Raw genomic sequence first — 144,179 nt, 5'->3', positions numbered from 1 at the left:
TATTCCAAGGAACTTTCTCCAAAACTGATCACATACTCAAACATAAAGCAAGTCTCAAAAGATACAAGAAATTTGAAATCATTACCTGTACCCATCAGATCACCGTGAATTAAAGCTGTATATTAACAACAGAAAGAAAAGAAAGCTTTTAAATTCATGGAAACCGAAGATCTCTATATTGAATGGGCAGTGGAGCAATAATAACAAATTTAAACACTTTCCAGAATTCAATGAAAATGAATACATAATATAACCAAACTTATGGGATACAATGAAAGCAGTGCTAAGAGGAAATTCATAGCACTAAGTGCCTACATTAAAAAATGGAGAGATATCATGCTAACAACTTAATAGAGCATCTCAAAACTATTGAACAAAAGAAGTAAGTACATTCAAGAGGAGTAGACCAGAAGTAACCAAACTGAAATCAATAACATAGAGATGAAGAGAACAAAACAAAAATTATCAATGAAACATAGAATTGGTTCTTAGAGAAACTCAACAAAATAGATAAAAACTTATCCAAACTAAATAAAGATGTGCAGAGAATATCCAAATTAATAAAATCAGAAACGAAAAGGGGCCATAACAGCAGACACTGAGAAAATCTAGAGAATCACAAGGACATACTTTAAAAAATGTACTTCATCAAATTTGAAAATCTTAAAAAATGAATAATTTTATCAGTAAGTACCACTTACCAAAGTTAAATTAAAATCAGACCTATATCCCACAGTAAAATAGAAACCGTCAATAAAAGTCTCCCCCCAAAAAAAGGAGGGAGTTCCTGTGTTTCAATAGCCTGCCTGCTGAAAGGCAGGCCTACGGTCAGTGAGGTCCCTTTCCAACAAGGGAACCTGACCTGGTATCAGATGATCCAGTAGAGAGCATTTGAAGGAAGAGATGGGCAGACACCAAGGCAAGAATTCCTCCAACAGTCTGAAAAACAACATGAAAACATCAGATCCCAGCGATGCTACAACAGAAAGACTTGAACACCCTAATCCAAAAGAAGTGGAAAAAAGTGCCATTATGAAAGCAATAGAGTCCCTTAAACAGAATATGAATAACTCCCTTAAAGAATTGGATGAGAAGTATAACAAAAAGTTTGAAGAAATGAGTAAATCCGTAAATGATACACTGGGAAACCAAGAAAAAACAATCAAACAGGTAATGGAAACAGTTTAAGAATTGAAAACTGAAATGGAGGCAATGAAGAAAACACAAACCAATGGCCGGCTGGATATGGAAAATCTAGGTAAATAAACAGAGACTACAGAATCAAGCATAACCAATAGAATACAAGAGATAGAAGAATGAATCTCAGAATATGAAGACGCCATAGAGAAAATAAACGCTCTGATCAAAGAAAACAACAAATCCAACAAATTCACATCACAAAACATTCAAGAAATCTGGGACACAATAAAAAAACCAAATCTAAGAATAATAGGGGTAGAAGAAGGAGAAGAATTGCAGATCAAAGGCCCAGAATATATATTCAGCAAAATTATAGAAGAAAACTTTCCCAACCTAAAGAACGATATTCCTATGAAGGTTCAAGAAGCATACAGAATACCAAACAGACTGGATCAAAAAAAATCCGCTTAGCAACATTATAATCAAAACAAAAAACATACAGATCAAAGAAAGAATATTAGAGCTGCAAAGGAAAAAAGTCAAGTAACTTATAAAGGTAAACCTATCAGACTTACACCAGACTTCTCTATGGAAACCATGAAAGCCAGAAGATCCTGGATAGAGAGGTACTTCAGAAACTAAGAGACCATGGATGCAAGTCCAGACTACTATACCCAGCCAAGCTTTTGCTCACTATCAATGGAGAAAATAAAATATTCCAGGATAAAAACAAATTTAAACAATATGTAGCCACAAATCCAGCCTTACAGAAAGTAATAGAAGGAAAATCGCAACCCAAGGAATCTAATATTGCCAACACTGTCTACAATAATTCAGACATCTAGCGACCCTTCACAAGCACAACTCAAAGAAGGGAAACACACAAACTCTACTACACAAAAGAAAAAAAATAAAAAATAACTGGAGTCAACAACCACTGGTAATGAATATCACTTAATATTAATGGACTCAATACACCTATAAAAAGGCATAGACTAAGAGATTGGATACGAAAATAGGATCCAACATTCTGCTGTTTATAAGAAACACACCTCAACCACAAAGACAGACATCTACTCAGAGTAAAGGGTTGGGAAAAGGTTTTTCAAGCACATAGACCTAAGAAACAAGCGGGTGTGGCCATTCTAAATTCCAACAAAATTGACTTCAAACTAAAATCAATCAGAAGAGATGGAGATGGACATTTTATACTCATAACAGGAACAATTCATCAGGAGGAAGTCTCAATCTTGAATATCTATGCCCCTAATATAAAGGCACCCACTTATGTAAAAGAAACACTTCTAGAACTCAAGGCAGTCATCAAACCACACACACTAATAGTAGGAGACTTCAACACACCTCTCTCACCAATGGACAGGTCAATCAGACAGAAACCTAACAGAGAAATAAGAGAATTATTGGAGGTGTTGATTCAAATGGACTTAACAGACATCTATAGTACATTCCACCCAAAGAGGAAAGAATATACCTTCTTCTCTGGAGCTCATGGAACCTTCTCAAAAATTGACCACATACTCGGTAACAAAGCAAACTTCTAAAGATACAAAAAAATATTAGTAACCACCTATGTTTTGTCGGATCACCATGGATTAAAGTTAGAATTCAATAACAATTCGAACACCAGAAAGCCTATAAACTCATGGAAGCTGAACAGTCAACTACTAAATCACCCCTGGGTCAAGGAAGAAATAAAGAAAGAAATTAAAGTCTTCCTTGAATTTAATGAAAATAAAGACACAACATACTCAAACCCATGTGACACAACGAAAGCAGTGCTAAGGAGAAAGTCCATAGCACTAAGTGCCAAATTAAAGAAAACGGAGAAAGCACACATTGAAGACTTAACAGCACACCTGAAAGTTCTGGAAAAAAAAGAAGCAGACTCACTCAGGAGGAGTAGAACTGGAAATAATCAAACTGAGGGCTGAAATCAAGAAAATAGAAACACAGACAACAATCCAAAGAATCAACGAAACAAAAATTTGGTTCTCAGAGAAAATTAACAGGATTGACAACCCCCTAACCAAACTAATCAAATGGCAGAGAGAGAACATGCAAATTAATAAGATCAGAAATGAAAATGGGGACATAACCACAGACACAGAGGAAATTCTGAGAATCATTAGATCTTACTACAAAAGCCTGTATGCCATAAAATTGGAAAATGTAAAAGAAATGAACTTGTTTTTAGCTAAGTACCATGAACCAAAGTTAAATCAAGACCAGGTGAAAAATCTAAATAGACCTGCTAGTCACAAAGAATTAGAAGCTGTTATCAAAAACTTCCCTACCAAAAAAGCCCAGGACCAGATGGTTTCAATGCAGAATTCTACCAGAACTTCCAAGAAGAGCTAATACCTATACTCCTTAATGTATTTCACAATATAGAAACAGAAGAATCATTGCCAAATTCTTTTTATGAAGCTACACTTACCCTGATACCAAAACCACACAAAGACACAACCAAGAAAGAGAATTACAGACCAATCTCACTCATGAACATTGATGCAAAAATTCTTAATAAAATACTGGCAAACCGAATCCAAGAACACATTAGAAAAATTACCCATTATGATCAAGTAGGCTTCTTCCCGGAGATGCAGGGCTGGTTCAACATACGCAAATCTATCAATGTAATCCATCATATAAATAAACTGAGAGAAAAAAGAACTATATGATCATTTCATTGGATGCTGAAAAAGCATTTGACAAAATTCAACACCTCTTTATGATAAAGGTGTTGGAGCGATTGGGGATACAAGGATCATACCTAAATATAATAAAAACTATTTACTGCAAGCCTACAGCTAACATCAAATAGAATGGAAAGAAACTAAAAGCCTTTCCACTAAAATTAGGAACACGACAAGGCTGTCCACTCTCTCCATACCTCCTCAATATAGTGCTTGAAGTTCTAGCAATAGCAATAAGACAACATAAGGGGATCAAGGGGATTCGAATTGGAAAGGAAGAAGTTAATCTTTCTTTATTTGCAGATGATATGATAGTGTACATAAGCGACCCCCAAAACTCTACCAAAGAACTCATACAGCTGATAAACACATTTAGTAATGTGCCAGGATACAAGATCAACTCCAAAAAATCAGTTGCCCTCCTATATACAAAGGATAAAGAAGCAGGGAGGGAAATCAGAGAAACTTTACCTTTCACGATTGCCACAAATAGCATAAAACATCTTGGGATAACTCTAACCAAGGAAGTGAAAGACCTATTTGACAAGAACTTTAAGTCCTTGAAGAAAGAAATGGAGGAGGATACCAGAAAATGGAAAGATCTCTCTTGCTCTTGAATTGGGAGGATCAACATTTTTTTTTCTTTTTTTACCCAGTGCCATTGACAATGGCTTCTCAGTCAGCCCCCATGTCAGTCACATTTAGAGACTCCAGTTTGATCACATGCTCGTTCAGTCCCAGTCCCGCTGGCCTTGGTGAGCTCTCATTCGATTGGTCCCCTTGTATCCTAGGGTGAACGCACCCCACACGGTTCTGATTTCCTTTTTCATGATCTCTCTTCTTCTGCTCCTCATTTGGACCTTGGGGGCTCAGTCCAGTCCTCCAATGTGGGTCTCTGTCTCTATCTCCATCTATCGTCAGATGAAGGTTGCCTCTGGTCCTGCCTTTCTTGCTCACGTTTTCCCTCCTTCTGCTTCTCATTTGGACCTAGGGAGTTAAGTCCAGTGTTTCAATGTGTGTCTCTGTCTCTATCTCCATCCATTGCCCGATGAAGGATCTATAGTGATATACAAAATATTCATCAGTATGGTTATGGACCAGGGCCAGTTCAGGTACGCTCTTCTCTGCTGCCCAGGGAACAATCTGGGGACCTCTCCTTGGACCTGGGAACCCCTCCAGAATCAAGACTCTTGCAAACCCTAAAATGGCTCACTTAGTTGAGATATATACTTCCCTAGTCCCATATCCATCCTTCCTCCCCCTCCATTACCCCAAGCCATCCCCAATCCTCCCCCTCTCCCTTCTCTCTAACCATCTTCCCTTACTTCCACCCCCCCACTACACCCCCCTGCACCCAAGTTTGCCTGGCAAACTTGTGTACTTCCAATATCCAAGAGGATAACTATAAGATTTTTTTCAGGTTCACCTTCTTATTTAGCTTCTCTAGGATCACGAATTATCGGCTCAAAGACCTTTAAATATGGCTAGTATCCACTAATGAGTGAGGACATACCATATTCCTCTTTTTGGGTCTGGATTACCTAACTCAGTAAAGCGTTTTCTATTTCCATCCATTTGCATGCAAAATTCAAGATGTCATTGTTTTTTACCGCTGAGTAAAACTCTAATGTGTATATGTTCCACACCTTTTTTAACCATTCTTCTACTGAGGGGCACCTAGGTTGTTTCCAGGTTCTGGCTATTACAAATAGTGCTGCTATGAACATAGTTGAACAAATGCTTTTGTAGTATGATAGGGAATCTCTTGGGTATATTCCCAAGAGTGGAATTGCTGTGTCCTGAGGGAGGTTGACTCCCAGTTTCCTGAGAAACCGCCACACTGATTTCCACAGTGGCTGCACAAGTTTGCATTCCCACCAACAATGGATGAAAGTTCCCCTCATTCCACATCCTCTCGAGCATAGGCTATCATTGGTGGTTTTGAGTTTGGCTCTTCTGAAAGGTGTAAGATGGTATCTCAAAGTTGTTTTGATTTGCATTTCCCTGATCGCTAAGGAGGTTGAGCATGACCTTAAGTGCCTTTTGGCCTTTCGAAGTTCATCTGTTGTGAATTCTCTGTTCAGTTCAGTACCCCATTTTTTTTATTGGGTTAATTAGAGTTTTAGTGTCTAGTTTCTTGAGTTCTTTGTATATTTTGGGGATCAGACCTTTGTCTGATGAGGGATTTGTGAAGATCTTCTCCAAGTCGGAAGGTAGCCGTTTGGTCTTACTGACAGTGTCCTTTGCTTTACAGAAGCTTCTCAGTTTCAGTAGGTCCCACTTATTCATTGACTCTCTTATTGACTGTGCTCCTGGGGTTCTGCTTAGGAAGTGGTCTCCTGTGCCTATAGCTTCTAGACTACTTCCCACTTTTTCTTCTATCAGGTTCAAAGTGGTCGGATTAATGTTGATGTCTTTAATCCATTTGGACCTGAGTTTTGTGCATGGTGATAGATATGGATCTACTTTCATTCTTCTACAGGTTGACATCCAGTTATGCCAGCTCCATTTGTTAAAGATGCTTTCCTTCTTCCATTGTATACCTTTAGCCCCCTTGTCAAAAATCAGGTGTTCATAAGCTTGTGGGTTAATACCACGGTCTTCTATTCAATTCCATAGGTTGACTTCTCTGTTGTTATGCCAATACCAAGCTGTTTTCAATATTGTTGCTCTGTAATAGAGTTTGAAGTCAGGGATGGTAATGCCTCCACAAGTTCCTTTATTGTATAAGATTGCTTTGGCTATCCTGGGTTTTTTGTTTTTCCATATAAACTTTATTATTGTTCTCTCAAGTTCTGTGAAGAAGTTTGTTGGGATTTGATGGGAATTGCATTGAATCTATAGATTGCTTTTGGTAGAATTGCCATTTTTACTATGTTGATTCTCCCAATCCAAGAGCAGGGGAGGTCTTTCCATTTTCTGGTATCCTCCTCAATTTCTTTCTTCAAGGACTTAAAGTTCTTGTCAAATAGGTCTTTCACTTCCTTGGTTAGAGTTACCCCAAGATATTTTATGTTATTTGTGGCTATCATGAAAGGTGATGTTTCTCTGATTTCCCTCTCTGCTTCTTTGTCCTTTGTGTATAGGAGGGCAACCGATTTTTTGGAGTTGATCTTGTATCCTGCCACGTTACTAAAGGTGTTTATCAACTGTAGGAGTTCTTTGGTAGAGTTTTTGGGGTCGCTTATGTACACTATCATATCGTCTGCAAATAACGAAAGTTTAACTTCATCCTTTCCAATTCGAATCCCCTTGATCCCCTTATATTTTCTTATTGCTATTGCTAGAACATCAAGCACTATATTGAAGAGGTATGGAGAGAGTGGACAGCCTTGTCGTGTTCCTGATTTTAGTGGAATGGGTTTGAGATTCTCTCCATTCAATTTGATGTTAGCTGTAGGCTTGCTATATATTGCTTTTATTATATTTAGGTATGATCCTCGTAAACCCAATCTCTCCAACACCCTTATCATAAAGGGGTGTTGAATTTTGTCAAATGATTTTTCAGCATCCAGTGAAATGATCATATGTGTTTTTTTTTCAGTTTATTTATACGATGGATTACATTGATAGATTTGCGTATGTTGAACCAACCCTGCATCTCTGGGATGAAGCCTACTTGATCATAATGGATGATTTTTCAAATGTATTCTTAAATTCGGTTTGTCAGTATTTTATTGAGTATTTTAGCGTCAATATTCATGAGTGAGATTGGTCTGTAATTCTCTTTCTTGGTTATGTCTTTGTTTGGTTTTGGTATCAGAGTAACTGTAGCTTCATAAAAAGAGTTTGGCAATGATTCTTCTGTTTCTATATTGTGAAATACATTAAGGAGTGTAGGTATTAGCTCTTCCTGGAAGTTATGGTAGAATTCTGCATTGAAACCATCTGGTCCTGGGCTTTTTCTGGTAGCGAGATTTTTGATAACAGCTTCTAATTCTTCACGACTGACAGGTTTATTTAGATTGTTCACCTGGTCTTGGTTCAATTTTGGTATATGGTTCTTATCTAAAAAAATGTCCATTTCTTTTCCATTTTCCAACTTTGTGGCATATAAATTTTTGTAGTAAGATCTAATGATTCTCTGAATTTCCTCTGTGTCTGTGGTTATGTCCCCCTTTTCCTTTCCTATCTTATTAATTTGTATGTTCTCTCTCTGCCGTTTGATTAATTTGGATAAGGGTTTGTCAATCTTGTTGATTGTCTCCAAGAACCAGCTTTTTGATTCATTGATTCTTTGGATTGTTTTCTGTGTTTCTATTTTGTTGATTTCAGCCCTCAGTTTGATTATTTCCAGTCTTCTAGACCTCCTGAGTGAGTCTGCTTTTTATAAAGAAGACAGAGGTACAGATTGGAAAGGAGAAAGCATCTTCAACTAATGGTGCTGGTCAAACTGGGCATCTGCATGTTGAAGAATGCAAATATGTAGATATTATTTGCACTGTACAAAATTCAAGTCCAAATGGATGAAGGACCTCAACATAAAACCAGACACATTGAACCTGATAGGAGAGAATATAGGGAACAACCCTGAACACACCAGCAAAGGAGATGACTTGCTGAGTAGAACACTGGCAGCGCAGACACTAAAATCAACAATTAATAAGAAGATCTCATGAAACTGAAAAGTTCTGTAAGGCAAAGAACACCATTAGAGGGAGAAAATGGAGGCCTATAGAATAGAAAAAGATTTTCATCAACTCTATATCTGACAGAGGCTAATATCCAAAATATATAAGGCATTCAACAAACCAAATCATTCAATTAAGAAGTGTGATATAGTTCTAACAGAAAATTCTCCGAAGAAGAATCACAAATAGCTGAGAAACATGTAAAGAAATGTTCTATATTCTTGGCCATCAGGGGAATTTGAACCAAAACTCCCTTGAGATCCCATTTACACCTGTCAGAATGGCTAAGGTCAGTGGTGTGAATGACAGCTCATGGTGGTGTGGATTTGTAGCAAAGGGAGCACTCCTCCATTACTTGTGGAAGTCCAAACTTGTCTAGCCTCTATGGAATCAACATGGCAGTTCCTCAGACAATTTGGAACTGATTTACTGTAAAACCTAGGTACACCATTCTTGGACATATATCCAAAGGAGGCTCTATCCTACTACAAAAACACTTGCTCAAATATCTTCACAGTGGCATTATTCAAAATTACCAGAAACTGGAAACAACCTTGATGTCCCTCAATGGAAAAACAGATAAAGAACAGGGAGTACATTTACAGAAGGGAATATTACTTGGCTGTTTAAAAAATGACATCCAATTGCTATTGCAAGCAAATGGGTGGAACTAGAAAAAAATCAAGCTGACTGAGATAACTGAGATCCAGAAAGACACATATGATATGTATTCACTTATAAGTGGGCATCAGTTGTTAAGTAAATGATAATCAAACTATATTCCAAGACCCAGAGAAGTTAGGTAGAGAGAAGGTCACTAGAGGGAACACACAAATTTCCCTGGGAAGAGAAAATAGAATAGATTTTTTTAGGTGAACTTTGATTTGGTGAGGAGAGGATGGAAAGGGATCATGTGTGGGGGGAGGGATGAAGGGAGAGTGCAGAGAGACAGTTGGAGTTGGGGGGCTCCCAGAGGCTGCTGTAGAAAGCTAGTATAAATAAAACTTCCTATAATCTATGTGGGAGATCCTAGTGAGGACTCCTAGTAATGGAGCATAGTGAGTCTGAACTGACCACCTTCTGTAGCCAAGCAAGTGTTATTAACTATGTAGTCGCTACCCAAGGGAGAGCTTAAAATTTCCTTTCTTGAAAATATTAACAAGAAGCAGGAATTCCTATGATTTGATGACATATAATCATTTTCATTTACAGCTGGGAATTGGAGGCTGTGGCTAATCAGCAGGAGGTAAAATTGCCTTTTCTGTGGAGACTGAATTTTATGGACAGATCAATAGGAGGTGTTAGATTCTGCCTTCTGAAGGTAAATCCTCTGTTGCTGGAGATCTCAAACACAATGAGAGCTGGAGGGTTACACTGAGCAGAAACCAACTATAGTGTAAGAGATGGATTAAAGGTAATAACTTCATCAGTTCCTTCAGGACAGTCATTTTATTTGTTTGCTCCAGGTACAGCTTACTTCCTGGCATTTATGGGAATCCCAACATAGACTCTTCAATGGTTAAATGAATGAAAGCTACCTTTATGTTATTAGTTTTAAAGCTACCTGTCGTATAAGTACCATGCGCTAACCGATTGCGCCACTGGAGCATGCTTTTAAAAGCTACCTATCTAATGATAAAGCATCTTAAATTTTATTTTCACTGATGCTTTTGAGATGACTATAATTTAGCACCTATGTCTTAAAAACACACACTTGTAATCCATTGACCTCTGACATTTGGATTAACCTTCAATTTTAATTTAAGTATTTAGCCTAGGTTTGAGCTTGTGATGCAAACCCTTAATCCTAGCTACTCAGAGACGGAGACAGAAAGATTGAACATTAAAGTCTGGACTGAACTACATTGTGAGTTCAAAGCTAATCTGTGGAACTAAGTATGACCATATCTCAAGACTTAAAAGGGATTTGGTGATATATCTTATTGTTAGAATGCGTAAAAAGCATGAGAAAAGCCCCGTGTTTAATGTTATTTTAATTAGATCAAATAACCACGAGAGACCTGCTATTTTCTGAAGGGAAACTAAGGAGGACTGGACCTGGGAAAGGGGGAGAAGGGGGTAAAGGACTGGGAGGAGGGAAGGAAGGGGAACTGATGTTGAGATGTAATATATGAGAGGAGATACAAAGGATGACAAAGAGAACCACTCCTTTGACATTTACACGGGGATCTCTTCCTTCAAAATTGCTTCAAGCCATTGATATTGCAAGATGGTAAATCCATAGAAAGACTTGTGAATGATCACAGAAATCAACAATTGGATGAGATGTTAGTGAGCTGCTGGATAAGTGGGTGGATGATCACATGTGTGTGTGTGCTTGTGTGTGTGTGTGTGTGTGTGTGTGTGTGTGTGTGCATGCGCATGTGTATGTTATTACAGATGGCAGACAGCCTGTCCACACTGCTTCAGCCTACCTGCTTCTCCTCGGCGCATAGCTCATAGATCTTCTCATGGGCCTCATCACAGAGATTCTTCACCTTCTGACAACACTCTTGCAGTGAAATCTGCTCCCTCCGTAGCTTTCGGTTCTCCTCTCTCAACATGTTCACTTTTTCCTTCAACTGAGTTCACTCACTCAGGAGCTGGTTGTGGAGGATGCTGAATCATCACAAAAACAGCGTGAGTCCCATCCAGCCAACATATACCACTCCCACATCATCCATGCAAGGTTCTTGTCCCAGGCAGCCCCAGACTAGAGACCACAGTCACCATGCCAGCATAAAATAGGAGCTGGCAAAAGTCAGAGAAGAGCTAAATTCCAGAAAGATTCAGACTACTTCTGAAATCCCTGACACTAAAAGGGATCCATGTACTTCTGAGAGCAGGGTTTGCCTCCTACCACATGTACTTAACTGTTCATGGTTGGGAAAACATTATGAGGTTGAGAGGTAGAAGGCAAATATTCTCTAAGGGAGGACAGAAGACCCAAGGGAAATATATTCCATCTATGGGTCCCATGGAATCACCTCTGTAAACCCCTACCAGAGCTCCCAGAGACTCACGGACACACATCATGGTGCAAATAGATTTTCTATCCAGAGGGTCCTGAGGCTGGAAGGACAATGCTGGGATGGGTTCACAGATACTTCACTTTTAGCAAAACTGGCCCAAGGGGCCCAAGTCAAGAGCATAAGACAGGTTAGAATGAAGGTCCTCACTTTTGTTCAAAGACAAAAAAACATGGCAAAAAGTCACTCCCAATGAATGGGGAGTCCCAGTGAAGTCCTCCACTCACCTGTAGGAGACAGTTTTCTCAGTCAGTTCCTTGCACTTATACAAGGCCTCTCTAATCTCCTTGGGGAATTTCTGCAGGTCCAGCATCACTTTCTTATGCTCCATATTCACCATCTCCAGCTCAAAATTCAGCCTGTGGTAGGGTATGGACCAGGGACAAAGAGCCCATGAACACAGGACTTAATGATCCTATGAATTCAGGCTGTGTCCTAAACACCCCAGCACAGTCTCTGTCACATTCTGATGTCTATGAACTAGGACAACCTGGTGCTCGTTAAACTTGCTGACCAGGCCCCAGCCCTGCAGTCAGGGGTGCAACGAGAGTGAGCCAGAGATGCATGAGTTTATCAATGGGCCTTGAGGAGTAGAATAGTTAAGTCTTCAGGAGCCTGTATCACAAGTCTGGTCCCATCAGAAATCTATGAAAATATTGTTCCTGATTTAGAATGGGAATTTGTGAACCCAGGTTCCTATTGCTACATGGGTGTCTGAAGCACAAAATAAGTATTTTCAGGATGAGAACTGACTTAAGGATAGATTTATATCTAATCTCCAGTGGATTCCAATGGGCTGCCAAGGTGAGCACACGGGCCAGCAGCACTGCTGCTCAGATAGGAGTTCCTTGACCTTAGTGCTGGTATCACCTGGAAACTGTGACACAGAAAGAACCACAAGCCCTGCCACACACCTCCCAATGCCAGGGGTATACACAGACACACATACACACATACACTCGCAGAAACACACACACTTATACTCACATAGACACACACTAAAACACACAAACACACATAAAAACACACAGACACAGACAAAGGATGCCAAATAAATGTATGGACGTGGAATTGTCTCAGAATATAAGAAACCAGACCAGAGAGGAGCAGTGATGAAGTTCAGACTTCAAGTCACACACTGAGATGGACCAAGATGACCAGGCCCCTGCAGGTGCCCTCAGAAGCAACCAGCACCCAAGCACCTGCTGATTAAGCACAAAGACTCACCGTAAACTCACAGCACCTAGAATCTTCCACAAGACAACACCTGTCAAGGCCTCATGAAATGTATGCGGAGAGCTCACAAACTATTGCCCCATTGATGCAGGAGAATTGTCTGTATTCTGTCAATCATATTTTAATAAAACGCTGATTGGCCAGGCAGGCAGTATAGGCAGGAAAACCAGACAGGAAGTAGAGGTGATGCAATGAGAACAGGAGAATTCTGGGAAGCAGAGAGGTTCCTCTGCCACTCCTTCGCAGACCACTGAAGAGGCAGCATGTAACTTGCCCAGCTGAGAAAGGTACGGAGCTGTATGGCTAACATAGATCAGAATAATGGGTTAAGATGAGTCATAAGAACTAATAAGTAGCCTGACCTAATGGGCCAATCAGTTTATAACCTAATGTAGACTCCGTGTGATTTTCCTTGGGACTTGTTGGCTTGTTGGGGTACTGGGCGGGACAGAAACCCCAACAAGCCGGCCCTCATGTTACACCCCATCCCCAGACTGATCCAGGCCACAGCCTCTGCTTTTCATCTGGAGGAGTCACACAGCCTGTGTCCTGATATCACTCCTACCCTGGGTTCAGCTATGCCTCTCAGATGCCCTCAGAATAATTAGTTTGGGCAGAACACCCTGGAGGTGCAGCCTTCAGTGACCTGAGGAATGCTGGGTTTGACTCAGTAGGTTCAAGACAGTGACCAAGGAACTGAACAAAATGACGACCTGTTGTTCAAGTCCTTGTTGGTAGAATTAGCCAGGATTCCACGAAGTTCATTCCTTTCTTGGGTCATCATCTGAAGCTGCAGGGTCAGTGTATCCACCTCGTTCATCTGCTGCTCCTGCTCAGTGACAGAGGTTGGGGTTGATGTCTTTCTGGTACCCCCTGCAGGTAGATAAACATAAGTAAATTTATACAGTTGTATGGCACAGGTCCAGGAGAGATCATATTGAGTTCATGAAGAGGCCTGAGGAAGAGTGAATGCATGGAACTCAGTGAAGACCCCAAAGAGCAGGACAACTATCCCCAAGCTGGGAGCCCATAAGCCATGTTACTGTCTCCATTCCCTGTGGCAAGCTATGTGCATCAGACTCCCTGCAGCCCCACTGGCCCTGGAAGGCATATGTCACCCAGCCATGCTGCTTTGGAAGTGTCAACTTATTATCTGATGTGTTGCAGAAAGTTTCTGGAGTCTCTAGTGCTTAGCACAACAAATCCATTTTACCTGTGGCCAGGAATAAAAGTAACTGAATGTCTGAGACCCTGGTGCATAAATGAGGATTTTCACATGAGATACTCACAGAACCTAAAGAATCTACTGATGATGAGTTGTAGCAACACCCTACTCTCACACCTCAATTGTCTGCTGGCCTTCTTTGCCACTCCAAATAAAATCAAGGAACTCCGAGAACAGAAGCTGTAGCCTTGACAACTCCTGGCTTTCTGCCAAACTAACCATCACCAATCCTTGACCATGGGTTTGCACTTTATTAACCCAGAGGCAGCATAGAACCATCTCTTCCAAAGATCCCAGCTACTGGACCCCATTTCTGGAGTTCCAGCTCAAGCCCCAATCCCCTCTTCAAAAGTCAGATCTCTCTGCCAACCAGTGTGTTCAACCTTACCAACGTGTCTTCTGGTGATCCCTATAAGTACTTAATGAGTGCCCCAAGGACACAACACTGATGATTTCATAAAAGAGGTCAACGACTCTCCATGATGCAATAGAATGTCCAGAGAACGGACTGTTAGGGTCACTGCCAAATGCTATCACGTATCTCATAACCGTCTCTTCCCCAGTTCACCAAAAGCCAAGCTGGTTTTTCCAGATGTCTTCCATGAGACACAGGGGAAGCTCTTCAGCACATTCTTCTTCCAATCCAGAGATCTCTCTGATTAGTTAGACTCTCATTAATTCTAATTTAATACTTTACATGTATGGAGGTCAAAACTCATTTTCCAAATATTCTTAAGGAATGGCTCTTCCTCTCCAAAGATCTCTAATTAATAATATCAGAAATGAAAGATACTATGAAATTAGCTCATGTTGATGTGGAAGTTTAGTTTCATGAAATGAATGAGTACCTCAGGAAAGATCCACAGGGCTGTTACAATGTGTGGGGGTGATGGGTTTTGTGGGTGTCAGACCAAAGACAAGTCACATGGGTAATGATGAAAATTTCCCCAAACTTCAGTAGAATACATTCCATCAATCATGACGTTAGCAAAGGTGAGATCACCTAGTGACAGGACAGGCTGGAGACACCTAAGGACAGGGCATCTACAGGTGAGTCCTCACACACTAAGAACAATTTTCCAGGAAGAATGATGGCCCATTCCTGCCCTCAAATTAAAGATGATTGGCTATGGAGAGTCAGGACTCAGATGCCTTAGCAATACTTGAAGGCCCCTGCCCTGCAAATGACTCTGAGGTAAAATGTGAGATCCTCCAGCTTTGGCCAGGGGACTTTATTCTCCTTGTTATTAGTGACCCACAACCAAAAGAAATCCAGTGTTGGTGAAGTACAGTGCTGAAACTTAAACCTCATTCATGTTCTTTCTCCTTTCTTCCCACTCAGAGTCAAAGCAGAGACCCCCTAGCACAGCAGCTGCTGGAATGAGCATTACTGGCTCTCTGCCAAACTAAACATCAGAAACCCTAGACTCCAGGTCTACTCTTCAGGAACAAAGAGAAGCAGGATAGATACATTACCTCCATAAAGCTCTAAGATCTGGGGTCCCACCATAAAAAACCAAGCTGAAGCCTTGAAGTTACCCACTCTCTACCCAGGACTCACTGTGTTTTTCCCAGAACCATTTATGTCTTGATGTGAGACACTGAGGTTGAAGGCCAGCTTCCTTCGGCCTCCCTCTAGTCTCTTTATGCTCTCCCTTCTGTCTCTCAAGCAGCCTTCTCAGTCTTGCCAACATGCTATGACCAAAACCTGTAGGCATTGAACAGATGCCCCAGTGGCAGTTGGTGTTGCCACAGCACTGGTGACATCACATAGAAGGCCAGGGCTCTCCAGGATACAATAGAATGTCCAGGGAGGGATCTGCTGCTGTTCATGGTATAGTCCTTACCTCTATGGCTAATTTCTTCACTCCAAAAAATACCTGAAACCAAGGTGCCATATCAGGAGCCTCTTTGACGTCAGAAAGGAAGCTCTTTGGCACATCCTCCTTTCAAAGCCAGAGATCTAGCTCCCTGCTTCATTAGAAACCTTATCTGTGTGGATAAGATAAGATCTGTGGAAGGCTCACTTTCAAAGGACTGTGCAGAAATGGCTCTTCCCTTCCTTAAGATCCATACAGAGTAAGATGAGAAATAAATGAGCCTGAGAAATTAGGTCAGGATGATGGGGATTAGGAGGGATGAGTCCTCTGAAGTGAACAGCATCTGGGGAAGATCCTCAGACTTTTAGAGATTGGTGGTTTCCAAACAAAGAGAAGTCATACAGATAGTGATAAAAATTTCTTCTGGTGAATCAACAGAGCTCACTCATGCTATGAAGTTGTGAGTGAAGATGTGATTTACTCTTGACAGTTCTGGCTGGAGCCACACGAGCCCAGAGGAGCCCTCAGATATATAGAAAAAACACTCCTAGAAAGAATATAATGGTCCAAACCTTGAATCAATAAACGGAAGAAAGAGCAGTGGCAAGTCGGAGATCAGTCTGGGCTAAGTAGAGGCACTATAAGTTGGAAACACACATGTACATATGCACACACATACAGATAGAAGAGGCACACAATTATAAAATAGAACATGATGTGTATCACTTCTATGGTGCTTCAGTCAGCAAAAAAAGCCAAATTCCTTGGTCTGGAGCCACCAGTTATGATCTATGTGATTGTGAATGGCCGGCCCTGCTAGCTTTGGGTACAATGCCCATTAGGACATTATGAGAAGGGCAGGCAATTGGAGAGCTTGTGTTATTGAATCAAAGAGCTTTGTTATAACCTAACCTCAACTTTCTACTTCTCACAGTTCCTGTAAAGTGGATCCAGCCAAAGGGCAGCTTGGAATACTTTTTCTCCAGATCTCTGGACTTCTCAACGAAAGCATGTTCCTTGGAACCTAGGGTTAAGGAGGTCTGTCAGGTGAGTTGTGTCATTTCTGACATTGAAGCACTAATACTTCAAATGTCATCAATCTTTTTTTTCTAAATAGGGTCTTGTAGAGACTAACAAGTTGAGAACCTATTGGAATTTAAGAGCAAAGCATTTGCCAAAACTGGAATGAAATTTTTTTATAAACATACAGAGTGCTGCTGTGGTACAGAGAGAGAAAGAGAAAGAGAGAGAGAGAGAGAGAGAGACAGAGACAGAGACAGAGACAGAGAGACAGACAGAGAGACAGACAGAGAGAAAAAGAGACAGAAAGAGAGAGACAGAGAGAGAGAGACAGAGAGAGAGAGACAGAGAGAGAGAGGGCGGGGAGAATATAATTTGCTAATCAATCTGAGATGTGAGTTTCCAGAAAGCAAGGTATAAAGGATCACCAGCAAATTCCAGCAACTAAGAAAGGCCTGGACCCAGCTGCATCCTTGGTACTTCAGACAGCTTGGCCTTTTCAATAATTAATTGTGAGATATCACACTTCCATGGACACACTTCTCCAGCCAAGAAGATATACTTATCCACCCTAGACAAGTATGCACAAAACCACTCTGTATGTGCCTGCCTCTTATCTCACCAATCCTGCATACAAAGAGACTTCATTGTTGTCCAAATGCCCTGAGATTCAGTTGACAGGGGACAGCACCTGCCATCCACAATGCTTCCTCTTAGCCCACCCTTGGAATCTGGACGGTGCTCATGAAATGAATTGAGGGATAAGACTTTGCCCACCTGATTCTCAAAATGCAGTCTTGAGAGTCTCCATCTCTGGATGACAACCCTAGCCCATCACTCTACAGGAAAGGGAGTCTCGCTGGTCAGCTAGTTTTTCTCCTTCCCTTTACATTCCTTTTTTTTTTTTTTTTTTGAAAATGTTAGCATTTAATTGGCCTCCCTGAGGGGCTTCAAGCCACCGGACCACAGGCACCTCCAATACCATTTATCTCCTCTTCAGCTCTTCTGCTGAAAAATTTGGCTTTCATGATGACAGGCTGCTTAGGGAGCTTTCCCTTCCCCAGAACTTTGTAGTAGCCTGATCGCACGATGTCAATGATGGAGCAACTCCAGTCTTGTTCTTGGCAGCGTTAACCCGGGTCTGCTCACTGACCAGCGACCACAGTTTATTCAGGTTGACAGTCGGGCAGAAGCTCTGGTTCCTCTTGAAGTGGTAATGCCTCATACCAACTTTCCTGAAGTAACCTGGATGATATTTGTCGAAGTTGATCCTATGATGACGCATGATTCCAGCATTCCTGCGTCCTCCTGGATGCTTGCGATGTTTACCGATGCGGCCATGACCGTGGCTCACGTGGCCCCGGAGTTTCCAGGTCTTCCTCAGTCTGGATGGCATGGCGGTGGCAGAAAGGAAAGAGGGGTCCCCTTTACATTCTTCAGGAACCTAGGAGACAGCCTCCTTAAGCCTTTTCACAGCTGCACAGGATACAGCTTGGCCTCATAACCCTCAAGTCTGACCGCAGAAGTCAAGAGAAAATTGAGAGTTCACAAACACTCACATGTCTGGAGATGCCAAGGTTATCTGTTGTTCACTCCAGCACCCTGCAGGGCCAGAACGTGGTTCCCAGAATAAGCATGTTATCTTCTCTGATATCATCCCTGGACACACAAATTGGGCTGGAAGGAGCCAGGTTCTTTTCCTTTCCACTATTGCATAAACCCTTAATATTGTGAGGTAAGTACATGTATTATTTCTGCTTGGACATTTGTCTATTAAAGAAAATTCATGAACCCGAAACATAATAACTTCTGTTATCTCTGATTCCAACAGAGTCTTCTTCGAAGTCTGTACTCCTTTGTAAATGCAATTTGTGTCTTCTAATGCTTATTTTTTTTTCTTTGCATAGCAACACCATTAGGAGTTTGGCTAAATCCATCAAGAATTGGCTAATACAGCATTTATCATCCGTTCACTTACTTTAAAATTATTGAGTGATGTGCCCTAAAAACAACAGGCCTTTATACTACCTGCATCTCTATATTCCTAAAAGTTTTCAGAGATCTCACATACAGACATCCTAACAGAACTACCTGCCTAATCCTCTATCAGTCCAAAAGGGTCCTTAAGGGATCTATGCATATTTACCATTAAGTATGAAAATTCTTCATGCTTGATTCTTATAGCCCTTAACTTGGGCTGAACTTAAGACATACTTCCAGGAGTAGAATTATTTCAGAGAAGAATTTAAAATAAAAATATGCATATAAACCTAAATTAACACAATTTTTTTAAAGTTTATTAAATTATAAAAGTTTCCATTTCCGCCCCTCCTCCCAACACCCTCCCACTCCCCCCACTCCCTCTCGTCCTCCCTCTCCATCCCTAAGAGCAGTCAGGGTTTCCTGCCCAGTGGGAAGTTCAAGTTCCTCCCCCCTCCCTCCAGGTCCAGCAAGGTGAGATCCAAACAGACTGGATCCCAAAAATCCAGTATATGCAGAGGAAACAAGTCCCAGTGTCATTGCCAATGGCTTTTCAGAAAGACCCCGTGCCAGCCACATTCAGAGAATCCGGCCACATTCAGAGAGTATGGTTGGATCACGAGCTCATACAGTCCCAGTCCAGCTGGCCTTGGTGAACTCTCATTAGATCAGTCCCCTTGTATCAGTGGGTGAACGCACTCCTCATGGTCCTGCCTTTCTTGTTCAAGTTCTCCCTCCTTCTGCTCCTCATTTAGACCTTGGGGGCTCAGTCCAGTGCTCCAATGTGGGTCTCTGTCTCAATCTCCATCCATCAACGGGTGAAGGTTCCCTCTGGTCTTGCCTTCTTTGTTCACGTTCTCTTTCTTTTTGCTTCTCGTTTGGACCTAGGGAGTTAAGTCCAGTGTTCCAATGTGGGTCTCTGTCTCAATCTCCATCCATCGCCAGATGAAGGATCTATGGTGATAAGCAAAATATTCATCAGTATGGTTATGGGCCAAGGCCGGTTCAGGCACCCTCTCCTCTGTCCAGAGAACAATCTGGGTATCTCTCCTTGGACCTGGGATCCCCTTTATATTCAAGTCTCCTGTAAACCCTAAAATGACTCCTATGTTGAGATATATACTTCCCTGATCCCATATCCATCCTTCCTCCCTCCCCCCATCACAATCCCCCGAGCTTTCCCCAAACCTCCACTACTCCCTTCTCTCTAACCCTCTCCCCTTCCAACAACCCCCCCCCATCCCCCATGCACCCCTGTTTGCCTGGGACTCTTGTCTACTTCCAATCTCCAGGAGGATAACTACATGATTTTCGTCAGGTTCACCTTCTTATTTATCTTCTCTAGGATCACGAATAATAGGCTCAAAGACCTTTAATTATGGCTAGAATCCACTTATGAGTGAATACATACAATATTCCTCTTTTTGGGTTTGGGTTACTTCACTCAGAAAAGCGTTTTCTATTTCCATCCATTTGCATGCAAAATTCAAGATGTCATTGTTTTTTACTGCTGTGTAAAACTCTAATTTATATATGTTCCACAACTTTTTTAACCATTCTTCTATTGAGGGGCACCTAGGTTGTTTCCAGGTTCTGGCTATTACAAATAGTGCTGCTATGAACATAGTTGAACAAATGCTTTTGTGGTATGATAGGGTATCTCTTGGGTATATTCCCAAGAGTGGAATTGCTGGGTCTTGAGGGAGGTTGACTCCCAGTTTCCTGAGAAACCGCCACACTGATTTCCACAGTGGCTGCAGAAGTTTGCATTTCCACCAACAATGGATGAGAGTTCCCCTCTCTCCACATCCTCTCCAGCATAGGCTATCATTGGTGTTGTTGACTTTAGCTATTCTGACCGGTGAAAAATGGTATCTCATAGTTGATTTGATTTGCATTTCCCTGATCGCTAAGGAGGTTGAGCAAGACCTTAAGTGTCTTTTGGCCATTCGAAGTTCTTCTGTTGAGAATTCTCTGTTCAGATCAGCACCCCATTTTTTAATTGGGTTAATTAGAATTTTAGTGTCTAGTTTCTTGAGTTCTTTGTATATTTTGGAGATCAGACCTTTGTCTGATGAGGGGTTTGTGAAGATCTTCTCCCAGTCGGAAGGTAGACTTTTTGTCTTACTGACGGTGTCCTTGGCTTTACAGAAGCTTCTTAGTTTCAGGAGGTCCCATTTATTCATTGATTCTCTTATTGTCTGTGCTACTGGGGTTCTACCTAGGAAGCAGCCTCCTGTGCCGATGTCTTGTACACTACTTCCCACTTTCTCTTCTATCTGGTTCAAAGTGGTCAGATTAATGTTGATGTCTTATTCCATTTGGACTTGATTTTTGTGCATGGTGATAGATATGGATCTACTTTCATTCTTCTACAGGTTGACATCCATTTATGCCAGCACCATTTGTTAAAGATGCTTTCCTTCTTCCATTGCATATTTTTAGCTCCCTTGTCGAAAATCAAGTGTTCATAAGTTTGTGGGTTAATATCTGGGTCTTCTATTCGATTCCATAGGTCGACTTCTCTGTTCTTATGCCAGTACCAAGCTGTTTTCAATACTGTAGCTGTGTAATGGAGTTTGAAGTCAGGAATGGGTATACCTCCAGTAGTTCCTTTATTATATAAGATTGTTTTGGCTATCCTGGGTTTTTTGTTTTTCCATATAAAATTGATTATTGTTCTCTCAAGGTCTGTGAAGAAGGTTGATGGGATTTTTTGGGGATTGCATTGAATCTATAGATTGCTTTTGGTAGAATTGCCATTTTTACTATGTTGATCCTCCCAATCCAAGAGCAGGGGAGATCTTTATATTTTCTGGCATCCTCCTCAATTTCTTTCTTCAAAGACTTAAAGTTCTTGTCAAATAGGTCTTTCACTTCCATGGTCAGAGTTACCCCAAGATATTTTATGCTATTTGTGGCTATCGTGAAAGGTGAAGTTTCTCTGATTTCTCTCCCTGCTTCTTTATCCTTTGTGTATAGGAGGGCAACTGATTTTTTGGAGTTGATCTTGTATCCTGACACATTACTAAAGGTGTTTATCAGCTATAGGAGTTCTTAGGTAGAGTTTTTAGGGTCGCTCATGTATACTATCATATCGTCTACAAATAACGAGAGTTTAACTTCTTCCTTTCTAATTCAAATCCCCTTGATAACCTTATGTTGTCGTACTGCTATTGCTGGAACTTCAAGCACTATATTGAAGAGGTATGGGGAGAGTGGACAGCCTTGTCGTGTTCCTGATTTCAATGGAATGGCGTTGAGTTTCTCTACATTCAGTTTGATGTTAGCTGTCGGCTTGCTATAAATAGCTTTTATTATATTTAGGTATGATCCTTGTATCCCCAATATCTTCAACACCTTTATCATAAAGGGATGTTGAATTTTGTCAAATGCTTTTTCAGCATCTAAAGAAATGATCATGTGGTTTTTTTCTTTCAGTTTATTTATTTGATGGATTACATTGATAGATTTGTATATGTTGAACCAACCCTGCATTTCTGGGATGAAGCCTACTTGATCATAATGGATAATTTTTCTAATGTGTTCTTGGATTCGGTTTTCCAGTATTTTACTGAGAATTTTGCGTCGATGTTCATGAGTGTGATTGGCCTGCTATTATCTTTCTTCGTTGTGTCTTTATGTGGTTTTGGTATCAGGGTAACTGTAGCTTCATAAAAAGAGTTTGGCAATGCCTCTTCTGTTTCTATATTGTGAAATACCTTAAGGAGTATAGGTATCAGCTCTGGTAGAATTCTGCATTGAAACCATCTGGCCCTGGGCTTTATTTGGTTGGGAGGTTTTTGATAACAACTTCTACTTCTTCGCGACTAGCAGGTCTATTTAGATTGTTCACCTGGTCTTGATTTAACTTTGGTAAATGGTATTTATCTAAAAACCAATCCATTTCTTGTACATTTTCCAACTTTGTGGCATATAAACTTCCGTAGTAAGATCTAATGATTCTCTGAATTTCCTCTGTGTCTGTGGTTATGTCCCCCTTTTCATTTCTGATCTTATTAATTTGCGTGTTCTCCCTCTGCCATTTGATTACTTTGGATAGGGGTTTGTTAATGTTGTTGATTTTCTCCAAGAAACAGCTTTTTGTTTCATTGATTCTTTGGATTGTTTTCTGTGTTTCTATTTTGTTGATTTCAACCCACAGTTTGATTATTTTCAGTCTTCTACTCCTCTTGGGTGAGTCTGCTTCTTTTTTTTTCCAGAGCTTTCAGGTGTGCTGTTAAGTCTCCAATGTGTTCTTTCTCTGTTTTCTTTATTTGGGCACTGAGTGTTATAAACTTTCCTCTTAGCACTGCTTTCATTGTGTCCCATAGATTTGAGTATGTTGTGTCTTTATTTTCATTAAATTCAAGGAAGACTTTAATTTCTTTCTTTATTTCTTCCTTGACCCAGGGATGATTCAGTAGTTGATTGTTCAACTTCCACACGTTTGGAGGCTTTCTGGTGTTTTTTTCTTTTTAAAGTAATTTTATTAAATTATAAAAAGTTTCCGTTTACGCCCCTCCTCCCAACGCCCTCCAACTCCCCCCTCCCTCTTCTCCTCCCTCTTTGTCCCCATGGGCAGTCAGGGTCTCCTGCCCTGTGGGAAGTCCAAGATCTGGTGTTTGCATTGTTATTGAATTCTAACTTTATTCCATGGTGATTCGACAAGACACAGGTGGTTCCTAATATTTTTTTGTATCTGTGGAAGTTTGCTTTGTTACTGAGTATGTGGTCAATTTTCGAGAAGGTTCCATGAGCTGCAGAGAAGAAGGTATATTCTTTCCTATTTGGGTGGAATGTTCTATAGATATCTGTTAAGTCCATTTGATTCATTACCTCTATCAATTCTCTTATTTCTCTGTTGAGTTTCTGTCTGATTGACCTGTCCATTGGTGAGAGAGGTGTGTTGAAGTCTCCTACAATTAGTGTGTGTGGTTTGATGATTGCCTTGAGTTCTAAAAGTTTTTCTTTTACATAAGTGGGTGCTTTAATATTAGGGGCATAGATATTCAGGATTGAGACTTCCTCCTGATGAATTGTTCCTGTTATGAGTATGAAATATCCATCTCCATCTCTTCTGATTGATTTTAGTTTGAAGTCAATTTTGTTAGATATTAGAATGGCCATATCCACTTGATTTTTAGGTCCGTATGCTTGGAAAACCTTTTCCCAACCTTTTACTCTCAGTAGATGTCTATCTTTGTGTTTGAGGTGTGTTTCCTGTAAACAGCAGAATGTTGGATCTTGTTTTCGTATCCATTCTCTTATTCTGTGCCTCTTTATAGGTGAGTAGAGTCCATTAATATTAAGTGATATTAATGACCAGTGGTTGTTGATTCCGGTTATTTTTTCTGTGTGTGTGTGTGTGTGTGTGTGTGTGTGTGTGTGTAGTAGTAGTAGTAGTAGTAGTAGTAGTAGTAGTAGTAGTTTGTGTGCTTCTCTTCTTTGAGTTGTGGTTGTGTGAAGGGTTGCTAGATGTCTCGGTTATTGTATGCAGTGTTGGCAATGTTGGATTCTTTGGGTTGCAATTTTCCTTCTGTTACTTTCTGTAAGGCTGGATTTCTGGCTACGAATTGTTTAAATTTATTTTTATCCTGGAATATTTTGTTTTCTCCATTGATAGTGAACGATAGCTTGGCTGGGTATAGTAGTCTGGGTTTGCATCCATGGTCTCTTAGTTTCTGCAGTACCTCTATCCAGGATCTTCTGGCTTTCATGGTTTTCATAGAGAAGTCCAGTGTGAGCGTGATAGGTTTACCTTTACAAGTTACTTGACCTTTTTCTTTTGCAGCTCTTAATATTCTTTCTTTAATCTGGATGTTTTGTGTTTTGATTATTATATGGCGAGTGGATTTTTTTTTTTGATCCAGTCTATTCGGTGTTCTGTATGCTTCTTGAACCTTCATAGGAATATCATTCTTTAGGTTGGGAAAGTCTTCTTCTATAATTTTGTTGAATATATTTTCTGGGCCTTAGATCTGCAATTCTTTTCCTTCTTCAATCCCTATTATTCTTAGATTTGTTTCTTTTATTGTGTCTCAGATTTCTTGAATGTTTTGTGAGGAGAATTTGTTGGATGTACTGTTTTCTTGTTCTGAGCTTTTATTTCCACTATGGTATCTTCAGAATCTGAGATTCGTTCTTCTATCTCTTGTATTCTATTGCTTATGCTTGATTCTGTAGTCTCTGTTCGTTTACCTAGGTTTTCCATATCCAGCCGGTTCTTCGTTTGTATTTTCTTCATTGCCTCCATTTCAGTTTTCAATTCTTGAACTGTTTCCTTTACCTGTTTGATTGTTTTTTTCTTGGTTTCCCAGGGTATCATTCATGGATTTACTCATTTCTTCGAACTTTTTGTTATACTTCTCATCCATTTTTTTACTCATTCCTTCAAACTTTTTGTTATACTTCACATCCAATTCTTTAAGGGAATTATTCATATCCTGTTTAAGGGACTCTATTGCTTTCATAATGGCATTTTTTCCCACTTCTTCTGAATTAAGGTGTTCAAGTCCTTCTATTTTAGGGTCATTGGGATCTGGTGTTTTCATGTTGTTTTTCAGATTGTTGGAGGAGGTCTTTTCTTGGCATCTGCCCATCTCTTCCTTCAAATGCTCTCTATTGGATCTTCTGGTAGTGGGTCAGGTTCCCTTGTTGGGCAGGGACTTCACTGACAGAAGGCCTACCTTTCCTCAGGCAGGCTATTGAAACACAGGCACTCCCTCCTTCCGGGATGCACCTAAATCCCAAGCCCAGCTCGCAAGGCAGCTGAGCTGGGGAAATTTTATGGCCCCAGTGAGAAGAGAGAAATATAGGAAGGTGTACCTGGATGGAAGCTGGGATGGCATGTGGGAAATCTTAGCAGGGTGGAGCCACCATTGCAGGGTGACCTGGGGGTCTAGGGGGTCGGGGAAAGTCTGACCTCTTCCTTGCCGGGCTCCTGCCATGGGCCAGAAGCAAACTCACCCCTCTGATGGCTGTCTGCTAAAAGTCAGTGCCCCTTGCTGGTCAGGAATGTTGCTGAGCTGACACAAGACCCACCTGTCCTCAGGCAGGCTTGTAAAACACAGGCTATTTCCAACATTTCTAACCCCATGCCTTTTGTTTTGTTTTAAACAGCCTACCTTGGGCAACCCTGTATGCCTTTATGATTGCAAAACCTTGTTAGCCAATCATCTTTAAGAAGTGGAACCCAGGTAAGGTATGGGGTTCTGGGACCTGAGGAACAACTTATGTACTGCCCAGTTGCTCTCTCTTGTGCCATTCTGGCAAGACACTGCTCTGCTTGGATTTCTCGATTCCTGTTTCATGAGTTTCCCCCTTATAATAATTAAAAATAAAATTGTTGTATCCTTTAGTTAGCCTGGTTATTTCAACATCATATGCTCATGTGTAAGAACCGTCACTAAGTTTGCTCAAATTACCTGGCATTCACACCCTAAATTAAACTGACCCTTCCTCCTCCAAAGGCCATCAACTGCCACCAATTTCTCAGTAATGCGTGGGGGCCTGTGAGAACCTTTCTCTTCCATGCTTGAGTGTTGTCTGGCTTGACTTTGGAGTTCATGAGTACAGTAGTCTTGTACTCACTAGAGGATGCTCTTTTATTTCAAGCTTTCCAATATGCTACAAGCATTTCAGACATAGTCAAATTTGACATAATATTTGAATAAGTGTTAACAAGAAATCTGAAGAAACTGTTAATGTTTTTAATTTGACTGATTATATTCCTGCATTCATGAGCTATAATTAAACTAATCAAGGCATTACTGTATCATGAAAAGGTTTGTATACTTGAAAAGGTTTGAGATAATTTCTTATATCTACATTATTTCTAAAATGCAAAGCCAGAAGCTGAATGTAACAAAAGTCCACTGGAAACTGAACGGAGCATACATCCGTACTCTTGATATTCCAGATAACCATGATAACCACGATTGCATTTGGTACTTACAAGCTCATCAGTCTGAAATCTGGGATACAACTTTGTGTTGAACCCAGTTCCTCTATTACAGATTATCGGAGAGATTTACATTAAACATGGTGATTATCCTTAATACTTGAACTGGCATTATGTAGACCATTCATTTTGGAGGGATACATTGCTTAGCCTAGATATAGGGGGGAGGACCTCAATCCTGCCTCAAACTGATGTGTCAGACTGTTGCCTCTACTTGGGAAGCCTTATACTCTGAGAGCAGTGATGGGAGGTTGGGGTGGAAGGAAGGAGGAGAGAGCTGGAAGTGGTGAGGAACTGGAAAGTGGGATATGTGTGTGAAATGAGAAAAGATTGTTCTAAAAAATAAATTTAATAAAAAAAATACAAAAGAAAGTAGGCGATGATCGAGTTGGAGGAAACAGATCATGGGGACATACTTGAAAGAATATATGTTGTCATTTACCTCATCCTGCCCATCCCTCTTCATGTGTGACCATTGATTATAACCTATGACATTGATATAAAATAAATATTACCACCCTATAAACATATCATATACAGTGTGGGCTTGATTCCTCAAAGAATGATCTCGGCCCGCCAGCCATCCCAGCTTCCATCCAGAGGGCCATCAGAGGGGTGAGTTTGCTTCGAGCCCTTGGCAGGGGCCCGGCAAGGAGGAACTCGGACTTTCCCCGATCCCATAGACTTCCAGGTCATCCTGCTCTGCTGGCTCCACCCTGCTAGCGCCCCCAGCAGCCATCCCAGCTTCCATCCAGAGCATCCAGAGCATCCAGAGCCACCGGAGAGGTGAGTTGCCTCGGGCCCGCGGCAGGGGCACGGTGAGGAGGAGCTCAGACTTTCCCCGACCCCATAGGCTCCCAGGTCAGCCTGCATTGCTGGCTCCACCCTGCTAGCGCCCACGCCAGCTATCCCAGCCTCCAGCCAGAGGGCCATCGGAGGGGTGAGTTTGCTTCAGGCCCGCGGCAGGGGCCCGGCGAGGAGGAGCTCAGACTTTCCCCGACCCCATAGACTCCCAGGTCAACCTGTAGTGCTGGTTCCACCATGCTAAGCTCTCCTGCCTGCCATCCCAGCTTCCATCCAGGTACAAATTTCTATATTTCTCCCTTCCCACTGGGGCCATAAAATTTCCCCAGCTCAGCTGCCTTGCACACTGGGCCTGCTCTGTAGGCGCATCCCAGAAAGAGGGAGAGCCTGTGATTCAATAGCCTGCCTGAGGAAAGGTAGGCATTCTATCAGTGAACTCCCTGCCCAACAAGAGAACCTGACCCGCTACCAGAAGTTCGGATAGAGAGCATTTGAACAAAGAGATGGGCAGATGCCAAGGCAAGACCTCCTCCAACAATCTGAAAAACAACATGAAAACACCAGATCCCAACGACCCTACAACAGAAGGACTTGAACACTCTAACCCAGATGAAGTGGGAAAAAGTGCCATTATGAAAGCAATAGAGTCCCTTAAACAGGATATGAATAACTCCCTTAAAGAATTGGACGAGAAGTATAACAAAAAGTTTGAAGAAATGAGTATAGAAATGGATGAGAAATACAACAAAAAGTTTGAAGAAATAAGTAAATCCATGAATGATACCCTGAGAAATCAAGAAGAAAGAATCAAACAAGTAAAGGAAACAGTCCAAGAATTGAAAACTGAAATGGAGGCAATGAAGAAAACACAAAACGAGAACCGCCTGTATATGGAAAACCTAGGTAAACGAACGGAGACTACAGAATCAAGCATAACCAATAGAATACAAGAGATAGAAGAACGAATCTCAGATTCTGAAGATACCATAGAGAAAATAAATGCTCTGGTCAAAGAAAATGGCAAATCCAAAGAATTCTCTTCACAAAACATTCAGGAATCTGGGACACAATAAAAAAACCAAATCTAAGAATAGTAGGGATTGAAGAAGGAGAAGAACTGCAGATCAAAGGCCCAGAAAATATATTTAACAAAATTATAGAAGAAAATTTCCCAATATAAAGAACGATATTCCTATGAAGGTTCAAGAAGCATACAGAACGCTGAATAGACTAGATCAAAAAAAAATGTCCCCCTCGCCATATAATAATCAAAACACAAAACATCCAGATTAAAGAAAGAATATTAAGAGCTGCAAAGGAAAAAGGTCAAGTGACTTATAAAGGTAAACCTATCAGGCTTACACCAGACTTCTCTATGGAAACCATGAAAGCCAGAAGATCCTGGATAGAGGTACTGCAGAAACTAAGAGACCATGGATGCAAACCCAGACTACTATACCCAGCCAAGCTATCGTTCACTATCAATGGAGAAAACAAAATATTTCAGGATAAAAATAAATTTAAACAATTCGTAGCCAGAAATCCAGCCCTACAGAAAGTAATAGAAGGAAAATCGCAACCCAAGGAATCCAACATTGCCATCACTGCCTACAATAACCCAGACATCTAGCGACCCTTCACAACCACAACTCAAAGAAGAGAAACACACAAACTGTACTACACACACACACACACACACACACACACACAAATAATAAACGGAATCAACAACCACTGGTCATTAATATCACTTAATATTAATGGACTCAACTCACCTATAAAAAGGCACAGAATAAGAGAATGGATACGAAAACAGGATCCAACATTCTGCTGTTTACAAGAAACACACCTCAACCACAAAGATAGACATCTACTCAGAGTAAAGGGTTGGGAAAAGGTTTTCCAAGCAAACGGACCTAAGAAACAAGCTGGTGTGGCCATTCTAATATCTAACAAAATTGACTTCAAACTAAAATCAATCAGAAGAGATGGAGATGGACATTTCATACTCATAACAGGAACAATTCATCAGGAGAAAGTCTCAATCCTGAATATCTATGCCCCTAATATTAAAGCACCCACTTATGTAAAAGAAAAAATTTTAGAAATCAAGGCAGTCATCAAACCACACACACTAATTGTAGGAGACTTCAACACACCTCTCTCACCAATGGACAGATCAATCAAACAGAAACTCAACAGAGAAACAAGAGAATTGATAGAGGTAATGAATCAAATGGACTTAACAGATATCTATAGAACATTCCACCCAAATAGGAAAGAATATACCTTCTTCTCTGCAGCTCATGGAACCTTCTCGAAAATTGACCACATTCTCAGTAACAAAGCAAACTTCCACAGATACAAAAAAAATATTAGTAACCACCTGTGTCTTGTTGGATCACCACGGAATATAGTTAGAATTCAATAACAATTCAAATTCCAGAAAGCCTACAAACACGTGGAAGTTGAACAGTCAACTACTGAATCATCCTTGGATCAAGGAAGAAATAAAGAAAGAAATTAAAGTCTTCCTTGAATTTAATGAAAATAAAGACACAACATACTCAAACCTATGGGACGAAATGAAAGCAGTTCTAAGAGGAAAGTTCATAGCACTAAGTGCCCAATTAAAGAAAACGGAGAAAGCATATATTGGAGACTTAACAGCACACCTAAAAGCTCTGGAAAAAAAGAATCAGACTCTCCAAGGAGGAGTAGAAGATTGGAAATAATTAAACAGAGGGCTGAAATCAACAAAATAGAAACACAGAAAACAATTCAAAAAATCAACGAAACAAAATGTTGGTTCTTGGAGAAAATCAACAAGATTGGCAAACCCCTAGCCAAACTAATCAAACGGCAGAGAAAGAACACTCAAATTAATAAGATCAGAAATGAAAAGGGGGACATAACTACAGACACAGTGGAAATTCAGAGAATCATTAGATCTTACTACGAGAGTTTATATGCCACAAAGTTGGAAAATGTACAAGAAATGGATTGGTTTTTAGATAAATACCATTTACTAAAGTTAAATCAAGAGCAAGTGAACAATCTAAATAGACCTGTTAGTCGCGAAGAATTAGAAGCTGTTATCAAAAACCTCCCCACCAAAAAAAGCTCAGGACCAGATGGTTTCAATGCAGAATTCTACCAGAACTTCCAGGAGGAGCTAATACCTATACTCCTTAATTATTTCACAATATAGAAACAGAAGAATCATTGCCAAACTCTTTTTATGAAGCTACAGTTACCCTGATACCAAAACCACACAAAGACACAACCAAGAAAGAGAATTACAGACCAATCTCATTCATGAACACTGACACTAAAATACTCAATAAAATACTGGCAAACCGAATCCAAGAATACATTAGAAAAATTATCCATTATGATCATGTGGGCTTCATCCCAGAGATGCAGGGTTGGTTCAACATACGCAAATCTATCAATGTAATCCATCATATAAATAAACTGAAAGAAAAAAACCATATGATCATTTCATTGGATGCTGAAAAAGCATTTGACAAAATTCAACACCCCTTTATGATAAAGGTGTTGGAGAGATTGGGTATACGAGGATCATACATAAATATAATAAAAGCAATATATAGTAAGCCGACAGCTAACATCAAATTGAATGGAGAGAAACTCAAAGCCATTCCACTAAAATCAGGAACACGACAAGGCTGTCCACTCTCTCCATACCTCTTTAATATAGTGCTTGAAGTTCTAGCAATAGCAATAAGACAACATAAGGGGATCAAGAGGATTCGAATTGGAAATGATGAAGTTAAACTTTCATTATTTGCAGACGATATGATAGTGTACATAAGGGACCCCAAAAACTCTACCAACGAACTTCTACAATTGATAAACACCTTTAGTAATGTGGCAGGATATAAGATCAACTCCAAAAAATCGGTTGCCCTCCTATACACAAAGAATAAAGAAGCAGAGAAGGAAATCAGAGAAACATCACCTTTCATGATAGCCACAAAGAGCATAAAATATCTTGGGGTAACTCTAACCAAGGAAGAGAAAGACCTATTTGACAAGAACTTTAAGTCCTTGAAGAAAGAAATTGAGGAGGATACCAGAAAATGGAAAGACTTCCCCTGTTCTTGGATTGGGAGAATCAACATAGTAAAAATGGCAATTCTACCAAAAGCAATCTATAAATTCAACGCAATTCCCATATAAATTCCATCAAACTTCTTCACAGACCTTGAGAGAACAATAATCAAGTTTATATGGAAAAACAAAAAAAAAACCAGGATAGCCAAAACAATCTTATACAATAAAGGAACTTCTGGAGGCATTACCATCCCTGACTTCAAACTCTATTACAGAGCAACAGTATTGAAAACAGCTTGGTATTGGCATAGCAACAGAGAGGTCGACCTATGGAATCGAATAGAAGACCCGGGTATTAACCCACAAATGTATGAACACCTGATATTTGACAAGGGAGCTAAAGGCATACAATGGAAGAAGGAAAGCTTCTTTAGCAAATGGTGCTGGCATAAATGTATGTCAACCTACAGACGTATGAAAATAGATCAATATCTATCACCATTAACAAAACTCAGGTCCAAATGGATTAAAGACATCAACATTAATCCGACCACTTTGAACCTGATAAAAGAGAAAGTGGGAAATAGTCTACAAGATATAGGCACAGGAGACCACTTCCTAAGCAGAATCCCAGGAGTGCAGACAATAAGAGAAACAATGAATAAATGGGACCTCCTGAAACTGAGAAGCTTCTGTAAAGCAAAGGACACTGTCAGTAAGACCAAAAGGCTACCTTCTGACTGGGAGAAGATCTTCACAAATCCCTCATCAGACAAAGGTCTGATCCCCAAAATATACAAAGAACTCAAGAAACTAGACACTAAAACTCTAATTAACCCAATTAAAAAATGGGGTACTGATCTGAACAGAGAATTTACAACAGATGAACTCCGAATGGCCAAAAGGTACTTAAGGTCATGCTCAACCTTCTTAGCGATCAGGGAAATGCAAATCAAAACAACTTCGAGATATCATCTTACACCTGTCAGAATAGCCAAACGCAAAAACACCAATGATAGCCTATGCTGGAGAGAATGTGGAATGAGGGGAACACTCATTCATTGTTGGTGGGAATGCAAACTTGTGCAGCCACTGTGGAAATCAGTGTGGCGGTTTTTCAGGAAACTGGGAGTCAACCTCCCTCAGGATCCAGCAATTCCACTCTTGGGGATATACCCAAGAGATGCCCTATCATACCACAAAAGCATTTGTTCAACTATGTTCATAGCAGCACTATTTGTAATAGCCAGAACCTGGAAACAACCTAGGTGCCCCTCAATAGAAGAATGGTTAATAAAGGTGTGGAACATATACACATTAGAGTTCTACTCAGCGGTAAAAAAACAATGACATCTTGAATTTTTGCATGCAAATGGATGGAAATAGAAAACGCTTTACTGAGTGAGGTAAGCTAGACCCAAAAAGAGGAATATGGTATGTATTCACTCATATGTGGATTCTAACCATAATTAAAGGTCTTTGAGCCTATTATTCGTGATCCTAGAGAAGCTAAATAAGAAGGTGAACCTGATGAAAATCATGTAGCTATCTGCCCTGAGATTGGAAATAGACAAGAGTCCCAGATAACCTCGGGTGCATGGGGGGTGGGATGGTTGTTGGAAGGGGAGAGGGTTAGGGAGAAGGGAGTAGGGGAGGAATGGGGAAAGCTAGGTGGACTGGGATGGAGGGAGGGAGGAAGGATGGATATGAGATCAGGGTAGAATATGTTTCAACTAAGGGAGTCATCTTAGGGTTTACAGGAGACTTGATTATAAACGGGATCATAGGTCCAAGGAGATCCCCAGATTGTTCTCTGTACAGAAGAGAGGGTGCCTGAAATGGTCTAGGCCCATAAACATACTGATGAATATTTTGCTTATCACCATAGAACCTTCATTTGGCAATGGATGGAGATAGAGACAGAGACCCACATCTTAACACTGAACTTAACTCCCTAGGTCCAAACGAGAAGCAGAAGGAAAGAGAACGTGAGCAAAGACGCAAGATCAGAGAGTACCTTCATCCCACGATGGATGGCGATACAGACAGAGACCCACATTGTAGCACCGGACTTAGCCCCCCAAGGTCCAAATGAGGAGCAGAAGGAGGAGGAAAATGAAAAAGGAAATAAAGACTGCGAGGGATGTGATCACCCACTGATATAAGGGGACGGATCTAATGAGAGTTTACCAAGGCTAGTTGGACTGGGATTGGACAAGATCGCAATCCAACCAGATTCTCGGAATGTGGCCAGATTCTCTGAATGTGGCTGGCCGGAGTCTTTCTGAAAAGCCATTGACAATGGCACTGGGACATGTTTCCTCTGCATATACTGGATTTTCCGGATCCAGTCTGTCTGGACACTCACCTTCCTGGACCTGGAGGGAGGGGCTAGGAACTTGAACTTCCCACTGGGCAGGAAACCCTGACTGCTCTTAGGGATGGAGAGGGAGGAGGAGAGGGAGTGGGGAGAGTGGGAGGGTGGTGGGAGAAGGGGCAGAAATGAAAACTTTTATATTTTAATAAAATTACAAAAAAAGAATGATCTCCATTGTACTATTTCTTTTATTCCCATCATGATATGTAATGGCAATCATTAAAGCTTTAACAAATAGAGGCTTTCCTCACTTATTGTCAGGGTTCTTCCTATATTTAGTATTCCTTATTCTGACATTTTTTGATTAACGTTCTGGAGTGAACCACCTCATCTGAACCTTTCAACTGCAGGTACCTCTACATTTCTTCTCATCACCTTGCTGCATCCCCTCTTTCCTGACAGGATTATAAGCTAATCATTAAATGGAATGTCTTTGGGTTGGTGAGTTCAGTGCTAGAAACCCCTCTCTACGCAACGATATCCCCCAAACACAAACAAGATCAGTTCAATACATTCTAGGAAAGTCTATAAGCTGGCATCAGAAATTGGTAGGAAGCACTATAAGTCTTAAATCCTGTTTCCTTCTTACTTTTCTCTAAAATATGTCCATAAAAATTGGGGGTTGGGAATTTAGCTCAGTGGTATAGTGCTTGCATAGCACAAGACCTTTGGTGTGGTCCTCAGTTCTTGAAAAAAAATTGACCTACTTTTTATTTTCAGAAAATCTAGCATGTTACATATTTCGGGATCAGAATCTCTTACTTCTACATTACAATAACCTGTATCACCATGCTAGTATTCATCCTGTTTTGTCAAATCTTTCTGTATTATCTGCTGTATCTAGGATTCCTTGCTTCTTTTCTGGAGTTCTACAGAAAACCTAGAGAATTTTGTTAGAGAGCTTTTGGGGAGCCTAAAATGCCAGTGCTTCCTGAATGGCCAGTATTTCTCCCACCTAACCTCACATATCAGTCTTAACTAAAAGCAAGACCACTGAGAAAACAATTGGAATGGAACTAAATGTGAGAGCTATTTCTGGGATAAATGGCCCAGATTCAAGGGGCTACAGATTCTGGAAGAAAAATTCTGAGTTCTTCACCCATACTTAGTTCTCTGACCTATTTGAGAAAAAGGAGTCCATCCTTCCTCCAGTGGAAACAATAAAATATAAAAACTGTATACACTCTATCTATCTATCTATCTATCTATCTATCTATCTATCTATCTATCTATCTACCTATTTATCTATTTATCTCTATCACCTATCTATCTTCATCCATCCATCCATCCATCCATCTGAATTTTATTCTCCTTATTTTCCCACCCAAAATATTGGCAATCCATATCTTCTCCAACACTTGTTTAAATGTAACATTCATTAAATCTCTGACTCCGTGACACTAAAAATATTGTGGAAAGGGTCTTGGATAAAAAAGTAAGTTGTACTTAAAAGAAAAGAGTGACATCTAACAACTCTACAAACACATTATCTTAGTCTGTTTCTTTATATAAAAATGTAATAAAAATAATGAATTCAGTGAGTTGGTATATTCAGTTTTTATTCCTTCTCTGCCATGAAGGTCACAAAACCTTTTTCTTACTAAGTAACTTTTGTCAAGAGGTAAAATGGTATGGGAGAATTGTCTCTATTCTGTCAATCATATTTTAAATAAACGCGGATTGGCCAGGCAGGAAGTATAAGTGGGAAAACCAAACAGGAAGTAGAGGTGATGAAATGAGAACAGGAGAATTCTGGGAAGGAAGAAGCCAATTCCTCCCAGTCCTGCACAGACCACCGAGGAAGCAGGATTTGACCTGCCAGCTGAAAAAGGTACTGAGCCATATGGCTAAAATAGATAAGAACAATGGGTTAATATAAGTCATAAGAGCTAATAAGAAGCCCGAGTTAATGGGCCAATCAGTCTTATAACTTATAGAGATCTCTGTGTGATTTTCTTTGGGGCTAAACAGCTGTGGGAACCGGGCAGAACAGAAAACCTCAATAAGCAGGCCCCCTCATGTAACAGTAAAATCTGTAGAGTTCTCTAAATGAAATGGAAAGATCTGAACAAAGCCAGAAAAATTGACTTAACATAAATCAGAAAATTTATGAAAGATAAAGAATAATAGATCATATGTGAAACTGCATTGTTCATTAAAATTCCTTAGTACAAAATTCAGTACACTTGTATATAATTACAATGAAATTCTCTATTTGGAATCAAAGTGTTAGAATATGCCACTTAACTCTCTATTGGAATAAAGGTGATAGAAGATGACACTTAGGTTCAACCTTTTCTACAGAGAAAAGAAAAATCCATTCTAGCTCTTGCTTTTGAATCTTATAATGGCCTGCAAAGAGACTGTCTTGGTCAGGGAGCATTCTGTCTCTCCACTACAGAAGTACAAAAGGCTTTCAAAAAATCAACAAAACATTCTGCTAAAGCATGACACATGAGATTGTAGGCTATGAGAACAGATGGGATCAATCTGACTGCTATAGAAGTGGGAATGAAGGTCACACACTTACTTAAACCTCCTTGACAAAAATAATCTAATACAATGTTCATGAATCATTTCTGATGGACTGGCTCAAAGGAAGCATCAGAATGCTTGGTTATCACAAGCAGAGGTCTCACAAGTATCATGGACTGGAAGATGATGAATGATAGGTTTCCCTGAAAAACTATGTATGAGAGAAGCAGTGTTTATGGCTGAGTCACTGAGCATGATGGAGCTGTGCTTACAGAAGAGGTAAACAATAAAGTTTGCTTCACCAGGGACTTGAGGACAGGTGTGCATCTTTAGTGTCTTAGCAGAGCTTCATTGTAGACTGTGCTCTTGTGGAACCAACTAACATTTTAAGGAAAGTGTGAAGTATTATGTAACAATTTTTCCTTTTTGATATATATAGTTTCTGTTATTTTTGAGATTATAATTGCATTTTTGCTCTTCCCTTTCATCCTTGCAAACCCTTCCTACACTCTCCCTTGTTCTGTTTCTCATTTATGACTTATCTTTTCATTCATTGCTGTTACATGCATATACATATATGCATGCAGATGGTACAGTCCTAAATGTAAACCAATCATTCTTTATAGCTAGCATGTATGCTTTCCAGACTCACTGTTTGATATGGGATTTACAACAGGTGTGTTCTTCCCTAAGTAGGAGTATTTCCTTAACCCTCACAAAGTTCTATGGAAAGAGGAAGAAAGTTCATAAGACTCAGCATTTAAACCATGGCTGGGAAGGCTGGAGCTAAATGATTAATAAAGATCTTCTGCTCTCAAACTTACTTCTTCAGTAAGAAATGAGAACCTCTGTCTCAGTTAGTTGCAAACAAGTCATCCAGACATGTTCATGGTTCTAGTTTTCCTGAGTCCCCCATTCTGATGGGAGCCTTTATGATCCCACACATTTGAGTTATTCATACTCCTGTAAGTAATCCTGTACCTATATTCCTGTATTAATCTCAATAAACTCATTGATTTGAGGGAATAGGAATGACACAGTCTTCCTTGGGAGGCAGATAAAGAAAGGGGAAACTGATAGGTAATAGAAATGGTCATCTTTGAGCTTTCTTTTTATTTTCTGTACTGAGACAAGAGCTTAGGAGGCTTTTCCTTCCACCAGCAGGCTGTCTCCTCCAGCTTTCCGGTTCAGGACAGATAGGTTAACAGTCAGTTCTGAACATGGTCACCTGAAGTTGCAGGTGATCACAGCTGCTGTGAGTGAGCAGCGGCTGGGTCATGCCCAAAGACAGCATGTCACAGCAGTCCTCCTCACGCCTAGACAGGACATTCAGGACCAACTTCCATTACGTCCCCTGCGTCTAGGGGGAATGGTTGGCCTACAGGTCCCATTTAGGAATGAGCATTAAGTGTCACTTCAACATTTTGAAATTATGAGGCTGTGCATTTGCTGCTGTGCACTCCATGAAGAAGAACCTCTGACCAAGGCTGACAGCTGAAGAGAACTATTTGTAGAAACAGATATATTCACAAAGCAGTTACTCTTGTCACACAATGTAACAATAGCATCATCTTAAAGGACTATATGGCTCATCCAGCTATGGTCTTTTGACTATGGACATAGGACCAGGTACTAATTCCTACCTAGAGTGCAGGCCTCACCAGATCAGCAGGAAGTTAAATACACAACGACTCTCAAGTCACTATTGCACCAGTGATTTTCTCATATTCTGTATGTCCCATTTAAATGATATTTTCTTAAGCAGAAATAAAAAAGTTTTAATTTCATAAGATCCTATTTGTTGATTTTTGGTCTCATGCTCTATTGGACAAGAGTCCTATTCAGAAACCCCTTACCTGTGCTTAAAAGTTGGTAAATTTTCTCTACTGTGTCCTTTGGGATTTGTATGGTACAAGGTCTCATTTTGACATCCATGACACATTTGGTGCAGTTTGTGTTTGGGAGATAATAAAGAACAGAGTTTTATTGTCTGCATGCTGAAAACAATTTTCATAATCAGCATATCTGAGACAGTTTCTCAAATGCCAACATACATATGAAATACAAATATGTGTGTAAAGTTACCCTAGTTACTCACAAGTACTTTCTGCTTACCAAGTGGACCATGTTGAGGTACTCAGGCATGGAGTAATATGAGGTCAAGCTCTGACCACTCAAGGTATGTCATGACAACCACTTGCATTAGAATACATTTTCAACAGGACTTATAACCTGGCTCAAGTACTCTAGATTTTGTGGCCATTTTCTTGGGTTCCAGACTCATTTCTCACAAAGTAAAATAATATTTGGAGTGTTCCATAATTCTATCTTTGAGTGCCTTTTTAGTGATTACGTTTTTTGACAACTCTAAATTCTTTTAAATATTGCAAAGGAAGTGGGAAAAAAGAACGCATATGGTATGATCATTGTAAAATAAGACATCCCAGGTACTGTGGATGCTATAAGGATAGTTATGACTGAAAATTTACCATAGACATACCAGCTGAATCACTCCTAGATATGCATGCTTATCAAAGTGAGTTTACTATACTGAATCACATATATGTGTGCATGAGTTGTGTGTAATTGTTAACACTGCACTTCATATAATTGATGATTCAGGGAATGAGCTTATATAACCACCAATATATGAATGGATAAACAACATAATATGCGTAAATAATGCAAGATAATCCATCAATGAATAAAATCATAAAAAATACATAATTTTCAAGAAAATTGTTGCAACTATGTATCATTAAGTCAAAGAAATAGACAACTCTCCAAAATACAAATGACACACATCTTTTCTCATAAATGGAACCTCAAAAAATATGAAAGGATGATGAAAAATTTTGCAGAACTTTGAGGGCAAATATTTTACATGGAGGGGAATTTAACAGGGAAACAAGGGGTGTATATGAACACATTACATATTTTATATAATTAAAATGTACAAAACAATAAGATTAATTTTGTACTTACAATTTCCTACCTCCAACTCTACTATACACCACAATCTCTGTTCTCTTTTAAGTTTGTGTCCTTTATTCATGCATTGCTAATTTTATACATAAATTTGTATATACATTTATTCCTAAGTACAAAGAGGCCTGTCCACTGAATGTTAGTACTCTGTATGTTTTCAGGGCTGTCCATTGGTTACAGGACAACTGGTTTATGTGTTCCTCTTCAGGGAAGGCCACCTTTCCCACTCCCTGCTTTCCTAAATGACTAGAGTTCTTTGCTTTATGTTGTTGCTTTGTAGTTTTCCTTGTCCAGTTTTGCATGCCCATTGATATCTTCCATCTACCTCACATTTATTTGAACCACGATTATACAAAGTTTAAAGTAATCTATGTAGTGTGCCATCTCTGTCCTACCAGCTCATCCATGGAAGCGTTCACAATTATGATACTCTACTATTAGAGAATAGATTATCAGAAAAAAAATGGACAAAATGTTTAACTGTTGTGTTGCAAGGACACAAATTAAAAGACTTGAATTTTAAAACAAACTAATATTTATTTAAGAATCACAAAAAATCACAGAAAAATAATGTTTATGTAGAGTATAATCTCATTACATAAACAACCATATGTCAAGAAATTAAATGTGCATCAAAATCTGAACTAGCTTGACATTGGCTGTTTTTGTCACACATTATCTTAACATATAGTCAAGAAACGTTATTGCTCAATTTACTCCTACTAGAAAGATTTACCTATTCATAGCAATTAATTCTTGAATTGCATGTTTACAATGATGTATAAATTCTGTTTACAACAAATGTTAGATGACAATAAAGTTCAAATCTGGATACGATGTTTCTAAATTCATAAGAACTGCATAGCTGCCTAAGTATTGATTAAGATATAAAAATTAATTGAAGGATGTGAGTCTGTGAAATAAGTTGGCTAATGCATGAAGAGCCATACAATGAATTAACGTAAGGTATACTAAGAAATTTCATGAAATGTACCCATTACATGCATTTTGTGATGGTTTCTAAGACTTAAATTTGTTTTAAAGGACTTGCTACATTCTTTACATTTGGTAAGGCTTGTCACCAGTATGGAGTCTGAGATGAGTTTGAACTCTTGAGACCTGGGTAAAGGACTTTCCACATTCTTGACATCTGTAAGGTTTCTCACCAGTATGGAGTCTGTGATGAGTTTGAAGAGTTGAGACCTGGGTAAAGGACTTTCCACATTCTTGACATCTGTAAGGTTTCTCACCAGTATGGAGTCTGTGATGAGTCTGAAGAGCTGAGGCCTGGGTAAAGGACTTGCCACATTCTTGACATCTATAAGGTTTTTCACCAGTATGGGTTCTGTGATGAGTCTGAAGATTTGAGGCCCAGGTAAAGGACTTGCCACATTCTTGACATCTGTAGGGTTTCTCGCCAGTATGGATTCTGTGATGTCTATGTAGAATTGAGACCTGGGTAAAGGATTTGCCACATTCTTGACACCTGTAAGGTTTCTCACCAGTATGGATTCTGTGATGCCTATGAAGATTTGAGACCTTGGTAAAAGATTTGCCACATTCTTGACACCTGTAAGGTTTCTCACCAGTGTGAATTCTGTGATGAGTTTGAACTCTTGAGACCTGGGTAAAGGACTTTCCACATTCTTGACATCTGTAAGGTTTCTCACCAGTATGGAGTCTGTGATGAGTCTGAAGGGTTGAGGCCTGGGTAAAGGACTTGCCACATTCTTGACATCTGTAAGGTTTCTCACCAGTGTGAATTCTGTGATGAATATGAAGTTTTGAGACCTGGGTAAAGGACTTTCCACATTCTTGACATCTGTAAGGTTTCTCACCAGTGTGAATTCTGTGATGAATATGAAGTTGTGAGACGTGGGTAAAGGACTTTCCACATTCTTGACATCTGTAAGGTTTCTCACCAGTATGGGTTCTGTGATGAGTCTGAAGATTTGAGGCCCAGATAAAGGACTTTCCACATTCTTGACATCTGTAGGGTTTCTCACCAGTATGGATTCTGTGATGTCTATGAAGAACTGAGACCTGGGTAAAGGATTTGCCACATTCTTGACATCTGTAAGGTTTCTCACCAGTAAGGATTCTCTGGTGAAATTTAAAATTTGCATGACAGATAAATGACTTGCCACAATCTTTACATTTGCATGTCTTCTCTTTGGAATTAATTCTCTTATGCATAGTGGGGCAGGCATATCTGTTGAAGCACTTTCCACATTCTATATAATTGTTTTGTCTCTCTTCATTTTGATTGTTTATATAATGCCTCCCTTGTTTCTGGTCATGCTGAAACAAAAAGAAGGTGTGTTTCAATCAAAATCATCCTTACAATTATCATGTATATATTGGCTCCTAGGAAAATCATACTTCTGTGAACTTATATAATGAGAAAAGACATACTGTGATTTTATCTTTTGGGAATTTGTCCCTTTAAGAGGAGGATTCTGGAAACTATTCTTCTTAGAGTTCCTAGGAAATGCTTTAATAACATCATTGAATATGTAAAGTTTCTCATGACTCAAAATTCTATGATATATTTTCAGTCTCATTTTATTAAGAAAAGCTTCTCATGTTTATCTCATGAATAGCTTGTAACAAAATGTAATTTTTGTTGAGAAAATTCTAGTGAATGTTTAATAGAATACCTGTCAATAAATTTTCAGGTTTTTCAATATTCTTTGTAGAAAAAAAAACATTTTTTAAAACTTATTTGTATTTTTTTTACTGAAGAAACTGCTTCTGAAAATCTGATGAATAGAGATTATTTCAATCATGACATAATCCATTCTCTTTTCTTTCTTCACCAAATATTGAAATCATTTTTAAATGAAAGGTTTTAAAATCACTACTTACAGCTATTCCTGATACCAACTTCTGAATACAATCTTGTCTATTCTCCTTTGAAAATAAGTCTTGTGTGTGATGAGAATATAAAACTGGAAGAAAGAAAAATATATAATTATCTGAATTAGTATACTTAGATAAAACTTTTCAGATATATAAGTGACACAATTATATATATGTAGACATATATGCAAGATGGCATATATATAAAATAAACTTCAAATCATTTATTCTAATGAAACAATCTTTTTAATGTAAATGGATAGAATATCTTTTATAACATACATTAAATACATTTTTAAAAATGAAAGTATTGAGTTTATGTTATCTTAGAGGTTCCAATCATAGTTTTCAGAATAATAAATGAAATTATGGTGGTTTGAGTGAAATGACCACATATAATCAGATATCTGAATACATGGTCTAATGTTGGTGGATATTTATGGGTAAGATAAAGAGGTATCAACTTTCTGGAATACCTATATCCCTGAACACTGGCTTTGAGAATTTTAAAGCCTTCTAATGTCAACAGTGAGCTATCTATGTTCTCGTGTGGTTCTATTTGAGACATGTCACTTCTGCTCTAGCCCCTTGCCAACTGCTTTCTCTGATTCATCATCAAGGATCTTTCTTCTATACGTTGCCTTTATCTTGGAGTTTTATCACAACAACAGATAAGCAGTTAATACAAAGACTATAGCCCAAGTACAATAAAATTGTACTTATAAAATTGTATTATCTTAGTGGATATCACTCATCTCCATAATCCCTTGAAATGAACAAACTGAGTAATATCAAGAAAAAGACACAATATTAATTAATCAAGAAAGAAGAAAAGTGAAAACCAGAAAGAGTTATTACTAACTGGTCCACAGATAATCATGTATACCATATGGAAGGGATTCATAAAATTTCAGACATCAAGGAAATTCACTAGGATTGATATTATTATCAGAGATACATTTTCTCTTATACTTATACAGAAAATAGATGCCTTCATAAAATATATTCTGACTATGACTTTTCATCCCTCAAATGCCCTGAGTTTATCCCCATCTTTACTCATATCTGAATTCATCCACTTTCTGTCACTTTTGTAAAACAAATAGGCATCTAAAGAATAACAATAAAATAATCATAATAAAAGAAACCAGATAGGGTAAGAGAAGAAAAGCAGAGAAAGAAGAAGCATAATAAGCATATGTAGAGAGAAAGACACACTTTTGCACCCACAAAATTGTGTAAAACAAAGCATAGCAAAACTCTAGAAGGTATAATGTACATAAAGATACCATAAGGTCATTAATAAAAATAAATAAATTCCCAAATTAAACATTATGGTGGAAAAAGTGTGTAACAATTCCGTTGAGTTGTATTGGTGATATCCTTCAAGTGCTGGTTATGGGGAATTCCTGTAAGTGTGACTTTTTTTGGCTTACATTTTTTAATTATTATTTTATTACTTTAAAAAATACCAATTCAAATTACCACACTCTCTCTTCCTTCCACTCCCTCTCCACACCCTCCTACCCCTCCCTCCTCCAATCCTAAGACAGGACAAGGCACCCTGCCTTGAGGCAAGTCCAAGCCCTCCCTACTACATCTAGGTTGAACAAGGTATACATCCAAAGAGAACAGGATCCCAAAAAGCCAGTACATGCAGTAGAGACAAATTCCAGTGCCACTGTAAATGCCCACTCAGTCTGCCCCAACTGTCAACCATATTCAGAGGGTTTGATCCCATGCTAGTTCACTCCCAGGCCAGTTGGAGTTGCTGAGCTTCCATTAGCTCAGGCAAACTGTCTCAGTGGGTGAACCACTCATGGTCTTGACCTCCTTGCTCATATTCTCACTCCTTCCACTATTCAACTGGACCTGGGAACTCAGTCCAGAGTTTGGATGTGGTTTTCGGCCTCTGTTTCCATCTTTTGTTGGACAAAGGTTCTATGGTTATATTTAAGATAATCATCAGTCTGACTACACTGAAAGGCTAGTTCAAACATCCTCTCCTCTATTGCTTAGGGTCTTAGCTGGGGTCATCCTGTAGATTCCTGGGCATGTTTCTAGAGCCAGGTTTCTTGCAAACCACATAAAGGCTCCCTCAATCAAGATATCTCTTTTCTTTTCTTTTTTTTTGGTTTTCTTTTTTATTAATTTACAAAAGTTTCCACTTCCGCCCTCCTCCCAATACCCTCCCACTCCCTCTCCTCCTCCCACTCCAGCCCTAAGAGCAGTCAGGGTTTCCTGCCCTGTGGAAAGTTCAAGTTCCTCCCCCCTCCCTCCAGGTCTAGGAAGGTGAGCATCCAAACAGAGTAGGATCTCAAAAAGCCAGTACATGCAGAGGAAACAAGTCCCAGTGCCATTATCAATGGCTTCTCAGACATTCCCCATGCCAGCCACATTCAGTGAAACCAGCCACATTCAGAGAATCCGGTTTGATCACGAGCTCATTCAGTCACAGTCCAGCTGGCCTTGGTGAACTCTCATTAGATCGGTCCCCTTGTATCAGTGGGTGAATGTACTCCTCACGGTCCTGCCTTCCTTGTTCATGTTCTCCATCCATTTGCATGCAAAATTCAAGATGTCATTTTTCTTCCTGCTGAGTAGTACTCTAATGTGTAGATGTGCTACATTTTTTTTCCTTTCTTTAGTTGAGGGGCATCTAGTTTGTTTCCAGGGTCTGGCTATTCCAAATAAAGCTGTTATGAACATGGTTGAACAAACGCTTTTGTAGTATGATTGAGCATCTTTTGGGTATATTCTCAAGAGTGGTATTGCTGGATTCTGAGGTAGGTTGATTCCCAGTTTTCTGAGAAACGGCCATACTGATTTCCATAGTGGTTGCACAAGTTTGCATTCCCACCAGCAATGGAGGAGTGTTCTCCTTACTCCACATCCTCTCCAGGATAAGCTATCAGGTGTATTTTTGATCTTAGTCATTCGGACAGGTGAAAGATGGTATCTCAGAGTTGTTTTGATTTGCATTTCCCTGATAGTTAAAGAAGTTAACCTTTCCTTAAGCATCTTTAGGCCATTTGAAAAGCATTGCATAGAACAAAACAAAGCATAACTCTAGAAGGCATAATGTACTTATAGATACCATAAGATCACATATAAAACTAAATAAATTCCAAAGCTAAATGTTATGGAGAAAAAGAATATACAAAAATTCCATTGAGTTGTGTTGGTGATATCCTTCAAGAGCTGGTAACGGGGAATTCCTGTGTGACTTTTATCCCCACTGAGACTCTCTTGAAGAAAACTTTTTTCATTGGGGACTTGTGGTCTGTTGGACATAGTTTAGGTGCGATTAAGATTCAATGCTCTTTATATTTCAAGTGCATTTTTCTAGATTCTTTGACAAAATTAGTGTAATAGATGAGTGGACTTAAGTTAGTATCTACAACTTGATTTTTTGATCAATATATCTGTTTTTCAGCTGTACCAATATTTTACAAACCTGATTATTAAAAATGTAGTATAATTTAAAACTCTGAATGGTATATTGTTTATAGTTTTATTTTTCATAACTGTTTATGCTATTGTGAGGTTTTTATTTGTTTGTATCCATATGATGCTGAAAACTGTGTTTTTGAGATCTGAGAAGAATTGTTTTAGAATTTCGATAGGGCTTTCACTGAATCAGTATATTACTATATCAATTGACCAGTCCTTGAGCATAGATATTTTTACATCTTCCAATATCCTTTTTAATTTATTTCTTCAGTGCCTTAAAGGTTTTAAAATGATCTTTCACTATTTGAGTTCTAATTACCCAAAACTATTTTTTGAGGTTATTATGAAAGACATCATTTCCCTGAATTCCATTTAAGTCTTCTTTCATTTGTGTATAGGAAGGCAACTGCTTTTTGTTAGCTAATTTTGCATTCCTTATCTTGTTGAAAGTGTTTCTCAATCGTGCAAGTTTCTACATAGAGTTCTTAGAGTCTTTTATACATAAAACATAGCATCTGCACATAACATATTTTTGATTTCTTCCTTTGCTATTAATTACTTCTAGATCTTCTCATTTTGTTATCGTTTAAGCTAAGATTTCAAGTACTGTATTGAATACATATAGATAAATTGAGTACACTTGCATTGTTCCCTATTTTATTAGAGAGTCTTTGAATTCTTTCCATTTAGTTTGATGTGGGCTATACCCTTTCTGTGAATTGCATCTTTTATTTGGAGGTATATCTCTTGCACCCCTAAACTCTCCAGGACTTCTATCAAGAAGGAGTGTCAATTTTGTCAAAGGTTTTTCTGCATCTAACAAGATGAACTTCTGGAATTTGACTTTAGTTTGTACAAATGGTAGATTACACTTATTGGTTTTGAATGATTCGTCTACCCCTAAATGTCTTGACATGAAGCCTATGGTAGTCTATCTTTTTGATATGTTCTTAGATGCAGGTTGCAATATTTTATTGATGACCTTTGTATATATGTTCATAATTATATTGGCATATATTTCACTTACATATTGGGTGTATACATGGATTAGGTATCAAGGTAACTGTCCTCATGAAAAGAATTTCACAGTGTTCTGCTGTTTTTATTTTGTAGAATAATCTGAGGAGCATTCATGTTAATCCAAATGCATTCTTAAAAGATAGAAAGTACCACCTACTACCATTATTCTGCTTGGATATTGTACTAAAATTATTTTTGATATCCTATTGATTTATTTACAGACTGTTGTGTCTCTAAGCCTTCATTCTAAAAATGTCTGTCTAATTTGACAACTAAAAGGTGGCTCACAGCTGGACATGGTACAAACAACAAGAAAATATTCAGTTTTAACTAGTATGTTTATATCAAACCTATTCCATGAACTGTTCAGTGGTCATTCAGGACAGAGTGATAATACACAATAAGGCAGGAAGTCATGAATGACTATAAGAAAATAGTGCTTTCTGTGAACAACATGACAGTTGTCCTTATAAACTCAAGAAATTAGGACAGAATGTATCAGACCTGAGCAATCCCAAGCCAGATGAAAATCCTTGGGAGACAGTAAGAAAGGACCTGAAGAACCATGCCTTCCTGAGAAGCTACTATTATCTTAAAGATACTTGGATAAAGGGAATAATGTTGATTTTAAGAATGTGCAGCTCATAATTATTCAACCATATTGTAGGCCATGCTCAACACCCAGAATTTTATGGGAGTTTCAGATTGAACTCTGTGAATGTAAAAAAAGAAGAGGAAAAAAAACCCAAAGATGTCTGGAGGAAGTGGAACTTGGGAAGAGTGGAGAGTTGAATTTGCTCAAATGATACTGCAAGGTATTCTTAAATCACTAATAAAAGTATTAAAAGTAAAATATTGTGGATATTTCTTCAAACATATTCCATTACTGATATAAAACACAAAGGAAAACAAGTGCATATACAACATTTATGTGGAAGTTAACATAAATTTTGATAGTCAAAGATTAGTAGGTGATATTAAATTAGACCAATAACATGTATGACTCTAAACAAGTCTTAATTTCTAAAGAATATTTTGCAGAAATAGAAAAAGTTACCTTTTAAGTTCTGTAGTATCTCACATAAAGAATGAACTCTACAATCCTCCAAAATGAATACAGCTATAAGATTTATATTTCCTGATTTTATGTGAGACTACACAACTGTGAAAGCCATGTAATTCTGTCATGAGAGCAGAGAAACAGACATGAACATGTACAGAGCAATACTCCTTCAAACACTGTGAAACTTTTTAATGCTAATTTTCATTTCAATATTGTTCATTTCAAAGCCTGATAGAGTTCAAAGATATGTCAACAAATCATTTTACTTCTGCTTTATACCATAATTTAAGTTAATTATTCAAAGTGACATTTTAGGTCATTTTACTTATAAAGTAATTTGGAATAATCATTCAATGTGAATTTTTACATAATTTTACATAGAAATATTTGTGTATCTGTTACAGGGAGAGGGAGCCTTTTGTTCTGGCCATCCGCTAGCTTACACCCAAAATAATTACACAGAAATTGTATTAATTAAAACATGACTTGGCCATTAGCTCTATCCCCCTATTAGCTAACTCCCACATTTTGATTTAACCCATTTTTATTAATCTGTGTTCACTATGAGGCCTTTGTGGCTTACAGGGAGAGATTTAGCATGTGTGACCTGGTGTCTCCATGGTGGCTCTCTCATTCTGACTCTGCTTTTCTCCTCCCAGAATTCAGTTCTGTCTTCACTGCCTACCTAAGTTCTGACCTATCAGGCAAAGCAGTTTCTTTATTGATTAACCAATGAAAACAATACATAAACAAAAGGCCCTCCTACACCATGCATCCCACTTCAGGTCAGAATTTCTCCATGCCCTAGGTTTCCCACGTGTGCCAATGCTTCATTCTGGCTTACCTTGTTCATTGCCTTCTGTCTCTCCTATGTTCATATTCCAGGGTTCTTTGTTTTGTTCAAGAAATCTGATCAGATCTGGTTTTGACACTGAAAGACCTGCATGTTGGAAGAGACTTATGACCACAACTTGGGATAACAATAATAAAACACATGGATTTCTCATAAACCACCACACTGATTATATAAGATGACCTATAATTTAAAATTCCAAATATGATTTTCCTATTGCTATCTCCAAATATTTTAACACACTGAAAAGCATTTTTGTTAATATTTTATACCTTGAATTTCTTTGTAAATTACTACTGGATCAAATGCAAACACATTATGAATCATTAAGATGCAAATCAATATATTATCGGTGATGTGCCTAAAGAGTAAAACGTATTAGGAAAGTTTGAATGATGAATATCTTCTCCAGGAGTCAGGAATATATTGACAAGATAAAGTTACACAGAATATTGTGTTCTACATGAACTCCAAGATTTTTATTAAATTGGCAAATGAAAATGAGGCAGACAATTCAGACATAGATGTAAAACATACTTGTAGGAAACAATTATGATGAAGGAATCAGAAAAGAAAAAAGTCTCACCCACAGAGACCATGTTACTGTAGTTCTCCAACATGACTTCCCTGTACAAAGCCCTCTGTGCAAAGTTGAGGCAATCCCACTCATCTGGAGAGAAATCAATTGCCACATCCTGGAATGTCAAGATTCCCTGTCATGAAAGAAAAGAGTTTATCAAGTGCCCATGTATATATTTCTTTACTTAGACTAAGGATACAAGAGTTCACCGCAAAACTTGATGTGTTCTTGCTTAGCATTATTCTAAAAGACATACTCCAAAATACAGTCCATACTAAAAATCCATGTGCTGGAAATATTAAACCAAGTAGGACAAGTTAAGATGCAGATCTATGGACTAAAATAGGGTATATAAATGGGAGCCCGATTATCTTCAAGTGAAGTTCCAGACTTCACCCGTGCCCTTAACTATCTATTTTCATGGCAATTTTTTCTTTAGAAACCACAGGCTGAAGAAACATGAGCTGTAAAGTTGCAGCCATGTGGGCATACACTGCTGTCAAATAAAAATATGTCAAACATAAGATGTGTAGCAAAGTCAGAATTTCCATATCCAAGGAAGAAGCAGAAATTCTTACTGTATATGATTCTAATGACATCAGTGGGAAGATCATGGAAGGGCTGACACCTGTATGTGGTGACCTAAAAAGAGACTAATTTCTGAGTCCTGAATAAGTGCTGGAAACACTGTGGGAAGATTTATAAAGGACAAGTGAAGGATGTAGATCGTGTAGCTGACGCATGGCTTGGATCAGCTGACATCCAAAACTGACTCTCCTCTACAGGGTCCCATCACTGCTTCAAGAACATAAGATGAGTCTGAACTAAAGTACCATAAGTTACTCAGCAAAATTTCCAAAGAATCAATAAAAACACCAACAAAAATGTGACTAAACAACTCTGTGAACAACATTCCCCCAAATCTGGTATTCTAGATTAGAGATAATATTACAAACAGCACTTTGTCCTTCATCAATTTTTTCTACATGAATTGTCATGGAGAAGATAGGACAAAAAGGACAAAATACCAAGAACATGCCCTCATGGACAGTATAATTATATTATTCATCATACATTTCCCTGTTGTCTTTTTTCCTACTCTAATTCTTTAACATATTCATTATCACTTAACTACATCTTAAACATTTTTATGATTTTTACTGTTTCATTGTTTAATTGTACTTTATGAATTTTTTTTCTATATGTGTCTGTAGTACACTGTTTTCTTCCATTGTTCTAGTCACATCCTGGGCAGATGTGCTGCTGACTTGAAGACACCACAAATGCATGGCCAGACTACTAAAACCAGAAAAGTTTTAAATCACCAATGGCAAACAAGATAATCTATGAAAAAAACAGATTTAAACAATACCTATCCACAAATCCAGCACTACACAAAGTACAAGAAGGAAAACTCTGACCAAACAAAGCTACTTGCACACATACAAATACATGCAACAGATAACCTCACATCAACAAAACCCAAAGAAGGGAAACACAAACTTTTATCAAAAACTAACAGGAATTAACAAACACTGGTCATTAATATCTTTTAATATCAATGAACTCAATTCACCTATGGAAAGACACATGCCAAGAGAATGATTATGAAAGCATGATCCAGCCTTCTGCTGTATACAAGAAACATACTTCAACCTCAAAGACATATATTAACTCAGAGTAAATGGTTGGGAAAAGATTTTTCCAATCAAATGGACCTAAGGAACAAGTAAGTGTAGCTATTTTAATATCTAACAAAATAGACTTCAAACTAAAATCAATCAAAAGAGATGGAGAAAAACACCTTATAATCATAATAGGACCAATCCATCAAGGTGAAGTCTCAATCCTGAACATCTATGCCCCAAATGCAGGAACATCCACATTTGTAAAATAAACATTACTAAAGATTAAATTGTAAATCAAACCCTACACAGTAATAGTGTGGGACTTAAACACCCCATTCTCCCCAATGGACAGGTAAAGCAGAGAAAACTTAAAAGAGAAATAAGAAGACTAACAGATTAACGAATCAAATGTAATTTACAGACACCTACAGATTATTCCACCCAAATACAAAAGAATATACCACCTTCTAAACACCTCACAGAACCTTTTCTAAAGTTGATCACATAATTGGTAGCAAAGCCAATCTCAACAGATACAAAAAAATGGAGTAACCCTCTGGATCCAAATTAAGAACATAAGAAATGAAAAGGGAGATATAACTACAGAGAGTGAAGAAATCAAGAGGATCATTAGATCATACTACAAAAGCCCGTACTCCATGAAATTGGAAAATGTAAAAAAAAAAGGATAAGTTTTTAGATGGATACCATATACCAAAATTAAATCTAGACCAGTTTGACAATTTTAAATAGATGTATAAACTGCAAGGAAATAGAAGCTGTTATCACAAGCCTCTTAACCAAAAAAATCCAGAGTTGAATGGTTTCTGTGCAGAATTCTACAAGAATTTCAAAGAAGAGCTAATACCTATACTTCTCAAAGTGTTCAACATAATAGAAACAGAAGGAACATTGTCAAATTCTTTTTCTGAGGCTCCAGTTACCCTGATACCAAAACCACACAAAGATGCAATCAAGAAAGAGAATTACAGATCAATCCCACCCATAATCATTGATCCAAATATACTCAATAAATTACTGTGCACACTTTTAATTCCAGCACACAGGAGGCAGAGGTGGATGAATCTCTCTGAGTTTGAAGCCAGCCTGGTCTACAAGAGCTAGTTCCAGGACAGGCTCCAAAGCAACAGAGAGACTCTGTCTTGAAAAACCAAAACCAACCAACCAACCAACCAACCAAACAAACAAACAAACAAACAAACAAAAACCCCTAAATTCACCATGATCAAGTCAGTTTCACCGCAGGATGAAGGGATTTTTCAATGTACAAAAACCTATCAATGCAACTCACCACAAAATAAACTGAAAGATTACACGATTATCTCATCAGATGCTGAAAAAGCATTTGAAACATCTTTATGATAAAGGTCTTGTAGAGATCAGGGATACAAGGAACGTATCTAACCATAATAAAAGGAATATACAGTAAGATGACAGTCAACATCAAATTAAATGGAGAGAAAGTCAAAGGGATTACACCAAAATTAAAAACAAGACGAGGCTGTCCACTCTTTCTATATCTATTCAAAATAGTTCTTAAGGTTTTAGCTAGAGCAATAAGACAACAAAAGGAGATCAAGTGGATATAAATTGGAAGAAGTCAAACTTTGCTATTTGCATATTATATGACAGTATACACACATGACCCCAAAAACTCTACTAGGGAACTTCTACAGATGAATAAATTACCTTCAATATTATTGAAGGATACAAGATCAACTAAAAAAATTAGTAGCCCCCTACACACAAATGATAAAGAAGCTGAGAAAGAAATCAGATAAATACCACCATTCACAAAACAAATAACATAAAATATCTTGTGGGTAACACTAACCAAACAAGTGAAAGACCTGTTCGACAAGAACTTTACATCTTTGAAGAAGGAAACTGAAGAAGATAGCAGAAAATGGAAAGATCTCCCATGCTCTTGTATAGGTAGGATCAACATAATAAAAATGGCAATACTCCCAAAAGCAATCTATTGATTCAATGCAATCCCCATCAAAATTTCAAAAGAAATCTTCACAGACCTTGAAAGAACAATAATCAACTTCACATGAAAATCCAAAAAACCCTCGATTGCCATAACAATCCTGTACAATAAAGAACTTCTGGAGGCGTCAACGTCCCTGACATCGAGCTCTGTTATAGAGTTACAATAATGTAATGGTCTGGTATTGGTATAAATCAGACTGTTTGACCAATGGAATAGAATTGAAGTTCTGTATATTAATCCACACACCTATAAACACCTAATTTTTAACGAAGAATTTTAAATTATACAATCGAAAAAAGACAGATTCTTCAACAAACCATGCTGGCATAACTGAATATCAACATGTAGAAGAATGAAAATAGATCCATATCTATCCTCAAGCACAAAACTCAAGTCCCAATGGTTTATAGACCTCATTATAAATCATAGCACACTGAACATGATAGAAGAGAAAGTGGAAAGCAGCTTTAAATGCATGGGCACAGGAGACCACTTCCTAAATATAATAAATTCAGCAGTACAGACACCGAGAGTAACAATAAATAAAACTGAGAAGCTTCTATAAATCAAAAATCACAGTCAATAAGACAAAAAAACCAGCCTACTAAATGGGAAAATATCTTCACCAACCCCACATCAGACAGAGGACTGATTTCCAAAATATATACAGAACTCAAGCAATTAGACACCAAAATACTAAATAATCCAATTAAAAATGGGGTACAGATCTAAACAGAGAATTTAAATAGAATAATTTCATATGGACAAAAGACACTTAGGGGAATGTTCAACATTCTTATCCATCAGAGAATTGCAAATCAAAACAGTTCTGAGATACCATCTTATACCTGTCAGTATGTCTAAGATCAAAAACACCAATGGCAGCCTATGGTGGAGAGCATGCAAAGAAAGAGGAACATTCCTCCATTGCTGGAGGGAATGCAAACTTTACAACCACTCTGGAAATCAGTATGGAAATTTCACAGAAAATTGGGATTCAACGTACCTTAGAACCTAGCAATACCACTTTTGGGCATATGTCTAAAGGATGCTCAATCATACTACATGGACATTTGTTCAACTATGTTCATATGTTCATAGATGCATTATTTGTAATAGCCAGAACCTCGAAACAACCTAGGTGATCCTCAAGCAAAGATCGGATAAAGAAAATGTGGGACATTTACACAGTGGAGTACTACTCAGCAATAAAAGACAGTGGCATCTTAAAATTTGCATGCAAATGAGTAAAACTAGAAAAACAGTACTGATTGAGGTAACCCAGACCCAGAAAGATGAGCATGGTATTTGTTCACTCATAGGTGGATTTAGCTATAACCAAATCCTATAGTCCATGAGCCCAGAGAAGCCAAGTAACAAAGAGAATCCTAAGAGAAACATATATAGATGCCCCTGGGAAGGGAAAGTAGACTAGATCTCCTGAGAAAATTGGGAGCATGTCGGGAGGGCAGGAGAAGGGAGGTTGGAAGGGGAAGAGGAGGGGAGAAAGGAATGGTGGAAGGGAACTAGAGGTAACTGGATATATGAGATTGGGAAAAGACAGAGACAGAGAACAAAGAAAGAGATATCTTAATTGTGGGAGCCTTTATGAGGCTAGCAAAAAAACTGCCACTAAAGAAATTTCCTAGAATCCACTAGGATGACCCCATCTAAGACCCTAAGCAATAGTGGAAAGGGTGACCAAACTGGCCTTGCCCTGCAGTCTGATTAAAGACGATCCCAAATGTCATCAAAGAACCTTTGTCCAGCAACTGATGGAAGCAGAGCCACAGATTCACAGTGGAGCACTGGGCTGATCTCCCAAATTCCAGCTGAAGAGTGAGAAGAGTGAGAATATGAGCAAAGAGGTCAAGACCATGATGGGCATACCTGCTGAAACAGCTTGACTGAGCTGAAAGAAGCTCACCAACTCTAACTAGATAGGAAAGGAACCAGCAGAGGACCGAGTTAGGCCTTCTGAATGTGGGTTACATTGTATGGCTGGGGCTGACTGGGGGCCACAGGCAGTTGGCCAGGGTTTATCCTTACTGCTTATAATGACTTTTTGGAACCCATTCTCTTAGGAGGGATACCTTGCTCATCCTAGATGTAGCATGAAGGACTTGGTCCTTTCTCAAAGCAATATGCCTTATCCTCTCTGAGGAGTTTATGGGATTGAGTGCGGGGAGGGGGGTAATATGAAAGGAATAGGAAGGAGGGAGGGGCAACTGGGATTGGTACATGAAATGAAAAAAGATAGCTTTTTAAATAAAAGTTTTAAAAAAGGATGAAGCTAGTGTGCAAGAGTCAAGGATGATGGAGAATACAAATACCCACACACCCTTCCCAAACACACAGCCCTCTACCTCAGCTGGATTGAAGGACATATTAACTAGCAGAAATAGAAGCAGCATACATAGGGCATGTAGTTATGCACCTGATTTAATGTTAGAAATTAAGTAAGAAGTGGACTCATGCACAGATCCCTAACCCAGAAGCTATCTCTGATTTATATTCATTTTCAAATGAAAATTTACTTTTTTAAAGGAATTGTCGCTAGGATAAGAATTTACTTTCAAAAATTCAATAGCAAGCTAGGCGGTGGTGGCACACACCTTTAATCATAGCACTCAGGAGGCAGAGGCAGGTGGATCTCTGCGAATTTGAGGCCAGCCAGGTCTACAAGAGCTAGTTCCAGGACTGACTCCAAAGCTACAGGGAAACCCTGTCTTGAAAAAAACACCCCACATCCCCCAAAATTTAACAGCATCTTGGATGTTCCTTGTCTCATTATGTCATGTCAGAACTTTACATCCTTTCTTTTCCTTATATCTCATCTAATTTACACATTTTCTTATCATATTTTCACACACACACAGGCACACGCACACGCACACGTACACACACACACACACACACACACACACACACACACTATTACAGATTCCAACTGAGTGTATTGTAGGATTCTGTTTCTTTTGGCTTTTCTTGGGCTATTTGTCTTCTAATTGTTTTTTTCTATTATTCTGTGGTAGTTTTTGTTTTATCTTACTATACAATAGTATATTTTTTTTATTCTTATTTTCCCTTAGAAACCAGTTTTTTTGTGATGAGAGAAAGAAAGGGGTTGGATCTGGATGGGAAAAAGATGGGGAAGAGTTGGGCATAGTAGAGTTGAGACAAACACAATTAAGAAATTATGTAAGGAAACCTGTTTTCAATAGAAGGATAAGTATAAAAACTTATAAATAGACCCCTATTTTCCTGAAATCTTCATATGTAAACATCCATGTTCCCTGGGGGAAATGTGTGAAAATCCCATGCAAGGGAGTTTCCAATGCAAGGGATCAAATGTAAATAATTAGGGAAAAGTTCATTTTCTGCAAAGGTGTGGTAGTTTATGTTCATCACTTGGCAATGCTTCAAAATAATTATTTCTGATAACATGAATCCAACATATCCTGGTTAAAGAATCAGACACTATATATGAAATAAGAAATAAAAAACAACCAAACTAATGATCTCTGAAGTGGTAGACATTGTCACAGAGAACCGAATACAGGTGAATGAAGTCAACATCAATACATTAAGATAAACTGATGACAGCTTTTCACACACAGAGTCACATCAGTTTTGCTGGGATAGTGATTGCCCAAGGAATAGAGCATGGAAACTGTAGTGTGAATACAACAGTATCAATTTTATGCCACGCATAAGCTACATATGTCTGTCACATTCCAGATTCTCAAGTGAATTCCATATATGGAGTTTTGTTTTCCACAAGAATATGCCATTCCTAATTCCACTTCCTCGTAACTGAAAAAGTTATGCTAGACTACGCATTTCATGTGAACGAGCATGCATTTTCATAAACCACTAAACCAAGAGAGCCCCGTGTAGAAGTCATGCCACATATTTGCATTTTCTGTCTTTATATGAGGATGTGACTTGGTCTCTGGAGGAATTGGGCATCAGAAAACTACAATATTCCTCTGTTACAATGGAATCCTTCATGATAAGCATCATCAGTTCATTGAGGATCTATGTCTTGAAAAAAATGAGCAGGCAAGAACAAAACAAAACAAAACAGTGGGAATTTGACACAATAGTATATATTTAAAGACTCAATCATAACTGTAATAATTTAGCACAGACAAACAAATATCAAAAGAAATAAACTCCTTAGACAAGACTATGAGAAGCAGAGAAATGTGCAACATAAATATATCAACATTGCAGAAGAAATTGAGCATAGCTGCTGTGCAGAGACATACTTACTATAGAACCCTCCATCTCTTCTGAGCTTCTGTTCCTCGATTCTCTCTAGAGGATTTGCTTTTTTAAAAAAGTATTACTAAATACCATTCACCTGCTACATGCACAGTCACCATCTGCAGAGCCTCAGAAATCAGGGAGTATTTACTCCTGACTTGGTTAAACGGATACTCATGAAAACAAGAGCGATTAAAATCCTGAGTTTCTCACTTGCTGAGTTCAAGTGGTTTGCTCAGCAGTCAGGTTATCCAGTGAGATTGTGGGCTGCACTAGCCTGTTGTACTCACCCAAGGCAAAGCATCAGTGGGGAAAGGAAAGTTGAACTCAAATGCAGATTAAAATCTTATAAAGCTTATCATAACCTCTACCTTGCTTTTATTGACATGGTTCACAAAGATGTTGGGGCTGCTAATTAGATTAACAAATAGAAGCTGTGGAATGAAGCACAAGGGAAAGCAATTTTATTTCAACATGCAGTTATTTGTGACTTTGAAATTTTGAGAGAACTGCAAGTATTTTTGACTTCTTTTAATGGAGGCAGTAGAGTTCAAGATGCTTTAACAGTAGACATTGTTCATTAAGCATGTGACATATTACCACAGTATGTTATGATACATTTTTTTTTGCAAAAAGCAAAGAGTCTTTTATTATTATTATTACTATACCAGCATACTGGGGCCTGATCATCCTTCCAAAAGGCAAGATGTCAATGATCCTGAGAGCATTGTAGGATTTTTTTTAAGCCTTACTGAGGGGAGTGGTGAAGGAAGTTTGGTAATTTTAGATATTATTGGCTTAAGCAAGTTGAAATCATATTAGTGCATCTTAATTGATTAGGGCTAGTCAGGGGTTCGTCAAAAATACAGTTTTCCATCTCGGTTTTCCAAGCAAATGGACCTAAGAAACAACCGGGTGTGGCCATTCTAATATCTAACAAAACTGACTTCAAACTAAAATCAATCAGAAGAGATGGAGATGGACATTTCATACTCATAACAGGAACAATTCATCAGGAGGAAGTCTCAATCCTGAATATCTATGCCCCTAATATAAAAGCACCCACTTATGTAAAAGAACTTTTAGAACTCAAGGCAGTAATCAAACCACACACTAATAGTATGAGACTTCAACACACTCTTCTCACCAATGGACAGGTCAATCAGACAGAAACTCAACAGAGAAATAAGAGAATTACTAGAGGTAATGAATCAAATGGACTTAACAGATATCTATAGAACATTCCACCCAAGAAGGAAAGAATATACCTTCTTCTCTGCAGCTCACGGAACCTTCTCGAAAATTGACCACGTACTTGGTAACAAAGCAAACTTCCACAGATACAAAAAAATATTAGTAACCACCTGTGTCTTGTCAGATCACCATTGAATAAAGTTAGAATTCAATAACAATTCGAACACCAGAAAGTCTACAAATTCGTGGAAGTTGAACAGTCAACTACTGAATCATCCCTGGGTCAAGGAGAAATAAAGAAAGAAATTAAAGTCTTCCTTGAATTTAATGAAAATAAAGATACAACATACTCAAACCTAGGGGACACAATGAAAGCAGTGCTAAGAGGAAAGTTCATAGCACTAAGTGCCCAATTAAAGAAAATGGAGAAAGCACACATTGGAGACTTAACAGCACACCTGAAAGCTCTGGAAAAAAAGAATCAGACTCTCCCAGGAGGAGTAGAAGACTGGAAATAATCAAACTGAGGGCTGAAATCAACAAAATAGAAACACTGATACATTCTTATGGACTCATATATTCTGATATGAAAATCAAATACTGAGATTTTCATAATTCCCATGAGGACTACTGTTAGGAACCCTCCTTTTACTTAAACACGAGTAACAAAGAGCTATGTATGAAGGATGTGGGGATAGGTAAAGAAAGACGCCTAGAAAATAAGAATGGAACCTTTGAATCTCGGTTTCACTCTACTTACTTATTCCACTGTCACAAGGAGACAGTAGACTCCATTAGAACCTGATGTAGCACAGATAGAACATGTACATGCACAACACAACCACAGAATATGGTTTGAAAAAAAAATCTGTTCCTTGTCCCTGATTCTTGCTGTGCTTTGTACAGAGAGTTTTTATTTGTTTGTCTCTCCTCCCTGACCATATAAAAATGCTTTACATTGATGCTGAACTATTTTGCCATACATTTTGGTCTTTCTGACAATTTGACAGTCTCTACTGTTTGAATAAGTTAGTTCCGTCTCCCAGTGTAATAGGTGTAATGGATTTATTCATCAATTGTTGTCCCCAAAGCTTTACTATCAACTGCTTCTTCTCTTACTCAGAAGCAGAGCTGAATGTGTATAAACATGTGGATCTAGATGTTTGACACGGTAATAACTCTCCTCACTGTCTGTGATCTCAAGCCAATCTAACGTGTATGATTAAAAGTAATGAATGGCATTCATCTTTGAGAGATTATTCATGAGAAAAAATTCTGTAAGGATGCTAAACCTTCAAAAATACTTAAATTTATTAAAATACAATAAAAATCCTACATGATACTTACAAAAACATTTCCTTCCATATTATGTGTTGTCAAGATATTCATTTGAGATATAATAATCATGGATTTGTGAGAAAAAATAGTTGTTTAATGAATACTCCTAAGGAACAATATTATCATTTCTATGAGGAAACACATAGGTCAAATCTTTGAATATGAGAATTGTTTTTACAATTAAATCTCATCTAACTCATGTTTTCGGATACATGACACACCATAACATAAGTTTATTCCAAACAACACTGACACAATTAAGGTCACAGACTCATGAATTTTAGTTCACTTTTGGAGAATGTAAATTGTTTTCAGTGTTTAAAGATAGCCTAGTGATTTCAGACATACTGAACATAACTGAAGATGTTTAACTGTTAAATATTAAGAATGTATTACTTTTTTTGGTCTATGACTTTTGACTTTTAAAGACATACTAAATTTGAAAACAAGCACATAAAGGAGAAGAAATTCTGTGGGGAAACCCAACAAAATTAAAACTCCACACTCCCTCCTGTAGTGAACAAATTTGGAATGAGAAAAAAAGAAAAAATATGAGGTGACTATGACAGTGCCTCTCTCTCTACCTTCTTGAGAACCCTCAGTGCAAATGATGAGAAAATTACAAATAGGGAGAGTATCGCCATTGTATGTCTGTAAAGGAACTCATCAAAAAATATTTAAAAGAAACATTCCTGAAATAGTTGAAAAACATAATTATGGTACTCATTTGAAGAAGGTACCACCTCATATAACAAAATAAAGAAAAGAGCTAAGGGTAATCCTCTCTAATTTTAAAAGCAATGGAGTTCACGTGTGGGTGGATCTGGGAGAATCTTTTGTGATCCATTGTCTGCCAGGCTGCAGAGAGCATCTAGACAGCAGGACCCAAGTCATATACATCTCCATACTTCCCCATTCCCAGGACCCTTCCCATTCACCTCATTAAGCTCAAGTGAAAGAAAATAGAATTTGATAAATATAACAAATGTGTCTTTATGATAAATGAAGTGGCTTATTCTATAATAATAATACGGAAAAATAATGACAAAGGCCTCTGTGGGATTTACAGTTGAACAGAAGCACTAATATGCTTTCTATGCATATAACATCATAAGTCAAATAAAATGACCTAGAAATTCAATCTTAGACATGTGCCTAAGTCTAGTACACCAAATGACTGTGATTCCCAAAATTGAAATATACTAGTCATGTGACTTTTAAAACTTCATGTGATTCTATTTGAAATTCCCATATCTGGACAACTGGATTCCCTGGCTATTCTGCCTCAGATATTTTCATTTAAATATTTCAGAGTTCTGTGTAAATTTACATTTTAAGTTTAAGTTATATTTATGAATGTTTATCTTATTGAATCCACATGCTTTTTTACAGGCAATTTCCTCCGTAGCTGTCCATATAGCTGTGTTTTCTGAGGCCTCTGTCTGTCTAAATTTCACATTAAAGACTGTAGATGTCTTTCTCCATTTACTGAATCTTGGCTGACCATTTCTCTGTCTGCTGTAGTCTCTATTCTAGTAAGCATCAGTGGGTAAATTGTATTGAATCACTGAAGTAAGGGAGACTTGAACTCTCGCCCTCCTTCAAAGCCCTAACCAGTCACCAAGTTCTGTTTTTACCATGTTCTCTTTCTACAGAGAACAGGTTCCTTTGACGATGGTAGGATTCACAGAATAGCATTTTATCTATGTTATTGTACCTAGGGAAACTGGTAAAGACCATCAGATACCTTGTTCATTAGTTCATGTGGATGTTAGACCATGTTAGAAAGTGACTTAGTTCAGACAGTCTGTATGTAGGGAGGACATTGTCACAGTGCAAAATCTGAAGTATAATTTAGACTTCGTTTTACTGCCACCTAGTGTCCCATTGGCAGGATGGTCTTTGTTTCTCTTGTCTTTTAAAATTTTAACCTGAGCTTTTCTTACCTTGGATTTTCTTTCCATTTCTGTCTCTATGGTCAACTAATTTCCTTGCAGCTTTCTATGTAGTAGCTTTCTGTGAACTTTTCCCTCAATCATTTCCTCAAACATTTACTGTTGCCTGTTTTTTTAAACCCATGACGTTTAAAGCAAGTTGATATTTATGTGAAATCACAAATAATTTCAGGAAAATTAAAAATTACATTAATATAGAATATAATCACATTACATAGCAAGAATATACCAAGAAACTTAAATATCAATCAAAATCTGAAAGAATTTGAAGTTGGCTGCTTCTTTAATATATTATCTTGACATATAGTCAAGAATTATTATTGCTTAACTCAGTCCTACTAGAAATATTTATTTATTCATAGCAGCTGATGTTTCAATAATTGTGACCATAACAATAATGCATAAACTATTCAGTTTTCAACAAATACATGATGTCCATAAAGTTCAAATCTAGATACAATATTTCTAAATTTATAAGAACTGTCAAGCTAAGTATTGACTAAAGTCTGAAAATTACTTGAAGCTTGTCAGTCTGTGTAATAAGTTCTTCAATGTATGAAGATTAGTGGAGAGAAGTAATTTGAGCTATACTAAGATATTTTGTGAAATGTACCCATCACATGTTTTTTGCTGCTTTCTAAGAATTGACTGTGTGTTAAAGGACTTGCCACATTCCTGACATTTGTAAGTTTTCTAACCACTATGAATTCTGTCATGAGTTTGAAGAGTTTAGACCTCGGTAAAAGACTTGTCAATCTTCACATCTGTAAGGTTTCTCATCAATATGAATTCTATGGTGATCTTGAAGATTTTGTGACGTGTAAAGAAGTTGTCACATTCTTGACATCTGTAAGGTTACTCATGAATATGAATTCTGTGATAAGTTTGAAGAATTGAGACCTTGGTAAAAAACTTGCCACATGCTTGACTTCTGTAAAATTTCTTAGCAGTATGAAATCTTTGATGAGTTTGAAGAGTTAAGAAATTGGGAAAGGACTTGCCATATACTTGACACTTGTAAAGTTTCTCACCACTATGGATTCTCTGGTGATCTTGAAGATTTCTCTGATAGGAAAAGAACTTGCAATATTATTGACATTTATAACGTTTCCCACCAGTATGGATTCTGCGATGAGTATGAAGAATTGAGACCTAGGTAAAAGACTTGCCACATTTCTAACATCTGTAAGGTTTCTCACCAGTATGGATTCTGTGATGTCTGTGAAGATTTGAAAAGTGGGTAAAGGTCTTGCCACATTCTTGACATATGTAAAGTTTCTCACCAGTCTGGATTCTCTGGTGAGCTTTAAGATTTGGATGATGGGTAAATGACTCGCCACAATCTTTGCATTTTTAGCCTTCTCTTTGCAGTTAAGCCTCTTATTCCTATCGAGGCATGTACAGCTTTTAAAGCACTTTCCACATTCCTTATAGGTGTTTTGTCTCTCTTCATTTTAATCATTTCATAATGTTTTTCTTGATTCTGGTCATGCTGGAGAAATAAGAGGTCTGTATTATAATCAAAAGTCTTAAACTTATCATATATGTATTGGCTCTTAGGAAATAAGCCTTCTTTTATGTTTATAAATACTGAGAAAAGACACACTGTCATTTAGTGTTTTGGGAATTTGTCCCTTCAAGATGAGAATTCTCATAACTTTTTTTTTGGAGGTCGTTTGTTCATTTCCCAGCAGCCCCGTCTCCCAAAATAATCACACAGAATCTATATTAATTAAATTGTTGTTTTTCCTATTAGCTCTAGCCTTTTGTTTCTAGCTCTTACACATTAATTTAATCCATTTCTATTAATCTCTGTATTGCCATGTGACTGTGACTTACCAGGTAACATTCCAGTATCTGTCTATGGCAGGGCTATATGGCATCTTTAAACTCTGCCTTTGTTTACCAGCATTCAGTTTAATTTCCCTGCCTCGCTCTACTCTTTTGCCCTATCACAGGCCAAGACAGTTTCTTTATCAATCAATGGTATTCAGGGCATACAGAAGGGAATTCCACATCACATCCCTTGTTCTGTTTAAATAAAAAGGAAGGTTTCAACTTTAACATAGTAAAATTACTTATAACAAAACAGTTATTAATCTAGAATTACAGTTCCAATATTTATATCTACTTTATCTGTTACCATATCTATGGAAAACTGTAATCATAATTGTGTATTCTTCAACTCCATCAAGGACTCCAGAAGGATATAATATTACCTAAGTAAACAGGAAGTGCATTGTAAGCAACTTCCAAAACTATAGAATGGACAGACACGTCTAGCTGCCTGCACAGTCACCCAAAGTTCTGTAACACTGGAGTGTCCATCTTCAGCCTACAGGCTCATAGTATCCAGAAAACTTTTCAATGAAGCAGGAAATTTCAAAGACAGTTCCACCTATACTGGCAGTTTTTCAGTCATTTTTTTTTTGTTTGTGTGTGTCTTGCAGAATGTCTGGCAGACTCTTTCATAAAGCAGGAATATCGAAGGACAATCTCACCTTTAGGCAAATTCATCAGTCATTTCTCTTTGGATCCTGTATGTCCAGTTCATACAGCACATCATCAAGCAGTCCAGGAAAGAGCAGTTTCTTGCCCAATTCTCTATCAAACTCCACGAGGAGGGTCTTTTGCAAAGCAACATATTCTTAGACTCAAATTCTGAAGTCAAGATACCATTTTGTTGATTAATCTTAGCAGCCCCCTAAATATCTCTCTGCAGTCAAAAAATTCAAAGAAAACACTGTAGTATACATAATCCAGACTCTCTGTGTATTTTTCATTTTATGTGGCTCATCTTTCTTGCTGTATTAGTTTTTTTATAAGTTTATTCTGTTTTTATAGACTTTAATTTTAACAATTTGCCTTTTTTATAACTCTCTATAATCCTCTTCTTCTCTCTCCCAAGCCTACATACATATATTTATCATTACTGTTACCCATTTAGAGGTCTTTTTCATCTGAATTTGTCTTTATTATTTATCTGCTTCTTAAAATGGTAAGCATTTCTTAAAAATCTAAGTGGTAGCATTGCTAGGGCAAATATGGCCTTGCCTGCTTGGTCTGCACAGTCTACCACTGTGGAAGACTATGCAATGACTCTGAGACTGCTGGATGGGGGCCGTCCTCATCACATCAACTCTGATGACCATTTGGCCCATGCTACCATCAAGTGACTTGCAGCAAACTATCCACAAACCCCATTTAAATGCTTAGGTTCCTGAAAGAGCCAGAGTTTGTGCTGGCAGCTGAGCCAAGAAAGCCAGCATTTCAAAAGTGTGCAGCTTTGTTTTCTGCTACCACTGAATCTGGAAAACCTCTCTTAAAGCAACTATAGCACGATGCCAGCAGGAAAAAAAAAAAGCTACTAAACTTGGTTATTTTCGTGCCTAGAATTCCTTTCCAAGCCCTCTCAGTTTCTATGTGGATTTAGTTATCACATGTTGGTGCACCAATTTGTATTAAGGAGGCCACTTATTTGTTCCTGGCTGCTCAACCCCCAAAAAAATCACACAGATAGTATATTATTTTCAATACTGTTTGACCAATAGCTTAAATTTATTTCTGGCTAACTTATATCCTAAATTAATCCATCTCCATTAATCTATGGTTCTCCACAAAGCTGTAACTTACAGGGTACAGTTCCATCAACTGTCTCTGGGGGACTACATGACGTCTCCTTGACCCCACTTTCTTTCTCCCAGCAGTCAGTTTCGTTTTCCTAACCTAGGTTTATTCTGCTAAACCACTGATCAAAACATCTTCTTTATTCATTACCAAATAAAGGCAACACATATACATAAGGACCTCCTACAGCAACTGTTCTCCCTAGAGTTCCTAGGAAAGGTTTTAATAACATCATGATATGTGTAAGGCTTTTCAATTCTAGAAACGCTATGATTTTTTTCAGTCTCATTTGATTGAGAAAAGATTTCTCATGCTCATTTAAACTGAATGACTTGTCACAAAATGTAATTAATAGTTGAGAGAACTCTAACAACTGTTTATTTAATACATATAATTCAGTTTTTGTTTCTCTAATATCTTTATAGAATAAAACATGTTTTAAAATTTTAGTTGTATTTTTTTTTACTAAAGAAACTGCTTCTAAAAATGTAAGCAATCTAATGTGACGACTTTCAAGATAAGGTAGAGATTCTTGACCCTTTTTGGAAGTAATTTCCAGAGACATTAGTGAATACCGATTATTTCAATCATACCATAATCAGTCTCTTTGCTCTCTCCTCCAAATTTTGAGGATATACTTAAATGCAATGTTTTTAAGTCACTTCTTACAGATATTTCTGTTACCAATTTCTGGATAGAATTTTTCTGTTCTCATGTACAAATGGATCTTGTGTTTGAAAGGAATACAGAACTGGAAGAAGGGAAATTATACAATTATCTGAATTAGTAAACTTAGGTGAACAGTTTTCAGATACATAAGTGACTCAATTTTATCATTATATAGGCCCATAATGCAAGTTGGCATACTAAAAATAATAAACTTCAGATCATTTATTCAAATGAAATCATCTTATAAAGACAACTAAATACAACATATTTCAAAACATACTTTAATACATTATAAAATAGAAGGATTGAAGCTGTGTTACCTTGGAGATTTCCAATATAATTTATAAAATAATAATTAATAGTATGGTGGGTTGAGTGTAACGACCCCATATAGTAAGACATCTGAATACATGGCCTGACATTGGTGGATATTTATGGTAGGATTAAGAGATATCAACTTTCTGGAACATCTATGTCCCTGGAAACTGACTTTTAGAATTTTAAAGCCTCCTAGTGCCATCAGTGAGTTTTCTGCTCTGTTGTGAGACCTCTCACTGCTGCTCCAGCTTCTTGCCAGCTACTAACTCTGATTCATCATCATGGATTTTTCTTCTGCACATTGCTTTTATCATGGTGTTTTATCACAGCAATTAAAAGTAACTAATACAAAACCTATAACTCAATTACAAAATATCATATGCATAAAATTGTATTATCTTTATGGATATAACTCATCTCCACAACCCCTTGAAATGAACAAATGGAATAATATTAAAAAAGAAAGAAGGAAATGAATAAGAGGAAACCATTATTACTAAAAGGACTACACAGAATCATGTATAGCATAAGAAAGGGCTCCATAAATTGTCAGACATCAAGGAAATTCACTAGGACTGATTAAATCACCAGAGATACATTTTCTCTTTTTCTTATATAGAAAGATGTTTCCATAAAATATATTCTGACTATGGATTTTCAGACCTCAAATGTCCTCAGATCCTCCTCCACATCTTCATTCATGTCAGAATTTATTCACTTTTTGTCACTTAGAAAACAAATAGGCATCTAAAAATAAGAATAAAATAACCAGAAGTGGTGGTGCACACTTTTAATAGCAGCACTCAGGAGGCAGAGGGAGGCAGATCTCTGTGAGTTCAAGGCCAGCCTGATCTACAAGAGCTACTTCCAGGACAGGCTCCAAAGCTAGAGAGAGATCCAGTCTCAAAAATCCAAAAAAGTAGAATAATATATTCAATATCAAAGAAATCAGATATGACAATAAAAAGCACACAAAGAAAAAGCACAGTAGACATATGTAGAGAGAAGATGTACATTTGTACAAACAAAAATTGCATGGTACAGTCAAAGTAAAACTCTAGGAGTTATAATTTGTACAATGATGTTGTAAAGCAAGCAAAAAATAAAATTAAATTAAATGAACTCCCAAACTAAATATCACAGGAAAAAAAGAGTGTAAAATATTCCTTTGAGTTGTGTTGATGTTACCCTTCAAGAGCTGGGAATGGGGACAGCCTTTAAAAGTACCTCTTATAGCCACTGTCCTCTCTTGGAGAAAACTTAGTTTTCACTGGGGACTTGTCTGTTGAAATAATTTAGGTTAGGTTAGGATTAAATTATCTTTATGTCAAGTGTATTCTTCTAGATTCTTTTGCAAAATAATATGTCATGCGTGAGTGGACCTACATCAGTATCTACAATTTGATTTTATTGATCAATGTATCTGGTTTTCAGCCATACTATTATTGTAGATAACCTAGTGAATATTTATCTGCAGTGTAATTTGATATTTAATATTGTCAATGATAATGTCCTCTATAGTTTATATTTTAGTTTTCATGATTGCTTCAGCTATTGTTTTTTTGTTTGTTTGTATCCATATGACGCTAAAGACAGTCTTTTCAAGACCTGTGAAGAATTGTATTAGAAAATTGATGGGGTTTTTACTGAATCAGTACATTACTTTTGATACGGTATCCTTGTCTATTTTTACTTCATCAATTGAAAAATCCTTGAGCATAGAAATTTTTCCATCTTCTGATATCCTTTTTAATTCACTTCTTCAATGCCTTAAAGTTTTTTTTATGAGAAAGTAATTTTATTAAATTATAAAAGTTTCCATTTCCGCCCCTCCTCCCAACACACTCTCACTCCCCCCACTCCCTCTCCTCCTCACTCTCCATACCTAAGAGCAGTCAGGGTTTCCTGCCCTGTGGGAAGTTCAAGTTCCTCCCCCCTCCCTCCAGGTCCAGGAAGGTGAGTATCCAAACAGACTGGATCCACAAAATCCAGTATGTGCAGAGGCAACAAGTCCCAATGTCATTGTCAATGGCTTTTCAGAAAGACTCCGGGCCAGCCACATTCAGAGAATCCGGCCACATTCAGAGAATCTGGTTGGATCACGTCCTCGTTCAATCCCAGTCCACGTGGCCTTGGTGAACTCTCATTAGATCAGTCCCCTTGTATCAGTGGGTGATCGCATCCCTCGCAGTTCTGATAATTTTCATTTTCTTCCTCCTTCTGCTCCTCATTTGGACCTTGGGTGGCTCAGTCCAGTGCTCCAATGTGGGTCTCCATCTGTATCGCCATCCATCTTCAGATGAAGGTTCCCTCTGGTCTTGCCTTCTTTGCTCACGTTCTCTTTCCTTCTGCTTCTCGTTTGGACCTAGGGAGTTAAGTCCAGTGTTCCAATGTGGGTCTCTGTCTCTGTCTCCATCATCGCCAGATGAAGGATCTATGGTGATAAGCAAAATATTCATCAGAATGGTTATGGGCCAAGGCCGGTTCAGGCACCCTCTCTTCTGTCCAGAGAACAATCTGGGGATCTCTCCTTGGACCTGGGATCCCATATGTAATCAAGTCTCCTGTAAACCCTAAAATGACTCTCTTAGTTGAAATATAACCTTCCCTCATCCCATATTCATCCTTCCTCCCTTCCCCCATACCAGTCCACGGAGCTTTCCCCATTCCTCCCCTACTCCCTTCTTTCTAACACTCTCCCCTTCCAACAACCCTCCCACCCCCCCCCATGCACCCGAGGTTACCTGGGACTCTTGTCTATTTCATATCTCCTGGAGGATAGCTAAATAATCTTCATCAGGTTCACCTTCTTATTTAGCTTCTCTAGGATCACGAATAATAGGCTCAAAGACCTTTAATTATGGTTAGAATCCACTTATGAATGAATACATACCGTGTTCCTCTTTTTGGGTCTGGCTTTCCTCACTCAGTAAAGCGTTTTCTATTTCCATCCATTTGCATGCAAAATTCAAGATGTCATTGTTTTTTTACCACTGAGTAAAACTCTAATGTGTATATGTTCCACACCTTATTTAACCATTCTTCTATTGAGGGGCACCTTGGTTGTTTCCAGGTTCTGGCTATTACAAATAGTGCTGCTAAGAACATAGTTGAACAAATGCTTTTGTAGTATGTTAGGGAATCTCTTGGGTATATTCCCAAGAGTGGAATTGCTGGGTCCTGAGGGAGGTTGACTCCCAGTTTCCTGAGAAACCGCCACACTGATTTCCACAGTGGCTGCACAAGTTTGCATTCCCACCAACAATGGATGAGTGTTCCCCTCATTCCACATCCTCTCCAGCATAGGCTATCATTGGTGTTTTTGACTTTAGCTATTCTGACAGGTGTAAGATGATATCTCAAAGTGGTTTTGATTTGCATTTCCCTGATCGCTAAGGAGGTTGAGCATGACCTTAAGTGTCTTCTGGCCATTCGAAGTTCATCTGTTGTGAATTCTCTGTTCAGTTCAGTACCCCATTTTTTAATTGGGTTAATTAGAGTTTTAGTGTCTAGTTTCTTGAGTTCTTTGTATATTTTGGAGATCAGACCTTTGTCTGATGATCTTCTCCCAGTCAGAAGGTAGCCTTTTTGTCTTACTAACAGTGTCGTTTGCTTTACAGAAGCACTCCTGGGATTCTGCTTAGGAAGTGGTCTCCTGTGCCTATATCTTGTAGACTACTTCCCACTTTCTCTTCTATCAGGTTCAAAGTGGACGAATTAATGTTGATGTCTTTAATCCATTTGGACCTGAGTTTTGTGCATGGTGATAGATATGGATCTATTTTCATTCTTCTACAGGTTGACATCCAGTTATGCCAGCACCATTTGTTAAAGATGCTATCCTTCTTCCATTGTATACCTTTAGCTCCCTTGTCAAAAATCAGATGTTCATAAGTTTGTGGGTTAATACCTGGGTCTTCTATTTGATTCCATAGGTAGACTTCTCTGGTGTTATGCCAATACCAAGCTGTTTTCAACACTGTTGCTCTGTAATAGAGTTTGAATTCAGGGATGGTAATGCCTCCAGAAGTTCCTTTATTGTATAAGATTGTTTTGGCTATCCTGGGTTTTTTTGTTTTTCCATATAAACTTGATAATTGTTCTCTCAAGGTCTGTGAAGAAGTTTGGTGGGATTTTGATGGGAATTGTATTGAATCTATAGATTGCTTTTGGCAGAATTGCCATTTTTACTATTGATTCTCCCAATCCAAGAGCAAGGGAGGTCTTTCCATTTTCTGGCATCCTCCTCAATTTCTTTCTTCAAGGACTTAAAGTTCTTGTCAAATAGGTCTTTCACTTCCTTGGTTAGAGTTACCCCAAGATATTTTATGCTATTTGTGGCTATCCTGAAAGGTGACGTTTCTCTGATTTCCCTCTCTGCTTCTTTATCCAATTTTTTGAGTTGATCTTGTATCCTGCCACATTACTAAAGGTGTTTATCAGTTGTAGGAGTTCTTTGGTGGAGTTTTTGGGGTCGCTTATGTGCACTATTATATCGTCTGCAAATAACGAAAGTTTAACTTCATCCTTTCCAATTCGAATCCCCTTGATCCCCTTATGTTGTCTTATTGCTATTGCTAGAACTTCAAGCACTATATTGAAGAGGTATGGAGAGAGTGGACAGCCTTGTCGTGTTCCTGATTTTAGTGGAATGGCTTTGAGTTTCTCTCCGTTCAATTTGATGTTAGCTGTTGGTAGCTATGTATTGCTTTTATTATATTTAGGTATGATCCTCGTATACCCAATCTCTCCAACACCTTTATCATAAAGGGGTGTTGAATTTTGTCAAATGCTTTTTCAGCATCCAATGAAATGATCATATGGTTTTTTTCTTTTTTTTTTTTTTTTTTTTTTTCTTTTAGTAATTTTATTAAATTATAAAAAGTTTCCATTTACGCCCCTCCTCCCAACGCCCTCCCACTCCCCCCCTCCCTCTCCTCCTCCCTCTTTGTCCCCAAGGGAAGTCAGGGTCTCCTGCCCTGTGGGAAGTCCAAGTTCCTCCCCCCTCACTCCAGGTCCAGGAAGGTGAGCATCCAAACAGACTGGATCCCAAAAATCCAGTATATGCAGAGGAAACCAGTCCCAGTGTCATTGTCAATGGCTTCTCGGAAAGACTGCAGGCCAGCCACATTCAGAAAATCCAACCACATTCAGAGAATCTGGTTGGATCACATGCTCGTTCAGTCACGGTCCATCTGGCCTTGGTAAACTCTCATTAGATCCGACCCCTTGTATCAGTGGGTGATAGTATCCCTCGCAGTCCTTCGTCATTTTCTTCCTCCTTTTGCTCCTCGTTTGGAACTTGGGGGGCTCAGTTCGGTGCTCCAACGCGGGCCTCCATCTGTATCGTCATCCATCGCCAGGTGAGGGATCTATGGTGATAAGCAAAATATTCATCAGTATGGTCACGGGCAAAGGCTGGTTCAGGCACCCCCTCCTCTGTCCAGAGAACAATCTGGGGATCTCTCCTTGGACCTGGGATCCCATATATAATCAAGTTTCCTGTAAACTCTAATATGACTCCCTTAGTTGAAATATATTCTTCCCTGATCCTACATTCATCCTTCCTCCCTTCCCCCCATCCCGGTCAACCGAGTTTTCTCCATTCCTCCCCTACTCCCTTCTCTCTAACCCTCTCCCCTTCCAACAACCCTCCCACCCCCCCCATGCACCCAAGGTTACCTGGGACTCTTGACTATTTCCTACCTCCTGGCGGATAGGTAAATAATCTTCATCAGGTTCGTCTTCTTATTTAGCTTCTCTAGGATCACGAATAATAGGCTCAAAGACCTTTAATTATGGTTAGAATCCACTTATGAGTGAATACATACCGTGTTCCTCTTTTTGGGTCTGGCTTACCTCACTCAGTAAAGCGTTTTCTATGTCCATCCATTTGCATGCAAAATTTAAGATGTCATTATTTTTTACCGCTGAGTAAAACTCTAATGTGTATATGTTCCACACCTTTTTTAACCATTCTTCTATTGAGGGGCACCTAGGCTGTTTCCAGGTTCTGGCTATTACAAATAGTGCTGCTATGAACATAGTTGAACAAACGCTTTTGTAGTATGTTTGGGCATCTCTAGGGTATATTCCCAAGAGAGGAATTGCTGGGTCCTGAGGGAGGTTGACTCCCAGTTTCCTGAGAAACCGCCACACTGATTTCCAAAGTGGCTGCACAAGTTTGCATTCCCACCAACAATGGATGAGTGTTCCCCTCATTCCACATCCCCTCCAGCATAGGCTATCATTGGTGTTTTTAACTTTAGCTATTCTGACAGGTGTAAGATGGTATCTCAAAGTGGTTTTGATTTGCATTTCCCTGATCGCTAAGGAGGTTGAGCATGACCTTAAGTGTCTTCTGGCCATTCGAAGTTCATCTGTTGTGAATTCTCTGTTAAGTTCAGTACCCCATTTTTTAATTGGGTTAATTAGAGTTTTAGTGCCTAGTTTCTTGAGTTCTTTGTATATTCTGGAGATCAGACCTTTGTCTGATGAGGGGTTGGTGAAGATCTTCTCCCAGTCAGAAGGCAGCCTTTTTGTCTTACTGACAGTGTCCTTTGCTTTACAGAAGCTTCTCAGTTTCAGTAGATCCCATTTATTCATTGTTTCTCTTATTGTCTGTGCTGCTGGGGTCCTACTTAGGAAGAGGACTCCTGTGCCTATATCTTGTAGACTACTTCCCACTTTCTCTTCTATCAGGTTCAGAGTGGACGGATTAATGTTGATGTCTTTAATCCATTTGGACTTGATTTTTGTGCATGGTGATAGATATGGATCTACTTTCATTTTTTTACAGGTTGACATCCAGTTATGCCAGCACCATTTGTTAAAGATGCTTTCCTTCTTCCATTGTATACCTTTAGCTCCCTTGTCAAAAATTAGGTGCTCATAGGTTTGTGGGTTAATATCCGGGTCTTCTATTCGATTCCAAAGGTCGATTTCTCTGTTCTTATGCCAATACCAAGCTGTTTTCAATACTGTAGCTCTATAATAGAGTTTGAAGTCAGGGATGGTAATGCCTCCTGAAGTTCCTTTATTGTATAAGATTGTTTTGGCTATCCTGGGTTTTTTGTTTTGCCATATAAACTTGATTATTGTTCTCTCAAGGTCTGTGAAGAAGTTTGATGGGATTTTGATGGGGATTGCATTGAATCTATAGATTGCTTTTGGTAGAATTGCCATTTTTACTATGTTGATTCTCCCAATCCAAGAGCAGGGGAGGTCTTTCCATTTTCTGGTATCCTCCTCAATTTCTTTCTTCAAAGACTTAAAGTTTTTGTCAAATAGGTCTTTCACTTCCTTGGTTAGAGTAACCCCAAGATATTTTATGCTATTTGTGGCTATCATGAAAGGTGATGTTTCTCTGATTTCCCTCTCTGCTTCTTTATCCTTTGTGTATAGGAAGGCCACTGATTTTTTGGAGTTGATCTTGTATCCTGCCACGTTACTAAAGGTGTTTATCAGCTGTAGGAGTTCTTTGATAGAGTTTTTGGGGTCACTTATGTAAACTATCATATCGTCAGCAAATAACGAAAGTTTGACTTCATCCTTTCCAATTTGAATCCCCTTGATCTCCTTATGTTGTCTTATTGCTATTGCTAGAACTTCAAGCACTATATTGAAGAGGTATGGAGAGAGTGGACAGCCTTGTCGCGTTCCTGATTTTAGTGGAAAGGCTTTGAGTTTCTCTCCCTTCAGTTTGATGTTAGCTGTCGGCTTGCTGTATATTGCTTTTATTATATTTAGGTATGATCCTTGTATCCCCAGTCTCTCCAACACCTTTATCATAAATGGGTGTTGAATTTTGTCAAATGCTTTTTCAGCATCTAGTGAGATGATCATATGGTTTTTTTCTTTCAGTTTATTTATATGATGGATTACATTGATAGATTTGCGAATGTTGAACCAGCCCTGCATCTCTGGAATGAAGCCGACTTGATCATAATGGATGATTTTTCTAATGTATTCTTGGATTCGGTTTGCCAGTATTTTATTGAATATTTTTGCGTCAATGTTCATGAGTGAGATTGGTCTGTAATTCTCTTTCTTGGTTGTGTCTTTGTGTGGTTTTGGTATCAGGGTAACTGTAGCTTCATAAAAAGAGTTTGGCAATGATTCTTCTGTTTCTATATTGTGAAATACATTAAGGAGTATAGGTATTAGCTCTTCCTGGAAGTTCTGGTAGAATTCTGCATTGAAACCATCAGGTCCTAGGCTTTTTTTGGTAGGGAGATTTTTGATAACAGCTTCTAATTCTTCACGGCTGACAGGTCTATTTATATTGTTCACCTGGTCTTGGTTCAACTTTGGTATATGGTACTTGTCTATAAAAATGTCCATTTCTTTTACATTTTCCATCTTTGTGGCATATAAACTTTCGTAGTAAGATCTAATGATTTCCTGAAATTCCTCTGTGTCTGTTGTTATGTCCCCCTTTTCATTTCTGATCTTATAATTTGCATGTTCTCACTTGACCTTTTTCCTTTGAAGCTCTTAATATTCTTTCTTTAATCTGTATGTTTTGTGTTTTGATTATTATATGGTGAGGGGATTTTTTTTCATCAAGTCTATTCGGTGTTCTGTATGTTTCTTGAACTTTTATAGGAATATCATTCTTTAGGTTGGGAAAGTTTCCTTCTATAATTTTGTTGAATATATTTTTTGGGCCTTTGATCTGCAATTCTTCTCCTTCTTCAATCCCAATTATTCTTAGATTTGGTTTTTTTATTGTGTCCCAGATTTCTTGAATGTTTTGTGATGAGAATTTGTTGGATTTGCTGTTTTCTTTGATCAGATCATTTATTTTCTCTATGGTATCTTCAGACTCTGAGATTCGTTCTTCCCTCTCTTGTGTCCTATTGGTTATGCTTGATTCTGTAGTCTCTGTTCGTTTACCTAGATTTTCCCTATCCAGCCGGCCCTCATTTTGTGTTTTCTTAATTGCCTCAATTTCAGTTTTCAATTCTTGAACTGTTTCCATTACCTGTTTGATTGTTTTTTCTTGGTTTCCCAGTGTATCATTCACGGATTTACTCATTTCTTCGAACTTTTTGTTATACTTCTCATTCATTTCCTTACTCATTTTTTCAATCTTTATGTTGTACATCTCATCCAGTTCTTTAAGGGAGTTATTCATATTCTGTTTAAGGGACTCTATTGCTTTCATAATGGCACTTTTTCCCACTTCTTCTGAATTAATAGGTTCAAGTCCTTCTATTGTAGGTTCGTTGGGATCTGGTGTTTTTATGTTGTTTTTTAGATTGTTGGAGGAGTTCTTGCCTTGGCGTCTGCCCATCTCTTCCTTCAAATGCTCCCTATTGGATATTCTGGTACCAGGTCAGGTTCCCTTGTAGGGCAGGGACTTCACTGATAGAAGGCCTACATTTCCTCAGGCAGTCCTACCTGAAGCCCTCGGGCCAAGAGCAAACTCACCCCTCCTCCAATGGATGACTGCTAGAAGTTTACTGCCTCTTGCTGGCCTGAATGTGGCTGAGCTGACACAGGGCTCGCCTGTCCTTAGACAGGCTATCAAAGCACAGGAACTGCCCCTGCCAGGCTGCACCCACAACCCAGGCCCATCATGCAAGGGAGCTGCTCTGGGGAGGTCTTGTGGCCCCAGAGGGAAGGGGGGAAGAGAGGAAGGTTTACCTGGATGAAGGCTGGGATGGGATTCGGGAGAGCTCCGCAGGGTGGAGCTACCACTGCAGGGTGACCAGGAATGTTGACGGGGGCGGGGGAAAGTCTGAATTCCTCCTAGCCAAAGCCCTCGGGCCAGGAGCAAATTCACCCCTCCTCTAAAGGATGTCTGCTAGAAATTTACTGCCTCTTGCTGGCCTGAATGTGCCTGAGTTGACACAGGGCCCGCCTGTCCTCAGGCAGGCTATCAAAGCCCAGGAACTGCCCCTGCCAGGCTGCACCCACAGTCCAGGCCCAGTGTGCAAGGGAGCTGCTCTGGGGAGATCTTGTGGCCCCAAGGGGAAGGGGGGAAGAGACTCCAGAGGAAATTTTTATCACTACCTGTATGATTTCTCTTTGTTTGGAACCCACCAATTTCTAAAAGTCTGAGGATCTTCCCCAGATGCTGTTCACTTCAGAGGACTCATCCCTCCTAATCCCCATCATCCTGACCTAATTTCTCAGGATCATTAGTTTCTCATCTTACTCAGTATGGATATTAAAAAAAGGAGGAACCATTCCTGCACAGTGCTTTGAAAGTGAGCCTTCAACTCCACACAGATAAGGTGTCTGATGAAGCAGGGAGCTAGGTCTCTGGTTTTGGATGAAGGATGTGACAAAGAGCTTCCTCTCTGACATCAGAGAGGCTCCTGATATGGTACCTTGGTTTCAGGTCATTTTTGGAGTGAGAAAATCAGCCAGAGAGGTAAGGGCTGTACCGTGGGAAGCAGCAGACCCCTCCCAGCACATTCTATTGTATCCTGGAGAGCCATGGCATTCTTTGCGATGTCACCAGTGCTGTGGCAACACCAACTGCGGCTGTGGCATCTGTTCATTGCCTACAGGTTTTGGTCAAAGCCATGTAGGCAAGACTGAGTATGCTGTTTGAGAGACAAAAGGGAGAGCATAAAGAGACTAAAGGGAAGCAGAAGGAAGCTGGCCTTCAACCTCAGTGTCACACATCAAGAAATAAATGGTTCTGGGGAAAATGCACTGAGTCCTGTGTAGGGAGTTGGCAGCTTCTTGATGATGGAAGGCTTCAGCTTGGTTTTTCATGGTGGGACACTGGATCTCAGAGCTCTGCGGAGGTAATGGATCTATCCTGCTTCTCTCTGTTACTAAAGAGTAGACTCAGAGTCTAGGATTTCTGATGGTTACTTTGTCAGAGAGCCAATAATGGTTAACCCTGCAGCTGCTGTGTAGGGGCCCCTCTGCTTGACTCTGAGTGGGAAGGAAGGAGAGAGGGATGAATGAGGTTTCAGTTTCAGTACTGTACATCAGCACACTGGATTTCTTTTGTTATTGGATCACTGATAACAGGGAGAGTAAAGTCTGCTGGCCAAAGCTGGAGGATCTCACATTTTACCTCAGAACAACATGCAGGACAGGGGCCTTCAAGCATTTCTAAGGCTTCTGAGTCTCTACAGCCCATCATCTTTTATTTGAGTGTAGGAATGGGCCATCACACTTCCTGAGAGTGTTTGTTCTTGGTGTATGAGCGCTCTCCTGTGGATGCCCTGTCCTTAGGTGTCTCCAGCCTGTTCTGTCACTAGGTGATCTCACCTTTGCTAACATCATGATTGATGGAATGTATTCTGCTGCAGTTTGGGGGAAATTTTCATCATTGCCCATGTGACTTATCTTTGGTCTGATAGGATACTCACAATCCCCATCACGGCCACATATTTTAACTGCCCTGTGGATCTTTCCTGAGGTATTCATTGACTTCATGAAACTGAACTTCCTTCCACATCAACATGAGCTTATTTCTTAGTATCTTTCATTTTTCACCTTAATTAGAGATCTTCAGAGAGGAAGAACCATCCCTTAAAAATGTTTGGAAAATGAGTCTTGACCTCCATACATGGTGAAGTATTAAATTATAATTAATGAGAGTCTAAGTAATGAGGGATCTCTGGATTGCAAAAAGGAGGTGCTGAAGAGTTTCCCCTGTGTCTCAGGGAAGGTACCTGGAAAGCTACATTGCTATGTATGTAAGTGATTTCTTAATGGAAACCACCACTGAATATAAAAAAAGCACCAAGGAAGATTCCAATGTGAATTAAGGAAATGGCATGCTCCTTCTTGGCATTATGCCTCTGACAATCTGTCCAGTGTTCCCCATGCATTTTTCTGTTTAAATCTATTGGTTATTAATGCTGTCGAGGTTTTAGGATTTAAATAGTTATAGACTTTACACACATTTAAATGTAATGTTATTACAAGTGTCAAATTAAATTTTCCAAGGTACTTCAGAAGTTAACCTTTGAAATACTAAAGTCTTAAAGATTTCGTCAAAATTATTCCAGTGATATGTATAATTCAGTCTTCAAATATTCCTTGAACAAGAATCACTGAAAAGATGATTCAAAATGATGTACACAAAACAGAGTATACTAAGGTTAATGTTTAAATTCATAATTGTACTACATGTTGCATTTCAGGATCATACACGAATGCAACTCAGAAATTATACCCAGACCTTTGCCTTCATTTCATATTTGGTGCTGCTCAGAATATGCTACCTGAAAACATGGTGACTAGACAAGTATTTTGAGCACAAGAATGAATGTGAGAATGGAGTCTGCTCATCCCCTGAAGCTGCTCATACAGCCTAGCAAGGGCTCAGTCAGTAAGAACAAATGGCAGCCTACTGAATGAGAAAAGATCTTCACCAACCCGACATCAGACAAAGGAATGAATGATTTCCACAATATATAAAAACTCAAGATATTAGACATCAAATTTCCAAATAATCCAATTAAATATGGGATACATAACACAATGGAGAAATCTAAACAGATAATCTCAAATGGCTGAAAGACACTTAAAGAAATGTCTAGTTTCCTTAGTCATTACAGAAATGCCATCAAAACAACTCTGAGAACCCATCTTGAACCAGGCAGAATGGCAAAGATAAAAAACACCAATGATAGCTTATGCAGGAAAGGATGTATAGTAAGGGAACACTCCTTCATTGGTGGTGGGATTGCAAACTTGTACAAACACTCTGGAAATCACTTTGGTTGTTTCTCAGAAAATTGAAAATCAACCTACCTCAGGACCCAGCAATACACTCTTGGGTATATATTCAAAAGATGCTTAATCATACTAAAGGACATTTGTTCAACTATGCTTATAGCAGCATTATGTGTAATAGCCAGATCCTGGAAACAATCTAGATTCTTCTCAACTGAGCAATGGATTAAGAAAATGTAGCACATTTAAACATCAGAGTACCGGGGCTTGAGAGATGGCTCAGCGGTTAAGAGCACTGACTGGTCTTCCAGAGGACCCGGGTTCAATTCCCAGCACCCACATGGCAGCTCACAACTGTCTGAAAACCCAGTTCCGGGGAATCTGACACCTTCACACCAATGCACATAAAATAAAATAAAGCTAAATAAACCATAAAAAATATAAAAAAAATCAGAGTACCTCTCAGTGGTAAATAACAATGACATCTTGAGATTTGCATGCAAATGAATGGAACTAGAGAAAACCATCCTAAGTGAAGCAACTCAGACCCAGAAAGATGAACATTATATGTAGTCACCCATAAGTGGATACTAGCTGTAAATAAAAGGATATGGAGCCTACAGTCCATGAAGTTAGAGAAGCTAAGCATCAAGATGAACTCTTAGAAATACAAAGATCCATCTGGAAAGGGGAAAAAGACAAGATTACCTGACAAAATTTGGAGCATGGGTGTGGTGGAGTAGGGAGGGCATGAAGGGAATAGGAGGAGAGGAATGGAGAAGGGGAGGGAAGAGGAGAACTTGAGGGAATAGGATAGTGGAGATGGAGGAAGAACAACGCTGAGAGCAAGGAAAGAGTTATCTTGATTGAGGGAGCCATTATGCAGGTAGCAAGAAAACTGGCTTTAGAGAAATTCCCAGGAATCCACAATGATGACCCCAGCTAAGACTTAAGCAGCAGAGGAGAGTGGGCCTGACTAGCTTTGCCCTGTATTCAGACTGATAAATATCTTCAACATCATCATAGAAGCTTCATCCAGCATCTGATGAATACAGAGACAGAGACCCACTTAGGAGCACTGGACTGAGCTCCCAAAGTCCAGTTGAAGAGTGGGAGAAATGAGAATATGAGCAAAGAGGGCAAGACCATGATATGGACACCCACTGAAACAGTTTACACTAACTAATGGGAGCTGAAAAAATGCTGGTAGAACAGGGAAGGAACCAGCATAGTTCCAAACTTGTCTCTCTAAATGTGTTTGACGATTGCATGCTGGGGCAGACTTCAGGGCCAGTGGTAGTGGCATCAGGATGTGTCGCTACTGTTTTTACTGTCTTTTTTGGAATCTTTTCTCTTTGGATGGATATTCTCTTTGGATGGATAGTTTACTCAGCCTAGATATAGTAGGGAGGGTCTTGGATCTTCCACAAAGCAATGTGCCTTATCCTCTCTGAGGAGTAGATGGGAGGTGCGCTGGGATGCGTAAGGTGGAGAGAATGGAAGAAAGGTGGAAATGAGAACTGGGATTGGTATGTAAAATGAAAAATGATTGTTTTGTTTTAAAAAGAATAATGGAAAGGAAAAGAAAATATTATTAATTTTAAAAAGTAAGGGTTTTCTGACTATTTCCTCAAGCAGGTCAGAAGCATCACATGTTCCTCTGTGGATGTAAGAGCAGCTTCATATCTGAAGACTGATGAAGGCTGGTACAGGAGAATTGTCTGTAATCTGCCAATCATATTTTAAATAAATTCTGATTGGCAAGGCAGGAAATATAAGTGGGTCAACCAGACAGGAAGTAGAGGCAGGGTGATTAGAACAGGAGTATTCTGCAAAGTAGGAAGCTCTTCCTGCACTCCTGCCCAGATCACCGCAGAAGCAAGATGTGACCTGGCCCGCTGAAAAAGGTACTGAGCCATACGGCTAACATAGATAAGAATAATGGGTTAATATATGTGATAAGAGCTCATAAGATGCCTGAGCTAATGGACCAATCAGTTTACAGCCTAATGGAGACTCTGTGTGATTTTCTTTTTTGGCTTGCCAGCTTTGGGGTATCGGGTGAGACAGAAACCCCAAGAATCCAGCCGTCAAGCTACAGAAGGGCACCCGGTGGGCAATGGTGGCACACACCTTTATTCCCAGCACTTGAGAGGCAGAGGTAATTGGACCTCTGTGAGTTCGAGGCCAACCTGGCCTACAAAGTGAGTTCCATGAAAAAAATACACAGAAACCCTGTCTCAAAAAGCCAAAAATTAAAAATGAAAGAAATAGAGTTTAAAATAAAGCCACAAAAAGATGGAAAATACACAGAGAATCTTGATACTGTATGCTATTATGCTCTCTTTGAATCATTTGAATGCTGAGGAAGGAGGAAAAGGTGCTAAAAGATATTTGTTTATAAATGCTTCTATAATATATTTGTTTATAAATGTTTATAAAAAAGGTATTTATTTAAAAAGCTCTTCCCACACTTTTGCCCAGATCACCAAAGAAGCAGGATGTGAGCTATCCCTGAGAGAAAGATACTGAGCTATATGGCTAACATACAAAAGAATAATGTGTTAATGTAAGTGATAAGAGGTAATAAGAAGTCTGAGCCAATGGGCCAAGAAGTTTATAATCTTATGGAGACCTCTGCGTAATTTTCTTTGGGGCTTGCTGGCTGTTGGGTAATGGGCAGGACAGAAACTCCAATAAGCAGGCCCCTCATGTTAGAAGGCACACACAGAGTACATGAGCAAAAAGCCCTCTTTATTTACATTCCCATGTTTGACTCTTCTTGGTTTTATTTTTTCCCATGCTCTATAATGTTTTACTTACCATCTACTGTGGTAGAAAATCTCAGGTCTAAGCACTGTTGAAGGCTTCCCTTCCTCAGGAAGGCTCTGTTGTTGTGAAAGCTTGTGATAGGTAAGGCTTCACGCTTTTCTCTTCTTAAGCTTGTTATGTTGTGGAATCCCCAACAAGAACCTAAGATGTGTAAAAGGAAAAAGTAGTTTTTCCTCTGCATTTACTGTGTTTCTTCTAAACTTCTTATTTGTCAGCCAAATGATTATGCTTTCCTATAAAAAAAAAAGTGCTCTCCTCTTCAAAAACATCTTCTGTTAGAGACACTGTAAAGATGTTCATTCTCCTTTCTAAGGGTATTTTGGAGGTGTGTTTATTGGATGTAATTGGCCCTATAAGCTCATATGGATTTATAATATTAGGACTGTGCCTTATTGGGTATGTAGTTTATGATGTGGAAGAGCTTTGAGGTGTCGTATACACAAGCCATGTCTGGTATTTCAGAGCACATTTTCTTCCCTGTAGGATTAATGTAGTTTCTTCTCGATTTTCAGTTCCTTCTAAAGGACCATGTCTACCTGCCTGCCTCCATGCTCTGCAATGATGATAATGGACTATAAACCTCTGAACCTACTAAAGTTTTCCTTCATTAGAGTTGCTGTGGTTATAGTATCTCTTCACAGAATAAAAACCATAATATAGAAGGTATCCAAAAATAATTACAGAGCCCACAGGGAATACAGAAGCATTGATGAATTTTTCTTAAAATTAAGTAACTAATATCAGGCCAGCCTGCTCTATAGAGCAAGTTCCAAAATAGGCTCTAAAGCAACACAAAGAAACCTTGTCTCAAAAATCAAAATAAAATTAAGTAACTGAGTCACATACTTCCCACATTTCAGTCAGGTTCTAGGGTACTTCACAGTCAAATATTTATTCACTGAAAAAAATAATATGAAATGACACTTAATATGACTGTTCCCTGAAAGTGAGGAAAACATTTGTGGAATTGTGCAAGAAGAATCACAGGCTTTATGTAATTCCTTTATGTAAAAGGAAGGAAAAAGAAGGCAATTTAAAGCACAGGTTTAACAGAGAATTAACAGAGCCAGGCCTATGATATGGGTTTGCAGAAAAAATGTTTCTAGTCCAATGTCAAAATCTCAATTTCACTGACAGAGATTTACTCACTCTTTTCTTTCAAAATATAAATGGTTACATCAGATTTTAATTCTATTGAGCTGTGACCCTTAACATAGACAATTTTACAATTCTGTGAATATTTCATTAATGAGTACAGTTACTTTGATCATATTTCCCTTCATTCCTCTTAAATGATTCTTGATCTACTCTCTTCTTTCCAACAATCCTAATCCCATGCCTTTAGTTTTGTTTTAAATAGCCTACCTAGGGCAACCCTGTATGACAATGTGATTGCAAAACCATTTTAACCAATTATTTTTTTTACACCTTAACTATTTATATATCTTAATTTTTTTCCATTTTACATACCAACCCCAGTTACCCCTGTCTTCCCTTCTCCAACCCTCACATATCCCTCATACCACCCCCATTTACACCTCAGAAGGTATAAAGTCTCTCTTGGTGAATGAAGAAAGTCTGACATACTAAGCTAAGGCAGGGCCAAGTTACTCCCCTCCCTGTATCAAGACTGAGCAAGTTATCCCATTGTAGAGAATGGGATCCAGAAAGCCCGTTCATGCACCCAGATAAGCCCTGGTCCTACTGCCAGCTCTTCCAATATCAAGTCACATGACTGTCTACTACTTTCAGAGGACTTATTTTGGTCCCATGAATGTTCTCCCGCTGTCAGTCCAGAGTCTGTGAGCTCCACCTAGATGCAGTCAGCTATTTCTGTGGTTTTCCCAATCATGAACTTGTCCTCCCCCTTTCTCATATGATCCCTCCTCCTTCTCTTCAACTGAACTCCAGCAGCTCAGTCCAGTGTTTGATTGTGGACCCCTGCATCAACTTCCATCAATTGCTGGATGTAGGTTTGATGATTTCAATTAGGGTAGTCACTAATCTGATTAGCGGGGATGACCAGTTCAGGTATCATTTCCACTATTGCTAGGAGTCTTAGCTGGGGTCCTTGTGGATTCCTGGGAAATTCCCTAGCACCAGGTTTCTTGCTAACCCCATAATAGCTCCCTCTTTCAAGATATCTCTTTCATTGCTATCCCTTTCCATCCCTCACCCAACTTGGCCATCCCAAGACCCAATGTTGCCATTCCCCATTCGTTAACTTTTACCTCCCCTTTCAGTTTACCCACAAGATCTTAACTATTTCCCTTTCCTGGGGCCCTCCATATGTATCACTCGTTGGGTCCTACTTGTTTCCTTGCATATCTGGAGTTACAGACTATAGTTTGGTTATCCTTTACTGTATGTCTAATATCCACTTACAAGTGAATACAAGCTCTGTTTGTCTTTCTGGGTCTGGGCTGCCTTACTCAGGATGGTTTTTCTAGTTCCATCCATTTGTCTGCAAAATTTTAAGATGTCATTTTAAAAGAAATGAGTAATACCCCATTGAGCAAATGTATGACATTTTCTTCATCTATTTTTTCAGTTGAAAGGCATCTAGTTTGTTTCCACATTCTGAATACTATGAATAATTCTGCTATGAACACGGTTGAGTAAATGTCCTTGTGGTATGATTGTGCATCTTTTGGTTGTATGCACAAGAGTTGTGTTGCTAGGTCTTGAGGTAGATTGATTCCCAATTTCTGAGAAACCACCATACTGATTTCCAAAGTTGCTGAACAAATTTTTCACTCTCACTAGCTGTGGGAGAGTTTCCCCCTTACTCTAACAGATGCTGTCATCAATGTCTTTGATCTTAGCCAGATTGACAGACGTAAGATGCCATCTCAGAGTTGCTTTGATTGACATTTCCCTGATGGTTAAAGATGTTGAGCAATTCCTTAAATGTCTTTCAGCCATTTGAGTTTCTTCTGTTGAGAATTATCTGTTTATATCTGGAGCCAATTTTAAAGTGGATTATTTGACATTTTGATGTCTGGTTTCTTGAGTTCTTTATATATTTTGGAGATCAGCCCTCTGTCAGATGTGAGGTGATGAAGATATTTTCCCATTGAGTATGTAGGCTGCCTTTTTGTCTTATTACAAAAGCTTCCATGTTTCAGGAGGTGCCATTTATCAATTGTTGCTCTCAGTATCTATTCTACTGATACTATATTTAGGATATGGTCTGCTGTGACCATGCATTCAAGGATACTTCTCACTTTCTCTTCTATCAAGTTCAGTGTAACTGGATTTATAGTGAGATCTTTGATTTATTTGGACTTGATTTTTGTGCATGGGGATAGATATGGATCTACTTGCATTTTTCTTCAGGTTGACATTTACTTATGCCATCATCATTTGTTGTAGAAGTTTTATTTGTGTCTTTGTAAAATTTTGGCTTCCTTGTCAAAAACCACATGCTCATAGGTGTGTGGACTTCTAGTCCTATTTTGCATATATACTAAAAGAAATGGCAGCCTTGTATTGTTCCTGATTTTACTGTTATCACTTTAAATGGAGCTTCCCTCCATTTAGTTTGATGTTGATTGCTGGCTTGTTGCAAATTGCCTTTATTTTTATTTTTTTTGAAAGTAATTTTATTAAATTATAAAAGTTTCCATTTACACCCCTCTTCCCAACACCCTCCCACTCCCCCCATCTTCCCTCTTAGTCCCTAAGGGCAGTCAGGGTTTCCTGCCCTGTGGGAAGTTCAAGTTCCTCCCCCATCCCTCCAGGTCCAAGAAGGTGAGTATCCAAGCAGACTGGATCCCAAAAATCCAGTATATGCAGAGGAAACTAGTCCCAGTGTCATTGTCAATGGCTTTTCAGAAAGACTCCAGGCCAGCCACATTCAGAGAATCCGCCACATTCAAAGAATTTGGTTGGATCACGTCCTCGTTCAGTCGCAGTCCAACTGGCCTTGGTAAACTCTCATTAGATCCGTCCCCTTATATCAGTGGGTACTAGCATCCCTTGCAGTACTTATTTCCTTTTTCATTTTCTTTGTCCATCTGCTCCTCATTTGGACCATGGGGGGCTCAGTCCGGTGTTCCAATGTGGGTCTCCGTCTGTATCGCCATCCATCGCCAGATGAAGGATCTATGGTGATAAGCAAAATATTCATCAGTATGGTTATGGGCCAAGGCCGGTTCAGGCAACCTCTCCTCTGTCCAGAGAACAATCTGGGGATCTCTCCTTGGACCTGGGATCCCATATATAATCAAGTCTCCTGTAAACCCTAAAATGACTCCCTTAGTTGAAATATATTCTTCCCTGATCCCATATTCATCCTTCCTCCCTTCCCCCCATCCCGGTCAACCGAGCTTTCTCCATTCCTCCCCTACTCCCTTCTCTCTAACCCTCTCCCCTTCCAAAAAGCCTCCCACTTCCCCAGCATGCACCCGAGGTTAGCAGGGACTCTTGACTATTTCTTACCTCCTGGCGTATAGCTAAATAATCTTCATCAGGTTCGTCTTCTTATTTAGCTTCTCTAGGATCACGAATAATAGGCTCAAAGACCTTTAATTATGGTTAGAATTCACTTATGAGTGAATACATACCATGTTCCTCTTTTTGGGTCTGGCTTACCTCACTCAGTAAAGCGTTTTCTATGTCCATCCATTTGCATGCAAAATTCAAGATGTCATTATTTTTTACCGCTGAGTAAAACTCTAATGTGTATATGTTCCACACCTTTTTTAACCATTCTTCTATTGAGGGGCACCTAGGCTGTTTCCAGGTTCTGGTTATTACAAATAGTGCTGCCATGAACATAGTTGAACAAATGCTTTTGTAGTATGCTAGGGAATCTCTTGGGTATATTCCCAAGAGTGGAATTGCTGGGTCCTGAGGGAGGTTTACTCCCAGTTTCCTGAGAAACCGCCACACTGATTTCCACAGTGGCTGCACAAGTTTGCATTCCCACCAACAATGGATGAGTGTTCCCCTCACCCCACATCCTCTCCAGCATAGGCTATCGTTGGTGTTTTTGACTTTAGCTATTCTGACAGGTGTAAGATGGTATCTCAAAGTGGTTTTGATTTGCATTTCCCTGATCTCTAAGGAGGTTGAGCATGACCTTAAGTGTCTTCTGGCCATTCGAAGTTCATCTGTTGTGAATTCTCTGTTCAGTTCAGTACCCCATTTTTTAATTGGGTTAATTAGAGTTTTAGTGTCTAGTTTCTTGAGTTCTTTGTATATTTTGGAGATCAGACCTTTGTCTTATGAGGGGTTGGTGAAGATCTTCTCCCAGTCTGTAGGAAGCCTTTTTGTCTTACTGACAGTGTCCTTTGCTTTACAGAAGCTTCTCAGTTTCAGTAGATCCCATTTTTTCATTGTTTTTCTTATTGTCTGTGCTACTGGGGTCCTACTTAGGAAGAGGCCTCTTGTGCCTATATCTTGTAGACTACTTCCCACTTTCTCTTCTATCAGGTTCAAAGTGGACAGGTTAATGTTGAGGTCCTTAATCCATTTGGACTTGATTTTTGTGCATTGTGATAGATATGGATCTACTTTCATTCTTCTACAGGTTGACATCCAGTTATGCCAGCACCATTTGTTAAAGATGCTTTCCTTCTTCCATTGTATACCTTTAGCTCCCTTGTCAAAAATTAGGTGCTCATAGGTTTTGTGGGTTAATATTCAGGTCTTCTATTCAATTCCAGTGTTCGACTTCTCTGTTCTTATGCCATTACCAAGCTGTTTTCAATACTGTTGCTCTGTAATAGAGTTTGAATTCATGGATGGTAATGCCTCCTGAAGTTCCTTTATTGTATAAGATTGTTTTGGCTATCCTGGTTTTTTGTTTTTCCATATAAACTTGATTATTGTTCTCTCAAGGTCTGTGAAGAAGTTTGATGGGATTTTAATGGGGATTGCATTGAATCTATAGATTGCTTTTGGTAGAATTGCCATTTTTACTATGTTGATTCTCCCAATCCAAGAGCAGGGGAGGTCTTTCCATTTTCTGGTATCCTCCTCAATTTCTTTCTTCAAAGACTTAAAGTTCTTGTCAAATAGGTCTTTGACTTCCTTGATTAGAGTAACCCCAAGATATTTTATGCTATTTGTGGCTATCATGAAAGGTGATGTTTCTCTGATTTCCCTCTCTGCTTCTTTATCCTTTGTGTATAGGAGGGCCACTGATTTTTTGGAGTTGATCTTGTATCCTGCCACGTTACCATAGATGTTTATCAGCTGTAGGAGTTCTTTGGATAGATTTGCGTATGTTGAACCAGCCCTGCATCTCTGGGATGAAGCCTACTTGATCATAATGAATAACTTTTCTAATGTGTTCCTGGATTCGGTTTGCCAGGATTTTATTGAGAATTTTCGCGTCGATGTTCATGAGTGAGATTGGCCTGTAATTCTCTTTCTTGGTTGTGTCTTTGTGTGGTTTTGGTATTAGGGTAACTGTAGCTTCATAAAAGGAGTTAGGCAATGACTCTTCTGTTTCTATATTGTGGAATACGTTAAGGAGTATAGGTATTAGCTCTTCCTGGAAGTTCTGGTAGAATTCTGCATTGAAACCATCTGGTCCTGGGCTTTTTTTGGTAGGGAGATTTTTGATAACAGCTTCTAATTCTTCGCGACTAACAGGTCTATTTAGATTGTTCACCTGTTCTTGGTTAAACTTTGGTATATGGTACTTATCTAAAAAAATGTCCATTTCTTTTACATTTTCCAACTTTGTGGCTTATAAACTTTCATAGTAAGATCTAATGATTCTCTGAATTTCCTCTGTGTCTGTGGTTATGTCCCCCTTTTCATTTCTGATCTTATTAATTTGCATGTTCTCTCTCTGCCGTTTGATTAATTTGGATAGGGGTTTGTCAATTTTGTTGATTTTCTCCAAGAACAAGCTTTTTGATTCATTGATTCTTTGGATTGTTTTCTCTGTTTCTATTTTGTTGATTTCAGCCCTCAGTTTGATTATTCCCAGTCTTCTAGACCTCCTGGGTGAATCAGCTTCTTTTTTTTCTAGATCTTTCAAGTGTGCTGTTAAGTCTCCAATGTGTGCTTTCTCCGTTTTCTTTAATTGGGCACCTATTGCTATGAACTTTCCTCTTAGCACTGCTTTTATAGTGTCCCATAGGTTTGAGTATGTTGTGTCTTTGTTTTCATTAAATTCAAGGAAGAGTTTAATTTCTTTCTTTATTTCTTCCTTGACCCAGGGGTGATTTAGTAGTTGACTGTTCAACTTCCATGAGTTTGTTGGCTTCCTGGGGGAAGCATTGTTGTTGAATTCTAATTTTAGTCCATGGTGATCTGACAAGACACAGGTAGTTACTAATATTTTTTTGTATCTGTGGAAGTTTGCTTTGTTACCGAGTATGTGGTCAATTTTCCAGAAGGTTCCATGAGCTGCAGAGAAAAAGGTATATTCTTTCCTATTTGGGTGGAGTGTTCTATAGATATCTGTTAAGTCCATTTGATTCAATACCTCCAATAAATCTCTTAATTCTCTGTTTGGTTTCTGTCTGATTGACCTGTCCATTGGTGAGAGAGGAGTGTTGAAGTCTCCTACTATTAGTGTGTGTGGTTTGATGACTGCCTTGAGTTCTAGAAGAGTTTCTTTTACATATGTGGGTGCCTTTATATTAGGAGCATAGATATTCAGGATTGAGACTTCCTCCTGATGAATTGTTCCAGTTATGAGTATGAAATGTCCATCTCCATTTCTTCTGATTGATTTTAGTTTGACGTCGATTTTGTTAGATATTAGAATGGCCACACCCGCTTGTTTCTTAGGTCCATTTGCTTGGAAAACCTTTTCCCAACACTTTACTCTGAGTAGGTGTCTGTCTTTGTGGTTGAGGTGTGTTTCTTGTAAACAGCAGAATGTTGGATTCTGTTTTCGTATCCAATCTCTAAGTCTGTGCCTCTTTATAGGTGAATTGAGTCCATTGATATTAAATGATATTAATGACCAGTGGTTGTTGACTCCAGTCATTTTTTTTTCTTTTTAGGTAGTAGAATATATGTGTTTTCCTTCTTTGATTTGTGCTTGTGAATGGTCGCTAGATGTCTGAGTTATTGTAGGCAGTGTTGGGAATGTTGGATTCCTTCGGTAGTGATTTTCCTTCTAATATTCTCTGTAAGGCTGGATTAGTAGCTACGTATTGTTTAAATTTGTTTTTATCCTGTAATATTTTGTTTTCTCCGTTGATAGTGAACAATAGCTTGGCTGGGTATAGTAGTCTGGGTTTGCATCCATGGTCTCTTAGTTTCTGCAGTACCTCTATCCAGGACCTTCTGGCTTTCATGATTTCCATAGAGAAGTCCGGTGTAAGCCTGATAGGTTTACCTTTACAAGTTACTTGACCTTTTTCCTTTGCAGCTCTTAATATTCTTTCTTTAATCTGTATGTTTTGTGTTTTGATTATTATATGGCGAGGGGATGTTTTTTTCTGATCCAGTCTATTCGGTGTTCTGTATGCTTCTTGAACCTTCATAGAAATATCGTTCTTTAGGTTGGGGAAGTTTTCTTCTATAATTTTGTTGAATATGTTTTTTGAGCCTTTGATCTGCAGTTCTTCTCCTTCTTCAATCCCTATTATTCTTAGATTTGGTTTTTTTATTGTGTCCCAGATTTCTTGAATGTTTTGTGAAGAGAATTTGTTGGATTTGCTATTTTCATTGACCAGAGCATTTATTTCCTCTATGGTATCTTCAGAATCTGAGATTCGTTTTTCTATCTTTTGTATTCTATTGGTTATGCTTGATTCTGTAGTTTCCGTTCGTTTACCTAGGTTTTCCATATCCAGCCGGTTCTCGGTTTGTGTTTTCTTCATTGACTCCATTTTAGTTTTCAATTCTTGGACTTTTTCCTTTACTTGTTTCATTATTTTTTCTTGGTTTCTCAGGGTCTTATTCATGGATTTACTTATTTCTTCAAACTTTTTGTTATATTTCTCATCTAATTCTATACTCATTTCTTCAAACTTTTTGTTATATTTCTCATCCAATTCTTTAAGGGGGTTATTCATATCCTGTTTAAGGGACTCTATTGCTTTCATAATGGCACTTTTTTCCACTTCTTCTGGGTTAAGGTGTTCAAGTCCTTCTATTGTAGGTTCCTTGGGATTTGGTGTTTTCATGTTGTTTTTCAGATTGTTGGATGAGTTCTTGCCTTGGCGTCTGCCCATCTCTTACTTCAAATGTTCTCTATTGGAACTTCTGTTACCGGGTTAGGTTCCCTTCTTGGGCAGGGACTTCACTGACAGAATGCCCACCTTTCCTCAGGCAGCCTATTGAAGCACAGGCACTCCCTCTTTCCGGGATGAGCTTACAATGCAGGCCCAGCTCACAAGGCAGCTGAGCTGGGGAAATTTTATGGCCTTAGGGGGAAGGGAGAAATATAGGAATTCGTACCTGGATGGGAGCTGGGATGGCAGGCGGGAGGGGGTAGCCAGCACTGCAGGGCGACCTCTGCAACTTTCCTATTCCTTTTCATCCAGGCAAACTATCACTACACTAACCCTTGCTCTGCTTCTCATTTATGACCTGTCTTTTCATTCATTGCTGTTACATGCATAGACATGTTTATGCATGCAACTATACAGTCCTAAATCTAAACCAATCATTCTTTAAAGCTAGCATATATGCTTTACAGACTCACTGTTTGATATGGGATTTACAACAGGTGTGTTCTTCCCTAAGTAGGAGTATTTCCTTAAGTCTCACAAAGCTCTATGGAAATAGGAAGAGAGTTCATAAGACTAAGCATTTAAACCATGGATGGGAAGGCATGAACTAGAAGATTAATAAGGATCTTCTACTTCCAAGCATCCATAGTTGGTAAGTAAGGAGAACTGAAGAAATGAGAACTTCTGTCTCAGTCAGTTGCAAACAAGTCATGCAGACAGGTTCATGGTTCTAGTTTTGCTGAGTCACCCATTTTGATGTGAGCCTTTATGATACCACATATTTGCATTGTTCATACTCTTGTAAGCAATTGTGTACCAATATTCCTGTATTAATCTCAATAAACTCATTAAATTGAGGGAATAGGGATGACACAGTCTTCCCTGGGAGGCAGAAAAAGAAAGAGTGGAAGTGGGGAACTGATAAGTAATACAAATGGCCATCTTTGAGCTTTCTTTTTATTTTCTGTACTGAGACTAAGGCTTAGGAGGCATTTTCTTCCACCAGCAGGCTATCTCCTCCTGCTGTCCCATTCAAGATAGATGTTCACAGTCAGTTGTAAACATGATCACCTGAAGCTGCAGGTGATCACAGCTCTTTTTGAGTGAGCAGTGGCTGGGTCATGTTCAAAGACAGCATGTCGCAACAGTCCTCCTCACACCCAGGCAGGACATTAAGGACCCACATCCATGACATCCCCTATGTCTAGGGGGAATGGTTGGTCCACAGGTACCATTTAGAAATGAGCATTCAGGGACACTCCAACATTTTGAAATTATGATGCTGTGCATTTGCTGTTGTGCACTACATAAAGGAGAACCTCTGACCAAGGTTGACAGCTGGAGACATTTATCAGTAGAAATATTTACAAAGAAGTTACTCTTGTCACACAATGTAACAACAGTGGCATCATTTAAAGAAATATATTGCTCATCCAGCCATGGTCTTTTGACCATGGACACAGGACCAGGTACTATTTCCTACCTAGAGTGCAGGCCTCATTAGATCAGCAGAAAGTTAAATACACAGTAATGTTCAGGTTACTATTGCACCAGTGATTTTCTAATATTCTGTATGGCCCATTTAAATGATATTTTCTTATGCTGAAATAAAAAGTTTTAATTTCATAGGATCCCATTTGTTGATATTTGGTCTCATGTACTATTGGACAAGGGTCCTATTCAGAAACCCCTTACCTGTGCTTATGAGTCGGAGTATTTTCTCTACTGTGTCCTTTGGAATTTGTAGGGTATCAGGTCTCATTTTCACATTCATGACACATTTTGTGCATTTTGTATATGGTAGATGATAAAAAGCAGAGTTTTATTGTCTGCATGCTGAAAACAATTATCATAATCAGCATATCTGAGACAGTATCTCAAATGACAACATACATATGAAATACAAATATGTGTACAAAGTTACCCTAGTTACTCACAAGTACTTTCTGCTTACCAGGGGGACCATGTTGAGGTACCCAGGTATGGAGTAATATAAGGTTTAGCTCTGACCACTCAGAGTTAAGTCACGGCAACCACTTGTATTAGAGTACATTTTCAACAGAACTTATAACCTGGCTCAAGTACTCTAGATTTTGTGGTCATTTTCTTGGGTCCCAGACTCATTTCTCACAAAGTAAAATAATATTTGGAGTGTTCCATAATTCTAACTTTGAGTGCCATTTTAGTGATTACATTTTTTTCCAACTCTAAATTTTTCTAAATGCTGCAAAGAAAGTGGGAAAAATGAACACATATGCTATGGTCATTGTAAAATAAGACATCCCAGGTACTGTGGATGTTATAATGATAGTTATGACAGAAAATTTACTATAGACATACCAGCTGAATCACTCCTAGAAAAGCATACTTATCAAAGTGAGTTCACTATACTGAAGCACATATATGTGTGCGTGAGTTTGTGTTTAATTGCTATCACTGCACTTCATATAATTGATGATTTGGGGAATGAGCTTAGATAATCACCAATATATTTAAATATATGGATAATTAAAACATAATATGCATAAATAATGCAAGATAATCAATCAATGAATAAAATTATAGAAATATTACATACCTCTCAAGAAAATTGAGGCAACTATGTATCATTAAATCAAAGAATTAGACAACTCTCTAAAATACAAATAGCACATATCTTCTCTCAGGAATTAAATCTAGAAAAACTATGAACAGAGGATGAAAAATTTTGCAGAACTGTGAAGGCAAATATTTTAGATGGAGGGATTATAACAGGGAAACAAGGGGGTGCATACAAACACATTACTTATTTTATATAATTAAAATGTACAGAATAATAAGATTAATTTTGTACTTAAAGTATCCTACCTCCAACTCTACTATATACCACAATCTCTGTTCTCTTTCAAATTAATGTCTTTTATTCATGCATTGCTATTTTTATACATAAATTTTTATATGCATATGTTCCTAATACAAGGAGACCTATCCATGGAATGTTACAATTCTATATGTTTTCAGGGATGTCCATTGGTTATTGGACAATCAGTTTATGTGTTTCTCTATGGAGAAGGCCACCTCTGCCACTACCTGCTTTCCTAAATGACTAGACATTTTTGTTTGATTTTGTTGCCTTGTAGCTGTTCCTTGTCCAGTTATGCAAGCCCATTGATATCTTCCATCTACCTCACACTGACCTGAACCACAATTATACAAAGTTTATAGTAATCTATGTAGTGTGTCATTCTCTGTCCTACCAGCTCATTCATAAAAATTTCACACTTAAGATATTCTACTTTTAGAGAATAGACTATCAGAAAAAATGCAATAAAAATTGGGCAAAATGTTTAACTGTTTTGTTGCAAAGACACAAATTAAAAAAACTTGAATTTTAAAACAAGCTAATATTTATTTAGGAATCACAGAAAAATAATGTTTATATAGAGTATAATCTCATTACATGAGCAACCATATGCCAATAAATTAAGTGTGCATCAAAATCCGAACTAGTTTGACACTGGTTGTTTTTGTCACACATCATCATAACATACCGTCAAGAAATATTATGTTCAATTTACACCTACTAGAAATATTTACCTATTCATAGCAATTAATTCTTGAGTAGCATGTTTACAATGATATATAAATTCTCTTTACAAGAAATGTTTGATTACAATAAAGTTCAAATCTAGATACAATGTTTCTAAATTCATAAGAACTGCAAAGCTGTTTAAGTATTGATTCAGATTTGAAAATTAATTGAAGGATGTGAGTCTGTGAAATAAGTTGGCTATTGCGTGAAGAGCTGTACAATGAATTAATGTGAGATATACTAAGAAGATTCATGAAATGTACACATTACATGCATTTTGTGATGCTTTCTAAGACTTGAATTTGTGTGAAAGGACTTGCCACATTCTTGCATTTGTAAGGTTTCTCACCAGTATGGAGTCTGTGATGAGTCTGAAGAATTGAGGACCGGGTAAAGGATTTGCCACATTCTTGACATCTGTAAGGTTTCTCACCAGTATGGGTTTTGTGATGTGTCTGAAGATTTGAGGCCCTGGCAAAAGACTTGCCACATTCTTGACATCTATAAGGTTTCTCACCAGTATAAATTCTTTGATGATCATGAAGATTTGAGGCCCTGGCAAAAGACTTGCCACATTCTTGACATCTGTAAGATTTCTCACCAGTATAAATTCTTTGATGATATAGAAGAGTTGAGACACTGGCAAAGGATTTGACACATTGTTGACATCTGTAAGGTTTCTCAGCAGTGTGAATTCTTTGATGAATAAGAAAAGTTGAGGCCCTGGTTAAGGACTTGCCACATACTTGACAGTTGTAAAGTTTCTCACCAGTATGAAGTCTGTGATGAGTCTGAAGGGTTGAAGCCATGGTAAAGGACTTGCCACATTCTTGACATCTGTAAGGTTTCTCACCAGTATGGAGTCTGTGATGAGTGTGAAGAGTTGAGGCCCTGGTAAAGGATTTGCCACATTCTTGACACTTGTAAGGTTTTTCAACAGTATGGATTCTCTGGTGAGCTTTAAAATTTGCATGACAAATAAATGACTTATCACAGTCTTTACATTTGCATGCCTTCTCCTTGGAATTCATTTTCTTATGCATAGTGGGGCATGCATATCTGTTGATGCATTTGCCACATTTTATATAATTGTTTTGTCTCTCTTCATTTTGATCTTTTGTATAATGCCTCCCTTGTTTCTGGTCATGCTGAAAAAAAAGAAGGTGTGTTACAATCAAAATCATCCTTAAAATTATCATGTATGTATTCGCTCTTAGGAAAAACAGATGTCTTCTATGAACTTATATAATGAGAAAAGACATACTGTGATTTGATTTTTTGGCAATTTGTCCCTTTAAGGAGAGGATTCTGGAAATTATTCTTCTAAGAGTTCCCAGGAAAGACTTTAATAACATCATTAAATGTGTAACATTTCTCATGACTGAAAATTCTATGATATATTTTCAGTCTCATTTGATTGAGAGAAGCTTCTTATGTTTATCTCATAAATAGCTTGTAACAAAATGTAATTTGCTTGAGAAAATTCTAGTGAATATTTAATAGAATACATGTCATCCAATTTTCAGGTTTTTCAATATTCTTTGTAGAAAAAAAATCATGTTTTAAAACTTATTTGTATTTTTGTACTGAAGAAACTACTTCTGAAATTGTAAGTGATCTATTGTGAACTCTTTCAAGACAAGATAGAAATTATTGACCTTTATTTCTAGTAGCAATCAGGATGGCTGATGAATAGAGACTATGTCAATCATGACATAATCCATTGTCTTTTTTCTTCACCAAATATTGAAATCATCCTTAAATGGAAGGTTTTAAAGGCACTACTTACAGCTATTCCTGATACCAACTTCTGGATACAATCTTGTCTATTCTCCTGTGAAAACATGTCTTGTATTTGATAAAAATATAAAACTGGAAGAAAGAAAAATATTTAATATTCTGAATTAGTATATTTAGGTTAAACATTTTTCTTTCTTTTATTCATTTATTTTTTATTTTAGCTGATTTTTTAATATATTTATTAAAAATTTCCACTTCTTCACCACCTCCCTTTGCCCTTCCTCTCCCCTCTTTCCCCTCCCTCACCAGTCCTAAGAGCAGTCAGGGTTCCCTGCCACTTCTGAAGTACAAGGTCCTCCACCCTCCATCATGGTCTATGAAGATGAGCATCCAAACAAACCAAGCTCAGACAAAGTCATTCCATGCAGTAGAATAAAAATCCAGTACTATTGTACTTGGCTTCTCAGTCCGCCTTCATTGACAGCCACATTTAGAGAGTCCGGTTTGATCACATGCTCCATCACTCCCGGTCCAGCTGGCCTTGGTGAGCTCCCATTAGATCACTCCCACTGTCTTAGTGGGTAGATGCACCCCTCGTGGTCTTCACCAACCCCTCATCAGACAAAGGTCTGATATCCAAAATATATAAAGAGATCAAGAAACTAGACACTAAAACTCTAATTAACCCAATTAAAAAATGGGGTACTGAACTGAACAGAGAATTCTCTACGGAAGAAATTCAAATGGCCAAAAGACACTTAAGGTCATGCTCAACCTCCTTATTGATCAGGGAAATGCAAATCGAAACAATTTTGAGATACCGTCTTACACCTGTCAGAATAGCTAAAATCAAAAACACCAATGATAGCCTATGCTGGAGAGGATGTAGACTGAGGGGAACACTCATCCATTGTTGGTGGGAATGCAAACTTGTGCAGTCACTTTGGAAATCAGTGTTGTGGTTTCTCAGGAAACTGGGAGTCAACCTCCCTCAGGACCCAGCAATTCCACTTTTGGGAATATACCCAAGAGATGCCCAATCATACTACAAAAGCATTTGTTCAACTATGTTCATAGCTGCACTATTTGTAATAGTCAGAACCTGGAAAAAACCTAGGTGGCCCTCAATAGAAGAATGGTTAAAAATGGTGTGAAACATGTATACTTTAGAGTTTTGCTCAGCGGTAAAATCAATGACATCTTGAATTTTGCATGCAAATGGATGGAAATAGAAAACACTTTACTGACTGAGAAACGTTTTCAGATATATAAGTGACACAATTTTATATATATGTAGACATATATGCAGGATGGCATATATAAAATAAACTTCAAATGATTTATTCTAATGAAACAATCTTCTTGATGTAAATGGATAGAATATTTATTGGAACATTCATTAAATACATTAAAGTAATGGAAGGGTTGAATTTATGTTACCTAAGAGGTTCCAAACATAATTTTCAAAATAATAATTGAGATTATGGTGGTTTGAGTGAAATGACCCCATACAATCAGATATCTGAATATATAGCCTAATGTCGGTGGAATTTCATGGGTAGGATAAAGAGGTATCAACTTACTGGAAAATCTATGTCCTTGGAGACTGGCTTTGAGAATTTTAAAGCCTTCTAATAACAACAGTGAGCTATCTACTTCCTGTTGTGTTTCTAGATGGGACTTCTCACTGCTTCTCCAGCCCCTTGCCAACTGCTATCTCTGATTCATCATCATGGGTATTTCTTCTAAATGTTGCCTTTATCTTGGAATTTTATCACAGCAATAGATAAGTAGGTAATACAAAGACTATAACCCAAGTGCAAAAAGTTACACTCATAAAATTGCATTATCTTAATGAATTTAACTAACCTCTAGAATCACATGAAATGAACAAATTGAGTAATATCATGAAATAAGACAGAATATTAATTAATAAGGAAAGAAAATAATGATGAACTGGAAACAGTTACTACTAACTGGTCTACAGAGAATCATGTATACCCCAAGGAAGAGATCCATAGAACAGCAGACATCAAGGAAATTCACTAGGACTGATTTTTTTTTATCAGAGATATATTTTCTCTATTTCTTATACAGGAAATAGATGCATTCATAAAATATATTCTGACTATGACTTTTCATCCCTAAAATGCCCTGAGATCATCCCCATGTTTACTTTTGTCTGAATTTCCCCAGTTTCAGTCACTTCTTCGAAAACAAATAGTCATCTAAAGAATAACAATAAAATAACATAATCAGAATCAAAGAAATCAGAAAGGATCAGAGAATAATGGGAAATAAATAAAAACCACAGTAAGTATTTGTAGAGAGAAAGAAACACACAAAATTTCATAAAACAAAGCAAAACAAAACTCTAGAATGTGTAAGGTACATAAAGATTTTGTAAGGTCATAAATAAAAATAAATAACTTTCCAAAGTAAACATTATAGGGGGAAAAGAATGTACAAAAGTGCCATTGAGTTGTGTTGGTGATATCCTTCACGTGCAGGTTATGGGGAATTCCTGTGTTACTTTTATCCTCACTGAAACTCTTTTGGAGAAAACTATTTTTTCTTTGGGAACTTATGGTCTGTTGGTAATAGCTTAGGTAAGACAAGATTAAATGCACTTATTTTTAAAGTGCATTTTTCTAGATTCTTTTACAAAATGAATGTAATAGATGAGTGGACTTAAGTTAGTATCTACAATTTGATTTTTTGATCAATATATCTGATTTTCAGCCATACCAGTATTTTACTATACCTGATAGTATAAAATATATAGTATAATTTAAAACTCTGAATGGTATGTTATTTATAGTTTTATTTTCCATGGTAGTTTGAGCTATTTTAAGGTTTTTTTTTTGTTGTTGTATCTCTATGATGCTGAAAACTGTGTTTTTGAAATCTGAGAAGAACGGGATTAGAATTTTGATAGTGTTTTCACTGAATCAGAATATTCCCCTATCAATTGAGCAGTCTTTGATCATGTGTATTTTTCCATCTTCCAATATCTTTTTCAATTCATTTCTTCAATGTCTTAAAGTTTTTATAAAGGTCTTTCACTGTTTTAGTTCAAATTACCCAAATCTATTTTTTGAGGTTATTGTGAAAGACATCATTTTCCTGAAATCTATTTTGGTCTTTTCTCATTTGTATATAGGAGGGCTACCGCTTTTTGTTAGTTAATTTTGCATTCCTTATCCTTGTTGAAAGTGTTGCTCAGTTGGGCAAGGTTATTCATAGAGTTCTTATAGTATTTTATACATAAAAACATAGCATCTGCATATAACATTCTTTTGATTTGTTTCTTTACAATTAATCACTTCTAAATCTTCATTTGTGTTCTTGTTCAAGCTAAGATTTCAAGTACTGTATTGAATACATATAGAGAGATTGAGTATACTTGCATTGTTCTCTTTTTTAGTTTAGAGGCTTTGAATTGTCTCCATTTAGTTTGATGTGGGCTATATAATTTCTGTAAATTGCTTCTTTTAAGTAGACATATATTTGTTGTAGCCCTTATATCTCCAAGACTTCTATCAAGAAGGGATTTTAATGTTGTCAAAGGCTTTTCTGCATCTAATAAGATATCTTCTGGAATTTGACTTTAAGTTTGTACGAGTGGTAGATTACATTTATTGATTTTGAACTTTTCATCTATCCCTACACGTCTTGACATAAAACCTATGGCAGACTATATTTTTGATATTTTCTTGGATGTAGGATGCAAATATTTTATTGAGGACTTTTGTATATATGTTCATAATAAAATTGGCATATATTTCACTTACATTTTGGGTGTATAACTGGTTTAGGTATCAAGTTAACTGTCTTCATGAAAAGAATTTCACAGTGTTCTGCTGTTTTTATTTTGTAGAATAATTTGAGGAGTATTCATGCTAACTCAAGAAGCATTATTAAAAGAGAGAGGGTACCACCTAATACCATTACTCTTCTTGGTACTAATTTTTTTTTAATGTCCTATTGATTCACCCACAGACTGTTGCATCTCCATTCCTTCATTCCCAAATTCTCACAGAATTTAACAATTAAAGGTGACTCACAAGTGGACATGGTACAAACAACAAGAAAATGTGTAATTTTAACTTGTATGTTTATAGCAAACTTATTCCATGGACTGTTCAGAGCTCATTCAGGACAGAATGATAATACATAACAAGGCAGGAAGTCATGAATGAGTATAAGAAAATAGTGTTTTCTGTACACAACAAGAGAGTTGCCAATATAAACTCTAGTAATTAGGATAGAATGTATCAGACCTGAGCAATCCCAAGCTAGATTAAAATCCTTGGGGGACAGTATGAAGGAACCTGGAAAATCATGTTTTGCTGAGATGCTACTATCATCTTAAAGATGCTTAGAGAAAGGGGATAATGCTGATTTTAAGAATGTGAAACTTTTGATTGTTCATCCATATTGTAGTCCATACTCAACACTCAGAATTTTATGGGAGTTTCAGATTGAACTCTCTGAATGTAAAAAAAAAGAAGAGGAAAAGAGCCAAAGATGTCTGTGGGAATTAGAACATAGGAAGAGTGGAGAGTTGAATTTGGTCAATTGACACTGCAAAGTATTCTTAATTCACTAATAAAAAGTATTAAAAGTAAAATACTGTGCATATACAAATTTGTTTCTCCAAACAAATTCCAATACAGATATAAAACACAAAGGAAACTAAGTGCATATACAACATTGATGTGAATATTAACACATAAATTTTGATAGTCAGAAATTAGTAGGTGATATTAGATTAGACCAATAATAAGGATGACCCTAAATAAGTCTTAATTTCTTAAGAATATTTTGCTGAAATAGAAAAAGTTACCTTTTAAGTTCTGTAGAATCTGACACAAAGAATGAACTCTACAATCTTCCAAAATGAATACAACTTTAAAATTTATATTTCCTGATTTTATGTGAGACAACACAACAGTGAAAAACATGTAATTCTGTCATTAGAGCATACAAATAGACATGAACAGGTACAGAGCAATACTCCTTACAACACTGTGAAACATTTTAATGCTAATTTTCATTTCAATATTGTTCATTTCAAGGCCTGGTAGAGTTCAAACATATGGGCAAATCATTTTACTTCTGCTTTATACCATAGTTTAAGTTAAATATTCAAAGTGAATTTTTAGGTCATTTTACTTATAAAGATAGTTGGAATAATCATTCTGTGGTTGGAAGAATTATCTATAATCTGTCAATCATATTTTAAATAAATACTGATTGGCTGGGCAGGAAGTATAAGCAGGAAAACCACACAGGTAGTAGAGGTGAGGCAAAGAGAACAGGAGAATTCTGGGAAGCAGGAAGCTCCCACCACCACTCCTGAACAGACCACCGAAAAGGCAGGATGTAACCTGCCCAGTGGAGAAAGGTACTGAGCCGTGTGGCTACGTAGATAAGGATAATGGGGTAACATAAGGTATAAGAGCTAATAAGTAGCCTGACCTAATGGGCCAATAAGTTTATAATCTAATGGAGTCCTGTGTGTGATTTTCTTTGGGACTTGTCAACTGTGGGGTAATGGAGGGGGACAGAAACCCCAAAAAGCTGCCATTCATGTCACAATTCAATGTGAATTTTTACATAATTTAAGGAAGAAATATTTGTGCATCTGTTGCAGGGAAAGTGAGCCTTTGGTTCTGGTCACCCGGCTAGCTTACACCCGAAATAATCACACAGAAACTATGTTAATTAAAACACTGTTTGGCCATTACCTCTAGCCTCCTATTGGCTAACTCTCACATTTTGATTTAACCCATTTTTATTAATCTGTGTTCACCACAAGGTCGTTGCTTACTGGGAAAGATTTAGCATATCTGACCTGGTGTCTCCATGGTGGCTCTCTCATTCTGATTCTGCTTTTCTCCTACCAGAATACAGTTCTGTCTTCTCCACCTACCTAAGTTTTGCTCTATTTGGCCAAGCAGTTTTTTAATTGATTAACCAATGAAATATAAAGGACCTCCTACACCATGTATCCCTTATCAGGGAAGAATTTCTCCATGCCCTATGTTTCCCACGTGTGCCAATACTTCATTCTGGCTTACCTTGTTCATTGCCTTCTATCTTTCCTGTGTTCACATTCCAGGGATCTTTGCTTTGTTCAAGAAAACTTATCAAGTCTGGTTTTGATACGGAAAGACCTGCATATTGGAAAAGACCTATGATCATAACTTGGGATAACAATAAAACACATGGATTTCTCATAAACCACCATCCTGGTTATCTAAGATGGTCTATAATTTAAAATTCCAAATATGATGTTCTAATTGCTATCTCCAAATATTTTAACACACTCAAAAGCATTTTTGTTAATATATTATACCTTGAGTTTCTTTGTAAATTACTACAGAATCAAATCCAAACACATTATGAATCATTAAGATGCAAATCAATAGATAATCTATGATGTGTCTGAAAAGTAAAATGTATTATGAAAGTTTGAATGAGGAATGTCATCTCCAGGACTCAAGAATATATTGACAAGATAAAGTTACACAAAACATTGTGTTCTACATAATGAACTCCAAGATTTTTATTAAATGGCAAATGAAAGTGAGGCAGACAGTTCAGACCTAGATGTAAAGCATACTTGAAAGAAACAATTATGATAAAGAAGGAATCAGGAATGAAAAAAGTCTCACCCACAGAGACCATGTTACTGTAGTTCTCCAACATGACACCCTGTACAAAGCCCTCTGTGCAAAGTCAATGCAGTCCCACTCATCTGGAGAGAAATTAATAGCCACATCCTGGAATGTCAAGATTCCCTATCATGAAAGAAAAGATTTTATCAAGTGCCCACATAAAAATTTCTTTACTTAGACTAAGGATACAAGAGTTCATCACAAAACTTGGTCTGTTCTTGCTTAGCATTATTCTAAAAGACATACTCCAAAATACAATCTTTACTAATAATATGTGTGCTGGAAATATTAAATCAAATAGGACAAGTTATTATTTAGCAGATCTATGGGCTAAAATGGGGTATGTGAATGGGAGCCAGATTATCTTCATGTGAAGTTTCAGACTTCACCTGTGCCCTTAATTATCTATCCTTATGGTAAATTTTTCTTTAGAAACCACAGGCTGAAGAAACATGAGCTGTAAAGTTGCAGCCATGCGGGCATACACTGCTGTCAAATAAAAATATGTCAAACATAAGATGTGGAGCAAAGTCAGAATTTCCATATCCATGAAAGAAGCAGAAATTCTTACTGCATATGATTCTAATGACATCAATAGTGGACACTTCAACACCCCACTTTTCCCAATGGACAGGCAAAGCAGACAAATCCTAAAAGAGAAATAAGAAGACTAACAGATTAATGAATCAAATGTAATTTACAGACACCTAAAGATCATTCCACCAACACACAAAAGAATATACCTTCTTCTCATCACCTCATAGAACCTTCTCTAAAATTTATCACATACTTGGTAGCAAAGCAATATTCAACAGATACAAAAAAATGGAGTAACCTCCTCGATCTTATTGGACCACTGTGGTTTAACAATAGAATTCAACAGAAACAGTATTTTCTGAAAACTCACTAACACGTGGAAAATAAAGTGCTCTACTGAACCACCCCTGGGTCTCAGGAAGCTATAAAGAAAGAAATCAAAGTCTTCATAGAATTCAACAAAAATGAAGGCATAGTGTACCAATACCTATGGGACACTATGAAAGCAGTGCTAAAATGATAGTTCATACCTTTAAGTGCCCACATAAAGAATGTGAAAAAGCTCACACTAGTGACATAACAGCATACCTGGAAGCTCTAAAACAAAAAGAAGCAGACTCATGCAGGAGGAGTGGAAGTCAGGAAATAATCAAAGTGAGGGCTGAAATCAACAAAATAGAAACAAAGAAAACAATACAAGGAATCAATGAAACAAAGAGCTGGTTCTTTGAGAATATCAACAACATAGACAACACCTTATCCAAACTAATCAAAAGACAGAGATAGAATATCCAAATTAACAAGGTAAGAAATGAAAAAGAGGATATAACAACAGAGAATGAGGAAATCCAGAGAATCATTAGGCCATGCTACAAAAGCCTGTATTCCACAAAATTAGAAAATTTAAAAGAAATGGACAAATTTTTAGATAGATAATACATACCAAAATTAAATCAAGACCAGGTTGACAATTTAAATAGATATATAAACTGCAAGGAAATAGAAGGTGTTTTCACAAGTCTCTTAACAAAAAAGCCCAGTGCTGAATGGTTCCTGTGCAGAATTTGACAAGAACTTCAAAGAAGAGTTAATACCTATACTCCTCAAAATGTTCATCTTAATAGAAACAGAAGGAACATCGTCAAATTTTTTTTCTGAGGCTCCAGTTAACCTGATACCAAAACCATACAAAGACACAACCAAGAAAGAGAATTATGAACCAGTTCCACCCACGAATATTGATTCAAAAATACTCAAAAAATTACCCTGCTCACCTTTAATTCCAGCACTTGGGAGGCAGAGACGGGCATATCTCTCTGAGTTTGAGGCCAGTCTGGTCTACGAGAGCTAGTTTTAGGACAGGCTCCAAAGCTGCAGAGAGACCTTGTCTCAGAAAACCAAAGGAAACAAAAAACAAAACAAAAAAAACTGGCAAACTGAACCCAAGAGCACATCGGAAAAGAAAAATCATCCAACATGATCAAGTCAGTTTCATCGCAGGACACAGGGATTGTTGAACATAAAAACATCTGTCAATGCAACCCACCACAAAATAAATTGAAAGAAAAAAATCATATAACCATCTCATTAGAAGCTGATAAATTTCTTGGAGTGATCAGGGACACAAGGAACATATCTAACCATAAAAAAAACCAATTCACAGTAAGACGACAGCCATCATCAAATTAAATGGAGAGAAATTCAAAGGGATTACATTAAAATCAGAGACAAGACAAGGCTGCCCACTCTTTCCATAGCTATTCAACATAGTTCTTAATATTCTAGCTAGAGCAATAAGACAACAAAAGAAGATCAAGAGGATATAAATTAGAAAGGAAGAAGTCAAATTTTGCTATTTGCATATGATATGACAGTATACATACTTAACCCCAAAATATCTACTAGTAACTTCTAGAGCTGAATAAATATGTTTAATAATAGTGAAGGATGCAAGATCAAGTAAAAAAAATTAGTAGCCCTCCAATATACAAATGATAAAGAAGCTGAGAAAGAAGTCAGGGAAACACCACCCTTCACAAAAGTCACAAACAATATAAAATACTTGTGGTAACCTTAACCAAGCAAGTGAAAGACCTGTTCAACAAGAGCTTTAAATCTTTGAACAAAGAAATTGAAGAAGATACCCGATAATGGAAAGATCTCCCATGCTCTTTTATAGGTAGAATCAAGATAATAAAATGGCAATACTACCAAAAGCAATGTATTGATTCAATGCAATCTCCATCAAAATCCCAAAAGAAATCTTCACAGACATTGAAAGAACAATAATCAACTTTATATGAAAAAAACGAAAAACACTGGATAGCCATAACAATCCTGTACAACAAGAACTTCTAGAGGCATCAACATCCCTGGCATCCAGCTCTAACATAGAGCTACAATAATGCAATGGTCTGGATGGTATAAATCAGACTGATCAACCAATGGAATAGAATTGAAGATCTTTATATTAATCCACATACCTACAAATACCTATTTTTTGACAAAGAAGTTAAAAATAAAAAATAGAAAAAAAGAAAGCATCTTCAACAAACTGTGCTGGCATAACTGATGTCAACTTGTAAAAGAATGAAAATAGATCCATATCTGTACTCAAGCACAAAACTCAAGTCCAAATGGTTGATAGACCTCCTTATAAATTATACCACACTGAACTTGATAGAATTGAAAGGGGGAAGCATCTTTCAATACCAGGGCACAGGAGACCACTTCCAAAGTGTAACCCCAGCAGCATAGACACCGAGAACAACAAAAAATAAATGGATCTCCTAAAACTGAGAAGCTTCTGCAAATCAAAAATCACTTTCAATGAGGCAAAAAGGCAACATACTAAATGGGAAAATATCTTCACCAACCCCATATCAGACAGAGGACTGATTTCCAAAGTGTATATAGAACTCAAGCAATTAGATATCAAAATAGTAAATAATCCAATTAAAAAATGGGGTCCAGATCAAAACAGAGAATTTAAATAGAAGAATCTCATATGGCCAAAAGACACTTTGGGTAATGTTCAACATCCTTAGCCATCAGGGAAATGCAAATCAAAACAACTCTGAGATACCACTTACACCTGTCAGTATTTCTAGATCAAAGACACCAATGAAAGCTGTAGAGCATGCAAAGTAAGAGGAACAGTCCTCCGTTGCTGGAGGGAATGCAAACTTTTACAACCACTCTGGAGATTAGTATGGAAATTTCACAGAAGAAAATTGGGATTCAACCTACCTTAGAACCCAGCAATACTACTCTTGGATATATGCCCAAAGGATGCTAAATCATACTACATGGACATTTGTTCAACTATGTTCATAGAAGCATTATTTGTAATAGCCAGAACCTGGAATGAACCAAAGCATCCCTCAACCAAAGACTGGATAAAGAAAATGTGGTACATTTACACAGTGGAGTACTAGTCATCAGTAAAAGACATTGTCATCGTGATATTTGCTTGCAAATGAATGAAACTAGAAAAACAGTCCTGATTGAGGTAACCAAGCCCCAGAAAGCTGAGCATGGTATGCATTCACTCATAAGTGAATTCTAGCTGTAACCAAATCCTATAGTTCATGACCCCAAAGAAGCCAAGTAACAAAGAGAATCCTAAGAGAAACATATGTAGATGCCCCTGGGAAGGGGTAATAGAGTAGATCTCCTGAGAAATTTGGGAGCATGTGCATGGGAGGAGAAGAAGGTTAGAAGGGTAGGAGCAGGGGAGAAAGAAATGGTGGAAGGAAACTAGAGGTAACTGAATAGTTGAGACTTGGAAAAGGCAGAGACAGAGAATAAAGAAAGAGGTATCTTAATTGTGAGAGCCTTTATAAGACTAGGAAGAAAGCTGCCACTAAAGAAATTCCCAGGAAACCACTAGGATGGCCCCATCCTTAGATGACCCTAAGCAATAGTGGAGGGTGACCAAACTGGCCTTGCCCTGTAGTCTGACTGATGACTATCTCAAATGTCACCATAGAACCTTTGTTCAGAAACTGATGGAAGCAGAGGCACAGATCCACAGCAAAGCACTGTGCTGATCTTCCAAAGACCTGTTGAAGAATGAGAAGAATGAGAATACAAGCAAAGAGGTCAAAACCATAATGGGCATACCGGTTGAAACAGCTTGCCTGAGCTGAAAGAAACTCACCTACTCTAACCAGATAGGAAAGGAACCAGCAGAGGACCGAGTTAGGCCTTCTGAATGTGGGTGACATTGTATGGCTGGGCCTGACTGGAGGCCACTGGCAGTTGGCCAGGATTTACCCTTACTGCTTGTAAAAACTTTTTGGAACCCATTCTCTTAGGAGGGATACCTTGCTCATCCTAGATGTTGTATGAAGGACTTGGTCCTTCTTCAAAGCAATATGGCTTACCCTCTGTGAGGAGTTGATGGGGTGGAGTGAGGGAGTAACGTGGAAGGAATAAGAAGAGGGGACCGAGGGGCTACTCTGATTGGTACATGAAATGGAAAATGATTGTTTTAAATAAAAATTTAAAAATATGAGGAAGTTAGTATGTAAGAGTCAAAGATGATGGAGAATACCAATACCCCCACACCCTTCCCCACCACACAGCCCTCTACTCAACTGGATTGAAGGATATATGAACTAGGAGAAACAGAGGCAGCATACACAGGGCATGTAGTTATGCACTTGATTTAGTACTATAAATGAAATAAGAAGTGTTCTCATGCACAGATCCCTAACCCAGAAGCTATCTCTGATTCATAACCATTTGCATTGAAAATTTAGTTTTCTCAAGGAATTGTCAGTAGAATAAGAATTTACTCTCAAAAGTAGGCTGCAAGCCAATCCTCAAAAAATTCAACAGTGATCTTGGCAGTGGTGGTGCACATCTTTAATCTGAGAACTCAGGAGACAGAGGCAGGTGAATCTCTGTGAGTTTGAGTCCAGCCTGGTCTACAAGAGTGACTTCCAAGACAGGCTCAGGGGCTACAGAGAAACCCTGTCTTGAAAAAACGCCCACCCCCAAAATTTAACAGCATTTTGGACGTTCCTTGTCTCATAATGTCAAGTCAGAACTTTACATATTTTCTTTCCCTTATATCTTATGTTAATTATACTATTTTTCCAGTGTTCCAATGGGGGTCTCTGTCTCTGTCTCCATCCATCACCAGATAAAGGTTCTGTGGTGATATGCAAGATATTCCTCAATGTGGCTATAGGACAAAGTCAGTTCAGGCACCCTCTCCTCTGCTGCCCAAGGAAAAAGCTGGGGACCTCTCCTTGGGCCTGGGAACCCCTCTAGAGTCAAGTTCTTGCAAACCCTAAAATGGCTCCCTCAAGTAAGATATTTACACCCCTGCTCCCATATCCACCCTTCCTCCATCCCAACCATCCCATTCCCCCAAGCTCTCCTGAATCCTCCCCTTTTCCCTTTTCTCTACCCATCTCCCCTTACACAAACCCCACCCCCATCCCCATGTATCCAACTTCTGCCTGAAAATCTTGTCTACTTCCGATACCCAAGAGGATAACAATATGATTTTCTTTGGGTTCACCTTCTTATTTAGCTTCTCTACGATCACGAATTATAGGCTCAATGTCCTTTAATTATAACTAGAATCCACTTGTGAGTGAGTACATACCATATTCCTCTTTTTGGGTCTGGGTTACCTTAATCAGTAAATAGTTTTCTATTTCCATCCACTTGCATGCAAAATTTGCCCCTCAATAGAAGAATGGTTAAAGAAGGTGTAGGACATATACACTTTAGAGTTACACATTTTCTTGTAATATTTTCATATATATATATATATATATATATATATATATATATATATATCAGATTCCAAATTCCAGTTGAGTGTTTTGGGGGATTCTGTTTCTTTTGGCTTTTCTTGGACTATTTGTCTTCTAATTTTTTTCTATTATTCTGTGGTAGTTTTTGTTTTATCTTACTATATTAAAGTATTGTTATTATTCTCCTTTAGAAACCAGTTTTTTTTTTCTGATGATAGAAAGAAAGGGGTTGGATCTGGATGGGAAAATGATGGGGAAGAATTGGGCATAGTAGAGTTGAGACAAACAAAACTAGGAAATTATTTAAGGAAAACTGTTTTCAAGAGAAGGATAAGTAAAAAAATTCATATAGATAGACTCCTGTTTTCTTTGAAATATTCATACGAAAACATCCGTGTTTATTGGGGAAATGTGTGGAGATCCCATGCTAGGTAGTTTTCAATGCCAGGAATCTAATGTAAATTATTAGGGAAAAGTTCATTTTCTGCAAAAGATGTGGTAGTTTATGTTTATCACTTGGCAATGCTTCAGAATAATTATTGCTGATAACATGAATCTAAATATTCTCACCACACAATCAAACACTGTATATGAAACCAGAACAAAACAATCAAACTAATGATTTCTGAAGTGGTAGACATTTGTTATGGAGAACCAAATACAGGTGAATGAAGTCAAAATCAACACATTAAGAAAAACTGATGACAGCATTTCACACACAGAGGCACATCATTATTGCTGGGATAGTGATTGCCCAAGGAGTAACACATGGAAACAGTAGTATGAATACAACAGCATCAATTTTAACCCACACATAAGCTATGTATGTCTGCCACATTCCAGAACTCAATGAGTTCCATATACGTAGTTTTGTTTTCCACAAGAATATGCCTTTCCTGAGTTTACTTTCCCATAACTGAAAAAGTTATGCCAGGCTACGTATTTCATGTGAATGAACATGCATTTTCATAAGCCAGTAAACCAAGAGAGCTTGGGCAGAAGTCATGCCATATATTTGCATTTTCTGTCTTTATATGAGGATGTGAGTTGGTCTCTGGAGGAATTAGGCATCAGGAAACTGCCGTATTCCTCTGTCGCAATAGAATCCTCAGTGATAAGCATCATCAGTTCATTGAGGATCTATGTCTGGAAAAAAATGAGCATGCAAGAACAAAACAAAACAATGGGAATTTGACCCCGTGTAAATAGTATACATTTAAAGACTCAAACATAACTGTCATAATTTAGTACAGACAAGCAAATGTCAATAGAAATAAACTCCTTAGACAGAACTATGAGAAGCAGAGAAAATGTGTTAACATATTTGTTAGAGTTTGATTTGATTTTATCTTTAAGAAGTGGAGCCCAGGTAAGGCATGGGTTTCTGGGCCCCAAGGAATAACCTGTGCACTGCCCAGTGCTCTCTCTTGCACCATTCTGGCTGGACACTGCTGTGCTTGGATTTCTCATTTCATGTTTTGTAAGTTTCCCTCTTATAATAATTAAAAATAAAATTGCTGTATCCTTTAGTTAGCATGGTTATTTCAACATCTATATGCTAATGTGTAAGAGCCGTCACTAAGTTTGCTCAGACTACCTGGCATTCGTATCCTAAATTAAACTGACCCTTCCTCCTCCAAATGCCATCAATTGCCACCAATTTCTCAGTAATGCATGGGGGCCTGTGAACACCTTTCTCTTCCATGCTTGAGTGTTGACTGGCTTGACTTTGGACTTCATGAGGACTGTAGTCTTGTACTGTCTAGTGGGTACTGTTTTATTTCAAGTTTTCTAATATGCTACAAGCATTTCAGAGATAATCAAATTTGACATAAAATTTGAGTAAGTGTTGACAATAAATCTGAAGAAACTGTTACTGTTTTTAATTTGACTGATTATATTCATCCATTCATGAATTATATTTAAACTAATCAAGGAATTACTGTATCATGAATCTGGCTGTTTGGTATACTTGAAAAGGTTTGAGATAATTTCTTATATCTACATAATTTATAAAATGCAAAGCCAGAAGCTGAATGTAACAAAATCCATTGGAGACTGAACGGAGCATACATCCATAATCTTGATATTCCAGAGAGCATGATTGCATTTGGTGCTTGCAAGCTGGTCAGCCTGAAATCCGGGACACACACAATTTTGTGCTGAACCCAGTTCCTCTATTACAGATTATCAAAAAGATTTACATTAAATATGGTGATTATCCTTAGTGCTTGAACTGGCATTCTGGAGACCATTCATTCTGGAGGGATACATTGCTCAGCCTAGATATATTGGGGAGGACCTCCATCCTGCCTCAAACTGATGTGTCAGACTTTGTTGCCTCCACTTTGGAAGTCTTATACTCTGAGAACTTTGATGAGAGTTAGGGGTGGAAGAAAGGAGGGGATATCAGGAAGAAGGAAAAGACTGGAATGTGAGATATGTGTGTGAAATGAGAAAAGATTGTTCGAAAAAATGAATTTAATAAAAAAGAAAGTAGGCGATGATATAGTTGGAGGAAACAGATCTTGGGGAACATACTTGAAAGGACATATGTTGTCATTTACCACTTCTGCCCAATCTTCCTCATGTGTGACCATGGATTATAACCTTTGAAATTGATACAAAATAAATATTACCACCCTGTAAAAATATCATATACAGTTTGGACTTGATTTCTCAAAGAAGGATCCCCATTGTACTGTTTTGCATAGTCCCATGATGATGTGAAATGACAATCATTAAAGCATTAACAGAGGCTATCCTCAAAATTTGTCAGGGTTCCTCCCATATTTAACTTTCTGTATTCTGACTTTTTTTGATCTAACCTTCTGGAGTAAACTACCTCATCTGAACCTTTCAACTGCAGGTACCTCTACATTTCATCTCATCAGCTTGCTGCATCTCCTATTTCCTGATAAGATTATAAGCCAATCATTAAATGGGGGTGTCTTTGGGTTGGTGAGTTCAGTGCTAGAAACCCCCCTCTATGCAATAATATCTCCAAAAGACAAACAAGATAGTTAAATACATTCTAGGAAAGTCTATAAGATGATAATGTGTAAAAAAATCCCACACCTGTTGGATTTTAAGGGGGTATTTATTTTGGGTGTAAAACTTACAAAACACCAACCATCAGGAAAGGAGCCTAGTTGCTGGAGCAGGAGCCAGAACCAAGCACTGGAACAAAGAGAACAAGCCGAGACTTGCTGCTCTCTTTTAAAGAGAAATATACCCACGCCCCAGTGGGCTGGTATTTCAACAGCTATTGGCTGAAGGAGCAGAAGGCTCTCCCACAGCAAAATGGGCTCGTACTTCAGTGGTTATTGGCTGAAGGAGCAGAAGGTGCTCCTGTAGCACCTCCCCCTTTTGTTTAAGTAAGAGAGTTCTAAACCTACTACAAAATTATATACAATAAGAACAGATATCCTATCCTAACTAGCCTAAGTATTGCATGATAAATACCGTGGCCAAGTTATGAGAGAAAAGTAGCTACAATTATCTAATCTTCAACACTATAGAAGATCTGAGAAGGGAAATAATGTTACCTGAGTAATTAGGAAGTGCAATCAAACAACTTCCAAAACATGCAACAAATCACAGAGACAACTGGCTACCTGGGCAATCACCAAAGTCATGTTTGCAGTGTTGAAGCAACCAACTTTGACTAAGGCCAAAACAACTGATAGATTACTTTTAACAGGCAAGAGATTTTTCAATACCGTCATACTCTGTCTTGGCAAGATTTGACAGTTCTCCTTATCCATTTCCGGATACTGTATATTTTGTCAGTAGTTGAGGTAAGGGCAGTTCCTTGCCCAGAGTCAAGTTTTGTCAAGAAGACAATCTCCAAGTGGAGTGTCTTTGGTGCCCAAACAACTAGGTTGCTGTTGCCAGGAGGGATTGTGTCTCACTACCATAGAACTCTAAGATTAAATTAAATGCCATTTTCGACAGCACTTTGAAGAGGTTGAAGACTATTTATATAGAATATAATCTCTATGTGTCTAAAGAATCTCATTAGACTAACTATAAATATGACAGACATAGATGACCATTGATCTACAATTCTTAATACCTATCTAACTTAAAGACTAAGAGAATAAACAACTGTGCAATAAATGAGGACAATGACCTCCAAATGAAAACAATGAATAACAATACATAAACAATAAATAAGTATCTTAATCAGAGGTAGAAATGTACACGGCAAACTCTGGTTTTTTCTCTTAACAACAGGCTTGGAATTAGAGAGGGACTGAGCCAAGAGTCCAACTCCAAAACCAGCTCTAAAAATTCAGAAATATAATTTAGTATATTCCACAGCTCCATACTCACAGAATCTACTCTGTTTTCTTGATAGTCCCTATTGGGTAATTACTTTTGAATATATCAGTATTCAAACATCCAGGGTCCCTTGAATTTTTCAAAGATGAGTATTTTCCTGTGGAAATAAGAACCGTGTCCCCATTCTATGTTTGTCTTACCACCTGTATGGTTATCATCATTTTAGATGCTGTTATTTCTCCTTTCCAAGAGGTTTCTCCTCTTCACATCTAACCTTTATTAATTTGATGGTATCCATAATTTTTCTTCTCCTGTGGAAATAAGAGCAAAACCTCTTCCCTTCCCCAATGTAGCACATTTCCTGGCTTCAATTGAGAGGTCAGTACATCCTTGATATAAACCAGTAGATTTAGTTCAGCAGACTTTTCCATTATCCAATGTCTTTCTGCCGTTGTTGTTCCTTTCTCATTAGCATTAAGGTTAATAAGGCACTATGTAATTTATTTCTGGGGTCATTTTCTACCCCTTTCTGTTTATTTAACAAATCCTTTGTAGTTCAATTTGATCTTTCTATGACTGCTTGACCTGTAGGATTGTATGGTATACCTGTAACATACTTAATATTATAATAAGCGAAAAAACGTTTTATTTTCATAGAGACATAAGCTGGACCATTATCTGTTTTTATTTGTGCAGGTATAGCCATAATGGCCATACTTCTAATAAATGTGTGATTACTAAGTCAGCTTTTTCTGAGCTTAAATCAGTTGCCCACTGAAAGCCTGAATAAGTATCAATGGTATGATGTACATATTTTCATTTTCCAAATTCTGCAAAGTGGAACACATCCCTGTGCCATATTTCATTCCTTTGAGTATCCTTCAGGTTATTCCCTGCAGGTAGTGGTGTTTGGTTATATAAAGAGCAAGTAGGGCATCTCTTTACAATCTTCTAAGCTTTTTGCCATATAATGAAAAACACTTTCTTTAAACCTTTGCTATTGATGTGATGATTTTGAATGAAATTCTGAGGCCTGCAACGTGCTTCCAATCAATAATTGATTAATTCCTACATAATCTTGTGCTAAAGGACCTGGCAGACCCATTTGGGAATGGATGTGTATTATGTACATCAGACAAAGCCTATTCCTGATTATGTCTTGTACCTGGATAAACAATGAAGTCAACTCTGTATCATCTGGTATAAATTCAGTGGTTTCAATATGCAAGATAACTCTTTCTCCATATTATGAATCTGTAACTATATTAAGAGGTTCTTTAAAATCCCTTAGCACCATAAGAATGACAAATAATTCTGCCTTCTGGACAGAAGAATAAGGGCTTTGTTCCACCTTACTCAATTCATCTGATTTGTACCAAGCCTTCCCTGATTTATTAGCATCAGTATAAAATGTATGGGCTCCAGTTATTGGAGCATCACGTACAATTTGAGGAAGAATCCAAAAAGTTCTCTTTATAAGGTTAAGTCGACTGCTTTTTGGAAAGTTGCTATTAATTTCTCCCAAAAAATTATCACAAGCCCTTTGCCATGGTTCATTGTCTTCCCATAACTTTTTTATTTCATCAGTAGTGAAAGGCACTATAATTTCTGTTGGGTCTATACCTGCTAGTTGATGAAGTCTCAGTTTACCTTTTATAATTAATTCAGAGAACTTCTCTACATAAGTTTTCCATTTTTTACTTGGTTTGTGTAATAAAAAGATCCATTCTAAAATAGTATCTTTCCTCCACATTAAAATTCCTGGTAGGAGAAATTCTGGAAAGCAATATAACTAGAATACAACTAAAAGTTGGATCCACCCCATCTACATGTGCCTCCTGTAATTTTTCCTCAGCCATCATCAGTTCCTTTTCTGCTTCAGCTGTTAACTCTCTGGGAATAGTCAAATCTTTGTCAACATCTAAGGTTTTGTTTAAATGAATAATAGATCAGGTGTTATCCCAACAGCTGGTCATAGACTGGAAATGTCTCCTAACAATCTCTGAAAATCATTAAGAGTCCATAACTGGTATCTCCTAATTTGTGCCTTTTGTGTTCTAATTTTCTGTAAACCTATTCTGTAACCTAGATAATTAACAGAATCTTCTCTTCAAATCTTGTCAGGAGCAATTTGTATTCCCCATTTAGGCAAAATTATCTTTACTTCCTCAAACATTCTTTCTAAAGTATGTATGTTTGAATCGGAGAGCAAAATGTCATACATGTAAAGGTATATTATAGATTTAGGGAATTGCTTACATATTATTTCCAATGGCGGACTTACAAAGTATTGACACAGGCTGGGGCTATTGAGCATTCCATGTGGGAGGACAGTCCATTGGTATCTCCTAGTAGGCTGGAAGGTATTATAAGTAGGCACTGTGAAGGCAAATTTTTCTCTATCCTTTTCTTGTAATGGTATGGTGAAGAAGCAATCCTTCAAGTCAATAACTATAAGAGGCCATCCTTAGGGTAACAGAGAAGGCAGAGGAAGACCAGAATGTATAGGGCCAATAGGTTGAATTACCAGTTGACAGCCCTTAGATCTGTCACCATTCTCCATTTGCCAGATTTCTTTTTTACAACAAACACAGGAGAATTCCAAGTGCTAGTGGACTCCTCAATATTTCAAGCATCTAATTGCTCCTGTACCAATTGTTCTAAAGCCTGCAATTTATCTTCAGTTAAAGGCCATTGTTTAACCCATATTGGGCTTCTCAGTTAGCCATTTTAAAGGTAGGGCTATTGGTACCTCTAAAGGTTTGTTAGTTGCTTTAAGTTCTTGTACAGCCTGAATGGCTGATGACCTTTGTGCATAGTACTTTATTACATCCTTCCCAGAATTATGAGTTTCTGAGATTGAAGGAATATTAATCTGGGTATTCCATTGTTGTATCAGGTCATGGCCCCATAAATTTATTGCAATATCAGCTAGATATGTCCTTAACTTTCCTCTTTGACCTTCTGGCCCAATACAGTAAACCCATCTCGTGCTTTGTTTAACTCAAGATATGATTCCAATTCCTAGTAACTTAAAATCTGCCTCTTGAAGGGGACAGTTTGGATACCAAGATTCCGGAGTGATGATACTCACATCTGCTCCTGTGTCTATCAAGCCAACAATCTCAATTTCATTTTTACATACTCTCAGCTTTGATCTCTGATCATTTATAGAAGTTTGCCAAAATATATGCTTCTTATATCCTAATTGAATTTCTGACTTATGCTCCAAATTTTCATCATTTAGAACCTTATGATCTTGTACAGAATCTTCTAGAGTTTTTAATTTTCCTGGTGTGACATGTCCTCCACGGTTACTAAGAATGACTGGGCCACTTTTGGCTTGGGGGCCTGAGAGAGGCCCCTCATGGAGTTTCCCGATGATTGCCTTGTCTGTCTGTTGTCCATCTGCATTCATTGGTCCAATGTCTTCCTATATATAGGATGTGGTAAGACACATGTCCTATACATACCTGAAGACCGAGGTTTCCTATTCCTGCCATTCCCAGATGAAGTGTTATTCCTAGAAATACTATGCCTGCAATCCCTTTGTAGATGTCCAAATTTACCACAATTAAAACATTTGGCAGGTTTATGTCCCCTCATCACTTTGGAAATCACTTCTCCTACCCAAGATTCATCATCGTAATCAAAGGTCTGAAAATTCATAGTATGCTGGATCCATTCATCCATAGATGCTGACCTAGACCTTAAAGGTCAAATTATCTTTTTGCAGTCTAAGTTTGTATTTTCAAAAGCCAGCAATTAGTCATCTAGCTTCTGGGTCTATTACTCCTGTGTTCAGAGGCTTAATTAATCTTTGCAAAAAGTCAGTACAGGGTTCTCCCTGTCCCTGCCTAACACTAGTATATGACTCTACCTTTCTTCCTGGCTCTGGTAATCTACCCAGGCATTTAAAGCTGCCTTGTGGCATAGAGACAATACTTCATCATCATAAAGAGCTTGGACCAGTGGATTAGCGTAAGCTCCTATGCCAAGAATTTGATCCTGTGAAACCTCCACACCTTTTCCTCTTCCTTGCTGTTCCATAAGTTGGTATTCTTACCTGAAGTAAACTCCATCTTTGAGGAAGGTCCATCTTCGAGGACTGCTGAAGCTAACTGTGAGAAATTGTGGGGACAGCTCTGACATTAGAAGCCCAAGTTCTTATCATTTCCTTAACAAATGTAGAGTTCAAACCATAATTAACAACAGCTTGCTTAATTTCCTATAAATTAATCTCATATATTTCCACCATGAAATAACATTAAGAAAGAAACTAAAATCTAGTAACCAATAAATCGAGGCATTTCCATTGGCATATAGGCCACTTGTGATTTCTATCAAAGTGGCAGCAAAAGGCACGGCTGGAGTACCATTAAAAAAGAAACCTGAGGTTCTGTCCACAGAGCTATCCATGCTGCAGTCCTAAGGAGTTCTATCCAGAGAAGTGAGTGGGTGCTCACCTGGGCAGTCTACCCCCAAAGAGAGCAGAGCCCCGCCCCCCTCAGCTTCTGCTGCACGGTCTTCGGGGTTCCATGTGACCCCTCCCTGCCCCCACTGCTGCTGCCCTTTTGTCTCCTGGGTTCTGGAAATATCAGCTATCCCTGCTGCAGTGCTGAGGAGTTCTATCCAGAGAGTGCTGAGGAGTCCTATCAAGAGAGTGTTGAGGAGTTCTATCCAGAGAGTGCTGAGGAGTTTCATACAGAGAGGAGGAGATGGGCAAGCACCAATGCAAGAATTCTTCCAACAACCTGAAAGGCAACATGACATCTCCAGAATCCAGCGAACACGAAACTAGAAGAATTGAACACCCTACTCCAGAAGAAATAGAAGAAATCGACTCTAAGCGGATCTTTATGTAAATAATAGAGGAACTTAAACAGGAGGTGAAAATCTGCCATATAGAAATGGAAGAAAAGTATAACAAAAAGATTGAGGAAATGAGTAAAGAAATGGAAGAGAAATATACCAAAAAGTTTGAAGAAATGAGTAAATCTGTAAATGAAATTCTGGGAAACCAAGAAAAAACAATCAAACAGGTAATGGGAACAGTTCAAGATTTGAAAACTGAAATGGAGTCAATGAAGAAATCACAAACAGAGGGCTGGCTGGCTATGGAAAATCTAGGTAAACAAAGAGAGACTTCAGAAACAAGCATAACCAATAGAATACAAAAGATAGAAGAAAGAATTTCAGACTCTGAAGACACCATAGAGAAATTAAACGCTCTGACCAAAGAAAACAGCAAATCCAACAAATTCTCATCACAAAACATTCAGGAAATGTGGGACACAACAACAACAAAAAAACAAATATAAGAATAATAGGGGTAGAAGAAGGAGATGAATTGCAGATGAAAGGTCCAGAAAATATATTCAACAAAATTATAGAAGAAAACTTACCCAACCTAAAAAACAATATTCCTATGAAGGTTCAAGAAGCATACAGAACACCAAATAGACTGGATCAAAAAAAAATCCCCTAACCATATAATAAACAAACCACAAAGCATTCAGATCAAAGAAAAAATATTAATATCTGCAAAAGAAAAGGGTCAAGTAACTTATAAAGATAAACCTATCAGACTTACATCGGACTTCTCTATGGAAGCCATGAAAGCCAGAAGGTCCTGGATAGAGATACTGCAGAAACTAAGGGACCATGGATGCAAGCCTAGACTACTTTACCCAGCCAAGCTATCGTTCACTATCATTGGAGAAAATAAAATATTCCAGGATAAAAACAAATTTAAACAATACGTAGCTACAAATCTAGCCTTACAGAAAGTACTAGAAGGCAAATTGCAACCCAAGGAATTCAACATTCCCAACACCGCCTACAATAACTCACACATCTAGCGACCCTTCACAAGCACAACTCAAAGAAGGGAAAAACATACACTCTACTACCCAAAAAATATTAATAAATAACTGGATTCAACAACCACTGGTTATTAATATCACTTAATATCAATGGACTCAATTCACCTATAAAAAGGCACAGACTTAGAGACTGGATACGAAAACAGGATTCAACATTCTGCTGTTTACAAGAAACACACCTCAACCACAAAGACAGACATCTACTCAGAGTAAAGGGCTGGGAAAAGACCTAAGAAACAAGCAAGTGTGGCCATTCTAATATCTAACAAAATTGACTTCAAACTAAAATCTCTCAGAAGAGATAGAGATGGACATTTCATACTCATAACAGGAACAATTCATAAGGAGGAAGACTCAATCCTGAATATCTATGCCCCTAATATAAAGGCACCCACTTATGTAAAAGAAACACTTCAAGAACTCAAGGCAGTTATCAAACCACACACACTAATAGTAGGAGACTTCAACACACCTCTCTCACCAATGGACAGGTCAATCAAACAGAAACCCAACAGAGAAATAAGAGAATTATTGGAGGTATTTAATCAAATGGACTTAACAGATATCTACAGAACATTCCACCCAAATAGGAAAAAATATACCTTCTTCTCTGCTGCCCATGGAACCTTCTCAAAAATTGACCACATAATTGGTAACAAAGCAAACTTCTACAGATACAAAAAATATTAGTAACCACCTGTGTCTTATCAGATAACCATGGATTAAAGTTAGAATTCAACAACAATGCTACCCCCAGGAAGTCAACAATCTCATGGAAGTTGAACAGTCAACTATTAAATCACCCCTGGGTCAAGGAAGAAATAAAGAGAGAAATTAAAGTCTTCCTTGAATTTAATGAAAATAAAGACACAACATACTCAAACCTATGGGACACTATGAAAGCCGTGCTAAGAGGAAAGTTCATAGCACTAAGTGCCCAATTAAAGAAAACAGAGAAAGCACACATTTGAGACTTAACAGCACACTTGAAAGCTCTAGATAAAAAAGAAGCTGATTCACCAAGAAGGAGTAGAAGACTGCAAATAATCAAACTGAGGGCTGAAATCAACAAAATAGAAACACAGAAAACAATCCAAAGAATCAATGAAACAAAAAGCTGGTTCTTGGAGATATTCAACAAAATCGACAAACCCCTATCCAAACAAATCAAATGGCAGAGACTGAACATGCAAATTAATAAGATAAGAAATGTAAAGGGGGACATAACCACAGACACAGAGGAAATTCAGAGAATCATTAGATCTTACTACGAAAGTTTATATGCCACAAAGTTGGAAAATGTACAAGAAATGGACATTTTTTTAGATAAGTACCATATAACAAAGTTGAACAAAGACCAGGAGAGCAATCTAAATAGACCTGTTAGTCGTGAAGAATTAGAAGCTGTTATCAAAAATCTCCCTACCAAAAAAAGCCCAGGACCAGATGGTTTCAATGCAGAATTCTACCAGAACTTCCAGGAAGAGCTAATACCTATACTCCTTAATGTATTACACAATATAGAAACAGAAGAGTCATTGCCAAACTCCTTTTATGAAGCTACAGTTACCCTGACACCAAAACCACACAAAGACACAACCAAGAAAGAGAATTACAGACCAATCTCACTCATGAACATCGACGCAAAAATTCTCAATAAAATACTGGCAAACCGAATCCAAGAACACATTAGAAAAATGATCCATTATGATCAAGTAGGCTTCATCCCAGAGATGCAGGGCTGGTTCAACATACGCAAATCTATCAATGTAATCCATCATATAAATAAACTGAAAGACAAAAACCATATGATAATTACATTGGATGATGAAAAAGCATTTGACAAGATTCAACACCCATTTATGAAAAAGGTGTTGGAGAGACTGGGGATACAAGAATCATACCTAAATATAATAAAAGCAATATACAGCAAGCCGACAGCTAACATCAAATTGAATGGAGAGAAACTCAAAGCCTTTCCACTAAAATCAGGAACACGACAGGCTGTCCACTCTCTCCATACCTCTTCAAAATAGTGCTTGAAGTTCTAGCAATAGCAATAAGACAACATAAGGAGATCAAGGGGATTCGAATTGGAAAGGATGAAGTTAAATTTTCGTTATTTGCTGACAATATGATAGTGTACATAAGTGACACAAAAAACTCTGCCAAAGAACTCCTACAGCTGATAAACACCTTTAGTAACGTGGCAGGATACAAGATCAACTCCAAAAAATCATTTGCCCTCCTCTACACAAAGGATAAAGAAGCAGAGAGGGAAATCAGGGAAACATCACCTTTCACGATAGCCACAAATAGCATAAAATATCTTAGGGTTACTCTAATCAAGAAAGTGAAAGACCTGTTTGACAAGAACTTTAAGTCTTTGAAGAAAGAAATTGAGAAGGATACCAGGAAATGGAAAGACCTCCCCTGCTCTTTGATTGGGAGAATCAACATAGTAAAAATGGCAATTCTACCAAAAGCCATTAGATTCAATGCAGTCCCCATCAAAATCCCATCAAACTTCTTCACAGACTTTGAGAGAACAATAATCAAGTTTATATGGCAAAACAAATTACCCAGGATAGCCAAAACAATCTTATACAATAATGTAACTTCTGGAGGCATTACCATCCCTGACTTCAAACTCTATTACAGAGCTACAGTATTGAAAACAGCTTGGTATTAGCATAAGAACAGAGAAGTAGACCTATGGAATCGAATAGAAGACCCGGATATTAACCCACAAACCTATGAACACCGAATTTTTGACAAGGGAGCTAAAGGTATACAATGGACAAAGGAAAGCATCTTTAGCAAATGGTGCTGGCAAAACTGGATGTCAACCTGGAGAAGAATGAAAGTAGATCCATATCGATCACCATGCACAAAACTCAAGTCCAAAGAGATTAAAGACATCAGCATTAATCTGTCCACTTTGAACCTGATAGAAGAGAAAGTGGGAAGTAGTCTACAAGATATAGGCACAGGAGGCCACTTCCTAAGTAGAACCCCAGTAGCACAGACAATAAGAAAAACAATGAATAAATGGGACCTGCTGAAACTGAGAAGCTTCTGTAAAGCAAAGGACACTGTCAGTAAGACAAAAAGGCTACCTTCAGACTGGGAAAAGATATTCACCAACCCCTCATCAGACAAAGGTCTGATATCCAAAATATGCCATGTACTCAAGAAACTAGACACTAAAACTCTAATTAACCCAATTAAAAAATGGGGTACTGAACTGCACAGAGAATTCACAACAGATGAACTTCGAATGGCCAGAAGACACCTAAGGTAATGCTCAACCTCCTTAGCGATCAGGGAAAGGCAAATCAAAACCACTTTGAGAAACCAGCTTACACCTGTCAGAATAGCTAAACTCAAAAACACCAATGATAGCCTATGCTGGAGAGAATGTGGAGTGAGGGGTACACTCGTCCATTGTTGGTGGGAATGCAAACTTGTGCAGCCACTGTGGAAATCAGTGTGGCGGTTTCTCGGGAAACTGGGAGTCAACCTTTCTCAGGACCCAGCAATTCCACTCTTGGGAATATACCCAAGAGATGCCCTATCCTACTACAAAAGTGTTTGTTCAGCTATGTTCATAGCTGCATTATTTGTAATAGCGAGAACCTGGAAACAACCTAGGTGCCCCTCAATAGAAGAATGGTTAACAAAGGTATGGAACATAAACACATTAGTGTTCTACTCAGCAGTAAAGAACAATGACATCTTGAATTTTGCATGCAAATGGATGGAAATAGAAAACGCTTTACTGAGTGAGGTAACCCAGACCCAAAAAAAGAGGAATACGGTATGTACTCACTTATAAGTGGTTTCTATCCATAGTTAAAGTTCTTTGAGTCTATAATTTGTGATCCTAGAGAAGCTAAATAAGAAGGTGAACCTGAAGAAAATCATATAGTTATCCTCCTGGATATTAGAACTAGGCAAGTTTGCCAGGCAAACTTGGGTGCACAGGGGGTGAGAGAGTGGAAGTACAGGGAGATGGTTAGGGAGAGGGGAGAGGGGGAGGTTCGGGGATGGCTTGGGGGAATGGGAGGTGGGGAGGGAGGAAGGATGGTTATGGGAGCAGGGAAGCTTATATCTCTACTAAGGGAGCCATTTTAGGATATGCAGGAGACTTGATTCTTGAGGGGTTCCCAGGCCTAAGGAGATTCCCCAGATTGTACTCTGGACAGCAGAGTAGAGGGTGCCTGATCTGGCCTTGGTCCATAACCATACTGATGAATATTTTGCATAGCACCACAGAACGTTCATATGGCGATGGATGGCAATAGAGACAGAGACACATATTGGAACACTGGACTTAACTCCCTAGGCCCAAATGAGAAGCAGATGGAGGGAGATCGTGAGCAAGGAAAGCAAAATCAGAGGGGGCCTTCATCTGACGATGGATGTAGAAAGAGACCGAGACCCACAATGGAGCACTGGAAGTCAGGACCGCGAAGGGTGCGTTCACCCACTGATACAAGGGAACTGATCGAATGAGAGCTCACCAAGGCCAGCTGGTCTGGGACTGAACGAGCATGTGATCAAACCAGACTCTCTGAATGTGGTTGACACAGGGGCTGAAAGAGCCACCAAGGTCCAAATGAAGACTGAGAAGCCATTGACAATGGCACTGGGTCTTGTTTCGTCTGCATGGACTGACTTTTTGGGATCCTGGCCTGTTTGGATGCTCACCTTCCTGGACCTAGAGGCAGGGGGAAGGAACTTTGCTGCTGTGTACTACATAAAAAAGAATCTCTGACCAAAGCTGACAGCTGGAGACATTAATCAGTAGAAATATTTACAAAGAAGTACTCTTGTCACACCATATATCAACAGTAGCAACATCTTAAAGGAATATATGACTCATTCACCCATGGACTTTTGACCATGGACACAAGACCAAGTACTATTTCCTACCTAGAGTGCAGGCGTCATTAGATCAGCAGGAAGTTAAATACAAAATAATGCTCATGTTGCTATTGCACCAGTGATTTTCTTATATTCTGTATGACCCATTTAAATAATAGTTTCTTATGCTCAAATAAAAAGTTTTAATTTCATAAGATCCCATTTGTTGATTTTTGGTCTCATGTACTATTGGACAAGATTCCTATTCAGAAACCCCTTACCTGTGCTTAAAAGTTGTAGGATTTTCTCTGCTTTGTCCTTTGGAATTTGTAGGGTATCATTTCTCATTTTGATATCCATGACACATTTTGTGCAGTTTTTGTATGGTAGATGATAAAGAGCAGTGTTTTATTGTTTGTATGCTGAAACCAATTTTTCATAATCAGCATATCTGAGACTGTATCTCAAATGCCTACATACAAATGAAATACAAATATGTGTACAAAGTTACCCTAGTTACTCACAAGTACTTTCTGCTTATCAAGTGGACCATGTTGAGGCACCCAGGCATGGAGTAATACAAGGTCAAGCTCTGACCACTCAGGGTAAGTCATGGCAACCACTTGCATTAGAATAAATTTTCAATAGAACTTGTAACCTGGCTCAAGTACTCTAGATTTTGTGGTCATTTTTTTGGGTCCCAGACTCATTTCTCACAAAATGAAATAATATTTGGAATGTTCCATAATTCCAGCTTTGAGTGCCTTTTTAGTGATTATATTATTTATCAACTCTAAATTTTTCTAAATGCCTAAAAAGTGGGGAAAAAAGAACACATATGCTATGGTCATTGTAAAATAAGACATCCCAGGTACTGTGGATGCTATAAAGGATAGTTATGACTGAAAATTTACCATAGACATACCAGCTGAATCACTCCTAAATACGCATGCTTATCAAAGTGAGTTCAGTATACTAAATCACATATATGTGTGCATGAGTTTGTGTGTAATTGTTATCACTGTACTTCGTATAGTAGATGATTCAGGGAATGAGCTTAGATAACCACCAATATATCTAAATATATGGATAAAGAAAACATAATATGCATCAATAATACAATATAATCAATCAATGAATAAAAATATAGAAAAATTACATAAGTCTCAAGAAAATTGTTGCAACTATGTATCATTAAGTCAAAGAAAGACAACTCTCCAAAATAAAAATGGCACATATCTTCTCTCATGAATGGAATCTAGAAAAACTATGAATGAGGATGAAAAATTTTGCAGAACTGTGAGGGCAAATATTTTAGATGGAGGGAGTATAACAGGGAAATAAGGGGGTGTATACAAACACATTACTTATTTTATATAATTAAAATGTCCAGAAAAATAAGATTAATTTTGTACTTACAATATCTTACCTCCAACTCTACTATATACCACAATCTCTGTCCTCTTTCAAATTCATGTAGTTTATTCAGGCATTGCTATTTTATACATAAATTTGAATATACTTATGCTCCTAAATACAAGGAGACCAGTCCATGGTATGTTACAATTGTATATGTTTTCAGGGATGTCCATTGGTTACTGGACAATCAGTTTATGTGTTTCTCTCTGGAGAAGGTCACCTCTGCCACTCCCTGCTTCACTAAATGACTAGAGATCTTTGCTTGATGTTGTTGCCTTGTAGCTGTTCCTTGTCCAGTTATGCAAGCCCATTGATATCGTCCATCTACCTCACACTGACTTGAAGTACAGTTTTACAAAGTTTAAAGTAATCTATGTAGTGTGTCATTCTCTGTCCTACAAGCTCATCCATGGAAGTGTTCACACTTATGATCCTCTACTATTAGAGAATAGACTATCAGAAAAATATGCAATAAAAATTGGGCAAAATGTTTAACTGTTTTGTTTGCAAAGACACATATTAAAAGACTTGAATTTTACAACAAGCTAATATTTATTTAAGAATCACAGGAAAATCATATTTATATAAAGTATAATCTCATTACATAAGCAACCATATTTGAAGAAAGTAAATGTGCAACAAAAACTGAACTAGTTTGACATTGGCTGTTTTTGTCACACATTATCTTAACAGACAGTCAAGAAATGTTATTGCTCAATTTACTCCACTAAAAATCTTTACCTATTCATAGTAATTAATTCTTGAATAGCTTGTTTACAATGATATATAAATTCTGTTCACAACAAATGTTTGATGACAATAAAGTTCAAATCTGGATACAATGTTTCTAAATTCATAAGAACTGCATAGCTATCTAAGTATTTACTAAGATTTGAAAATTAACAGAAGGATGTGAGTCTGTGAAATAAGTTTGCTAATGTATGAAGAGTTGTACAATGAATTAATGTGAGATATACTAAGAAATTTCATGAAATGTACCCTTTACATGCATTTTGTGATGCTTTCTAAGACTTGAATTCGTGTGAAAGGACTTTCCACATTCTTTACATTTGTAAGGTTTCTCCCCAGTATGGAGTCTGTGATGAGTCTGAAGATTTGAGGCCCGGGTAAAGGACTTGCCACATTCTTGACATCTGTAAAGTTTCTCACCAGTGTGACTTCTGTGATGTCTGTGAAGATGTGAGACCCAGATAAAGGACTTGCCACATTCTTGACATCTGTAAGGTTTCTCACCAGTATGAATTCTTTGATGGTCATGAAGATTTGAGGCCCGGGTAAAGGACTTGCCACATTCTTGACATCTGTAAGGTTTCTCACCAGTATGAATTCTTTGATGGTAATGAAGAATTGAAGCCCGGGTAAAGGACTTGCCACATTCTTGACATCTGTAAGGTTTCTCACCAGTATGAATTCTTTGATGTTCGTGAAGATTTGAGGCCCGGGTAAAGGACTTGCCACATACTTGACATCTGTAAGGTTTTTCACCAGTATGAATTCTTTGATGGTAATGAAGAATTGAAGCCCAGGTAAAGGACTTGCCACATTCTTGACATCTGTAAGGTTTCTCACCAGTGTGAATTCTGTGATATCTGTTAAGATGTGAGACACAGATAAAGGACTTGCCACATTCTTGACATCTGTAAAGTTTCTTACCAGTATGAATTCTTTGATGGTCGTGAAGATTTGAGGCCCGGGTAAAGGACTTGCCACATTCTTGACATCTGTAAGGTTTCTCACCAGTGTGAATTCTGTGATGTCTGTGAAGTACTGAGACCTGGGTAAAGGACTTGCCACATTCTTGACAACTATAAGGTTTCTCACCAGTGTGGAGTCTGTGATGAGTATGAAAAGCTGAGGCCCAGGTGAAGGACTTGCCACATTCTTGACATCTGTAAGGTTTCTCACCAGTGTGAATTCTGTGATGTCTGTGAAGTACTGAGACCTGGGTAAAGGATTTGCCACATTCTTGACACCTGTAAGGTTTCTCACCAGTATGGATTCTCTGGTGAGCTTGAAAATTTGCATGACAAATAAATGACTTGCCACAATCTTTACATTTGCATGTCTTCTCTTTGAAATTAATTCTCTTATGCATAGTGGGGCATGCATATCTGTGGAGGTATTCGCCATATTTTATATAATTGCTTTGTCTCTCTTCATGCTGATCGTTCGTATAATGCCTCCCTTGTTTCTGGTCATGCTGAAACAAAAAGAATGTGTGTTACAATTAAAATCATCCTTACAATTATCATGTATATATTGGCGCTTAGGAAAAACAGACTTCTTCTATGAACTTATAAAATGAGAAAAGACATACTGTGATTTGATTTTTTCGGAATATGTCCTTTAAGACGAGGATTCTGGAAATTATTCCTCTAAGAGTTCCCTGGAAAGGCTTTAATAACATCGTTAAATGTGTAATGTTTCTAAGATATAGTTTCTGTCTCATTTGATTGAGAAAGGCTTCTCATGTTTATCTCATAAATAGCTTGTAACAAAATGTAATTTTGTTGAGAAAACTCTAGTGAATATTTAATTGAATACATGTAATCCAGTTTTCAGGTTTTTCAATATTCTTTGTAGAAAAAAAACCATGTTTTAAAACTTATTTGTATTTTTTTTTACTGAAGAAACTGCTTCTGAAATTGTAAGTGATCTAATGTGAGCTCTTTCAAGACAAGGTAGAAATTATTGACCTTTATTTCTAGTACCAAAGAGGATGGCTTATGAATAGAGACTATGTCAATCATGACATAATCCATTCTCTTTTTTTTCTTCACAAAATACTGAAATCATCCTTAAATGGAAGGTTTTAAAGTCACTACTTACAGCTATTCCTGATACCAACTTCTGGATACAATCTTGTCTATTCTCTTGTAAAAACATGTCTTGTACTTGATAAGAATATAAAACTGGAAGAAAGAAAAATATACAATTATCTGAATAAGTATATTTAGGTAAAACTTTTTTCTTTCTTTTATTTATTTATTTTTATTTTAGTTTATTTTTTAAATTTATTTATTAAAAATTTCCACTTCCTCCCCACCTCCCTTTTCCCTTCCTTTCTGCTCTTCCCCCTCCCTCTCCATTCCTAAGAGCAGTCAGGGTTCCCTGCCCCGTGGGAAGTCCAAGGTTCTCCCACTCCCCCCTCAGTCCAGGTCTAAGAAGATGAGCATCCAAACAAACCAGGCTTCCACAAAGCCAGTCCATGCAGTAGAATCAAAACCCAGTGCTATTGTCCTTGGCTTTTCAGTCAACCTTTATTTACAGCCACATTCAGAGAGTCTAGTTTGATCACATGCTCCATCACGCCCAGTCCAGCTGGCCTTGGTGAGCTCCCATTAGATAAGTCCCATTGTCTCAGTGGGTGGATGCACCCCTCATGGTCTTCACCAACCCTGAATCAGATAAAGGTCTGATCTCCAAAATATATAAAGAACTCAAGAAACTAGACACTAATACTCTAATTAACTTAATTAAAAATGGGGTAGTGAACTGAATAGAGAATTCTCAACAGATGAAATTCAAATGGCCAAAAGACACTAAAGGTCATGCTCAACCTCCTTAGTGATCAGGGAAATGCAAATCAAAACAATTTTGAGATACCATCTTACACCTGTCATAATAGCTAAAATCAAAAAGGCCAATGATAGCCTAGGCTGGAGAGGATGTGGAGTAAGGGGAACACTCATACATTGTTGGTGAGAATGCAAACTTGTACAGCCACTTTGGAAATCAGTGTGGTGGTTTCTTAGGAAACTGGGAGTCAACTTACCTCAGTACCCAGCATTTCCACTCTTGGGAATATGCCCAAGAGATGCCCAATCATACTACAAAAGCATTTGTTCAACTATGTTCATAGCAGCACTATTTGTAATAGCCAGAACGTGGAAACAACCTAGGTGCCCCTCAATAGAAGAATGGTTAAAGGAGTGGAACATATATACTTTAAAGTTTTACTCAGCAGTAAAATCAGTCATATTTTGAATTTTGCATGCAAATGGATGGAAATAGAAAACTGTTTACTGACTGAGAAAATTTTTCAGATATATAAGTGACACAATTTTATATAGAGAGAGACATATATGCAAGATGGTATATTATATAAAATAAATTTCAAATCATTTATTCTAATGAAACAATCTCCTTAATGTAAGTCAATAGAATATTTTTTAGAATATGCATTAAAAACATTGAAGAAATAAATGGATTGAATTTATGTTACCTAAGAGGTTCCAAACATAATTTTCAAAATAATAAATGACATTATGGTGGTTTGAGTGAAATGACCCCATGTAATCAGATATCTGAATATATAGCCTAATGTTGGTGGATTTTTTTAGGTAGGATAAAGAGGTATCAACTTACTGGAAAAATCTATGTCCTTGGAGACTAGCTTTGAGAATTTTAAAGCCTTCTAATAACAACAGTGAGCTATCTACTTCCTGTTGTGATGCTACATGGGACCTCTCAACTAGGGAGAACTCCCATCTCTCTAGCCCCTTGCCAACTGCTATCTATGATTCATCATCATGGGTATTTCTTCTATATGTTGCCTTTATCCTGGAATTTTATCACTGAAATAGATAAGGAACTAAGACAAAGACTATAACCCAAGTGCAAAAAAATTACACTCATAAAATTGCATTATCTTAATGAATTTAACTCACCTCCAGAATCCCATGAAATGAAAAAATTGAGTTATATCATGAAATAAGACAGAATATTAATTAATAAGGAAAGAACAAATGATGAACTGGAAACAGTTACTACTAACCGGACTACAGAGAATCATGTATACCCCAAGGAAGGATCCATAGAATAGAAGACATCAAGGAAATTCACTAGGACTGATCTTTTTTATCAGAGAAACATTTTCTCTTTTTCTGATACAGAAAATAGATGCATTCATAAAATATATTCTGACAATGGCTTTCCATCCCTCAAATGCCTTGAGATCATCCCCTTCCTTACTTATGTCTGAATTTACCCAATTTCAGTCACTTCTTTGAAAACAAATAGGCATCTAAAGAATAACAATAAAATAACATAATCAGAATCAAAGAAATCAGATAGGATCAGAGAAGAATGAGAAATAAATAAAAAGCACAGAGAATATTTGTAGAGAGAAAAACACACACAAAATTGCATAAAACAAAGCAAAACAAAACGCTAGATGTGTAATGTACATAAAGTTTCTGTAAGGTCCTAAATAAAAATAAATAAATTTCCAAACTAAACTATTTTTTTCTTTGGGGACTTATGGTCTGTTGGAAATAGCTTAGGTAAGATTAGGATTAAATGCACTTATTTTTCAAGTATATTTTTCTAGATTCTTTTACAAAATGAATGTAATAGATGAGTGGACATAAGTTAGTATCTACAATCTGATTTTTTGATCAATATATCTGTTTTTCATCCATACTAGTATTTTACAATACTTGATAGTATAAAAAATGTAGCATACTTTAAAACTCTTAATGGTATATTGTTTATAGTTTTATTTTTCATGGTAGTTTAAGCTATTGTGAGGTTTTTGTTTGTTGTATCCAAATGATGGTGAAAACTGTGTTTTTGAGATCTGAGAAGAATTGTGAGAGAATTTTGATAGTGTTTTCACTGAATCAAAATATTCCTAAATCAATTGACCAGTCTTTGAGCCTGTGTATTTTTCCAGCATCCAATATCTTTTTCAATTCATTTCTTCAATGTCTTAAAGTTTTTATAAAGGTCTTTCATCTTTTAGTTCAAATTATCCAAATCTATTTTTTCAGATTATTGTGAAAAACATCATTTTCCAGAATTCTACTTAGGTCTTTTCCATTTATATATAGAAGGGCTACTGCTTTTTGTTAGTTAATTTTGCATTCCTTATCCTTGTTGAAAGTGTTAGTCAGTTGAGCAAGGATATTCATAGAGTTCTTAGAGTAAATGTTTAATTTTAACTTGCATGTTCATAGCAAACTTATTCTATGGACTGTTCAGAGCTCATTCAGGACAGAATGATAATACATAACAAGGCAGGAAGTCATGAATGACTATAAGAAAATAATGTTTTCTGTACACAACATGACAGTTGCCCATATAAACTTAAGTAATTAGAATAGAATATATCAGACCTGAGCATTCCCAACCTAGTTTAAAATCCTTGGGAGACAGTACGAAGGGACCTGGAGAATCATGTTTTGCTGAGATGATACTATCATCTTACAGATGATTGGAGAAAGGAAATAATGCTGATTTTAAGAATGTGAAACTTCTGATTGTTCATCTATTTTGTAGGCCATAGTCAACACCCAGAATTTTATGGGAGTTTCAGATTGGACTCTCTGAATGTAAAAAAAGAAGAGGAAAAAAAAAGATGTCTGTGGGAATTAGAACATGGGAAGAGTGGAGAGTTGAATTTGGTCAATTGACACAGCAAGGTATTCTTAACTCACTAATAAAAATATTAAAAGTAAAATATTGTGGATATACAAATTTGTTTCTCCAAACAAATTCCAATACAGATATAAAACACAAAAGAAAACAAGTGCATATACAAAATTTATGTGGATATTAACATATAAATTTTGATAGTCAGAAATTAGTAGGTTACATTAGATTAGACCAATAACAAGGATGACCCTAAACAAGTCTTAATTTCTTAAGAATATTTTGCTGAAATAGAAAAGGTTACTTTTTAAGTTCTGTGTAGTGTCTGACACAAAGAATGAACTCTACAATCTTCCAAAATGAATACAACAATAAGATTTATATTTCCTGATTTTATGTGAGAAGACACAACAGTGAAAAACATGTAATTCTGTCATGAGAGCATACAAATAGACATGAACCAGTACAGAGCAATACTCCTTCCAACACTCTGAAACATTTTAATGCTAATTTTCATTTCAATATTGTTCATTTCAAGGCCTGGTAGAGTTCAAAGATATGGCAACAAATCATTTTCTTTCTGCTTTATACCATAGTTTAAGTTAATTATTCAAAGTGAAATTTTAGGTCATTTTACTTATAAAGATATTTAGAATAATCATTCAATGACGCGGAAGAATTTTCTGTAATCTGTCAATCATATTTTAAATAAATACTGATTGGCCAGGCAAAAAGTATAGGTGGGAAAACCAGACAGGTAGTAGAGGTGATGCAATGAGAACAGGAGAATTCTGCGAAGCAGGAAGTTCCCACCGCCACTCCTGCACAGACCACCGAAGAGGCAGGATATAACCTGCCCAGCGGAGAAAGGTACTGAGCCATTTGATTAACGAAGATAAGGATAATGGGGTAACATAAGTTATAAGACCTAATAAGCAGCCTGACCTAATGGGCCTTAAGTTTATAATCTTATGGAGTCCTGTGTGTGATTTTCTTTGGGAATTGCCAGCTGTGGGGTAACGGGGGGTACAGAAACCACAACAAGCTGGCCACAGAAACCCCCACAAGCCATCCTTCTTGTCACAATTCAATGTGAATTTTTACATAATTTTAGGTAGAAATATTTGTGCATCTGTTACAGGGAAAGGGAGCCTTTTGTTCTGGCAAGCCAGCTAGCTTACATCGAAAATAATCACACAAAAACTATATTAATTAAAACACTGCTTGGCCATTACCTCTAGCCTCCTCTTGGATTACTCACACATTTTAATTTAACCCATTTTTATTAATCTGTGTTCACCACAAGGTCGTTACTTACTGGGAAAGATTTAGCATATCTGACCTGGTGTTTCCATCGTGGCTCTGTCATTCTGATTCTGCTTTTCTCCTCCCAGAATACAGTTCTGTCTTCTCCACCTACCTAAGTTTTGCCCTATTAGGCCAAGTAGTTTGTTTTTTTGATTAACCAATGAAAATATAAAGGACCTCCTACACAATGCATCCCATATGAGGGCAGAATTTCTCCATGCTCTATGTTTCCCACGTGTGCCAATGCTTCATTCTGGCTTACCTTGTTCATTGCCTTCTCTCTTTCCTATGTTCACATTCCAGGGCTCTTTGCTTTGTTCAAGAAAACTGATCAGGTCTGGTTTTGACACTGAAAGACCTGCATATTGGAAAAGAACTATGATCATAAATTGGGATAACAATAAAACACATGGATTTCTCATAAACCACCATACTGATTATATAAGATGGCCTGTAATTTAAAATTCCAAATATGATTTTCTTATTGCTATCTCCAAATATTTTAACACACTGAAAAGCATTTTTGTTAATATATTATACCTTGAGTTTCTTTGTAAATTACTACAGGATCAAATCCAAACACATTATGAATCATTAAGATGCAAATCAATAGATAATCTATGATGTGTCTGAAAAGTAAAATGTATTATGAAAGTTTGAATGAGGAATGTCATCTCCAGGACTCAGGAATATATTGACAAGATAAAGTTACACAAAACATTGTGTTCTACATAATGAACTCCAAGATTTTTATTAAATTGGCAAATGAAAGTGAGGCAGAAAATTCAGACATAGATGTAAAACATACTTGAAAGAAACAATTATGATAAGGAAGAAATCAGGAAAGAAAAAAGTCTCACCCACAGAGACCATGTTACTGTAGTTCTCCAACATGACTTCCCTGTACAAAGCCCTCTGTGCAAAGTCAAGGCAGTCCCACTCATCTGGAGAGAAATCAATTGCCACATCCTGGAATGTCAAGATTCCCTGTAAGGAAAGGAAAGAGTTTATCAAGTGCCCACATAAAAATTTCTTTACTTAGACTAAGGATACAAGAGTTCATCACAAAACTTGGTGTGTTCTTGCTTAGCATTATTCTAAAAGATATATTCCAAAATACAGTCTATACTAAATATCTGTGTGCTGGAAATATTAAACCAAGTAGGAAAAGCTGCAGATCTATGGACTAAAATGGGGTATGTGAAAGGGAGTCAGATTAACTTCTTGTGAAGTTCCAGACTTCATCCATGCCCTTAATTATCTATCCTCATGGCAAATTTTTCTTTAGAAACCACAGGTTGAAGAAACATGAGCTGTAAAGTTGCAAGCATGCAGGCATACACTGCTGTCACATCACAATATGTCAAACATAAGATGTGTAGCAAAGGCAGAATTTCCATATCCAAGAAAAAAGCAGAAATTCTTACTGCATATGATTCTAATGACATCAGTGGGTAGAACATGAAATGGCTGACACCTCTGAGTGGCGAGCTAGAAAGAAACTAACTTCTAAGTCCCGAATCAGTGCTGGGAACACAGCTGGGCAGATTTATAAAGGACAAGTGAAGGATGTAGATTGTGTAGCAGATGCATGGCTTGGATCAGCTGACATCCAAAACTGACTCTCCCCTACAGGGTCCCATCGCTGCTTGAAGATCACAAGATGAGAATGAACTAAAGTACAGTAAGTTACTCAGCAAAATTTCCAAAGAATCAATAAAAAATACCAACAAAAATGTAACTAAACAATTCTGTGATTAGTAATACCATAAATTTGGTATTCTAGATTAGATATAGCATTACAAGCAGCACCTTGACCTTTATCAATTTTTTTCTACATGAATCATCATGGAGAAGATACGATAGAAAGGACAAGTAACCAAGAAAATGCCCTGATGGACAGTATAATTATATTATTCATCATACATTTCCCTGTCGTCTTTTTCCTATTCTAATTTTTTAACATATTCATTATTACTTAACTACATCTTAAATATTTTTTATGTTTTTTACTGTTTCATTGTTTAATTTGCTTTATGATTTTTTTTTCTGTATGTTTCTGTAGTACACCATTTTCTTCCATTTTTCTAGGCACATCCAGGGCAGATGTGCTGCTGACTTGAAGATACCACAAATGCAATCCCAGACTACTGAAACCAGCAAAGTTTTAAATCACCATCAACAAACAAGATAATCCACAGGAAACCAGATTTAAATAATACCTATCCACAAATCCAGCACTACCCAAAGTACAAGAAGGAAAACTCTGACCAAACAAAGCTACCTGCACATATACAAATACATGCAACAGATTACCTCACAACAACAAAACCCAAATAAGGGAAACACACGCTTTCATCAAAAACTAACAGGAATTAACAAACACTGGTCATTAATATCTCTTAATATCAATGAACTCAATTCACCAATGGAAAGTCACAGGCTAAGTGAATGATTATGAAAGCATAATCCAGCCTACCACTGTTGCGATCACCCACTGATACAAGGGGACGGATCTAATGAGAGTTCACCAAGGCCAGTTGGACTGGGATTGAGCGAGCACATGATCCAGCCAGATTCTCTGAATGTGGCCGGATTCTCTTAATGTGGCTGGCCCGGAGTCTTTCTGAAAAGCCATTGACAATGACACTGGGACTTGTTTCCTCTGCATATACTGGATTTTTGGGATCCAGTCTGTTTGGATGCTCACCTTCCTGGACCTGAAGGGAGGGGGGAGACACTGACTGCTTTTGGGGTGGAGAGGGAGGAGGGGAGGGAGTAGGGAGAGTGGGAGAGGGTTGAGAGGAGGGGTGGAAATGGAGACTTTTATATTTTAATAAACTTTGAGAAAAAAACATAAGAAATGAAAAGGGGGATAAAACAAGAGAGAGTGAGGAAATACAGAGAATCACTAGGCCATACTACAAAAGACTATACTCCACAAAATTGGAAAATAATAAAGAAAAGGACAAATTTTAAAATAGATACCATATACCAAAATTAAATCAAGGCCAGGTTGAAAATTTATATAGATATATGAACTGCAAGGAAATAAAAGCTGTTATCACAAGCCTCTTAACCAAAAAATCCCAGAGTTGAATGGCTTCTGTGAAGAATTCTACAAGAATTTCAAAGAACAACTAATAACTATCCTCCTCATACTGTTCAACATAATAGAAACAGAATTCTTTTTCTAAGGCTCCAGTTACACTTATTCCAAAACCAACCAAAGACACAACCAAGAAAGACTACTACAGACCAATCCCACCCATGAACATTGAACCAAAAATACTCAATAAATTACTGTGCACACCTTTAATTCCAGCACTTGGAAGGCAAGACAGATGAATCTCTCTGAGTTCGAGGCCATCTTTGTCTACAAGAGCTAGTTTCAGGACAGGCTCCAAAGCTACAGAGAGACCCTGTCTTGAAAACCCCCACAAAAAAACCAAACCAAACCAAAACAAAACAAAAAAACAGGCAAACTGAACCCAAGAACAAATAAAAAAAATCATCCACCATGATCAAGTCAGTTTCATCATAGGATATAGGGATTGTTCAAAGTACAAAAATCTACCAATGAAACCCACCACAAAATAAACTGAAAGATTATCATATGATTATCTCATTAGATGCTGAAAAAGCATTTGAATCCCCTTTATGATAAATGTCTTGGAGAGAACTGGGATACAAGGACATATCTAACCATAATAAAAGCAATACATGGAATGACGAAAGCAAACATCAAATTAAATGGAAAGAAAGTCAAAGGGATTACGCCAGAATTAGAAAAAAAGACGAGGTTGTCCACTCCTTCCATACCTATTCAACATAGTTCTTAATGTTCTAGTTAGAGAGATAAGAAAAAGGAGCTTAAGTGGATATAAATTGGAAAGGAAGAAGTCAAACTTTTGCTATTTGCATATTATATGACAGTATACATACATGACCCCCAAAACCCAACTAGGGAACTTCTACAGATGATTAAATTACCTTCAATAATATTGAAGGATCCAAGATCAACTAAAAATAATTAGTAACCCCTTACATACAAATGATAAAGAAGCTGAGAAAGAAATCAGAGAAACATCACCCTTCTCAAAAGCCACAAATAACATAAAATATCTTGTGAGTAACAATAACCAAACAAGTGAAAGTCCTGTTCGATATGAATTTTAAATATTTGAAGAAAGAAATTGGAGAAGAAATCAGAAAATGGAAAGATCTCCCATGCTCTTGTATAGGTAGGATCAACATAATAAAAATGGCAATACCACCGAAAGAAATCTATTGATTCAATGCAATCCTCACCAAAATTCCAAAAGGATCTTCACAGTCCTTGAAAGAACAATAATCAACTTCATATGAAAAAACAAAAAACCCTGGATAGCCATAACATTCCTGTACTATAACGAACTTCTAGAGGCATCAACATCCCTGACATCCAGCTCTATTATAGAGTACAATAATGAAATGGTCTGGTATTGGTATAAATGAGACTGTTTGATCAATGGAATAGAACTGTAGATCTGTATATTAATCCAAACACCTACAAACACCTAATTTTTGACAAAGAAGTTTAAATTACACAATGGAAAAAAGAAAGCTTCTTCAACAAACCATGCTGGCATAACTGGATGTCAACATGCAGAAGAATGAAAATAGATTCATATCTATCCTCAAGCACAAAACTCAAGTCCAAATGGTTGATAGACCTCATTATAAATCATACGACACTGAATCTGATAGAATAGAAAGTGGAAAGCATCTTTTAATGCACGAGCACCGGAGACCACTTCCTAAATATAATAATCCCAGAAGCATAGACACGGAGAGCAAAAATAAATAAATGGGACCTCCTAAAACTGAGAAGCTTCTGTAAATCAAAAATCACAGTCAATAAGATAAAAAGGAAACCTACTAAATGGAAAAATATCTTCACCAACTCCATATCAGACAGAGGACTGATTTCCAAAATATATATAGAACTCAAGCAATTAGACATCAAAATACTAAATAATCCAATTAGAAAATGGAGTACATATCTAAACAGAGAATTTAAATAGAATAATCCCACATGGCCAAAAGACACTTAGGGGAATGTTCAACATCCTTAGCCATCAGGGAAATGCAAATCAAAATGACGCTGAGATACCATCATACACCTGTCAGTATTTCAAGATCAAAAACACCAATGAAAGCCTATGCTGGAGAGCATGCAAAGTAAGAGGAACAGTTCTCCGTTGTTGGAGGGAATGCAAACTTTACAACCACTCTGGAAATCAGTATGAAAATTTCACAAAAAATTGGGATTCAACCTACGTTAGAACCCAGCAATACCACTCTTGGGCATATGTCCAAAGGATGCTAAATCATACTACATGGACATTTGCTCAACTATGTTCATTGAAGCACTATTTGCAATAGCCAGAACCTGGAAACAACCAAAGCATCCCTCAGTCAAAGATTGGATAAAGAAAATGTGGTACATTTACACAGTGGAGTACTATTCAGCAGTGAAAGTCATTGGCATCTGGGAATTTGCATGCAAATGAATAACACTAGAAACACAGTCCTGATTGAGGTAACCCAGACCCAGAAATATGAGCATGGTATGCATTCAATCATAAGTGGATTCTAGCTGTAAACAAATCCTACAGTCCATGACCCCAGAGAAGCCAACTAACAAAGAGAATCCTAAGAGAAGCATATGTAGATTCCCCCTGGTAAGGGGAAATAGAGTAGATCTCCTGAGAAAATTGGGAGCATGTGGACAGGAGGAGAAGGGAGGTTAGAAGGGGAGGAGCAGGGCAGAAGGGAATGGTGGAAGGAAACTAGAGGTAACTGGATAGTTGAGACTGGGAAAGACAGAGACAGAGAACAAAGAGATATCTTAATTGCAGAAACCTTTATGGGGCTAACAAGAAAACTGCCAGTAAAGAAATTCCCAGTAATCCACTAGGATGACCCCATCTAAGACCCTAAGCATTAGTGGAGATGGTTTCTGGACTGGTCTTGTCCTGTAGTCTGATTGATGATGACCTCAAATGTAACCATAGAACCTTTGTCCAGCAACTGATGGAAGGAAGCAGAGCCACAGATCCATAGCAGATCGCTGGGCTGATCTTCCAAAGTCCAGTTGAAGAGTGAGAAGAGTGAGAATATGAGCAAGGAGGTCAATACCATGATGGTCATAACTGCTGAAACAACTTGCCTGAGCTGAAAGGAGCTCACCTACCCTGGCCAGATAGGAAAGGAACCAACAGAGGACTGAGTTAGGTCTTCTGAATGTGGGTAACATTGTATGGCTGGGGCTGACTGGGGGCCACTGGCAGTTGGCCAGGGTTTATCCTTACTGCTTGTAATAACTTTTTGGATCCCATTCTCTTAGGAGGGATACCTTGCTCATCCTAGATGTTGTATGAAGGACTTGGTCCTTCCTCAAAGCAATATGCCTTACCCTCTGTGAGGAGTTGATGGGGTGGAGTGAGGGGGGTAATGTGGAAGGAATAGGAAGAGGGGAGGGAGGGGCAACTGGGATTGGTACATGAAATGGAAAATGATTGCTTTATAATAAAAATTTAAAAATAGGAGGAAGCAAGTGTGTAAGAGTCAAAGATGATGGAGAATGCAATACCCCCACACCCTTCCCCCCCACACAGCCCTCTATCTCATCTGGATTGAAGGACATATGAACTAGCAGAAAGAGAGGCATTATACACAGGGCATGTAGTTATGCACCTGATTTAGTACTAGAAATGAAATAAGAAGTGGACTTATGCACAGATCCCTAACCCAGAAACTATCTCTGATTCATAACCATTTTCAAATGAAAATTTAGGTTTTTAAAGGAATTCTCACTAGGATAAGAATTCATTCTCAAAAGTATGCTGCAAGCCAATTCTTAAAAACATTCCAATAGAGAACTGGGTGGTGGTGGCACACACCTTTAATCACAGCACTAAGGAGGCAGAGGCAGGTGTATGTCTGTGAGTTTGAGGCCAGCATGGTCTATAAGAGCTAGTTCAAGGACAGGCTCCAAAGCTACAGAGAAATCCTGTCTTTAAAATCACCCCCCCCCCAAATTTAACAGCATCTTGGACGTTCCTTGTCTCATAAGGTCAAGTCAGAAATTTACATCATTTCTTTCCCTTATATCTTATCTACTTTATACATTTTCTTATCATATTTTCACACACACACACACACAAACACACACATACACACACACACACACACACACACACACACACACACACACATATATATATATATATTGTTTCTTTTGGCTTTTCTAGGGCTATTTGTCTTCTAATTGTTTTTTTTTTCTATTATTCTGTGGTAGTTATTTTCTATCTTACTACATCATAGTATTTTTTGTGTTATTATTATCCCTAGAAACCAGTTTTTTATGATGAGAGAAAGAAAGGGGTTGGATCTGGATTGGAAAATGATGGGGAGGAATTGATCATAGAAGAGTTGAGAAAAACACAACTAGGAAACTATTGAAGGAAAATTCTTTTTAATAAAAGGACAAGTAAAAAAACATATAAATAGACCCTTATTTTTTTAAAAAAAATATTCATATGAAAACAACCGTGTTCATTGGGGGATATGTTTAGATCCCATACTAGGTAGTTTCCAATGTAAAGAATCAAATGTCAATAATTAGGGAAAAGTTCATTTTCTGCAAAAGATGTTATAGTTTATGTTTATCACTTGGCAATGCTTCAGAATAATTATTGCTGATAACATGAATCCATATATCCTGGACTACAGAATCAAACAGTGTATATGAAACCTGGAACAAAAAAAACAAAACTAATGATCTCTGAATTGGTAGACATTGTTGCAGAGAACCAAACACAGGTGAATGAAGTCAAAATGAATACATTAAGAATAACTGATGACAGCTTTTCACACACAGAGGCACATCATTATTGCTGGGATAGTGATTGCCCAAGGAATAACACATGGAAACAGTAGTGTGAATACAACAGCATCAATTTTATGCCACACAAAAACTACATTTGTCTGCCACATTCCAGATTCTCAAGTGAATTCCATATATGTAGTTTTGTTTTCCACAAAACTATGTCATTCCTAAGTCTACTTTCTCATAACTGAAAAGTTATGCCAGGCTATGCATTTCATGTGAATGAACATGCATTTTCATAAGCCAGTAAACCAAGAGAGCTTGGGCAGAAGTCATGCCACATATTTGCGTTTTCTGTCTTAATATGAGGATGTGAGTTGGTTTCTGGAGGAATTACGCATCAGAAAACTACAATATTCCTCTGTTACAATGGAATCCTCAATGATAAGCGTCATCAGTTCACTGAGGATCTATGTCGTGAAAAAAAATGAGCAGGCAAGATCAAAACAAAACAGTGGGAAATTGACCCCGTGTAAATAGTATACATTTAAAAACTCAATCATAACTGTCATAATTTAGCACAGACAAGCAAATGTCAATAGAAATAAACTCCTTAGGCAAGACTATGAGAAGCAGAGAAAATGTGCAACATAAATATTTCAACTTTGTAGAAGAAATTGAGCATAGCTGCTGTGCAGAGACATACTTACAATAGAACCATCCATCTCTTCTGAGCTTCTGTTCCTAGATTCTCTCTAGAGGATTTGCTTTTTAAAAAAGTACCACTAAATACCATTCACCTGCTACATGCACACTCACCATCTGCAGAGCCTCAGAAATCAGAAGTATTTACTCCTGGCTTGGTTAAACAGATGTTCATGAAAACAAGAGAGATTAAAATGCTGAGTTTCTCCCTTGCCGAGTTCAAGTGGTCTGTTTAGCAGTCAAGTTATTCAGTGAGATCGTGGGCTGCACTGGCCTGTTGTACTCAACCAAGGCAAAGCAGCAGTGGGGAAAGGAAAGCTGAACTCAAATGGAGATCAAAATCTTATGAAGCTTATCATAACCTCTACCTTGTTTTTACCGGCAAGGTTCACAAAGATGTCGGGGCTGCTAATTAGATTAACAAATAGAAGCTGTGGAATGAAGCACAAGGGAAAGCAATTTTATTTCAACATGCAGTTATTTGTGACTTTGACATTTTGAGAGAACTGCAAGTATTTTTGGCTTCTTTTAATGGAAGCAGTAGAGTTCAAAATGCAGCAACTCTAGACATTGTTCATTAAGAATGTAGCATATTACCACAGTATGTTATGGTACATTCATATGGACTCATATATTCTGATATGAAAAGCAAATACTGAGATTTTTATTATTCCCATGAGGATGTTAGGAACCGTCTTTTAACTTAAACATGAGTAACAAAGAGCTATCTATGTATGAAGGATGTTGGGATAGGTAAAGAAGAACGCCTAGTAAATAAGATTAGAACCTTTGAAGTTCGGGTTTCACTCTACTTACTTATTTCACTGTCACATGGAGACAGTAGACTCCATTAGAACCTGATGTAGCACAGATAGACCATGTATATGCACAACACAACCACAGAATATGGTTTGAAAAAAATCTGTTCTTTGTGCCTGATTCTGTTCTTGCTGTCCTTTGTACAGAGAGTTTTGATTTGATTCTCTCTCCTCCCTGACCATTTAAAAATGCTTTACACTGATGCTGAACTATTTTGCCAAACACATTTGATCTTCCTGACAATTTGACAGTTTCTACTGTTTGGATAATTTCGTTATCTCTCCCAGAGTAATAGGTTTAATGGATTTATTCATCAATTTTTGTACCCAAGCTTTACTATTAACTGCTTCTTCTCTTACTCAGAAACAGCTGAATGTGTATAAACACGTGTTTCTAGATGCTTGACACAGTAAATAGCTCTCTTCACTGTTTGTGATCTCAAGCTAATCTAATGTTTACTATTAAAAACAATGAATAGCATTCACCCCTGAGAGGTTATTCATGAGAAAAAAATCTGTAAGCATGCTAAAATTTAAAAAATACTTAAATTAAATTCATTAAAATACAGTAAAAGTCCTACACGACATCTGATATAATCATTCACTTAATAAGTGCTTGAGGTTTTGCCATTTCAGTATTAGAGGAACTTCAGGTTCCCAGCAACACCATGCTCAAACTGTTCACTTAGAAGTATCTTTGTGGGAAACAGAACCTCCACCTGGCCATAACTACTTCCTGAGTGTACTGGACAGACTGCATAATAGTGTTGAACACAATCAAACAGAAGAATATAAAACATACTTCTATTCTGCCTCATAGGATATAAAATCTAATCTATACTCAGGTTAATGTACAGAAATCCCTAGGATATTTATGAAAATGAAGGATTGTTTCCCTTTCACTGTGAGAGTTTGAATTGGGTACCAGAATTCTCATCAGAGCCCATTTGAAAATAAACGAACTAACTAGGTTAAGTTCATAGTACTTAAATCCTTTCTGATGAATAGAGCTTCTCCTCCATCTACTAAAAACACAAAGAAATTCATGACATGCTTAATGGTTCATGCCTTAAATTCCAGGACACAGGCTGTAAAGACATGTAGATCTCTTGGAGTTTAAAGTCAGCCTACTCTACATAGTGAAATTTAGGATAGTTTGGCCATCAAGTAAAATCCTGTCTCAATAGACAAAACAAAACAATAAAAGGAAGTTATCCAAAAAGGTGGGGCAGGCATGGTGATTCAAATTGTAATCCCAACACAAGGGATGCAGATGCATTTGGATATTTCCAAGCCAGTACAGTCTACACAGTGAGTTCCAGGACAT

At 37.8% G+C, this 144,179-nt stretch overlaps 3 protein-coding genes, 1 long non-coding RNA gene and 1 pseudogene across 4 annotated transcripts in view; all 5 read right to left on the bottom strand.

Moving 5' to 3' along the window:
- LOC148123044 (uncharacterized) overlaps positions 1-11,069 on the bottom strand; it is an 18,206-nt gene extending 7,137 nt beyond the window's left edge. Inside the window, exon 1 of the long non-coding RNA XR_015736894.1 lies at positions 10,924-11,069. This is a non-coding gene — a long non-coding RNA (uncharacterized LOC148123044). The remainder of the gene's footprint in view (positions 1-10,923) is intronic.
- Positions 10,924-15,678, bottom strand: LOC148123043 (disks large homolog 5-like). The gene is made up of 4 exons (XM_087902550.1): positions 15,540-15,678; positions 13,467-13,626; positions 11,745-11,876; positions 10,924-11,107 (listed from the first exon to the last, which is right to left on the bottom strand). The coding sequence occupies exons 1-4, from the start codon at positions 15,670-15,672 to the stop codon at positions 11,077-11,079; spliced, it is 456 nt and encodes a 151-aa protein (XP_087758676.1). The 5' UTR covers positions 15,673-15,678; the 3' UTR covers positions 10,924-11,076.
- Positions 15,679-17,768: 2,090 nt separating this feature from the next.
- On the bottom strand, positions 17,769-18,232 carry LOC146895548 (large ribosomal subunit protein uL15 pseudogene; annotated as a pseudogene).
- A 22,049-nt stretch (positions 18,233-40,281) lies between these two features.
- Positions 40,282-61,729, bottom strand: LOC148123042 (uncharacterized). The gene is given in 6 exon segments (XM_087897932.1): positions 40,282-40,552; positions 40,554-41,786; positions 42,354-42,436; positions 48,728-48,823; positions 49,323-49,449; positions 61,712-61,729. Coding segments are annotated over 6 exon segments (1,653 nt in total). The 3' UTR covers positions 40,282-40,456.
- Positions 61,730-62,809: 1,080 nt separating this feature from the next.
- Positions 62,810-134,347, bottom strand: LOC146895556 (uncharacterized). The gene is given in 7 exon segments (XM_087902536.1): positions 62,810-63,007; positions 94,820-94,878; positions 94,881-95,507; positions 105,242-105,250; positions 126,782-127,780; positions 133,716-133,811; positions 134,314-134,347. Coding segments are annotated over 7 exon segments (2,022 nt in total).
- Between the last annotated feature and the right edge of the window lie 9,832 nt (positions 134,348-144,179).

The sequence above is a fragment of the Myodes glareolus genome, chromosome 2 (genome assembly GCF_982192425.1).
Source record: "Myodes glareolus chromosome 2, mMyoGla1.1, whole genome shotgun sequence".
NCBI lineage: Eukaryota > Metazoa > Chordata > Mammalia > Rodentia > Cricetidae > Myodes > Myodes glareolus.
The sequence above is the reverse complement of the archived record's forward strand: the minus strand, read 5'-3'. Positions and strand labels throughout refer to the sequence as shown.

Excerpts from the sequence above, each read along its gene's own strand:
- LOC148123043 (XM_087902550.1), bottom strand. The coding sequence starts at position 15,672 with ATGTTGGCAAGACTGAGAAGGCTGCTTGAGAGACAGAAGGGAGAGCAT. Across the intron at positions 13,627-15,539 it reads ATGGTTCTGGGAAAAACACA|GGGGTACCAGAAAGACATCA; the intron begins GTGAGTCCTGGG and ends ATCTACCTGCAG. Across the intron at positions 11,877-13,466 it reads AACAAGGACTTGAACAACAG|GCTGAATTTTGAGCTGGAGA; the intron begins GTCGTCATTTTG and ends ACCCTACCACAG.